Here is a 144,179-nt window from a genome sequence, read left to right as displayed (position 1 = left end):
TTGTCATAGCATCCAAAAAAGTGAGAGAGTCCTCCTGTTAGAGATTTAAATGAGAGAGTTCATATTGCATTTGGTCTCTCCTTAAAAAGACAGCTATTATAGTTCACTGTCCATCAGAGTATCCATTAATTTTAAAGGGTGACAAGTTCGGTATTAGTCATCATCTTAATTTCAAGTGTTGAGTGCTTGCCACCCTGTAATAGTAAAGATACGTAGAACAGTAAGTTTGTTAATGTTCAGTTTTTAAATACACTTTAAATTAAGGAACATAAAAAGCATAAGAAACTCGAATCCTCAGTTTTTTTATGGACAAAAGAAGTGTATACACTAAGTAGAATATTTATTGTTCAAGACTTTTGGTTTAGAGCAAGTAGCAAAACAGAGCCACAAATATTTAAATCCATAACCTCTATTTTCGATTTCTGTTTTCTTGCTCTCAACCACTTCTACTTTTAACGTTTATATGTGAATGAGATGTTGAATATGTTATGTTTTACTGCTCTTTTATTTCCTTATATTATCTTATTTTAATTTTTTGAACCCCATGGCATGCCCGCTGAATTCCTTTTTTTCATCGTATGCTAGATTCAGTATGTCAAATTACTGTAAACTTCATTTAATATAATTTATGTAACCGTAATATATCTTGTTCTTCAGATTGAATAAGCAAATAATGTATATATTATACCCACATAGTTTTATGTTCTAACCCTTCTGTTCAAGCTTTGCGTAGGAGCCTATTCTTCCTGCAACCTTCCTCCGAGCCCGCATAATTTTGATGCTTGGAAATATGCGTGTCATCAAATTTCAAGGATGGAGGAGCATTTTAAGAAAAGAATTTAGAATTTCCGAGATCTGGAGGATGATTGGCTCAGGAAATTCATGTATAAAATTTTTACTAACATGGTTGTGCTCTAGAACATTCCTATGATCATAGCAGTGCTTACATTTGGACTTGCACTTTGGTTGAATGTCGTTCTCCTTGATGTAGGAAAAGTGTTTACTATCATATATCTTTCACTATCGAGTATTTTGATATTTTTGCCCTTTTGAAGTTAGAAATTATGTACTTTGATAGTTAGAACCAAAGTATGTATCCGATTTCATCTATGCTTGTTGATAAGACTTAGAACCGGTTTAATAAGTTTTAAGTTTCATTAGATGCTTGTTGTATTGAATGTTGGATGCCTTGTTTGGCAGGAATAATGTAAAAGAAGAACAATTATTTCAAAAATTTTATTTTTGTAGTGTTGCATTTGACTCTATACGGTGTTGCGTAATACTAAACATGATGTTGCATATTAATAACAATGGTGTTGCAGATGACTAAAATCAGTGTTGCACTACACATTGTGGGACCCACTGCTGACATGGCAAAAGTGGCTCCCAAAGTAGGGGCCACTACTGACGGGAAATATGACGTGTCACTTGCCACGTAGGACACAGTGGTGATGTGACTTCATTTTATGAAACACTAACTGTTGTTGTCATTGTACGCTTTTACTGTTACAAAAGACCATAATGCAACGCTTTCTAGTGTTGCATAATTCGTTGCCTTAAGGCTCTACAACCACATCCACATTAGCAACCCCACCCTGGTGTTGCCTATAACCTTATGCAACACCATTTAGGCCTTATGCAACTGTATAGTAAGGGTTACCTATGTACACTTGTGGCGTATTATATGGCCATTCTTTTTAATATTCATGATCTTATTCACAGAAGGCATGTTAATAACGTAATTGTATACTAGATGATAATTTCTGCTCCAAACTTTATGTCTTTGTTACCTTTTCGATTTCATTTAGGAAATGGGAAGAGTTTGCAGTTTGTAAAGGTGAGAATTGAGGTACTTTCTGATTTTATATGTTTTCTTTTGGCTTATTAACTTAAGGCTCTTGTGAAATATAATTATCTTGGTTGTACAACACTGGGCTCATCCTTTCACTATTACAAATTATAACATTCTTTACTAGTATATTTTGCTGGATTCTTAAATTTAATTTTAAGACAAGGGTACGAGCACCGCTTTACATTAGTGTGTGCACACTACAAATATTTAAGTAATTAATGATCATCATTACTACAATCCTATCAATTTTAGTTGAAATTTTTTTATTATTTCTTTATATTTCACGGAACTCTGGTAGTTGTAGGAAGGATGGAGCAAGACCTCTGTCTTCTTCAAGAGATTTCTCAAGGCCACTACTATTAAAGCTTGTGATCTTGATCAACTAAGTAGTGTTTATTCATGTCAATAAGTATCGTGTACTGGTTAAGTTAGTACTCTGGTTGATGTTTACAATTTGATGAGATAAGTTGTACTTATCATGGGAATAGTATGTCTAGGATGATATACATATTTTGGTTAAATATTTTCGGGTTGATTGTACAAATTAAGCTATCTTATTTATTTATATTGAATTCAACTAGCTAATATATATATATATATATATATTGGTTGAGTTTTAGGACTTAATTTTTTCAGTATTATGGTTAAATACATTCTCCAATAGCACCAAAGATTAGTAAAAATTCAAATATTTATTGTTAAAACGTGTTTGATACATTAATTATAAAACAATAAATGATGTGAATAAGGCGATTTAACAACATAAATTTAAACAAAACCTATATTATATAACACCTATAAACGGTTACCTACAGGAATTGATGTTAAACTGTATTTTTCATACAAGTTACATATAAATAAACGATGTCTGAAATTTATAAAAATATTCTAAGACATTAGAAATCTTCCCAAAGTGTTGTATACGACTACTTTAGACATCAGGTAAAAACCGATGTCTATGTAAAATTAACTTTAACATCAGTCACAAATACATCTGTCCTTTTTTACATACACATCGTTGTTTACCCGATATAAAAGCTCTTTCTAGTAGTGGCTTGAAAATCTTCAAAGCTAATAGCTTCAACCATATATGAATTGCTACATAATTTGTTGTTTTAGCCCTTAAAGTATTAAGATTTGTACCCATAGATCCCAAACTTACCATATATGAATTGCTACATAATTTGTTATTTTGGCTCTTAAAGTATTAACATTTGTACCCATAAATCTCAAACTTAAGTGGACGTACTTTTAAACTCTAAGTTATGTGATTAATATACTTTATTTTTGTTATCTTCAAATAAGGGTGAGTGTTCTCCAATGGTGTGGACTAGCCCAGACTCTAAGAATTTTTTTGAAAGGAGGGTCGGGGTTCAGGGGCAAGAGGGTGTTTGCGAGCATTGTGGACTAATAGAAAATAGAGTGTTATGTAACCCGCACCCGCTAACCTTCGGGTGTGCACTAGGTAAACCTTATAGGGTCACACAATAGCTTTCAAACCACATGAACCAAGGTAAACCGCATTTAATAGAATGTGTTTCAAGGCCACAAATACGGGTGTTGTTGATGGTTATTGGCTAGTTTAAGGTTATAGCAATAGCCTTGTTTCTCATTTTTACTCATTCAAATATTAATTTTATAATTTAATATCTCAATGCACATTACCCGACTCCTGATTATTTTAAGTTACTTTATTACATAGATAACTTACTTAGAAAATATAGTTTATTATAATTTAATACATTACATATGTTATGTAGTTAATTAGTTATTTAATCAAACTTACATATTTTAATGTAAATATATTTTGTTTTCAAATAATTCTTTCTTTAATTTAAACATAATTTGAAAATTTATGATTTAATACATGAACAATTATAATAACAATAATTTTTTTTAAAAAAAATTCAAATTTAAGTTACCAAACCTTCACAGTAACTCTTCATCGAGAATAGAAAAGGATGAACCCTTCCCTTTTAACCCAGCATCCAAGAGAGAGGTTGAACCCACCAAGCCCAACTCAACCCAACCGCCCAAGCCTAACCCAAACCTACCCGTAACTCCTCAACCTTTAATATAAATTAATTCATGATATAAGTCTTTTTAACATGTACATGCTTAGTAAAAATAATTAATAATTTTTTTAAGTTATAATATTTAGAAAGTGTTAAATTTTGTTGGAAGGTCTTAACTAAACAATCAAACAAACCCATTATTCTTATATTAATATTGTAATAAAACACATATGAAAGGTTACCAAGAAAGATTTGGACAAAGTTAAAAAAATATATATGAGTGTTATTAAAATGGGTAGTAATGATTTTAGAATTTAAAATAAATACCAAGAATTACTTGCAATTACAAATTAACAAAATGTGAACATAAACCTAAATTTGGTAAATGGTGTGCTATTTTGTTAGCATTTTAACTATTAACAAAATGTTGATATAACATATATAATATAATAAGGTAATTAAATTATATGGAAAAAATACATGGTTTTAAAGGGTTTGACCTATAACGAGAGTTGAAAACCTAGTTCCAAATGCTAGAGTTATTGGACTAAGAAATGATTCCAAATTCAAGTTTTTGATAGACAATATAGGAATATAGGTGGTGTTTAATCATTTTCTCCATTATTTTTACAAAATCCTTCATAGATATGTAATAAAAGAAATAATTTTAAGAATTAATAGTTAGCTACTAATGATGTGCATATATCTTAGCCTCCTCAAACAGCCTTTAGTATATATTTATATATAGTTTTAAGATTGGTGGTTAGTAAAAACTTAGATATTCAAATCTATGGAAAATAACATTTTTTTAAAATTACTATCCTAAATGAATGACTCATTCCCTTAAACCAACCATTCTAATTAATCATTTTGACTGTGATATTATTGAATGTATTGGTTTACAAGTAGACAATATGGTATTCAATGATTCTCCTTCAATCTAATCCCATTCCCAACTAGTGGCACAAATTAGAGTTTTTACCAACATAAATTATTATACCAATTTTATTTTGAAAGCTTATTAACATAAGTTAAAATATATTAATTAAAAATAAAAAACTATTAAAAAATTAAATTAGTTAGATTAAAAAACATAATGCATTAAATGAACATGCTGTGATTTTCCGTATTAACATGTATAGCTTTTAAGCTAGTGTAGTTAAGGTTAAGAAAATAATCTTGTAGGTAAAATCACAATAATAACGAGCCAAAGAAATATACTCTTTAAAGGAAGGCCCAACCCCAAGACAAACAAGGGTCCAAAAAAAAGGTATTTTGGATAGCAACCCATCAAGATAATAAGATGATTTACTATTTCTAGTCCATTCTAGAAACTTGTATATAAAATTTTAAAAACAAAACCTCCCCTACTAGTATATTCTAGAATCTTCATTATTTAGTTCATAACCATACACCACTAGTCATATGTTTACAACATCTCCCTTATCTTGTCTTATAGTTTTATGATATCTAAAATAAATGTTATTTGAGTATTGAACATAGGGAAAACCATAAAGTCACCCCTTTTGTCTTTTAAAATTAGAGGTTTATTTTACTATATTGAAGGAGACAAATGTGTAAGTGACCTGAAGTTCCTAATTGAGAAGCCATCAAAAGCCATCATATTTTTGTGACTGAGTATCCCATATTTCCATATTTTGTTTTTTATTGCTTATTTCCATTTTCTTTGTTTTTCAACCTACCTTTAAGATTTGATATGTTGTATTTTGGGTCTGGTTATCTTTTTTAACCCATACAAGTATTGTATGTTGATATTTTTTAAATTTCTATACAACATTTAAAAGAGATTTTTGTGTCTTCGTAGGTAGTGGCCATATTTGTCAAAAAAAGAGATCGGACAATTTGGATAGAATTATTTGATAGTTGTTGTTTATAATGGATAATGGACATAGAGAAAGTGAATATGATTGTTCTTATAAAAAAATGTTATTCTTGATTTTTTCTTTCATTCTGCCACATTTTTACAAATTAACTAAAGTCAAAAGATAGAAAAAATCAATATAAGTATTAGAGAATTATTATTTATATTAAAGTTTGTTGTTTGAGCCCAATTACATTATTGGTGTATTAATTTTGATTGGCTTTTTGGTAGGTGGATGAAAAACTAGTTGATAACCTTCTTATTCAATATTAAGCTCTATTTATTATCTTTTTAATATAATGGTGAATATTTCCTTCCAAAATCTTTACATAATATGCTTGTGTTCCTATTTGCAGTGAAACAATGAAGAAATGCTCCACAATACTAAGGATTACTTGTATATGATAGGTATCGTATACAATTTAATAAATTGATGCAAAATATTAAATATTTTTTTATGTGGTAAGGGTTACACCCCAAATTGAATTGGGCAAGTGTTTTCCACCTTTGTTACAACCAACCAAACACATGCTCTGAAATTGGATCCTACTAACGTTTTAAAGATCATGACACATGAGACTGGAAGGACTGTGCCTATACATCCAACCTGCTATTGCACGTGCAAAAGGGCAATTGATTAGCCCCAATGGTTGCAAGCCAGTTTTTACAGAGTTGATGCTGCCAAATTACCCAAATCCCAAATCACTATTAGACAAATGAATGTGAAGAAAGAAAACAATATTAAATTCAAGTAAACCATGTTCATATATACATAGTGTTTTAATAAATTATTTTAGTTATTACCAAGAATTGTAACTCTTGAAGTTTTTGTTAAAAGTGTTAAAAAATTGTTTATAGTTGATTTCTCCTTAATACTTTGTTAGATAAGGCCATTTTTATTTTATACATAAATACTATGTACTGCAATGCTATGGGGTCATCTTATACATTTGAAATACTTAATTGTACATTTGGGATGAAAAGCTCATACCATATCAAGTTTATATCTTTTTCCACCCATATCTTTTCTATATTGTTGTAGATAAAAAAATATCTAAAACTAAACCAATTCAAAAGCGTACAAAAATATCAAAATACAAGAAATATAGACGGAACCTTTTTAGAAGATAAAAATGACTAACTTTTATACATAATGAACTTATCAAGTGCTTCATCCCTATATCTAAGCAAATAAAAATAATAGTATCTACTACAATCATCAATAAAGGTAATAAAATATCATTTATTGTCTTTATTAAACAAGTCATTAAATTCACATATGTGAGTATGAACTAAATCCAAAATTTCAGAATCTCTTACAACATTATGAAATGTTTTTCTTATTGATTTTAGAAGAGACAAATACTGGACACCTAGATTTCTTACTAATTGCATACTCTAGAATCAACTCTAAATTTATCATATTCATTAGAGAACCAAAAATTAAATGACCAAGACGAGAGTGCCAAAAATTAGACGATTCAACGTAATTAACAGAAGAAGCAACAATTTCATTAACCAAACCGTTAATAAGAGGCTCAACATTAATAAAAAATAAAACATCCGAAAAATAACCTTTGCCCATGATCACCAGTTTGAGTGATAACTACTTTATTACACTTCAAAAAAGTTCAAAATCATCCTTAACTAAATAAGATCAACTAACTATTTTTACGAATGTTAGGAATATGATGCACTCTAATCAGGGATAAAACACGCCTACAACACTACCATTCCCCATAGTCACTGTCCTTTTATGAGCCAGTTGATAAGATACAAATAGAGTTTTGTCAGCAGAAATGGGCACATTAGCTGCAGTATCAATCAACCACTCTTTAGGAAGATAAATAAATAATATTATAGGTGTATTGGTAACATACCCTTCATTGATTACAAAAGCATGTGCTTCACCAATAACCATATTAGCTATAGGCACACCAATGGTTGCAGTCCCAATCACGGTATTTGCCTGAGCCACTACATCAGATTTTTTTAGAATAATCTTTACTCCAACGACCTATCTGTCCACAAGACTAACATGGTTTATTTATCTTTGGTTTTAGCCTTGTTCTTTTCATTTTCTGAGTTACCGTTACTTTTCTTACTAGCTAGCTTTCATTTCTGATCAGTTGTCACGATGTTTATCTTCACACTCCCACTTATAACCGGCATCAAATAACCCTGTTTAGACTTGTGCTGCTCTTGCATACAAATATCAAACATCAGACTAGTCCAAGTAATCTCCCTTCTTTTTATCATGAAAAGAGAGAACTCTTCCCAAGACTTCAGAAGTTTTTTAATCATATAAATCACCTAAAACTTTATAGGAAGATCCACACCGAACTCCTTTAAAGTATGTATAATCATCTAAAATTCGTTCACCTGTTCAGTCATGGACTTAGAGTCTATAAGCTTCAAGTCAAGGAACTTAGACACGTGATACCTTTTTGACCTTGCGAGACAATATTATGTGTCCAATCAAGCATCTTTCGCAAAACCTTAGCATTATAGGCCTTTGATAAATAAACATGAAATAGAGTGTAAGCTAAGGCTGCAAGAATTGTGCCCTTGCCATTCTATCTTTCTCTCTGCACATAACATAAGCTGTTATAATCTCGGCTTTATCTTTATTAAAACATGTAGGTTATACTGCATCACCAACCCTAGACCCTTAACCATTAACAATGGTTTCATCTTTTTCTAACAACGAGAAAAACCAGAACCCCTATCGAACTTGCCAGACATACCCGAAAGATTAATAGGCCGTGAAAATCGTTAAGTGGCCCAATTAATGGTGGGTACAATACCATCAAAAGGTTAACCACGAGAAGTAAAGAAAATTTCATTCACCATCTCGAATGACGTAATTGGGCAATTATATTCAATATAAATCACAATTTAAGAATAGGTAATCAAAATCAATTAACAAAATAAATCACGAAGGTCAAACGAATTCGATATTCAGAAATTGCAATACTTAACAATAACAAGAAATAAAGTTTATCTATATTATAGGTCTAATATTAGATAAGAATATTGTATAAGACGTGACTGTTCTTGAAGATATACTCGCCTCGCCTATGATGTGCTGGGCTACCGTAAATTAACTTCTAGGTTAATGCAGCAATAGAAATATCCGTCACAGGCCGGCAAAGTTCAAAAATGAAGACACCTCAATTCATCCGAAAATCTATGTATATGTTTTATATTTTGAAGAGAGAAAAAGGGAGGCTAGCAAGGATTATTGTCCTTTCCCTTCATCCTTTTATTTTTATATCAAAGAACATATATATAGTATCATTTAAAAATAAATATTTTGAAGCCTAATTAATACTCTCTCAGTCCCTTCCAATTGTTTATTTTTGAGGAAGTGTCCGCACGCATTTTAAGGTGCATAAAAGTATAGTTCTGTAACTTATTTTTACAATTTTATTTTTCTGAATAAAAGTTGAATGTTTTAATTTTTATTCAGAAAAAAAATTATAAAAAAAATTACAGAACTATACTTTATATGCACCTTAAAATACGTGTCAGACACTCTCTAAAAAATGTAAACAATTGAAAAGGACGGAGGGAGTATTATTTACATAAGAATAATCCTTACTTTAAATAATAATATAAATATATCTATATGTCTAGTCATATCAAGGCCTTGACTCTGAACACTCAGGGCCTTCAGATCGCAACTGAATATGTCAAGGCCTTGACTCTGTCACTCAAGCCCTTTAGATCGTTCCTATCAGGGTCTTGATTTTGTCACTCAAGGCCTTTATAATGCTTCTTTTTTGTGTCAATGATTTGATGTAACATTTCAAGCCATTGATCTTGGATTAGACCATACATAACACATATACTCCACATAAAGAAACTTCATGGCACTTATTTTTCTATGAATTACACTAAGAAAATTACTTATATCCATATCCAAATTTTTTGAAAATTACATAAGGAACTTACTCCAAACTTTCAAGTTTCTAAAACATGTAAGCGAGGGTCAAACACATTTAATTAAGAACTTATTTTTGGGTGTCGAGCCGAGATAACAAATTAATGTTTTTAAAAAGATGCACGGAGGAGCTGAACAAGTAGGTTTTGATGGATAACATTTATGACATGTGGTACGTGATTTTAGGAAGAACAACTTGGGTGTTAATTATGCTCAAATGATATTGGATTTGTTGTATCCCTTAATAGAAAAAAGTGGCTGGAATTTTTCATTAGAATTCTACTTAATGAAAAACATAGATTGAAGGGTCTTATAATGGTTGATCCTCGCTCTTTGATAGCCTAAAAAAGTTTCAGGGAGTATTTGATTTTGATCCTACATATCCAACCAATAGGTATGCTATAGCGTTTGTGCAATTCACCCGCTGAACCATCACTACCAATAATTAATTTTCGAATTTGCACTCATGTGGGATCAATTGAAGATAAGTTCTGAGTGAGTTTTAGGTACTTGGCTAGAGGTCGTGGAAGGCGAAGAACCCTGGGCTACCATTTACGATAAAGAGCAAGCCATTACCGGACAATTTAATCTCAACTCCCCAATATTATATATTTGTTGTGTACTTGACACATTAGTAACAAATATCAGGGAAAACTTTTGAATGTATTATTTCAAGCATGCCAAAGGTAAATATGATTTCAAATATATACCATTCATTGACAAGAGATGTGGTTGGAGATATGTGAAAAATATTAATTTGGAAGTACAATATATATATAATGATGTCTATATATTTAATTAAATAAATTAATATATATATCCGCATTTTTATTCAAAACAAGTAAAGTATTGACTTTAAAAATTCTAAAGTATAAAAATATATACTTTATATTTAATCATAACTATCACAAATTGGAATCGTAATTTTTCGTTATTACTACATATTATGTTATATATAAAATGAAAACCATATGTAATACTTATTGGAATCATATTCTTTGTCCTTAATTATTTCCATTTCTTTGACTTGGGTTTGCTCATCACAAACTATTCAACTAATTGAATTTTTATATATATTTGATCCTATGTATTAATTAACTATCAACCACTAGCTTATGAAGTAATAATTATATTTCAAAATTAAATAATTTAATCTCACACCTATATTTTACATAAAAGTAGAATGTTGAGTTTTTTATGTAGCAAAAGAGTTTTTGAATTTTGACTACACTCATTTTGGTAATTAAAATAAAATATTAACATATGGTGAATGCGTAACTCACAAATTGTACCAAAGAATTCAAGCACTTAATAAAAGTACAAATTGCACCTAAGAATTGTAGCACGTAATAAAGTCATTTTCTTACTTCAAAAAAATGAACTCATATTCTTTGAAGTGAGTGACTATGAAAGGGATTTTTGCATACTTGTATTTAGTTTTCATCATTAAAATATATGCGTTCTTATGTGTAAAATATGCAATAAAAATGATTCAACATGAAATATGAAAATTAGAATATCGACCAAAGAATATCTTTTGAATATAGTATAAACAACCAAAAGCCAGAAAAAAGTGTTGAAATACTACCAAATTCTTAAGAAGTTGGTCAGTTAATGTCAAAAAACTAATTATTAACACACTTGTATGGTCGACATGCTAAATAGGCAAAAGTTGGGCCATCAGATGGTAACTTGTGAAATAAAAGTAGCTAAAATGTTAGTAAGTTATCTTATGTGGTTATGTGTCTTGGCGTTGCCCACACTTGCCTCAATACACTCATGCAATTTTGTAGGGCCAAAATTTAAAAAACTAAAAAAGTCATAAATGAGCGATTTTAGGTCAATTTTGACAATTATAAAAGACTAACATTATTTACCACTTGACTAATTCGAACAAAGCAAATAGGTAGGAAATGGCTTATTTTCAAGCAAAATTGGTCATAGCCCACTTACTTTGTCACTCGAAAATCAGTATTTTTCCCTTAATATATTATATCACAAGGGTTACACTACCTCCTTAAAAACTCTTTTATGTTATTTACTCTCATTTCCCACGAGCTACTGAATTTAATAAGATCAGATTGCACCCAAAGGTAAAGGGTAAAATTTATGAATTCATCAATTTGTAATATTTACTCGTGAATTCACATGAAAGGCAATTAACAAAAAATATATTAAGCAACAAAAAGGAGGGGTGGATGACAATTAGAAAAAAATATCTTAGAAAATAAAAAGGGACGATTATTTATATTTGACAAAGATGCCAAGAAATAGAATTAAAAATATGTGAACATAAATGTTTATAAAGATGAATTTCGGGAATCGTTGAGCTGCATGGGATAGTAAATGGGTGGTCCAAAAAACATGATTAACAACATTACAAGAAATTAAAAATGTCACAAAAGAAGAACACACTGCATTAGTTTTGATGACTTTCTCCAACTACTTATTTATGGGATGAGTGTTTGTTGTCTTGGAAATTTAATAACAAAGATGAAGCTCAGTTTGAAAATCTTGAGAGCAAACAGCCTCAACCTTATGGGAATTGCTATAGAATTTTTGGTTTACTAAATTGTATGTAATTTCTTCATATGTGTAGTAGGAGCCCTTAGACTTAACATAGGATGTGTTTGGAATATTAGTGGCTAGAAGACAAATTTTTTTATTAAAGAACTGAAATATTGTTAGGTGAACTTTTGTAAACTGTTTGATAAATTTTAAAAGACTTATTGACCTTTTGACACTTAAAGTATTAATTTGACCCATAAATCCTAAGGTATGTAACACCACGTGTTGGTATTAGTTGTACACGTGGCAGTAGTCTAGGTTAGTCGATGTAAAATTCAACTAAATTAGTAAATAACGAGTAGGGAATCTGACCGTCACGGTATCGAGTCGTTATTTTTTAATACCGAACAAGTTTGGCCTTATAACGATCAAAATTGCGGTCGTTAAAGGCCCTGTTTTCACAAAAATCTCATGTTCTTGTATGATGGTGAAAGATGGTATATACGAGATCAAAGGAGACAAGATGCCAAAAGTTGTTGATGTTGTACTAGTTAGATGATAACTTTCCAATGGATGATATGTTTAACCATGCTGATTCAAGAGGAAAATATTGTAGATTTTTAATAAATAATGTGTTATAACAATATCAATTTTTGATCTACAAACTTGTTGCAACTTTTGATCAAGTTTTACTTAAGTACGACCAAGTAATTGTAGAGAAATCACTTGTACAAAATCACAGGCTGACGGCTCACATTAGTTTTCTTGAGGGAATAGTTCACGAGAGTGAAGTGATCTCTGACTTGTATCGTTATATCCATAACCTCACATATGAGTCCCATCTCCGAAAGATTGAATATCTCCCTTCTCTTCCTAACAACTCTAACTCTATCTCAAGTAGAATGACTCAATATATCGTCATTTGAGTTTACAAGAACTACTATTGTTAGATTAAGAATCGTATTTAAATACTTTTATGGAATCAACTCTTATCTTCGTTAGTGGATTTAGTCTTTTACCTTCGTACTTTTGTATTTAGATCGATTTTTGGTAAGTCCCCACTCCCACAACTTGAGTTAATTTCTAATTACCATTACTTTTTAACACGACTCCCCAATTGTTTATAGACAATTTTTCTTTGCTATTGATATCATCTTAAATATTATTGCTAAAGGTGAAAGGCAACACCAAGCTCTTGTTGCCAGTACTGCCGTGGCATGTGACACATAACACACAATACCTTTTTATTACCCAAAAATTATTTTATTATACCAATATTCAAACACTACTTATTCATACATGCATCATAGGTTGGTGTTTCATAGTATTTGAAGCCAAATCAGCGCATGTTCCGACAAGGTGACTTTAGGTTAATAGACGGGCTCATTTTTTTGCCATATGAGCAGTATAACCCATATTTTGTTTACATCAACAGTGGAGGCACTTTGATGTCATACTAACAATTGTGCTCACAATGTACTATATGAGATTTTCGCCATAGATATTTATGTCAATAAATTGTTTATTATGTGGTTTTATATAATTTATGTGAATTAGTGAATAAATATTAAAATTTAATTCATTCCACTTTGACGAGTCAAATATTCTGAATTATTTAAGGAAAGAAAATCGAGAGAAAAGTATAAATGTGGTAAAACATAAAAAGAGTTCTATGTGTTTATGTGATTAGTCGAGTTAAAATTTTCAAAATTGGCCGACCATTGAATTATTTTCTGAATGTTAATTAAGAAGAATAATTATATAAATAGAGATTAAATAAAAATTTTGTGGATATGAGATTTTTCAAGCTTGAGAAGGTGAATATATGTTATCCTAATCATATGTGGTTAGCGGATTTTTTTAATATTTTTAAATGAATTATAGTTTAAAAAATAGTGTCTATTTGGTCATAAAATATTTATATAAAATCAGCAGAGTATATTCAAATCTCAAAACTTGTTTTATTATCTCTAGTATAGTTCTAAAGACTTTTGAAAAATGATTGTTAGATTTATTATAATGACCAAGTATTTTAAAATGATCTTTAAAGGATTATTTTTCTTTTGGAGGCTAACTTGCAAAATTCGTAGTAAATAAATCGCTCAAAAATTGTAAGGCCCGAGAAATTTTAAGTAAGTAACTCTCATTATCGCGATTTATGATTTAACGTAAGTGCGTGAATTAATTTAATTGTGATTAAATTTTTAGAATCGCAAGTGTGAACATCGCAAGTGTGAACATCGATTAGTTTATTAAAGTATTATTGATTAATTAATTCACAATGATATTTAATATATACTTATTGGGCGTTAGATATTTGTAGGGATTTAAATATGTATGAGATTATTAAGTTCTGGGAAACTTTTTAAATAATTATTTATTTTCTGAAAAATAAAGAATCACATTATTATTCTATAATTATAACCGAGTGTATTGAAGAATTTAAAAGTTCTTATAATCATTATTTGATTTTATAATGATTTTTTATGGGGAAAATAATTGTGAGTGTAGCTGTCTATTTAGCTAAAATAAGTGTTAGCTTTGGAATCCTAATATTGCATTAATAAATTTCTTGAATATCCTAAGATTTGTACTCTAGTAATTATTCTTTAATTAATTTTTTATTTATTTAGTAATATGATAAAAAAAACTCGAATTGCGATTATTTCGAGTACAAATTTTATTTTTTTCTATTTAAGAAATTGTATGGGTGCCAGTATTATCATTATAATAATAATAATATAATTATATTATTATTATTATTATTATTATTATTATTATATTATTATTATCATCATCATCATTAATATATTATTAAATTATATTATTATTATTATCATCATTATATATTATTTTCTTCTATCCTATTATTGTTAGTAAATTTAGAAAGAATGATAACTAAATATTAGAATATATATATATATAAATTGTACTTTCTAGACAATTCTACAAATTAGTGGATATTTATCTGGTTAGTTGTTAACCATGGTTAAATATTTATTTATAAGTAATTTTAAAGGAGTAATCTCTATATATTTACCAAAATCCCTTCCTTTTCTTCCCCAAATTCATTTACACTAACACTCACAATCCAAGAAAGTGAAAACTTTAATTTGGATAAAAGGTTTAGTAGGAGGATCAAAGAAAGTTTTGGGGTATTTGGATAAGGAATTTTTTGGTGGTTAAGAAATCTAATTAAATCAAGATCAACAACATGTGGGTTATATTATATCATCGCCCATAAACCGTTAATCTTTAACCATAATTTCATCTTTTTGTTCCACATAGACAAACCGGAACCTCCACCGAACTTTTCAAGCATACATGAAAGATTAATGGAGTATGGAAAACGATACGTGGCCCAACAGTGATGGGTACAGTACCAGTACCACTAGTAGAGGCAAAAAATTAACCACTAGAAATAAAATAGTTTTGTTCACCATCTTCAACTACACGATTAGTAGAATATAATAAAATATCTCATCTAGATTATTGGAAAATATTAACACATGCAACAATAGGGTAATTATATTTAAAATAAATTGTAGTTCAAGAATTGGCAATAAAAACCAACTAACAAAACAAGTAATAATGGTCAAACAGATTTGATAAATAAAAATAATAATATTAAACAATAACGAGAAAGAAAGCTTATTATTGTATAATAGCTGAGTCACTGAATCTTGCAAAAGACATGACTGATCTTGAAGAGATATTTCATCTATGTTGTGTTAGGATGCCACGAATTCACTTTTAGGATAAAACAATAACACATAATTTGTCACTACTAGTTGCAACAACAATCACACCTCAATTCTCCGAAAATCTAAGTATATGTATGTATATTTGGTAGAGAGAAAAAGAGATGTAGTTAAGGTTCTTCTCATTTCCCTTTATTCTTTTATTTTTCTATCAAGGAGTATATAGATCATATATAATATATATATATTATATATATATTTTAGAGCCTAATTATCATTATTTACATAACAATAATCCTTAATCTTATTTACATATTAATATATATATATATATATATGTGTGTGCCTACTAAGATCAAGACTTTCACTCTGGACACTCAATTCCTTAATATCGCAATTGAATGTGTCAAGACCTTAAGATTGTTTCTCAAGGCCTTGACTATGTTGTTGAAGGCCTTTGGAATGATTTTTTGTTTCAAGGTCTTGAGGAAGAATCTCAAGCCCTTAATCCTAACTTAGACCGTACAAAACACATATAATCCAGAAAGAAGTATCTTTTCACTTCTTTCTCAATGGATTACACTAAGAAAATTACATAGATCCATATTCAATTTTTTTTAAAATTACGTAAAGAGCCTACAAAATAAAGCTCCAAACATTCAATTTTCTAACACATGTAACGGTGGCCCAAAGGAATTTAATTAAGAACTTACATGTTCAGGTGTCCAACTGAGATAACAAATGAATATTTTTGACAAGATGCACGAATGGGGAGGAAAAGTAGGTTTTGATGGCCAACATTGAAAAAACGTGGTACATGATTTTAGGAAGGGCAACTTGGGTGTTAATGATGCTCAAGCGAGATTGCATTTGTTGTATCGCTTAAAAAAGTGATGGGAATTTTTTCATTAGAATTCTACTTGATGAAAAAAAATTGAATGGTCTTATATGGGATGATCGTTGTTCTTTGATATCTAATAAACTTTTTTGTGATGTTGTGTTTGATACTACATATCGAACCAATAGGTATGTTATGTCGTTTGTGCCATTTATTGATACTACAAGTTTTGAGCGGGTTTTGGTATTAGTCGTGGAAGGGGAAAAACCCTTGGGCTATCATTACCGATCAAGATCAACACATCCTTAAGGAAATTTAATCTTAACTGTCGAACACCACACATTTATTATGTTCTTGGAAAATTAGTAAAAACTTCTACAAAATCTTTTTAAAGTATTATTCCAAAACCTATAAGGTTTTAAAAGTGGTTTAAAAAATATACCATTCATTGACCAAATATATATATATATATTATTAATTATATACCATTCATTGACTAAATTTATATATACAAACATATATATATACACATAACTTATTTTAAAAACTTTTTTGTTGGAAAAAAATCAAATGCGTGTAATATATAAAAATCTTAAAAATGAGCTATGTAACTATAATATATAAGAGCCTCAAAATACGTGTCGAGCACTCTATTTCAAATATTAAGAATTGATTGGAACATAGGGAGTATAATATTAGAAATTTAAGACTTAAACTAACACTTATATATAATACAAATATATGTTATATATAGGGGTAAATATAAGTGATCGCGGTTTGATTTGGGTTCGCGTTACATGTTAAAACAGAACCAGACCGTATAACTGTGATTTTTAAAACATTCAAACCAACCCGAACCTCGTATCCCAGTAAAACCAAACCATTCGGTTCGGTTTAGCGGATTTTAACGGTTTATGAGCAATTTTTAGTAGTGAAACTCTGGTAAATAAATAACATCTCTTTTATTTAAAACGTTTCCACTTAAAATTACATAATTATTAGTATCATTATGAAATCTTTCATAGTAAAGTAATCATTAGTATTAATGCAAATAACTTACGTTGTAATAAACATGTTGATCAAGTTTAGTTGGCAACAACAATGTAATGCAAAAATAATATAAAATACTTTGAAACATATGATGAGTGATGATAATTGATGAGATCTAACTCAATTTAGTTTTTGATTATTGGGACATAATTATTTTAACTTGGTATAACTGACAAGTATAATAAGCGTGGTATATATGTGGTAAATTGGATGCGGTTTGGATCAATATCGTGATAGTTAAACCAAAATCAACCCATAACCTGCGAATTTCTAAGGTAGATGAACTTTATATGCGCAAACCACATTCCAATTCGGTTGTGTTGTATCCTTTAATATCGGAGATCAGGATTATTGCGCATTAACCCCGCAACCTGATCACCTACGCGTAAACCTCTGTAAAGAATTCTTTAAAATTAGAAACTAGTCACCATGCACGGTGTACTTCTAGTGCACACTATATTATCTAAACTATCGTCTCTTTTTTTCAAGAATACCACTTTTAAAATTATATTACTTTTTATTTATTTTTTAGTTACTTTTATGATCTGAAAAGATAATATAATTAAATTTTAGAGTATGTTTTATAATGTTGTGTGAGAAAAATTGTTGTGTTCACCAAATTTTAAAGGTTATTTTAAAATTTCCCATTTTTTATATAGTTTGATTTTTTTTTAAAATTTGTTTCATGTTAGTTATTTTTAGAGATAATATTATATTTTACGTAACACCTTATTGGGTTTCGTAAAAAAGGTTATATTGTTCCAAAAAAATGTTTTAATATTAACTAAAAACCATACAATCTATTATTTCAAATATAATTTTGATTAAAATTAAAAATTATTTTTTTAAAGTTAAAAAAACAAAATGTGATGAGTAAAAACATATATATCATGTTATAGGTACTTTTTGCCTTATAAAAAATTAAATTTAATATCATAATTACGGAGGTAATTAATGTGTCCTCAAAACAAAATTACAAAAAAGTTAAATAAAATATACGACTCATGCCTTAAAGTTTTAAATATTAAAAAATATTATAAAAAATATTATAATATGGTTTTAAAGTGTAATATTGTATGTAGATGTCCTCAAAGTTTGTAGTGAGGCCTATGACTTGACGCGATGATACCTCATTAATTGTACTTTAATGCCTATGTGTGGTCGACATGCTAAATATGCAAAAGTTGGACATCAGGTGGTAACTTGAGAAATAAAAGTAGCTAAAATGTTTATAAAGATGAATTTGGGGATTGGTTGAGCTCCATGGTAGAGTAAAGGGGTGGCCCATAAAACATGATTAACAATATTACATGAAATTAATAACATCACAAAAGAACAACACACTACATTAGTTTTGATGACTTTCCCCAACCACTATTTATTTATGGGATGGGTGTTTGTTGTCCTAGAAATTTTAATAATAAAGAGGAAAATCTTCGAAGCTAACAGCTTTAACCTTATGGGAATTGCTACAAAAAATTTTATTTTCTAAATTGTATGTAATTTCTTCATATGTGTAGCATCGAGCTTATATCCTTAGCTTACCATGTGTTTGGAATTGTAGTGGCAAAAAAGACAAAATATTTTTATTCAAAAACTAAATGTTGTTAGGTGAACTTTTGAAAACTTGTTTTATAAATTTTAAAAGACTTATTGACCTTTTAACGCTTAAAGTATTAACATTTTACCCGTAAATACTAAGGTATGTGATTAATATACTTATTTTTGTTATATTCAAATAAGCATGAGTGTTGTCTGTTTCCAATGGTGTGTCCAGCTCGCACTGTAAGGCTTCATTTGAATTGGGGGCTGTGGAGGGATGCGTTGGGGGTTGTGTCGTCAACATGCTAAATAGGCAAAAGTTGGACCATCACATGGTAACTTGAAAAATAAAGAAGCTAAAATGTTAGTTAGTTATCTCATGTGGTTACGTGTCTAGGTGTTGGCTCACATTTGCCTTAATACAGTCATGCCATTTTGTGGGGCCAAAATTTAAGAAACTAAAATAGTCATAAATGAGCGATTTTTATGTCAATTTTGACAATTATAAATGACTGACTCATTATTTGCCACTTGACTCGTTCGAACAAAGTAAATAGGTAGGAAATGGCTTATTTTCAACCAAAATTGGTCATAGCCCACTTATTTTGTCAGTCAAAAATCAGTATTATTCCCGTAATATGTATTACTATCACAAGGATACACTAACCTCCTTCGATACTCTTTTATGTTATTTCCTCCAATTTCCCATCGAGCTATTGAATTTAATGAGATCAGATTGATACATGCACCCAAAGATAAAGGGTAAAATTAATGAATTATTCGTCAATTTGTAATATTTACTCATGAATTCACATGGAAGACAATTAACAAAAAATATATATTATGCAACAAAAAGGGAGGGGTGAAGACAATTAGGAAAAAATATCTTAGAAAATAAAAGGGACAGATTGTTTAATATTTGACAAAGATGCAAAGAAATAGAATAAAAATAAATTTGTGAACATAAATGTTTATAAAGATGAATTGGGGAATGGTTGAGCTCCATGGGAGAGTAAAGGGGTGGCCCATAAAACATGATTAACAACATTATCAAGAAAATTAAAAATGTCACAAAAGAAGAACACACTGCATTAGTTTTGATGACTTTATTTATGGATTGAGTGTTTACTGTCCTGGGAATCTTGAGAGCTAACAACTTCAACCTTATGGAATTGCTACAAAATTTTTTGTTTGCTAATTGTATGTAATTTCTTTATGTGTGTAGCAGGAGCCCTTAGCCTTAACTTAGGATGTGTTTGGAATATCAGTGGCATAAAAAGATAAAGATTTTTATTCAAAAACTGAAATATAGGTAGGTGAACTTTTGAAAACTTGTTTGATAAATTTTAAAAGACTTTTGGACCTTTTGACGCCTTAAAGTATTAATATTTTACCCATAAATCCTAAGGTATGTAACACCAGGTATTGGTATTAGTTGCACACAATGGCAGTAGTCTGGGTTAGTTCGACATAAAATTGACTAAAATAGTAAAATAACGAGTAGGAAAATCTGACCGTCACGGTATCGAGTCATTATTTTTAAATACCGACCAAGTTAGGCCTTATAACGATCAAAATTGCGGTCGTTAAAGGCCCTATTTCACAAAAATTCATGTTCTTGTATGATGGTGAAAGATGGTATATACGAGATCATAGGAGATAAGATGTCGAAAGTTGTTGATGTTAGACGAGTTAGATGATAACTTTCCAATGGATGATATGTTCAACCACGATGATTCAAGAGGAAAATATTGTAGATTTTTAATAAATAATGTGTCATAACAATATTAATTTATGATTTACAAACTTTGTTGTAACTTTTGATCAACTTTTACTTAAGTGCGACCAAGTAATTGTACAGAAATCACTTGTACAAAATCACAGGCTGAAGGCTGGCATTAGTTTTCTTGAGGGAAGAGTTCAAAAGAGTGAAGTGATCTCTGACTTGTATCGATTATATCCATACCTCACATATGAGTCCCAGCTCCGAAAGATTGAATATCTCCCTTCTCTTCCTAAAAACTCCTAACTGTATCTCAAGTAGAATGACTCACTCTATCGTCATTCGAGTTTACGAGAACTACTATTGTTAGATTAAGAAATCGTATTTAAATACTTTTATGGAAGCAACCCTTATCTTCGTTAGTGAATTTAGTCTTTTGCCTTCATACTTTTGTATTTAGATCGACAATTTTTGGTAAGTCCCCACTCCCCACTACTTGAGTTGATTTCTAATTACCATTACTTTTTAAAACGACTCCTCAATTGTTTATAGGCAATTTTTCTTTGCTGCTAATATCATCTTAAATATTAATACTAAAGGTGAAAGTCAAAACCAAGCTCTTGTTGCCTTTGACACGTAAGTCACAATACCTTTTTAATACCCAAAAATTCTTTTATTATACCAATATTCAAACACTACTTGTTAATAAAGGCATCATAGGTTGGTGTTGCATAATATTTGAAGTCAAATCAGCACATGTTCCAGACATGGTGACTCCACATCAATAGGCGGGCCCATATTTTTGCCGTATGAGAAGTATAGCCCATATTTGTTTACATCGAAAGTGGGGGTACTTTGATTCTATACCAACAATTGTGCTCACAATGTACTATCTGAGATTTTTGCGGTTTATATTTATGTCAACAAATTCTTTATTATGTGGTTTCAAATAATTTATGTTAATCGGTAAATAAATATTAAAATTTAATTCATTCCAGTTTAACGAGTCAAATATTCCCAATTATTTAAGGCAAAGAGAATCGAGAGGAAAGTATAAATATTGGAAATCATTCCTTCTCAAACTGAGATGAAAAACAAATTCAAAAACTTTGCTGACCAGATATCAATGTATGATCTCAGTGGAATGGAAACAAGTGTTAAGAATCTCAAGACCTTATTTGTGGCCCTGAATGAACAAGTTCAAAATCATATCATTCACCTCTAATGACACAAGACTGAAGATGGATCAAATGCACTCTAGAAGATACACTCCTTCAGCCTTGCCCATGGATGAAATTAAGAAGGTTGTAGAGGACATTTTTGGGGTTTCTACTTCCTCCACACCTCAATCTTCATCCACACTACAAGTTCAAGAACTGCAATATCAAGTTTCTTCTCTCAAATCTTCCAATGACTAACTAAGTTCCCAAGTTCAAGCTCTTACATCCTTAGTGCAAAGTCAAGAGACAGATATTAAAACCCTGATGGACTCTCACAAGCATCCTTTAAATGCTAAACTCTGTTGCTTTGGGAGCCATCACGGGGAAGCTCAACATACCACTGCCTTCCCTACCGGAAGAAATAAGGCCAAAATTATGAACTCCCTACTCATGCCTGTTATCAAGACTAAAGGGAGATTAACGTTAGGATTCAACAATCCAGGGATGCTAAATCTAAATCTAAGGAGCCTATTCAGGTTGGCTAAAGTTTTTCACAAACTCAACAATTTCAAGATGTAGGAAAAGAATGACTCGTACAAGGCTGACAGAAGGACCATATCAAGATCAAGAATTCAGTGAACTTCTCGCATTCCGAGGTTGTCTCTTCAAAATAACTATATAACATACAAAAGAGCATTGGCCAAAACTATCAATTCTACCAGGCAGTGGTTGTGAATGTTGAAAATTACTTAATGAAGAGGATTATTGTCAACGTCAATGATGATGGTGTGGATAGATGCCGTCAAGTATCTATGTCAAATCTTAACATACTAAGGGCATCTGAGCTAGATGTTGTGATTGACAAAGTGCATGTAGTCATCACAGAGGACACTCAACTTCTTCATGAGCTTAAAAATGCACAGATAGCAGCTTTTCCTGAAGCCTATCTATATCCAAACAAAGGAGTGTCCTACATCTGCCCAAGAACCAAATAATTACAAACAACTTACTATTCCTAAAATTTTTGTTAGATCAAATATGAAGACAATCATGACTTATTCAATCTGATCTAAAATACAAAAGAATAAGAACGTTGAAGATTTGGAGATGATAAAGATCTTATACAGATACTTGCTGAATCTATGACACTATAGTTGCCAACTGCTCAATTTAATTTAAAAGATCACAAGGATGATGATGAGCAGAAGCATGATGAGCAGAAACCTTCTAACTCAAATCCAAGTCAATCTTCAAGAGCAACTGGCCGCAAGGATAAAAAGAAGGATGAGAAGAAGGATGATGACAAGAAGAAAGGAGATGAAAGAAGGAGGAAAAAGAAGGAAGACAATCCAGGACCACACAACAAACCCTACAAATACAAATGATAAAATCTCAACCTACCAAATCTCTTAGCTCAAACACTCAACCATCTCTCACCTCAAAGCCAAAATTTCTATACAAGCCAACTGCAAACTCACTTCTTCAAAATTCCAATCACTTCCACTCAAACAAGCTTGAAGAAAAATCACAACCCTACCTTCATATAAACCTTCAATGAAGACACACTTTAAATTTGTTGGAAGAAACTGCTAGTTACTGAGTGATCATTATGGAATTGCTATGATTAAACTTACTTTCTTCCACTAAATTGGTACCTCATAGATGAAGAATATTTTCAGCAGCTAGCTAAAGAAATAATCAGAGTCTGGGTTGTATCATATACAAAAGTCAGAATTTATTATGATAATGGTTTTTTCACTCTACTTGGAAGCAATATAATCGACACACTTTCAACCACAGAGTTTAAAAGAGTGATCAGTCTAATGAAGGATAAGGATACTATTACAAGGTTCTAGAAAAATTGTATCATTTTTTTGTCATAGCATCCAAAAAAGTGAGAGAGTCCTCCTGTTAGAGATTTAAATGAGAGAGTTCATATTGCATTTGGTCTCTTCTTAAAAAGACAGCTCTTATAGTTCACTGTCCATCGGAGTATCCATTAATTTTAAAGGGTGACAAGTTCAGGTATTAGTCATCATCTTAATTTCAAGTGTTGAGTGCTTACCACCCTGTAATAGTAAAGATACGTAGAACAATAAGTTTGTCCTTAATGTTAAGTTTTTAAATACACTTTAAATTAAGGAACATAAAAAGCATAAGAAACTCGAATCCTCAGTTTTTTTATGGACAAAAGAAGTGTATACACTAAGTAGAATATGTCATTCAAGAACTTTTTGGTTTAGAGCAAGTAGCAAAACAGAGCCACAAATATTTAAATCCATAACCTCTATTTTCGATTTCTATTTTTTCTTGCTCTCAACCACTTCTACTTTTAACGTTTATATGTGAATGAGATGTTGTTAATTTGTTATGTTTTACTGCTCTTTTATTTCCTTATATTATCTAATTCTTTTTAATTTTTTGAACCCCATGGCATGCCCGCTGAATTCCTTTTTTCATCGTATGCTAGATTCAGTATGTCAAATTACTGTAAACTTCATTTATTATAATTTATGTAACCATAATATATCTTGTTCTTCAGACTGAATAAGCAAATAATGTATATATTATACCCACATAGTTTTATGTTCTAACCCTTCTGTTCAAGCTTTGCGTAGGAGCCTGTTCTTCCTGCAACCTTCCTCCGAGCTTGCATAATTTTGATGCTTGGAAATATGCGTGTCATCAAATTTCAAGCATGGAGGAGCATTTTAAGAAAAGAATTTAGAATTTCCGAGATCTCGAGGATGATTGGCTCAGGAAATTCATGTATAAAATTTTTACTAACATGGTGTGCTCTAGAACATTCCTATGATCATAGCAGTGCTTACATTTGGACTTGCACTTTGGTTGAATGTCGTTCTCCTTGCTGTAGGAAAAGTGTTTACTATCATATATCTTTCACTATCGTGTATTTTGATATTTTTCCCTTTTAAAGTTAGAAATTATGTACTTTGATAGTTAGAACCAAAGTATGTATCTGATTTCATCTATGCTTGTTGATAAGACTTTAGAACCGGTTTAATAAGTTTTAAATTTCATTAGATGCTTGTTGTACTGAATGTTGGATGCCTTGTTTGGCAGGAATAATGTAAAAGAAGAACAATTATTTCAAAAATTTTATTTTTGTAATGTTGCATTTGACTCTATACGGTGTTGCGTAATACTAAACATGATGTTGCATGTTAATAACAATGGTGTTGCAGTTGACTAAAATCAGTGTTGCACTACACATTGTGGGACCCACTGCTGACGTGGAAAAAGTGGCTCCCACTGCTAATGTGGAAAATGTGGGACCCCTTGCTGACGTGTCAAAGTAGGGGCCACTACTGACGTGGAAATATGACTTGTCACTTGCCACGTAGGACACAGTGGTGATGTGACTTCATTTTATGAAACACTAACTGTTGTTATCATTGTACGCTTTTACTGTTGCGAAAGATGCATAATGCAACGCTTTCTAGTGTTGCATAATTCGTTGCCTTAAGGCTCTACGACCACATCCACATTAGCAACCCCACCCTGGTGTTGCCTATTACCTTATGCAACACCATTTAGGCCTTATGCAACTGTATAGTAGGGGTTACCTATGTGCACTTGTGGCGTATTATATGGCCATTCGTTATTTATATATTCATGATCTTATTACAGAAGGCATTTTAATAACCTAATTGTATACTAGATGATGATTTCTGCTTCCAAACTTTATGTCTTTGTTACCTTTCGATTTCATTTAGGAAATGGGTAGAGTTTGCAGTTTGTAAAGGTGAGAATTGAGGTACTTTCTAATTTTATATGTTTTCTCTTGGCTTATTAACTTAAGGCTCTTGTGAAATATAATTATCTTGGTTGTACAACACTGGGCTCATCCTTTCAACTATATACAAATTATAACATTCTTTACTAGTATATTTTTCTGGATTCTTAAATTTAATTTTAAGACAAGGGTACGAGCACCGCTTTACATTAGTGTGTGCACACTACAAATATTTAAGTAATTAATGATCATCATTACTACAATCCTATCAATTATAGTTGAAATTTTATTTTATTATTTCTTTATATTTAACGGAACTCTGGTAGTTGTAGGAAGGATGGAGCACAGACCTCTGTCTTCTTCAAGAGATTCCTCAATGCCACTACTATTAAAGCTTGTGATCTTGATCAACTAAGTAGTGTTTATTCATGTCAATAAGTATCATGTACGGGTTAAGTTAGTACTCTCGTTGATGTTTACAATTTGATGAGATAAGTTGTACTTATCATGGGAATAGTATGTCTAGGATGATATATGTATTTTGGTTAGAATATTTTTCGGGTTGATTGTACAAACTAAGCTATCTTATTTATTTATATTGAATTCAACTAGCTAATTTATATATATTGGTTGAGTTTCGGGACTTAAGTTTTTTCAGTATTATGGTTAAATACATTCTCCAATAGCACCAAAGATTAGTAAAAATTCAAATATTTATTATTAAAATGTGTTTGATACATTAATTATAAAACAATAAATGATGTGAACAAGGCGATTTAAGAACATAAATTTAAACAAAACCTATATTATATAACACCTATAACAACGGTTACCTACAGGAATTGATGTTAAACTTAATTTTTCATAAGAGTTACATATAAATAAACGATGTCTGAAATTTATAAAAATATTCTAAGACATTAGAAATCTTCCCAAAGTATTGTATACGACTACTTTAGACATCAGGTAAAAACCGATGTCTATGTAAAATTAACTTTAACATCAGTCACGAATACATCGGTCCTTTTTTACATACACATCGTTGTTTACCCGATATATAAAATCTCTTTCTAGTAGTGGCTTGAAAATCTGCAAAGCTAATAGCTTCAACCATATATGAATTGCTACATAATTTGTTGTTTTGGCCCTTAAAGTATTAATATTTGTACCCATAGATCCCAAAATTACCATATAGGAATTGCTACATAATTTGTTGTTTTGCCTCTTAAAGTATTAACATTTGTACCCATAAATCCCAAACTTAAGTGGACGTACATTTTAAACTCTAAGGTATGTGATTAATATACTTTATTTTTGTTATCTTCAAATAAGGGTGAGTGTTGTTTGTCTTCAATGGTGTGATCTAGCTCGGACTGTAAGAAATTTTTTGAAAGGGAGGGTCGGGATTCAGGGGGCAAGAGGGTGTTTGCGAGCGTTATGGACTAATAGAAAATAGAGTGTTATGTAACCCGCAGCCGCTAACCTTCGGGTGTGCACTAGGTAAACCCTATAGGGTCAAACAATAGCTTGCAAACCACATGAACCAAGGTAAACCGCATTTAAGCGACATGCTCTGACCAGGAGGCATAATCATAAATTCTCCTCCTATGAGATTCGAACTTGTGACCAAGAGGATAGTTATCCCCTCTTTAACCAACTCAGCCAACCCTCGCTTGCGAAAATAGAATGTGTTTCAAGGCCACAAATACTGGTGTTGTTGATGGTTATTGGCTAGTTTAGGGTTATAACAATAGCCTTGTTTCTCATTTTTACTCATTCAAATATATAATTTTATAATTTAATATCTCAATGCACATTACCCGACTCCTGATTATTTTAAGTTACTTTATTACATAGATAACTTACTTAGAAAATATAGTTTATTATAATTTAATACATTACATATGTTTTGTAGTTAATTAGTTATTTAATCAAACTTACATATTTTAATGTAAAATATTTTGTTTTCAAATAATTCTTTCTTTAATTTAAACATAATCTTGAAAATTTTATGATTTAATACATGAACAATTATAATAACAATAATTTTTTTTAAAAAAAATTCAAATTTAAGTTACCAAACCTTCACTAGTAACTCTTCATCGAGAATAGAAAAGGATGAACCCTTCCCTTTTAAACCGAGCATCCAAGAGAGAGGTTGAACCCACCAAGCCCAACTCAACCCAACCCTCCCAAGCCTAACCCAAACCTACCCGTAACTCCTCAACCTTTAATATAAATTAATTCATGATATAAGTCTTTTTAACATGTACATGCTTAGTAAAAATAATTAATAATTTTTTAAGTTATAATATTTAGAAAGTGTTAAATTTTGTTGGAAGGTCTTAAGTAAACAATCAAACAAACCCATTATTATTATATTAATATTGTTATATGAAACATATATGAAAGGTTACCAAGAAAGATTTGGACAAAGTTAAAAAATATATATATGTGAGTGGTATTAAAATGGGTAGTAATGATTTTAGAATTTAAAAATAAATACCAAGAATTACTTGCAATTACAAATTAACAAATTGTGAACATAAACCTAAATTTGGTAAATTGTGTGCTATTTTGTTAGCGTTTTAACTATTAACAAAATGTTAAATATAACGTATATAATATAATAAGGTAATTAAATTATATGGAAAAAAACATGGTTTTAAAGGGTTTGACCTATAAGGAGAGTTGAAAACCTAGTTCCAAATGCTAGAGTTATTGGACTAAGAAATGATTCCAAATTCAAGTTTTCGATAGACAATATAGGAATATAGGTGGTGTGTTGAATCATTTTCTCCATTATTTTTACAAAATCCTTCATAGATATGTAACAAAAGAAATAATTTTAAGAATTAATAGTTAGCTACTAATGATGTGCATATATCTTAGCCTCCTCAAACAGCCTTTACGTATATGTTTATATATAGTTTGGAAGGTTGGTGGTTAGTAAAAACTTAGATATTCAAATCTATGGAAAATAACATTTTTTTAAAATTACTATCCTAAATGAATGACTCATTCCCTTAAACCAACCATTCTAATTAATCATTTTGATTGTGATATTATTGAATGTATTGGTTTACAAGTAGACAATATGGTATTCAATGATTCTCCTTCAATCTAATCCCATTCCCAACTAGTGGCACAAATTAGAGTTTTTACCAACATAAATTATTATACCAATTTTATTTTGAAAGCTTATTAACATAAGTTAAAATATATTAATTAAAAATAAAAAATTATTAAAAAATTAAATTAGTTAGATTAAAAAACATAATGCATTAAATGAATATGCTGTGATTTTCCGTATTAACATGTATAGCTTTTAAGCTAGTGTAGTTAAGGTTAAGAAAATAATCTTGTAGGTAAAATCACAATAATAACGAGCCAAAGAAATATACTCTTTAAAGGAAGGCCCAGCCCCAAGACAAACAAGGGTCCAAGAAAAAAGGTATTTTGGATAGCAACCCATCAAGATAATAAGATGATTTACTATTTCTAGTCCATTCTAGAAACTTGTATATAAAATTTTAAAAACAAAACCTCCCCTACTAGTACATTCTAGAATCTTCATTATTTAGTTCATAACCATACACCACTAGTCATATGTTTACAACATCTCCCTTATCTTCTCTTATAGTTTTATGATATCTAAAATAAGTGACCCCTTTTGTCTTTTAAAATTAGAGGTTTATTTTACTATATTGAAGGAGACAAATGTGTAAGTGACATGAAGTTCCTAATTGAGAAGCCGTCATACATATACACACGGGTGCCCATGTATATTTTTGTGACTGAGTATCCGATATTTCCATATATTTTGTTTTTTAATGCTTATTTCCATTTTCTTTGTTTTTCAACCTACCTTTAAGATTTGATATGTTGTATTTTGGGTCTCGTTATCTTTTTTAACCCATACAAGTATTGTGTGTTGATATTTTTTAAATTTCTATATAACAGTTGATTTAAAAGAGATTTTTTGTGTCCTCGTAGGTAGTGGCCATATTTGTGAAAAAAAGAGATGGCACAATTTGGATAGAATTATTTGATAGTTGTTGTTTATAATGGATAATGGACATAGAGAAAGTGAATATGATTGTTCTCATAAAAAAATGTTATTCTTGATTTTTTCTTTCATTCTGCCACATTTTTACAAATTAACTAAAGTCAAAAGATAGATAAAATCAAATATAAGTATTAGAGAAATTATTAATTATATTAAAGTTTGTTGTTTGAGCCCAATTACATTATTGGTGTATTAATTTTGGATTGGCTTTTTGGTAGGTGGATGAAAAACTAGTTGATAACCTTCTTACTCAATATTAAGCTCTATTTATTATCTTTTTAATATAATGGTGAATATTTCCTTCCAAAATATTTACATAATATGCTTGTGTTCCTATTTGCAGTGAAACAATGAAGAAAATGCTCCACAATACTAAGAATTACTTGTATATGATAGGTATTGTATACAATTTAATAAATTGATGCAAAATATTAAATATTTTTTTTATCTGGTAAGGGTTACACCCCAAATTGAATTGGGCAAGTGTTTTCCACCTTTGTTACAACCAACCAAACACATGCTCATGAAATTGGATCCTACTAACAGGTTTTGAAGATCATGACACATGAGACTGGAAGGACTGTGCCTATACATCCAACCTGCTATTGCATGTGCAAAAGGGCAATTGATTAGCCCCAATGGTTGCAAGCCACTTTTTACAGAGTTGATGCTGCCAAATTAATACCCAAATCCCAAATCACTATTAGACAAATGAATGTGAAGAAAGAAAACAATAATAAATTTAAGTAAACCATGTTCATATATACATAGTGTTTTAATAAATTATTTTAGTTATTACCAAGAATTGTAACTCTTGAAGTTTTTGTTAAAAGTGTTAAAAAATTGTTTATAGTTGATTTCTCCTTAATACTTTGTTAGATAAGGCCATATTATACATTTCAAATACTTAATTATACATTTGGGATGAAAAGCTCACACCATATCAAGTTTATATCTTTTTCCACCCATATCTTTTCTATATTGTTGTAGATAAAAAAATATCTAAAACTAAACCAATTCAAAAGCGTACAAAAATATCAAAAATACAAGAAATATAGACGTAACCTTTTTCGAAGATAAAAACCACTAACTTTTATACATAATGAACTTATCAAATGCTTCATCCTTATATCTAAGCAAATAAAAATAATAGTATCTACTACAATCATCAATAAACGTAATAAAATATCATTTATTGTCTTTATTAAACAAGTCATTAAATTCACATATGTCAGTATGAACTAAATCCAAAATTTCACAATCTCTTACAACATTATGAAATGGTTTTCTTATTGATTTTAGAAGAGACAAATACTGGACACCTAGATTTGTTACTAATTGCATGCTCTAGAATCAACTCTAAATTTATCATATTCATTAGAGAACCAAAGATTAAATGACCAAGACGAGAGTGCCAAAAATTAGATGATTCAACGTAATTAACAGAAGAAGCAACATTTTCATTAACCAAACCGTTAATCATAGGCTCAACATTAATAAAAAATTAAACATCCGAAAAATAACCTTTGCCCATGATTACACCAGTTTGAGTGATAACTACTTTATTACACTTCAAAAAAGTTCAAAATCATCCTTAACTTAATAAGATCAACTAACAATATTTTTATGAATGTTACGAATATGATGCACTCTAATCAGGGATAGAACACGCCTACAACACTAGCATTCCCCATAGTCACTGTCCTATTATGAGCCAGTTGATAAGATACAAATAGAGTTTTATCAGCAGAAATGGGCACATTAGCTCCAGTATCAATCAACCACTCTTTAGGAAGATAAATAAATAATATTATAGGTGTATTGGTAACATACCCTTCATTGATTACAAAAGCATGTGCTTCACCAATAACCATATTAGCTATAGGCACACCAATGGTTGCAGTCCCAATCACAGTATTTGCCTGAGCCACTACATCAGATTTTTTTAGAATAATCTTTACTTCAAAGACCTATCTGTCCACAAGACTAACATGGTTTATTTATCTTTGGTTTTAGCCTTGTTCTTTTTATTGTCTGAGTTACTGTTACTTTTCTTACTAGCTAGCTTTCATTTCTGATCAGTTGTCACGATGTTTATCTTCACACTCCCACTTATAACCGGCATCAAATAACCCTGTTTAGACTTGTGCTGCTCCTGCATACAAATATGAAACATCAGACTAGTCCAAGTAATCTCTCCCTTCTATTTTATCATGAAAAGAGAGAACTCTTCCCAAGACTTCAGAAGTTTTTTAATCATATAAATCACCTAAAACTTTATAGGAAGATCCACACCGAACTCCTTTAAAGTATGTATAATCATCTAAAATTCGTTCACCTGTTCAGTCATGGACTTAGAGTCTATAAGCTTCAAGTCAAGGAACTTAGACACTGTGATACCTTTTTTGACCTTGCGAGACAATATTATATGTCCAATCAAGCATCTTTCGCAAAATCTTAGCATTATAGGCCTTTGATAAATAAACATGAAATAGAGTGTAAGCTAAGGCTGCAAGAATTGTGCCCTTGCCATTCTATCTTTCTCTGTGCACATAACATAAGCTGTTATAGTCTCGGCTTTATCTTTATTAACAACATGTAGGTTATACTACATCACCAACCCGAGACCCTTAACCATTAACAATGGTTTCATCTTTTTCTAACAACGAGAAAAACCAGAACCCCTATCGAACTTGCCAGACATACCCGAAAGATTAATAGGCCGTGAAAATCGTTAAGTGGCCCAATTAATGGTGGGTACAATACCATCAAAAGGTTAACCACGAGAAGTAAAGACAATTTCATTCACCATCTTGAATGACGCAATTGGGCAATTATATTCAATATAAATCACAATTTAAGAATAGGTAATCAAAATCAATTAACAAAATAAATCATGAAGGTCAAACGAATTCGATATTCAGAAATTGCAATACTTAACAATAACAAGAAATAAAGTTTATCTATATTATAGGTCTAATATTAGATAAGAATATTGTAAAAGACGTGACTGTTCTTGAAGATATGCTGGCCTCGCCTATGATGTGCTCGGCTACCGTAAATTAAGTTCTAGGTAAATGCAGCAATAGAAAAATCCTTCACAGGCCGGCAAAGTTCAAAAATGATGACACCTCAATTCATCCGAAAATCTATGTATATGTTTTATATTTGGAAGAGAGAAAAAGGGAGGCTAGCAAGGATTCTTGTCCTTTCCCTTCATCCTTTTATTTTTATATCAAAGAACATATATATAGTATCATTTAAAAATAAATATTTTGAAGCCTAATTAATACTCCCTCAGTCCCTTCCAATTGTTTACATTTTTGAGAAAGTTTCCGGCACGCATTTTAAGGTGCATAAAAAGTATAGTTCTGTAACTTATTTTTATAATTTTCTTTTTCTGAATAAAAGTTGAATGTTTTAATTTTTATTCAGAAAAACAAAATTATAAAAAAAAATTACAGAACTATACTTTATATGCACCTTAAAATACGTGTCGGACACTCTCTAAAAAATGTAAACAATTGAAAAGGACGGAGGGAGTATTATTTACATAAGAATAATCCTTACTCTTATTTAGATAATAATATAAATATATCTATATGTCTACTCATATCAAGGCCTTGACTCTGAACACTCAGGGCCTTCAGATCGCAACTGAATATGTCAAGGCCTTGACTCTGTCACTCAAGCCCTTTAGATCGTTCCTATCAGGGTCTTGATTTTGTCACTCAAGGCCTTTATAATGCTTCTTTTTTGTGTCAATGATTTGATGTAACATTTCAAGCCATTGATCTTGGATTAGACCATACATAACACATATACTCCACATAAAGAAACTTCATGGCACTTATTTTTCTATGAATTACACTAAGAAAATTACTTATATCCATATCCAAATTTTTTGAAAATTACATAAGGAACTTACGATATTAAAACTCCAAACTTTCAAGTTTCTAACACATGTAAGCGAGGGTCAAACACATTTAATTAAGAACTTATATTTTTGGGTGTTGAGCCGAGATAACAAATTAATGTTTTTAAAAAGATGCACGGAGGAGCTGAACAAGTAGGTTTTGATGGATAACATTTATGACATGTGGTACGTGATTTTAGGAAGAACAACTTGGGTGTTAATTATGCTCAAATGATATTGGATTTGTTGTATCCCTTAATAGAAAAAAGTGGCTGTAATTTTTCATTAGAATTCTACTTAATGAAAAACATAGATTGAAGGGTCTTATAATGGTTGATCCTCGCTCTTTGATAGCCTAAAAAAGTTTCAGGGACATATTTGATTTTGATCCTACATATCCAACCAATAGGTATGCTATAGCGTTTGTGCAATTCACCCCGCTCAACCATCACTACCAATAATTAATTTTCGAATTTGCACTCATGTGGGATCAATTGAAGATAAGTTCTGAGTGAGTTTTAGGTACTTGGCTAGAGGTCGTGGAAGGCGAAGAACCCGCCATTTACGATAAAGAGCAAGCCATTACCGGGACAATTTAATCTCAACTCCCCAATATTATATATTTGTTGTGTACTTGACACATTAGTAACAAATATCAGGGAAAACTTTTGAATGTATTATTTCAAGCATGCCAAAGGTAAATGTGATTTCAAAAATATACCATTCATTGACAAGAGATGTGGTTGGATATATGTGAAAAATATTAATTTGGAAGTACAATATATATATATAATATGATGTATATATATTTAATTAAATAAATTAATATATATATCCGCATTTTTATTCAAAACTAGTAAAGTATTGACTTTAAAAATTCTAAAGTATAAAAATATATACTTTATATTTAATCATAACTATCACAAATTGGAATCGTAATTTTTCGTTATTACTACATATTATGTTATATATATAAAATGAAAACCATATGTAATACTTATTGGAATCATATTCTTTGTCCTTAATTATTTCCATTTCTTTGACTTGGGTTTGCTCATCACAAACTATTCAACTAATTGAATTTTTATATATATTTGATCCTATGTATTAATTAACTATCAACCACTAGCTTATGAAGTAATAATTATATTTCAAAATTAAATAATTTAATCTCACACCTATATTTTACATAAAAGTAGAATGTTGAGTTTTTTATGTAGCAAAAGAGTTTTTGAATTTTGACTACACTCATTTTGGTAATTAAAATAAAACATTAACATATGGTGAATGCGTAACTCACAAATTGTACCAAAGAATTCAAGCACTTAATAAAAGTACAAATTGCACCTAAGAATTGTAGCACGTAATAAAGTCATTTTCTTACTTCAAAAAAAATGAACTCTTATTCTTTGAAGTGAGTGACTATGAAAGGGATTTTTGCATACTTGTATTTAGTTTTCATCATTAAAACATATGCGTTCTTATGTTTCCATGTGATGTCTGTGTAAAATATGCAATAAAAATGATCCGACATGAAATATGAAAATTAGAATATCGACCAAAGAATATCTTTTGAATATAGTATAAACAACCAAAAGCCAGAAAAAAGTGTTGAAATACTATCAACAATATACTATTTACAACCATCTTCAACAATAAAAGCTACTAAATTCTTAAGAAGTTGGTCAGTTAATGTGAAAAAACTAATTATTAACACACTTGTGTGGTCGACATGCTAAATAGGCAAAAGTTGGGCCATCAGATGGTAACTTGTGAAATAAAAGTAGCTAAAATGTTAGTAAGTTATCTTATGTGGTTATGTGTCTTGGCGTTGCTCACACTTGCCTCAATACACTCATGCAATTTTGTGGGGCCAAAATTTAAAAAACTAAAAAAGTCATAAATGAGCGATTTTAGGTCAATTTTGACAATTATAAAAGACTAACATTATTTACCACTTGAATAGTTCGAACAAAGCAAATAGGTAGGAAATGGCTTATTTTCAAGCAAAATTGGTCATTGCCCACTTATTTTGTCACTCGAAAATCAGTATTTTTCCCTTAATATATTATATCACAAGGGTTACAATACCTCCTTAAAAACTCTTTTATGTTATTTACTCTCATTTCCCCACGAGCTATTGAATTTAATAAGGTCAGATTGCACCCAAAGGTAAAGGGTAAAATTTATGAATTATTCATCAATTTGTAATATTTACTCGTGAATTCACATGAAAGACAATTAACAAAAAATATATTAAGCAACAAAAAAGGAGGGGTGGAAGACAATTAGGAAAAAATATCTTAGAAAATAAAAAGGGACGATTATTTAATATTTGACAAAGATGCCAAGAAATAAAATTAAAAAATATGTGAACATAAATGTTTATAAAGATGAATTTTGGGAATGGTTGAGCTCCATGGGAGAGTAAATGGGTGGTCCATGAAACATGATTAACAACATTACAAGAAATTAAAAATGTCACAAAAGAAGAACACACTGCATTAGTTTTGATGACTTTCTCCAACTACTCTTTATTTATGGGATGAGTGTTTGTTGTCTTGGAAATTTTAATAACAAAGATGAAGCTCAGTTTGAAAATCTTGAGAGCAAACAGCCTCAACCTTATGGGAATTGCTATAGAATTTTTGGTTTGCTAAATTGTATGTAATTTCTTCATATGTGTAGTAGGAGCCCTTAGACTTAACATAGGATGTGTTTGGAATATTAGTGGCTAGAAGACAAATTTTTTTTATTAAAGAACTGAAATATTATTAGGTGAACTTTTGTAAACTTGTTTGATAAATTTTAAAAGACTTATTGACCTTTTGACACTTAAAATATTAATATTTTACCCATAAATCCTAAGGTATGTAACACCACGTGTTGGTATTAGTTGTACACGTGGCAGTAGTCTGGGTTAGTCGACGTAAAATTTGACTAAAATTAGTAAATAACGAGTAGGGAATCTGACCGTCACGGTATCGAGTCGTTATTTTTTAATACCGAACAAGTTGGGCCTTATAACGATCAAAATTGCGGTCGTTAAAGGCCCTGTTTTCACAAAAATCTCATGTTCTTGTATGATGGTGAAAGATGGTATATACGAGATCAAAGGAGACAAGATGCCAAAAGTTGTTGATGTTGTACTAGTTAGATGATAACTTTCCAATGGATGATATGTTTAACCATGCTGATTCAAGAGGAAAATATTGTAGATTTTTAATAAATAATGTGTTATAACAATATCAATTTTTGATCTACAAACTTTGTTGCAACTTTTGATCAAGTTTTACTTAAGTGCGACCAAGTAATTGTAGAGAAATCACTTGTACAAAATCACAGGCTGACGGCTCATATTAGTTTTCTTGAGGGAATAGTTCACGAGAGTGAAGTGATCTCTGACTTGTATCGTTATATCCATAACCTCACATATGAGTCCCATCTCCGAAAGATTGAATATCTCCCTTCTCTTCCTAACAACTCTAACTCTATCTCAAGTAGAATGACTCAATATATCGTTATTTGAGTTTACAAGAACTACTATTGTTAGATTAAGAATCGTATTTAAATACTTTTATGGAATCAACTCTTATCTTCGTTAGTGGATTTAGTCTTTTACCTTCGTACTTTTGTATTTAGATCGATAATTTTTGGTAAGTCCCCACTCCCCACAACTTGAGTTAATTTCTAATTACCATTACTTTTTAACATGACTCCCCAATTGTTTATAGACAATTCTTCTTTGCTATTGATATCATCTTAAATATTATTGCTAAAGGTGAAACGCAACACCAAGCTCTTGTTGCCAGTACGACCGTGGCATGTGACACATAACACACAATACCTTTTTATTACCCAAAAATTATTTTATTATATCAATATTCAAAAACTACTTATTCATACATGCATCATAGGTTGTTGTTTCATAGTATTTGAAGCCAAATCAGCGCATGTTCCGACAAGGTGACTACAGGTTAATAGGCGGGCTCATTTTTTGCCATATGAGCAGTATAACCCATATTTTATTTACATCAACAGTGGGGGCACTTTGATGTCATACTAACAATTGTGCTCATAATGTACTATATGAGATTTTCGCCATAGATATTTATGTCAATAAATTGTTTATTATGTGGTTTTATATAATTTATGTGAATTAGTGAATAAATATTAAAATTTAATTCATTCCACTTTGACGAGTCAAATATTCTGAATTATTTAAGGAAAGAAAATCGAGAGAAAAGTATAAATGTGGTAAAACATAAAAAGAGTTCTATGTGTTTATGTGATTAGTCTAGTTAAAATTTTCAAAATTGGCCGACCATTGAATTATTTTCTGATTGTTAATTAAGAAGAATAATTATATAAATAGAGATTAAATAAAAATTTTGTGGATATGAGATTTTCGAAGCTTGAGAAGGTGAATATATGTTATCCTAATCATATGTGGTTAGCGGATTTTTTTTAATATTTTTAAATGAATTATAGTTTAAAAAATAGCGTCTATTTGGTCATAAAATATTTATATAAAATCAGCAGAGTATATTCAAATCTCAAAACTTGTTTTATTATCTCTAGTATAGTTCTAGAGACTTTGGAAAAATGATTATTAGATTTATTATAATGACCAAGTATTTTAAAATGATCTTTAAAGGATTATTTTTCTTTTGGAGGCTAACTTGCAAAATTCGTAGTAAATAAATCGCTCAAAAATTGTAAGGCCCGAGAAATTTTAAGTAAATAACTCTCGTTATCGCGATTTATGATTTAACGTAAGTGCGTGAATTAATTTAAATGTGATTAAATTTTTAGAATCGCAAGTGTGAACATCGCAAGTGTGAACATCGATTAGTTTATTAAAGTATTATTGATTAATTAATTCACAATGATATTTAAATATATACTTATTGGGTCGTTAGATATTTTGTAGGGATTTAAATAGGTATGAGATTATTAAGTTCTGGGAAACTATTTAAATAATTATTTATTTTCTGAAAAATAAAGAATCGCATTATTATTCTATAATTATAACCGAGTGTATTGAAGAATTTAAAAGTTCTTATAATCATATTATTTGATTATTTTATAATGATATTTTTTATGGGGAAAATAATTGTGAGTGTAGTTGTCTATTTAGCTAAAATAAGTGTTAGCTTTGGAATCCTAATATTGCATTAATAAATTTCTTGAATATCCTAAGATTTGTGCTCTAGTAATTATTCTTTAATTAATTTTTTATTTATTTAGTAATATGATAAAAAAAACTTGAATTGCGATTATTTCGAGTACAAATTTTAGATTATTGGAAAATATTAACACATGCAACAATAGGGTAATTATATTTAAAATAAATTGTAGTTCAAGAATTGGTAATAAAAACCAACTAACAAAACAAGTAATAATGGTCAAACAGATTTGATAAATAAAAATAATAATATTAAACAATAACGAGAAAGAAAGCTTATTTATATTGTATTTAATATTGTATAATAGCTGAGTCACTGAATCTTGCAAAAGACATGACTGATCTTGAAGAGATATTTGCCCCATCTATGTTGTGTTAGGATGCCACGAATTCACTTTTAGGATAAAACAATAACACATAAATTTGTCACATACCGTCAAAGTTGAATAACAATCACACCTCAATTCTCCGAAAATCTAAGTATATGTATGTATATTTGGTAGAGAGAAAAAGAGATGTAGTTAAGGTTCTTCTCATTTCCCTTTATTCTTTTATTTTTCTGTGAAGGAGTATATATAGCATCATATATATATATATATATATATATATTTTAGAGCCTAATTATCATTATTTACATAACAATAATCCTTAATCTTATTTACATATTAATATATATATATATATATATATATGTGCCTACTAAGATCAAGACTTTCACTCTGGACACTCAATACCTTAATATCGCAATTGAATGTGTCAAGACCTTAAGATTGTTTCTGTCAAGGCCTTGATTATGTTGTTGAAGGCCTTTGGAATGATTCTTTTTGTTTCAAGGTCTTGAGGAAGAATCTCAAGCCCTTAATCCTAACTTAGACCGTACAAAACACATATAATCCATAGAATGAAGTATCTTTTCACTTCTTTCTCAATGGATTACACTAAGAAAATTACATAGATCCATATTCAATTTTTTTTAAAATTACGTAAAGAGCCTACAATAATAAAGCTCCAAACATTCAATTTTCTAACACATGTAACGGTGGCCCAAAGGAATTTAATTAAGAACTTACATGTTCAGGTGTCCAACTGAGATAACAAATGAATATTTTTGACAAGATGCACGAATGGGGACGAAAAGTAGGTTTTGATGGCCAACATTGAAAAAACGTGGTACATGATTTTAGGAAGGGCAACTTGGGTGTTAATGATGCTCAAGCGAGATTGCATTTGTTGTATCGCTTAAAAAAAGTGATGGGAATTTTTTCATTAGAATTCTACTTGATGAAAAAAAAATTGAATGGTCTTATATGGGATGATCGTTGTTCTTTGATATCTAATAAACTTTTTTGTGATGTTGTGTTTGATACTACATATCGAACCAATAGGTATGTTATGTCGTTTGTGCCATTTAATTGATACTACAAGTTTTGAGCGGGTTTTGGTATTAGTCGTGGAAGGGGAAAAACCCTTGGGCTATCATTACCGATCAAGATCAACACATCCTTAAGGAAATTTAATCTTAACTGTCGAACACCACACATTTATTCTGTTCTTGGAAAATTAGTAACAAACTTCTACAAAATCTTTTTAAAGTATTATTCCAAACACCTATAAGGTTTTAAAAGTGGTTTAAAAAATATACCATTCATTGACCAAATATATATATATATATATATTAATTATATACCATTCATTGACTAAATTTATATATATACAAACATATATATATATACACATACCTTATTTTAAAAACTTTTTTGTTGGAAAAAAATCAAATGCGTGTAATATATAAAAATCTTAAAAATGAGCTATATAACTATAATATATAAGAGCCTCAAAATGCGTGTCGAGCACTCTATTTCAAATATTAAGAATTGATTGGAACATAGGGAATATAATATTAGAAATTTAAGACTTAAAACTTAACACATTATATATAATACAAATATATAGTTATATATACGGGTAAATATAAGTGATCGCGGTTTGATTTGGTTCGGGTTACATGTTAAAAGAGAACCAGACCGTATAACTGTGGTTTTTGAAAACATTCAAACCAACCCGAACCTCGTATCCCAGTAAAACCAAACCATTCGGTTCGGTTTAGCGGATTTTGACGGTTTATGACATTTTTTAGTAGTGAACTCGGTAAATAAAATAACATCTCTTTTATTTAAACGTTTCCACTTAAAATTTACATAATTATTAGTATAATTATGAAATCTTTCATAGTAAAGTAAATCACTAGTATTAATTGCAAATAACTTATGTTTAATAAACATGTTCATCAATTTAGTTGCAACAACAAATGTAATGCAAAAGCAATATAAAATACTTTGAAACATATGATGAGTTGATGATAATTTGATGAGATCTAACTTGAATTTAGTTTTTGATTATTGGACATAATTATTTTACTTTGTATAATCACAAGTATAAAATCGTGTGTATATATGTTGGTAAATTGATGCGGTTTGGATCAAATCGTGATAAAGTTAAACCAAAATCAACCCATAACCTGCGAATTTCTAAGGTAGATGAACTTTAATCGCAAACCACATTCCAATTTCGGTTGTGTCTATTTAATATCGGATCAGATTATGCGCATAAACCCCGCAACTTGATCACCTACGCGTAAACCTCTGTAAAGAATTCTTTAAAATTAGAAAATAGTCACATTCACGTGTTACTTTGTGTATATATTATCTAACTATCGTCTCTCTTTTTTCAAGAATACACTTTTAAAATTATATTAATTTTTATTTATGTTTTAGTTACTTTTATGATCGAAAAGATAATATAATTAAATTTTAGAGTATGTTTATAATGTTGTGTAGAAAAATTGTTGTGTTCACCAAATTTTAAATGTTATTTTAAAATTTTCCCATTTTTTTATATAGTTTGATTTTTTTTTAAAATTTGTTCATGTTAGTTATTTTTAGAGATAATATTATATTTTACGTAACACCTTATTGGGTTTCGTAAAAAAGGTTATATTGTTCCAAAAAAATGTTTTAATATTAACTAAAAACCATACAATCTATTATTTCAAATATAATTTTGATTAAAATTAAAAATTACTTTTTTATAAAGTTAAACAAAATGTGATGAGTAAAAACATATATATCATGTTATAGGTACTTTTTGCCTTATAAAAAATTAAATTTAATATCATAATTACGGAGGTAATTAATGTGTCCTCAAAACAAAATTACAAAAAAGTTAAATAAAATATACGACTCATGCCTTAAAGTTTTAAATATTAAAAAATATTATAAAAAATATTATAATATGGTTTTAAAGTGTAATTATATTGTATGTAGATGTCCTCAAAGTTTGTAGTGAGGCCTATGACTTGACGCGATGATACCTCATTAATTGTACTTTAATGCCTATGTGTGGTCGACATGCTAAATATGCAAAAGTTGGACGATCAGGTGGTAACTTGAGAAATAAAAGTAGCTAAAATGTTTATAAAGATGAATTTGGGGATTGGTTGAGCTCCATGGTAGAGTAAAGGGGTGGCCCATAAAACATGATTAACAATATTACATGAAATTAATAACATCACAAAAGAACAATACACTACATTAGTTTTGATGACTTTCCCCAACCACTATTTATTTATGGGATGGGTGTTTGTTGTCCTAGAAATTTTAATAATAAAGAGGAAAATCTTCGAAGCTAACAGCTTTAACCTTATGGGAATTGCTACAAAAAATTTTATTTTCTAAATTGTATGTAATTTCTTCATATGTGTAGCATGAGCTTATATCCTTAGCTTACCATGTGTTTGGAATTGTAGTGGCAAAAAAGACAAAATATTTTTTATTCAAAAACTAAATGTTGTTAGGTGAACTTTTGAAAACTTGTTTTATAAATTTTAAAAGACTTATTGACCTTTTAACGCTTAAAGTATTAACATTTTACCCGTAAATACTAAGGTATGTGATTAATATACTTATTTTTGTTATATTCAAATAAGCATGAGTGTTGTCTGTTTCCAATGGTGTGTCCAAGCTCGCACTGTAAGGCTTCATTTGAATTGGGGGCTGTGGAGGGATGCGTTGGGGGTTGTGTCGTCAACATGCTAAATAGGCAAAAGTTGGACCATCACATGGTAACTTGAAAAATAAAAGAAGCTAAAATGTTAGTTAGTTATCTCATGTGGTTACGTGTCTAGGTGTTGGCTCACATTTGCCTTAATACAGTCATGCCATTTTGTGGGGCCAAAATTTAAGAAACTAAAATAGTCATAAATGAGCGATTTTTATGTCAATTTTGACAATTATAAATGACTGACTCATTATTTGCCACTTGACTCGTTCGAACAAAGTAAATAGGTAGGAAATGGCTTATTTTCAACCAAAATTGGTCATAGCCCACTTATTTTGTCAGTCAAAAATCAGTATTATTCCCGTAATATGTATTATATCAAAAGGATTACACTAACTCCTCGGATACTCTTTTATGTTATTTCCACCAATTTCCCATCGAGCTATTGAATTTAATGAGATCAGATTGATACATGCACCCAAAGATAAAGGGTAAAATTAATGAATTATTCGTCAATTTGTAATATTTACTCATGAATTCACATGGAAGACAATTAACAAAAAATATATATTAGGGAACAAAAAAGGAGGGGTGGAAGATAATTAGGAAAAAATATCTTAGAAAATAAAAAGGGACGATTGTTTAATATTTGACAAAGATGCAAAGAAATAGAATAAAAATAAATTTGTGAACATAAATGTTTATAAAGATGAATTTGGGGAATGGTTGAGCTCCATGGGAGAGTAAAGGGGTGGCCCATAAAACATGATTAACAACATTATAAGAAATTAAAAATGTCATAAAAGAAGAACACACTGCATTAGTTTTGATGACTTTATTTATGGGATGAGTGTTTACTATCCTGGGAATCTTGAGAGCTAACAGCTTCAACCTTATGGGAATTGCTACAAAATTTTTTGTTTGCTAAATTGTATGTAATTTCTTTATGTGTGTAGCAGGAGCCCTTAGCCTTAGCTTAGGATGTGTTTGGAATACCAGTGGCATAAAAGATAAAAGATTTTTATTCAAAAACTGAAATATAGGTAGGTGAACTTTTGAAAACCTGTTTGATAAATTTTAAAAGACTTTTGGACCTTTTGACGCTTAAAGTATTAATATTTTACCCATAAATCCTAAGGTATGTAACACCAGGTATTGGTATTAGTTGCACACATGGCAGTAGTCTAGGTTAGTCGACATAAAATTTGACTAAAAATAGTAAATAACGAGTAGGAAATCTGACCGTCACGGTATCGAGTCATTATTTTTAAATACCGACCAAGTTAGGCCTTATAATGATCAAAATTGCGGTCGTTAAAGGCCCTATTTTCACAAAAATTTTATGTTCTTGTATGATGGTGAAAGATGGTATATACGAGATCATAGGAGATAAGATGTCGAAAGTTGTTGATGTTAGACGAGTTAGATGATAACTTTCCAATGGATGATATGTTCAACCACGATGATTCAAGAGGAAAATATTGTAGATTTTTAATAAATAATGTGTCATAACAATATCAATTTCTGATTTACAAACTTTGTTGTAACTTTTGATCAACTTTTACTTAAGTGCGACCAAGTAATTGTACAGAAATCACTTGTACAAAATCACAGGCTGAAGGCTGGCATTAGTTTTCTTGAGGGAAGAGTTCACAAGAGTGAAGTGATCTCTGACTTGTATCATTATATCCATAACCTCACATATGAGTCCCAGCTCCGAAAGATTGAATATCTCCCTTCTCTTCCTAAAAACTCTAACTGTATCTCAAGTAGAATGACTCACTCTATCGTCATTTGAGTTTACGAGAACTACTATTGTTAGATTAAGAAACGTATTTAAATACTTTTATGGAAGCAACCCTTATCTTCGTTAGTGAATTTAGTCTTTTGCCTTCATACTTTTGTATTTAGATCGACAATTTTTGGTAAGTCCCCACTCCCCACTACTTGAGTTGATTTCTAATTACCATTACTTTTTAAAACGACTCCTCAATTGTTTATAGGCAATTTTTCTTTGCTGCTAATATCATCTTAAATATTAATACTAAAGGTGAAAGTCAAAACCAAGCTCTTGTTGCCAGTTGGGCAGGGGCCTTTGACACGTAAGTCACAATACCTTTTTAATACCCAAAAATTCTTTTATTATACCAATATTCAAACACTACTTGTTAATAAAGGCATCATAGGTTGGTGTTGCATAATATTTGAAGTCAAATCAGCACATGTTCGGACATGGTGACTCCACATCAATAGGCGGGCCCATATTTTTGCCGTATGAGAAGTATAGCCCATATTTTGTTTACATCGAAAGTGGGGGTACTTTGATTCTATACCAACAATTGTGCTCACAATGTACTATCTGAGATTTTTGCGGTTTATATTTATGTCAACAAATTCTTTATTATGTGGTTTCAAATAATTTATGTTAATCGGTAAATAAATATTAAAATTTAATTCATTCCAGTTTAACGAGTCAAATATTCCCAATTATTTAAGGAAAGAGAATCGAGAGGAAAGTATAAATATTGGAAATCATTCCTTCTCAAACTGAGATGAAAAACAAATTCAAAAACTTTGCTGACCAGATATCAATGTTTGATCTCAGTGGAATGGAAACAAGTGTTAAGAATCTCAAGACCTTATTTGTGGCCCTGAATGAACAAGTTCAAAATCATATCATTCACTCTAATGACACAAGACTGAAGATGGATCAAATGCACTCTAGAAGATACACTCCTTCAGCCTTGCCCATGGATGAAATTAAGAAGGTTGTAGAGGACATTTTTGGGGTTTCTACTTCCTCCACACCTCAATCTTCATCCACACTACAAGTTCAAGAACTGCAATATCAAGTTTCTTCTCTCAAATCTTCCAATGACTAACTAAGTTCCCAAGTTCAAGCTCTTACATCCTTAGTGCAAAGTCAAGAGACAGATATTAAAACCCTGATGGACTCTCACAAGCATCTTTAAATGCAAAACTCTGTTGCTTTGGGAGCCATCACGGGGAAGCTCAACATACCACTGCCTTCCCTACCGGAAGAAATAAGGCCAAAATTATGAACTCCCCTACTCATGCCTGTTATCAAGACTAAAGGGAGATTAACGTTAGGATTCAACAATCCAGGGATGCTAAATCTAAATCTAAGGAGCCTATTCAGGTTGGCTAAAGTTTTTCACAAACTCAACAATTTCAAGATGTAGGAAAAGAATGACTCGACAAGGCTGCAGAAGGACCATATCAAGATCAAGAATTCAGTGAACTTCTCGCATTCCCGAGGTTGTCTCTTCAAAATAACTATATAACATACAAAAGAGCATTGGCCAAAACTATCAATTCTACCAGGGCAGTGGTTGTGAATGTTGAAAATTACTTAATGAAGAGGATTATTGTCAATGTCAATGATGATGGTGTGGATAGATGCCGTCAAGTATCTATGTCAAATCTTAACATACTAAGGGCATCTGAGCTAGATGTTGTGATTGACAAAGTGCATGTAGTCATCACAGAGGACACTCAACTTCTTCATGAGCTTAAAAATGCACAGATAGCAGCTTTTCCTGAAGCCTATCTATATCCAAACAAAGGAGTGTCCTACATCTGCCCAAGAACCAAATAATACAAACAACTTACTATTCCTAAAATTTTTGTTAGATCAAATATGAAGACAATCATGACTATTCAATCTGATCTAAAATACAAAAAGAATAAGAACGTTGAAGATTTGGAGATGATAAAGATCTTATACAGATACTTGCTGAATCATGACACTATGTTGCCAACTGCTCAATTTAATTTAAAAGATCACAAGGATGATGATGAGCAGAAGCATGATGAGCAGAAACCTTCTAACTCAAATCCAAGTCAATCTTCAAGAGCAACTGGCCGCAAGGATAAAAAGAAGGATGAGAAGAAGGATGATGACAAGAAGAAAGGAGATGAAAGAAGGAGGAAAAAGAAGGAAGACAATCCAGGACCACACAAACAAACCCTACAAATAAAAATGATAAAATCTCAACCTACCAAATCTCTTAGCTCAAACACTCAACCATCTCTCACCTCAAAGCCAAAATTTCTATACAAGCCAACTGCAAACTCACTTCTCAAAATTCCAATCACTTCCACTCAAACAAGCTTGAAGAAAAATCACAACCCTACCTTCATATAAACCTTCAATGAAGACACACTTTAAATTTGTTGGAAGAAACTGCTAGTTACTGAGTGATCATTATGGAATTGCTATGATTAAACTTACTTTCTTCCACTAAATTGGTACCTCATAGATGAAGAATATTTTCAGCAGCTAGCTAAAGAAATAATCAGAGTCTGGGTTGTATCATATACAAAAGTCAGAATTTATTATGATAATGGTTTTTTCACTCTACTTGGAAGCAATATAATCGACACACTTTCAACCACAGAGTTTAAAAGAGTGATCAGTCTAATGAAGGATAAGGATACTATTACAAGGTTCTAGAAAAATTGTATCATTTTTTTGTCATAGCATCCAAAAAAGTGAGAGAGTCCTCCTGTTAGAGATTTAAATGAGAGAGTTCATATTGCATTTGGTCTCTTCTTAAAAAGACAGCTATTATAGTTCACTGTCCATCGGAGTATCCATTAATTTTAAAGGGTGACAAGTTCAGGTATTAGTCATCATCTTAATTTCAAGTGTTGAGTGCTTACCACCCTGTAATAGTAAAGATACGTAGAACAGTAAGTTTGTCCTTAATGTTAAGTTTTTAAATACACTTTAAATTAAGGAACATAAAAAGCATAAGAAACTCGAATCCTCAGTTTTTTTATGGACAAAAGAAGTGTATACACTAAGTAGAATATGTCATTCAAGAACTTTTTGGTTTAGAGCAAGTAGCAAAACAGAGCCACAAATATTTAAATCCATAACCTCTATTTTCGATTTCTATTTTTTCTTGCTCTCAACCACTTCTACTTTTAACGTTTATATGTGAATGAGATGTTGTTAATTTGTTATGTTTTACTGCTCTTTTATTTCCTTATATTATCTTATTCTTTTTAATTTTTTGAACCCCATGGCATGCCCGCTGAATTCCTTTTTTTCATCGTATGCTAGATTCAGTATGTCAAATTACTGTAAACTTCATTTATTATAATTTATGTAACCATAATATATCTTGTTCTTCAGACTGAATAAGCAAATAATGTATATATTATACCCACATAGTTTTATGTTCTAACCCTTCTGTTCAAGCTTTGCGTAGGAGCCTGTTCTTCCTGCAACCTTCCTCCGAGCCTGCATAATTTTGATGCTTGGAAATATGCGTGTCATCAAATTTCAAGCATGGAGGAGCATTTTAAGAAAAGAATTTAGAATTTCCGAGATCTGGAGGATGATTGGCTCAGGAAATTCATGTATAAAATTTTTACTAACATGGTTGTGCTCTAGAACATTCCTATGATCATAGCAGTGCTTACATTTGGACTTGCACTTTGGTTGAATGTCGTTCTCCTTGCTGTAGGAAAAGTGTTTACTATCATATATCTTTCACTATCGTGTATTTTGATATTTTTGCCCTTTTAAAGTTAGAAATTATGTACTTTGATAGTTAGAACCAAAGTATGTATCTGATTTCATCTATGCTTGTTGATAAGACTTTAGAACCGGTTTAATAAGTTTTAAATTTCATTAGATGCTTGTTGTACTGAATGTTGGATGCCTTGTTTGGCAGGAATAATGTAAAAGAAGAACAATTATTTCAAAAATTTTATTTTTGTAATGTTGCATTTGACTCTATACGGTGTTGCGTAATACTAAACATGATGTTGCATGTTAATAACAATGGTGTTGCAGTTGACTAAAATCAGTGTTGCACTACACATTGTGGGACCCACTGCTGACGTGGAAAAAGTGGCTCCCACTGCTAATGTGGAAAATGTGGGACCCCTTGCTGACGTGTCAAAGTAGGGGCCACTACTGACGTGGAAATATGACGTGTCACTTGCCACGTAGGACACAGTGGTGATGTGACTTCATTTTATGAAACACTAACTGTTGTTATCATTGTACGCTTTTACTGTTGCGAAAGATGCATAATGCAACGCTTTCTAGTGTTGCATAATTCGTTGCCTTAAGGCTCTACGACCACATCCACATTAGCAACCCCACCCTGGTGTTGCCTATTACCTTATGCAACACCATTTAGGCCTTATGCAACTGTATAGTAGGGGTTACCTATGTGCACTTGTGGCGTATTATATGGCCATTCGTTATTTATATATTCATGATCTTATTTACAGAAGGCATTTTAATAACCTAATTGTATACTAGATGATGATTTCTGCTTCCAAACTTTATGTCTTTGTTACCTTTTCGATTTCATTTAGGAAATGGGTAGAGTTTGCAGTTTGTAAAGGTGAGAATTGAGGTACTTTCTAATTTTATATGTTTTCTCTTGGCTTATTAACTTAAGGCTCTTGTGAAATATAATTATCTTGGTTGTACAACACTGGGCTCATCCTTTCAACTATATACAAATTATAACATTCTTTACTAGTATATTTTTCTGGATTCTTAAATTTAATTTTAAGACAAGGGTACGAGCACCGCTTTACATTAGTGTGTGCACACTACAAATATTTAAGTAATTAATGATCATCATTACTACAATCCTATCAATTATAGTTGAAATTTTATTTTATTATTTCTTTATATTTAACGGAACTCTGGTAGTTGTAGGAAGGATGGAGCACAGACCTCTGTCTTCTTCAAGAGATTCCTCAATGCCACTACTATTAAAGCTTGTGATCTTGATCAACTAAGTAGTGTTTATTCATGTCAATAAGTATCATGTACTGGTTAAGTTAGTACTCTCGTTGATGTTTACAATTTGATGAGATAAGTTGTACTTATCATGGGAATAGTATGTCTAGGATGATATATGTATTTTGGTTAGAATATTTTTCGGGTTGATTGTACAAACTAAGCTATCTTATTTATTTATATTGAATTCAACTAGCTAATATATATATATATATTGGTTGAGTTTCGGGACTTAAGTTTTTTCAGTATTATGGTTAAATACATTCTCCAATAGCACCAAAGATTAGTAAAAATTCAAATATTTATTATTAAAATGTGTTTGATACATTAATTATAAAACAATAAATGATGTGAACAAGGCGATTTAAGAACATAAATTTAAACAAAACCTATATTATATAACACCTATAACAACGGTTACCTACAGGAATTGATGTTAAACTGTATTTTTCATAAGAGTTACATATAAATAAACGATGTCTGAAATTTATAAAAATATTCTAAGACATTAGAAATCTTCCCAAAGTATTGTATACGACTACTTTAGACATCAGGTAAAAACCGATGTCTATGTAAAATTAACTTTAACATCAGTCACGAATACATCGGTCCTTTTTTACATACACATCGTTGTTTACCCGATATATAAAATCTCTTTCTAGTAGTGGCTTGAAAATCTGCAAAGCTAATAGCTTCAACCATATATGAATTGCTACATAATTTGTTGTTTTGGCCCTTAAAGTATTAATATTTGTACCCATAGATCCCAAAATTACCATATAGGAATTGCTACATAATTTGTTGTTTTGCCTCTTAAAGTATTAACATTTGTACCCATAAATCCCAAACTTAAGTGGACGTACATTTTAAACTCTAAGGTATGTGATTAATATACTTTATTTTTGTTATCTTCAAATAAGGGTGAGTGTTGTTTGTCTTCAATGGTGTGATCTAGCTCGGACTGTAAGAAATTTTTTGAAAGGGAGGGTCGGGATTCAGGGGGCAAGAGGGTGTTTGCGAGCGTTATGGACTAATAGAAAATAGAGTGTTATGTAACCCGCAGCCGCTAACCTTCGGGTGTGCACTAGGTAAACCCAACAATAGCTTGCAAACCACATGAACCAAGGTAAACCGCATTTAAGCGACATGCTCTGACCAGGAGGCATAATCATAAATTCTCCTCCTATGAGATTCGAACTTGTGACCAAGAGGATAGTTATCCCCTCTTTAACCAACTCAGCCAACCCTCGCTTGCGAAAATAGAATGTGTTTCAAGGCCACAAATACGGGTGTTGTTGATGGTTATTGGCTAGTTTAGGGTTATAACAATAGCCTTGTTTCTCATTTTTTACTCATTCAAATATATAATTTTATAATTTAATATCTCAATGCACATTACCCGACTCCTGATTATTTTAAGTTACTTTATTACATAGATAACTTACTTAGAAAATATAGTTTATTATAATTTAATACATTACATATGTTTTGTAGTTAATTAGTTATTTAATCAAACTTACATATTTTAATGTAAATATATTTTGTTTTCAAATAATTCTTTCTTTAATTTAAACATAATCTTGAAAATTTTATGATTTAATACATGAACAATTATAATAACAATAATTTTTTTTAAAAAAAATTCAAATTTAAGTTACCAAACCTTCACTAGTAACTCTTCATCGAGAATAGAAAAGGATGAACCCTTCCCTTTTAAGCCAGCATCCAAGAGAGAGGTTGAACCCACCAAGCCCAACTCAACCCAACCCTCCCAAGCCTAACCCAAACCTACCCGTAACTCCTCAACCTTTAATATAAATTAATTCATGATATAAGTCTTTTTAACATGTACATGCTTAGTAAAAATAATTAATAATTTTTTTAAGTTATAATATTTAGAAAGTGTTAAATTTTGTTGGAAGGTCTTAAGTAAACAATCAAACAAACCCATTATTATTATATTAATATTGTTATATGAAACATATATGAAAGGTTACCAAGAAAGATTTGGACAAAGTTAAAAAATATATATATGTGAGTGGTATTAAAATGGGTAGTAATGATTTTAGAATTTAAAAATAAATACCAAGAATTACTTGCAATTACAAATTAACAAATTGTGAACATAAACCTAAATTTGGTAAATTGTGTGCTATTTTGTTAGCGTTTTAACTATTAACAAAATGTTAAATATAACGTATATAATATAATAAGGTAATTAAATTATATGGAAAAAACATGGTTTTAAAGGGTTTGACCTATAAGGAGAGTTGAAAACCTAGTTCCAAATGCTAGAGTTATTGGACTAAGAAATGATTCCAAATTCAAGTTTTCGATAGACAATATAGGAATATAGGTGGTGTGTTGAATCATTTTCTCCATTATTTTTTACAAAATCCTTCATAGATATGTAACAAAAGAAATAATTTTAAGAATTAATAGTTAGCTACTAATGATGTGCATATATCTTAGCCTCCTCAAACAGCCTTTACGTATATGTTTATATATAGTTTGGAAGGTTGGTGGTTAGTAAAAACTTAGATATTCAAATCTATGGAAAATAACATTTTTTTTAAAATTACTATCCTAAATGAATGACTCATTCCCTTAAACCAACCATTCTAATTAATCATTTTGATTGTGATATTATTGAATGTATTGGTTTACAAGTAGACAATATGGTATTCAATGATTCTCCTTCAATCTAATCCCATTCCCAACTAGTGGCACAAATTAGAGTTTTTACCAACATAAATTATTATACCAATTTTATTTTGAAAGCTTATTAACATAAGTTAAAATATATTAATTAAAAATAAAAAATTATTAAAAAATTAAATTAGTTAGATTAAAAACATAATGCATTAAATGAATATGCTGTGATTTTCCATATTAACATGTATAGCTTTTAAGCTAGTGTAGTTAAGGTTAAGAAAATAATCTTGTAGGTAAAATCACAATAATAACGAGCCAAAGAAATATACTCTTTAAAGGAAGGCCCAGCCCCAAGACAAACAAGGGTCCAAGAAAAAAGGTATTTTGGATAGCAACCCATCAAGATAATAAGATGATTTACTATTTCTAGTCCATTCTAGAAACTTGTATATAAAATTTTTAAAAACAAAACCTCCCCTACTAGTACATTCTAGAATCTTCATTATTTAGTTCATAACCATACACCACTAGTCATATGTTTACAACATCTCCCTTATCTTCTCTTATTGTTTTATGATATCTAAAATAAGTGACCCCTTTTGTCTTTTAAAATTAGAGGTTTATTTTACTATATTGAAGGAGACAAATGTGTAAGTGACATGAAGTTCCTAATTGAGAAGCCGTCATACATATACACACGGGTGCCCATGTATATTTTTGTGACTGAGTATCCCATATTTCCATATATTTTGTTTTTTAATGCTTATTTCCATTTTCTTTGTTTTTCAACCTACCTTTAAGATTTGATATGTTGTATTTTGGGTCTCGTTATCTTTTTTAACCCATACAAGTATTGTGTGTTGATATTTTTTAAATTTCTATATAACAGTTGATTTAAAAGAGATTTTTTGTGTCCTCGTAGGTAGTGGCCATATTTGTGAAAAAAAGAGATGGCACAATTTGGATAGAATTATTTGATAGTTGTTGTTTATAATGGATAATGGACATAGAGAAAGTGAATATGATTGTTCTCATAAAAAAATGTTATTCTTGATTTTTTCTTTCATTCTGCCACATTTTTACAAATTAACTAAAGTCAAAAGATAGAAAAAATCAAATATAAGTATTAGAGAAATTATTAATTATATTAAAGTTTGTTGTTTGAGCCCAATTACATTATTGGTGTATTAATTTTGGATTGGCTTTTTGGTAGGTGGATGAAAAACTAGTTGATAACCTTCTTACTCAATATTAAGCTCTATTTATTATCTTTTTAATATAATGGTGAATATTTCCTTCCAAAATCTTTACATAATATGCTTGTGTTCCTATTTGCAGTGAAACAATGAAGAAAATGCTCCACAATACTAAGGATTACTTGTATATGATAGGTATTGTATACAATTTAATAAATTGATGAAAAATATTAAATATTTTTTTTATCTGGTAAGGGTTACACCCCAAATTGAATTGGGCAAGTGTTTTCCACCTTTGTTACAACCAACCAAACACATGCTCATGAAATTGGATCCTACTAACAGGTTTTGAAGATCATGACACATGAGACTGGAAGGAGTGTGCCTATACATCCAACCTGCTATTGCATGTGCAAAAGGGCAATTGATTAGCCCCAATGGTTGCAAGCCACTTTTTACAGAGTTGATGCTGCCAAATTAATACCCAAATCCCAAATCACTATTAGACAAATGAATGTGAAGAAAGAAAACAATAATAAATTTAAGTAAACCATGTTCATATATACATAGTGTTTTAATAAATTATTTTAGTTATTACCAAGAATTGTAACTCTTGAAGTTTTTGTTAAAAGTGTTAAAAAATTGTTTATAGTTGATTTCTCCTTAATACTTTGTTAGATAAGGCCATATTATACATTTCAAATACTTAATTATACATTTGGGATGAAAAGCTCATACCATATCAAGTTTATATCTTTTTCCACCCATATCTTTTCTATATTGTTGTAGATAAAAAAATATCTAAAACTAAACCAATTCAAAAGCGTACAAAAATATCAAAAATACAAGAAATATAGACGTAACCTTTTTCGAAGATAAAAACCACTAACTTTTATACATAATGAACTTATCAAATGCTTCATCCTTATATCTAAGCAAATAAAAATAATAGTATCTACTACAATCATCAATAAACGTAATAAAATATCATTTATTGTCTTTATTAAACAAGTCATTAAATTCACATATGTCAGTATGAACTAAATCCAAAATTTCACAATCTCTTACAACATTATGAAATGGTTTTCTTATTGATTTTAGAAGAGACAAATACTGGACACCTAGATTTGTTACTAATTGCATGCTCTAGAATCAACTCTAAATTTATCATATTCATTAGAGAACCAAAGATTAAATGACCAAGACGAGAGTGCCAAAAATTAGATGATTCAACGTAATTAACAGAAGAAGCAACAATTTCATTAACCAAACCGTTAATCATAGGCTCAACATTAATAAAAAATTAAACATCCGAAAAATAACCTTTGCCCATGATTACACCAGTTTGAGTGATAACTACTTTATTACACTTCAAAAAAGTTCAAAATCATCCTTAACTTAATAAGATCAACTAACAATATTTTTATGAATGTTAGGAATATGATGCACTCTAATCAGGGATAGAACACGCCTACAACACTAGCATTCCCCATAGTCACTGTCCTATTATGAGCCAGTTGATAAGATACAAATAGAGTTTTGTCAGCAGAAATGGGCACATTAGCTCCAGTATCAATCAACCACTCTTTAGGAAGATAAATAAATAATATTATAGGTGTATTGGTAACATACCCTTCATTGATTACAAAAGCATGTGCTTCACCAATAACCATATTAGCTATAGGCACACCAATGGTTGCAGTCCCAATCACGGTATTTGCCTGAGCCACTACATCAGATTTTTTTAGAATAATCTTTACTTCAATGACCTATCTGTCCACAAGACTAACATGGTTTATTTATCTTTGGTTTTAGCCTTGTTCTTTTTATTGTCTGAGTTACTGTTACTTTTCTTACTAGCTAGCTTTCATTTCTGATCAGTTGTCACGATGTTTATCTTCACACTCCCACTTATAACCGGCATCAAATAACCCTGTTTAGACTTGTGCTGCTCCTGCATACAAATATGAAACATCAGACTAGTCCAAGTAATCTCTCCCTTCTATTTTATCATGAAAAGAGAGAACTCTTCCCAAGACTTCAGAAGTTTTTTAATCATATAAATCACCTAAAACTTTATAGGAAGATCCACACCGAACTCCTTTAAAGTATGTATAATCATCTAAAATTCGTTCACCTGTTCAGTCATGGACTTAGAGTCTATAAGCTTCAAGTCAAGGAACTTAGACACGTGATACCTTTTTTGACCTTGCGAGACAATATTATATGTCCAATCAAGCATCTTTCGCAAAATCTTAGCATTATAGGCCTTTGATAAATAAACATGAAATAGAGTGTAAGCTAAGGCTGCAAGAATTGTGCCCTTGCCATTCTATCTTTCTCTGTGCACATAACATAAGCTGTTATAGTCTCGGCTTTATCTTTATTAACAACATGTAGGTTATACTACATCACCAACCCGAGACCCTTAACCATTAACAATGGTTTCATCTTTTTCTAACAACGAGAAAAACCAGAACCCCTATCAAACTTGCCAGACATACCCGAAAGATTAATAGGCCGTGAAAATCGTTAAGTGGCCCAATTAATGGTGGGTACAATACCATCAAAAGGTTAACCACGAGAAGTAAAGACAATTTCATTCACCATCTTGAATGACGCAATTGGGCAATTATATTCAATATAAATCACAATTTAAGAATAGGTAATCAAAATCAATTAACAAAATAAATCACGAAGGTCAAACGAATTCGATATTCAGAAATTGCAATACTTAACAATAACAAGAAATAAAGTTTATCTATATTATAGGTCTAATATTAGATAAGAATATTGTAAAAGACGTGACTGTTCTTGAAGATATGCTGACCTCGCCTATGATGTGCTGGGCTACCGTAAATTAAGTTCTAGGTAATGCAGCAATAGAAAAATCCTTCACAGGCCGGCAAAGTTCAAAAATGATGACACCTCAATTCATCCGAAAATCTATGTATATGTTTTATATTTGGAAGAGAGAAAAAGGGAGGCTAGCAAGGATTCTTGTCCTTTCCCTTCATCCTTTTATTTTTATATCAAAGAACATATATATAGTATCATTTAAAAATAAATATTTTTAAGCCTAATTAATACTCCCTCAGTCCCTTCCAATTGTTTACATTTTTGAGAAAGTTTCCGGCACGCATTTTAAGGTGCATAAAAAGTATAGTTCTGTAACTTATTTTTATAATTTTCTTTTTCTGAATAAAAGTTGAATGTTTTAATTTTTATTCAGAAAAACAAAATTTTAAAAAAAAATTACAGAACTATACTTTATATGCACCTTAAAATACGTGTCGGACACTCTCTAAAAAATGTAAACAATTGAAAAGGACGGAGGGAGTATTATTTACATAAGAATAATCCTTACTCTTATTTAGATAATAATATAAATATATCTATATGTCTACTCATATCAAGGCCTTGACTCTGGACACTCAGGGCCTTTAGATCGCAACTGAATATGTCAAGGCCTTGACTCCGTCACTCAAACCCTTTAGATCGTTCCTATCAGGGTCTTGATTTTGTCACTCAAGGCCTTTATAATGCTTCTTTTTTGTGTTAATGATTTGATGTAACATTTCAAGCCATTGATCTTGGATTAGACCATACATAACACATATACTCCACATAAAGAAACTTCATGGCACTTATTTTTCTATGAATTACACTAAGAAAATTACTTATATCCATATCCAAATTTTTTGAAAATTACATAAGGAACTTACGATATTAAAACTCCAAACTTTCAAGTTTCTAACACATGTAAGCGAAGGTCAAACACATTTAATTAAGAACTTACATTTTTGGTTGTCGAGCCGAGACAACAAATTAATGTTTTTATAAAGATGCAGGGAGGAGATCAACAAGTAGGTTTTGATGGATAACATTTATGATATGTGGTAAGTGATTTTAGGAAGAACAACTTGGGTGTTAATTATGCTCAAATGATATTGGATTTGTTGTATCCCTTAATAGAAGAAAGTGGCGGTTTCATTAGAATTCTACTTAATGAAAAACATAGATTGAAGGGTCTTATAATGGTTGATCCTCGCTCTTTGATAGCCTAAAAAAGTTTCAGGGACGTATTTGATTTTGATCCTACATATCCAACCAATAGGTATGCTATAGCGTTTGTGCAATTCACCCCGCTGAACCATCACTATGAATAATTAATTTTCGAATTTGCACTCATGTGGGATCAATTGAAGATAAGTTCTGAGTGAGTTTTAGGTACTTGGCCAGACGTCGTGGAAGGCGAAGAACCTTGGGCTACCATTTACAATAAAGAGCAAGCCATTAGGCGGACAATTTAATCTCAACTCCCTAATATTATATATTTGTTGTGTACTTGACACATTAGTAACAAATATCAGGGAAAGCTTTTGAATGTATTATTTCAAGCATGCAAAAGGTAAATGTAATTTCAAAAATATACCAATCATTGACAAGAGATGTGGTTGGAGATATGTGAAAAATATTAATTTGGAAGTACAATATATATATATAATATGATGTATATATATTTAATTAAATAAATTAATATATATATATATATCCACATTTTTATTCAAAACTAGTAAAGTATTGACTTGAAAAATTCTAAAGTATAAAAATATATACTTAATATTTAATCATAACTATCACCAATTGGAATCGTAATTTTTCGTTATTACACATATTATGTTATATATATAAAATGCAAACCATATATAATACTTATTGGAATCATATTCTTTGTCCTAAATTATTTCCATTTCTTTGACTTGGGTTTGCTCATCACAAACTATTCAACTAATTGAATTTTTATATATATTTGATCCTATGTATTAATTAATTATCAACCACTAGCTTCTGAAGTAATAATTATATTTCAAAATTAAATAATTTAATCTCACACCTATATTTTACATTAAAGTAGAATGTTGAGTTTTTTATGTAGCAAAAGAGTTTTTGAATTTTGACTACACTCATTTTGGTAATTAAAATAAAACATTAACATATGGTGAATGCGTAACTCACAAATTGTACCAAAGAATTCAAGCACTTAATAAAAGTACAAATTGCACCAAAGAATTGTAGCACGTAATAAAGTCATTTTCTTACTTCAAAAAAAATGAACTCATATTCTTTGAAGTGAGTGACTATGAAAGGGATTTTTGCATACTTGTATTTAGTTTTTATCATTAAAACATATGCGTTGTTATGTTTCCATGTGATGTCTGTGTAAAATATGCAATAAAAATGATTCAACATAAAATATGAAAATTAGAATATCGACCAAAGAATATCTTTTGAATATAGTATAAACAACCAAAAGCTAGAAAAAAGTGTTGAAATACTACCAACAATATACTATTTACAACCATCTTCAACAATAAAAGCTATTAAATTCTTAAGAAGTTGGTCAGTTAATGTCAAAAAAATAATTATTAACACACTTGTGTGGTCGACATGCTAAATAGGAAAAAGTTGGGCCATCAGATGGTAACTTGTGAAATAAAAGTAGCTAAAATGTTAGTAAGTTATCTTATGTGGTTATGTGTCTTGGCGTTGCTCACACTTGCCTCAATACAGTCATGCAATTTTGTGGGGCCAAAATTTAAAAAACTAAAAAAGTGATAAATGAGCGATTTTAGGTCAATTTTGACAATTATAAAAGACTAACTCATTATTTACCACTTGACTAGTTCGAACAAAGCAAATAGGTAGGAAATGGCTTATTTTCAACCAAAATTGGTCATAGCCCACTTATTTTGTCACTCGAAAATCAGTAATTTTCCCTTAATATATTATATCACAAGGGTTACACTACCTCCTTAAAAACTCTTTTATGTTATTTACTATCATTTCCCCACGAGCTATTGAATTTAATAAGATCAGATTGCACCCAAAGGTAAAGGGTAAAATTTATGAATTATTCATCAATTTGTAATATTTACTCGTGAATTCACATGAAAGACAATTAACAAAAAATATATTAAGCAACAAAAATGGAGAGGTGCAAGATAATTAGGAAAAAATATCTAAGAAAATAAAAAGGGACGATTATTTAATATTTGACAAAGATGCCAAGAAATAGAATTAAAAAATATGTGAACATAAATGTTTATAAAGATGAATTTGGGGAATGGTTGAGCTCCATGGGAGAGTAAAGGGGTGGCCCATAAAACATGATTAACAACATTACAAGAAATTAAAAATGTCACAAAAGAAGAACACACTGCATTAGTTTTGATGACTTTCTCCAACTACTCTTTATTTATGGGATGAGTGTTTGTTATCTTGGAAATTTTAATAACAAAGATGAAGCTCAGTTTGAAAATCTTGAGAGCAAACAGCCTCAACCTTATGGGAATTGCTATAGAATTTTTGGTTTGCTTAATTGTATGTAATTTCTTCATATGTGTAGTAGGAACCCTTAGACTTAACTTAGGATGTGTTTGGAATATTAGTGGCTAGAAGACAAAATTCTTTTATTAAAGAACTAAAATATTGTTAGGTGAACTTTTGTAAACTTGTTTGATAAATTTTAAAAGACTTATTGACCTTTTGACACTTAAAGTATTAATATTTTACCCATAAATCCTAAGATATGTGACACCACGTGTTGGTATTAGTTGCACACGTGGCAGTAGTCTGGGTTAGTCGACGTAAAATTCGACTAAAATTAGTAAATAACGAGTAGGGAATCTGACCGTCACGGTATCTAGTCGTTATTTTTTAATACCGAACAAGTTGGGCCTTATAACGATCAAAATTGAGGTCATTAAAGGCCCTGTTTTCACAAAAATCTCATGTTCTTGTATGATGGTCAAAGATGGTATATACGAGAACATAGGAGACAAGATGCCAAAAGTTGTTGATGTTGTACTAGTTAGATGATAACTTTCCAATGGATGATATGTTTAACCACGCTGATTCAAGAGGAAAATATTGTAGATTTTTAATAAATAATGTGTTATAACAATATCAATTTTTGATCTACAAACTTTGTTGCAACTTATGATCAAGTTTTACTTAAGTGCGACCATGTAATTGTAGAGAAATCACTTGTACAAAATCACAGGCTGACGGCTCACATTAGTTTTCTTGAGGGAAGAGTTCACGAGAGTGAAGTGATCTCTGACTTGTATCGTTATATCCATAACCTCACATATGAGTCCCATCTCCGAAAGATTGAATATCTCCCTTCTCTTTATAACAACTCTAACTCTATCTCAAGTAGAATGACTCAATATATCATTATTTGAGTTTACGAGAACTACTATTGTTAGATTAAGAATGGTATTTAAATACTTTTATGGAATCAACTCTTATCTTCGTTAGTGGATTTAGTCTTTTACCTTTGTACTTTTGTATTTAGATCGATAATTTTTGGTAAGTCCCCACTCCCCACTACTTGAGTTAATTTCTAATTACCATTACTTTTTAACACGACTCTCCAATTGTTTATAGGCAATTCTTCTTTGCTATTGATATCATCTTAAATATTATTGCTAAAGGTGAAAGGCAACACCAAGCTCTTGTTGCCAGGTGGGCCGTGGCATGTGACACATAACACACAATACCTTTTTAATACCCAAAAATTATTTTATTATACCAATATTCAAACACTACTTGTTCATACATGCATCATAGGTTGGTGTTTCATAGTATTTGAAGCCAAATCGGCACATGTTCCGACAAGGTGACTCTAGGTTAATAAGCGGGCTCATTTTTTTTGCCATATGAGCAGTATAACCCATATTTTGTTTACATCAACAGTGGGGGCACTTTGATGTCGTACTAACAATTGTGCTCACAATGTACTATATGAGATTTTCGCGATAGATATTTATGTCAATAAATTGTTTATTATGTGGTTTTATATAATTTATGTGAATTAGTGAATAAATATTAAAATTTAATTCATTCCACTTTGACGAGTCAAATATTCTGAATTATTTAAGGAAAGAAAATCGAGAGGAAAGTATAAATGTAGTAAAACATAAAAAGAGTTCTATGTGTTTATGTGATTAGTCGAGTTAAAATATTCAAATTTGGCTGACCATTGAATTATTTTCTGATTGTTAATTAAGAAGAATAATTATATAAATAGAGATTAAATAAAAATTTTGTGGATATGAGATTTTCCAAGCTTGAGAAGGTGAATATATGTTATCCTAATCATATGTGGTTAGCGGATTTTTTTTAATATTTTTAAATGAATTATAGTTTAAAAAATAGCGTCTATTTGGTCATAAAATATTTATATAAAATCAGCAGAGTATATTCAAATCTCAAAACTTGTTTTATTATCTCTAGTATAGTTCTAGAGACTTTTGAAAAATGATTGTTAGATTTATTATAATGACCAAGTATTTTAAAATGATCTTTAATTAATTTTTTATTTATTTAGTAATATGATAAAAAAAACTTGAATTGCGATTATTTCGAGTACAAATTTTAGATTATTGGAAAATATTAACACATGCAACAATAGGGTAATTATATTTAAAATAAATTGTAGTTCAAGAATTGGTAATAAAAACCAACTAAAAAAAATAAGTAATAATGGTCAAACAGATTTGATAAATAAAAATAATAATATTAAACAATAACGAGAAAGAAAGCTTATTTATATTGTATTTAATATTGTATAATAGCTGAGTCACTGAATCTTGCAAAAGACATGACTGATCTTGAAGAGATATTTGCCCCATCTATGTTGTGTTAGGATGCCACGAATTCACTTTTAGGATAAAACAATAACACATAAATTTGTCACATACCGTCAAAGTTGAATAACAATCACACCTCAATTCTCCGAAAATCTAAGTATATGTATGTATATTTGGTAGAGAGAAAAAGAGATGTAGTTAAGGTTCTTCTCATTTCCCTTTATTCTTTTATTTTTCTGTCAAGGAGTATATATAGCATCATATATATATATATATTTTAGAGCCTAATTATCATTATTTACATAACAATAATCCTTAATCTTATTTACATATTAATATATATATATATATATGTGTGTGCCTACTAAGATCAAGACTTTCACTCTGGACACTCAATACCTTAATATCGCAATTGAATGTGTCAAGACCTTAAGATTGTTTCTGTCAAGGCCTTGATTATGTTGTTGAAGGCCTTTGGAATGATTCTTTTTGTTTCAAGGTCTTGAGGAAGAATCTCAAGCCCTTAATCCTAACTTAGACCGTACAAAACACATATAATCCATAGAATGAAGTATCTTTTCACTTCTTTCTCAATGGATTACACTAAGAAAATTACATAGATCCATATTCAATTTTTTTTAAAATTACATAAAGAGCCTACAATAATAGAGCTCCAAACATTCAATTTTCTAACACATGTAACGGTGGCCCAAAGGAATTTAATTAAGAACTTACATGTTCAGGTGTCCAACTGAGATAACAAATGAATATTTTTGACAAGATGCACGAATGGGGACGAAAAGTAGGTTTTGATGGCCAACATTGAAAAAACGTGGTACATGATTTTAGGAAGGGCAACTTGGGTGTTAATGATGCTCAAGCGAGATTGCATTTGTTGTATCGCTTAAAAAAAGTGATGGGAATTTTTTCATTAGAATTCTACTTGATGAAAAAAAATTGAATGGTCTTATATGGGATGATCGTTGTTCTTTGATATCTAATAAACTTTTTTGTGATGTTGTGTTTGATACTACATATCGAACCAATAGGTATGTTATGTCGTTTGTGCCATTTTATTGATACTACAAGTTTTGAGCGGGTTTTGGTATTAGTCGTGGAAGGGGAAAAACCCTTGGGCTATCATTACCGATCAAGATCAACACATCCTTAAGGAAATTTAATCTTAACTGTCGAACACCACACATTTATTCTGTTCTTGGAAAATTAGTAACAAACTTCTACAAAATCTTTTTAAAGTATTATTCCAAACACCTATAAGGTTTTAAAAGTGGTTTAAAAAATATACCATTCATTGACCAAATATATATATATATATTAATTATATACCATTCATTGACTAAATTTATATATATACAAACATATATATATATACACATAACTTATTTTAAAAACTTTTTTGTTGGAAAAAAATCAAATGCGTGTAATATATAAAAATCTTAAAAATGAGCTATATAACTATAATATATAAGAGCCTCAAAATGCGTGTCGAGCACTCTATTTCAAATATTAAGAATTGATTGGAACATAGGAAATATAATATTAGAAATTTAAGACTTAAAACTTAACACATTATATATAATACAAATATATAGTTATATATACGGGTAAATATAAGTGATCGCGGTTTGATTTGGTTCGGGTTACATGTTAAAAGAGAACCAGACCGTATAACTGTGGTTTTTGAAAACATTCAAACCAACCCGAACCTCGTATCCCAGTAAAACCAAACCATTCGGTTCGGTTTAGCGGATTTTGACGGTTTATGACATTTTTTAGTAGTGAACTCGGTAAATAAAATAACATCTCTTTTATTTAAACGTTTCCACTTAAAATTTACATAATTATTAGTATAATTATGAAATCTTTCATAGTAAAGTAAATCACTAGTATTAATTGCAAATAACTTATGTTTAATAAACATGTTCATCAATTTAGTTGCAACAACAAATGTAATGCAAAAGCAATATAAAATACTTTGAAACATATGATGAGTTGATGATAATTTGATGAGATCTAACTTGAATTTAGTTTTTGATTATTGGACATAATTATTTTACTTTGTATAATCACAAGTATAAAATCGTGTGTATATATGTTGGTAAATTGATGCGGTTTGGATCAAATCGTGATAAAGTTAAACCAAAATCAACCCATAACCTGCGAATTTCTAAGGTAGATGAACTTTAATCGCAAACCACATTCCAATTTCGGTTGTGTCTATTTAATATCGGATCAGATTATGCGCATAAACCCCGCAACTTGATCACCTACGCGTAAACCTCTGTAAAGAATTCTTTAAAATTAGAAAATAGTCACATTCACGTGTTACTTTGTGTATATATTATCTAACTATCGTCTCTCTTTTTTCAAGAATACACTTTTAAAATTATATTAATTTTTATTTATGTTTTAGTTACTTTTATGATCGAAAAGATAATATAATTAAATTTTAGAGTATGTTTATAATGTTGTGTAGAAAAATTGTTGTGTTCACCAAATTTTAAATGTTATTTTAAAATTTTCCCATTTTTTTATATAGTTTGATTTTTTTTTAAAATTTGTTCATGTTAGTTATTTTTAGAGATAATATTATATTTTACGTAACACCTTATTGGGTTTCGTAAAAAAGGTTATATTGTTCCAAAAAAATGTTTTAATATTAACTAAAAACCATACAATCTATTATTTCAAATATAATTTTGATTAAAATTAAAAATTATTTTTTTATAAAGTTAAACAAAATGTGATGAGTAAAAACATATATATCATGTTATAGGTACTTTTTGCCTTATAAAAAATTAAATTTAATATCATAATTACGGAGGTAATTAATGTGTCCTCAAAACAAAATTACAAAAAAGTTAAATAAAATATACGACTCATGCCTTAAAGTTTTAAATATTAAAAAATATTATAAAAAATATTATAATATGGTTTTAAAGTGTAATTATATTGTATGTAGATGTCCTCAAAGTTTGTAGTGAGGCCTATGACTTGACGCGATGATACCTCATTAATTGTACTTTAATGCCTATGTGTGGTCGACATGCTAAATATGCAAAAGTTGGACGATCAGGTGGTAACTTGAGAAATAAAAGTAGCTAAAATGTTTATAAAGATGAATTTGGGGATTGGTTGAGCTCCATGGTAGAGTAAAGGGGTGGCCCATAAAACATGATTAACAATATTACATGAAATTAATAACATCACAAAAGAACAACACACTACATTAGTTTTGATGACTTTCCCCAACCACTATTTATTTATGGGATGGGTGTTTGTTGTCCTAGAAATTTTAATAATAAAGAGGAAAATCTTCGAAGCTAACAGCTTTAACCTTATAGGAATTGCTACAAAAAATTTTATTTTCTAAATTGTATGTAATTTCTTCATATGTGTAGCATGAGCTTATATCCTTAGCTTACCATGTGTTTGGAATTGTAGTGGCAAAAAAGACAAAATATTTTTTATTCAAAAACTAAATGTTGTTAGGTGAACTTTTGAAAACTTGTTTTATAAATTTTAAAAGACTTATTGACCTTTTAACGCTTAAAGTATTAACATTTTACCCGTAAATACTAAGGTATGTGATTAATATACTTATTTTTGTTATATTCAAATAAGCATGAGTGTTGTCTGTTTCCAATGGTGTGTCCAAGCTCGCACTGTAAGGCTTCATTTGAATTGGGGGCTGTGGAGGGATGCGTTGGGGGTTGTGTCGTCAACATGCTAAATAGGCAAAAGTTGGACCATCACATGGTAACTTGAAAAATAAAAGAAGCTAAAATGTTAGTTAGTTATCTCATGTGGTTACGTGTCTAGGTGTTGGCTCACATTTGCCTTAATACAGTCATGCCATTTTGTGGGGCCAAAATTTAAGAAACTAAAATAGTCATAAATGAGCGATTTTTATGTCAATTTTGACAATTATAAATGACTGACTCATTATTTGCCACTTGACTCGTTCGAACAAAGTAAATAGGTAGGAAATGGCTTATTTTCAACCAAAATTGGTCATAGCCCACTTATTTTGTCAGTCAAAAATCAGTTTTATTCCCGTAATATGTATTATATCAAAAGGATTACACTAACTCCTCGGATACTCTTTTATGTTATTTCCTCCAATTTCCCATCGAGCTATTGAATTTAATGAGATCAGATTGATACATGCACCCAAAGATAAAGGGTAAAATTAATGAATTATTCGTCAATTTGTAATATTTACTCATGAATTCACATGGAAGACAATTAACAAAAAATATATATTAGGGAACAAAAAAGGAGGGGTGGAAGATAATTAGGAAAAAATATCTTAGAAAATAAAAAGGGACGATTGTTTAATATTTAACAAAGATGCAAAGAAATAGAATAAAAATAAATTTGTGAACATAAATGTTTATAAAGATGAATTTGGGGAATGGTTGAGCTCCATGGGAGAGTAAAGGGGTGGCCCATAAAACATGATTAACAACATTATAAGAAATTAAAAATGTCACAAAAGAAGAACACACTGCATTAGTTTTGATGACTTTATTTATGGGATGAGTGTTTACTATCCTGGGAATCTTGAGAGCTAACAGCTTCAACCTTATGGGAATTGCTACAAAATTTTTTGTTTGCTAAATTGTATGTAATTTCTTTATGTGTGTAGCAGGAGCCCTTAGCCTTAGCTTAGGATGTGTTTGGAATACCAGTGGCATAAAAGATAAAAGATTTTTATTCAAAAACTGAAATATAGGTAGGTGAACTTTTGAAAACCTGTTTGATAAATTTTAAAAGACTTTTGGACCTTTTGACGCTTAAAGTATTAATATTTTACCCATAAATCCTAAGGTATGTAACACCAGGTATTGGTATTAGTTGCACACATGGCAGTAATCTAGGTTAGTCGACATAAAATTTGACTAAAAATAGTAAATAACGAGTAGGAAATCTGACCGTCACGGTATCGAGTCATTATTTTTAAATACCGACCAAGTTAGGCCTTATAATGATCAAAATTGCGGTCGTTAAAGGCCCTATTTTCACAAAAATTTTATGTTCTTGTATGATGGTGAAAGATGGTATATACGAGATCATAGGAGATAAGATGTCGAAAGTTGTTGATGTTAGACGAGTTAGATGATAACTTTCCAATGGATGATATGTTCAACCACGATGATTCAAGAGGAAAATATTGTAGATTTTTAATAAATAATGTGTCATAACAATATCAATTTCTGATTTACAAACTTTGTTGTAACTTTTGATCAACTTTTACTTAAGTGCGACCAAGTAATTGTACAGAAATCACTTGTACAAAATCACAGGCTGAAGGCTGGCATTAGTTTTCTTGAGGGAAGAGTTCACAAGAGTGAAGTGATCTCTGACTTGTATCATTATATCCATAACCTCACATATGAGTCCCAGCTCCGAAAGATTGAATATCTCCCTTCTCTTCCTAAAAACTCTAACTGTATCTCAAGTAGAATGACTCACTCTATCGTCATTCGAGTTTACGAGAACTACTATTGTTAGATTAAGAAACGTATTTAAATACTTTTATGGAAGCAACCCTTATCTTCGTTAGTGAATTTAGTCTTTTGCCTTCATACTTTTGTATTTAGATCGACAATTTTTGGTAAGTCCCCACTCCCCACTACTTGAGTTGATTTCTAATTACCATTACTTTTTAAAACGACTCCTCAATTGTTTATAGGCAATTTTTCTTTGCTGCTAATATCATCTTAAATATTAATACTAAAGGTGAAAGTCAAAACCAAGCTCTTGTTGCCAGTTGGGCAGGGGCCTTTGACACGTAAGTCACAATACCTTTTTAATACCCAAAAATTCTTTTATTATACCAATATTCAAACACTACTTGTTAATAAAGGCATCATAGGTTGGTGTTGCATAATATTTGAAGTCAAATCAGCACATGTTCGGACATGGTGACTCCACATCAATAGGCGGGCCCATATTTTTGCCGTATGAGAAGTATAGCCCATATTTTGTTTACATCGAAAGTGGGGGTACTTTGATTCTATACCAACAATTGTGCTCACAATGTACTATCTGAGATTTTTGCGGTTTATATTTATGTCAACAAATTCTTTATTATGTGGTTTCAAATAATTTATGTTAATCGGTAAATAAATATTAAAATTTAATTCATTCCAGTTTAACGAGTCAAATATTCCCAATTATTTAAGGAAAGAGAATCGAGAGGAAAGTATAAATATTGGAAATCATTCCTTCTCAAACTGAGTTGAAAAACAAATTCAAAAACTTTGCTGACCAGATATCAATGTATGATCTCAGTGGAATGGAAACAAGTGTTAAGAATCTCAAGACCTTATTTGTGGCCCTGAATGAACAAGTTCAAAATCATATCATTCACTCTAATGACACAAGACTGAAGATGGATCAAATGCACTCTAGAAGATACACTCCTTCAGCCTTGCCCATGGATGAAATTAAGAAGGTTGTAGAGGACATTTTTGGGGTTTCTACTTCCTCCACACCTCAATCTTCATCCACACTACAAGTTCAAGAACTGCAATATCAAGTTTCTTCTCTCAAATCTTCCAATGACTAACTAAGTTCCCAAGTTCAAGCTCTTACATCCTTAGTGCAAAGTCAAGAGACAGATATTAAAACCCTGATGGACTCTCACAAGCATCTTTAAATGCAAAACTCTGTTGCTTTGGGAGCCATCACGGGGAAGCTCAACATACCACTGCCTTCCCTACCGGAAGAAATAAGGCCAAAATTATGAACTCCCCTACTCATGCCTGTTATCAAGACTAAAGGGAGATTAACGTTAGGATTCAACAATCCAGGGATGCTAAATCTAAATCTAAGGAGCCTATTCAGGTTGGCTAAAGTTTTTCACAAACTCAACAATTTCAAGATGTAGGAAAAGAATGACTCGACAAGGCTGCAGAAGGACCATATCAAGATCAAGAATTCAGTGAACTTCTCGCATTCCCGAGGTTGTCTCTTCAAAATAACTATATAACATACAAAAGAGCATTGGCCAAAACTATCAATTCTACCAGGGCAGTGGTTGTGAATGTTGAAAATTACTTAATGAAGAGGATTATTGTCAACGTCAATGATGATGGTGTGGATAGATGCCGTCAAGTATCTATGTCAAATCTTAACATACTAAGGGCATCTGAGCTAGATGTTGTGATTGACAAAGTGCATGTAGTCATCACAGAGGACACTCAACTTCTTCATGAGCTTAAAAATTCACAGATAGCAGCTTTTCCTGAAGCCTATCTATATCCAAACAAAGGAGTGTCCTACATCTGCCCAAGAACCAAATAATTCAAACAACTTACTATTCCTAAAATTTTTGTTAGATCAAATATGAAGACAATCATGATTATTCAATCTGATCTAAAATACAAAAAGAATAAGAACGTTGAAGATTTGGAGATGATAAAGATCTTATACAGATACTTGCTGAATCATGACACTATGTTGCCAACTGCTCAATTTAATTTAAAAGATCACAAGGATGATGATGAGCAGAAGCATGATGAGCAGAAACCTTCTAACTCAAATCCAAGTCAATCTTCAAGAGCAACTGGCCGCAAGGATAAAAAGAAGGATGAGAAGAAGGATGATGACAAGAAGAAAGGAGATGAAAGAAGGAGGAAAAAGAAGGAAGACAATCCAGGACCACACAAACAAACCCTACAAATAAAAATGATAAAATCTCAACCTACCAAATCTCTTAGCTCAAACACTCAACCATCTCTCACCTCAAAGCCAAAATTTCTATACAAGCCAACTGCAAACTCACTTCTTAAAATTCCAATCACTTCCACTCAAACAAGCTTGAAGAAAAATCACAACCCTACCTTAATATAAACCTTCAATGAAGACACACTTTAAATTTGTTGGAAGAAACTGCTAGTTACTGAGTGATCATTATGGAATTGCTATGATTAAACTTACTTTCTTCCACTAAATTGGTACCTCATAGATGAAGAATATTTTCAGCAGCTAGCTAAAGAAATAATCAGAGTCTGGGTTGTATCATATACAAAAGTCAGAATTTATTATGATAATGGTTTTTTCACTCTACTTGGAAGCAATATAATCGACACACTTTCAACCACAGAGTTTAAAAGAGTGATCAGTCTAATGAAGGATAAGGATACTATTACAAGGTTCTAGAAAAATTGTATCATTTTTTTGTCATAGCATCCAAAAAAGTGAGAGAGTCCTCCTGTTAGAGATTTAAATGAGAGAGTTCATATTGCATTTGGTCTCTTCTTAAAAAGACAGCTATTATAGTTCACTGTCCATCGGAGTATCCATTAATTTTAAAGGGTGACAAGTTCAGGTATTAGTCATCATCTTAATTTCAAGTGTTGAGTGCTTACCACCCTGTAATAGTAAAGATACGTAGAACAGTAAGTTTGTCCTTAATGTTAAGTTTTTAAATACACTTTAAATTAAGGAACATAAAAAGCATAAGAAACTCGAATCCTCAGTTTTTTTATGGACAAAAGAAGTGTATACACTAAGTAGAATATGTCATTCAAGAACTTTTTGGTTTAGAGCAAGTAGCAAAACAGAGCCACAAATATTTAAATCCATAACCTCTATTTTCGATTTCTATTTTTTCTTGCTCTCAACCACTTCTACTTTTAACGTTTATATGTGAATGAGATGTTGTTAATTTGTTATGTTTTACTGCTCTTTTATTTCCTTATATTATCTTATTCTTTTTAATTTTTTGAACCCCATGGCATGCCCGCTGAATTCCTTTTTTTCATCGTATGCTAGATTCAGTATGTCAAATTACTGTAAACTTCATTTATTATAATTTATGTAACCATAATATATCTTGTTCTTCAGACTGAATAAGCAAATAATGTATATATTATACCCACATAGTTTTATGCTCTAACCCTTCTGTTCAAGCTTTGCGTAGGAGCCTGTTCTTCCTGCAACCTTCCTCCGAGCCTGCATAATTTTGATGCTTGGAAATATGCGTGTCATCAAATTTCAAGCATGGAGGAGCATTTTAAGAAAAGAATTTAGAATTTCCGAGATCTCGAGGATGATTGGCTCAGGAAATTCATGTATAAAATTTTTACTAACATGGTTGTGCTCTAGAACATTCCTATGATCATAGCAGTGCTTACATTTGGACTTGCACTTTGGTTGAATGTCGTTCTCCTTGCTGTAGGAAAAGTGTTTACTATCATATATCTTTCACTATCGTGTATTTTGATATTTTTTCCCTTTTAAAGTTAGAAATTATGTACTTTGATAGTTAGAACCAAAGTATGTATCTGATTTCATCTATGCTTGTTGATAAGACTTTAGAACCGGTTTAATAAGTTTTAAATTTCATTAGATGCTTGTTGTACTGAATGTTGGATGCCTTGTTTGGCAGGAATAATGTAAAAGAAGAACAATTATTTCAAAAATTTTATTTTTGTAATGTTGCATTTGACTCTATACGGTGTTGCGTAATACTAAACATGATGTTGCATGTTAATAACAATGGTGTTGCAGTTGACTAAAATCAGTGTTGCACTACACATTGTGGGACCCACTGCTGACGTGGAAAAAGTGGCTCCCACTGCTAATGTGGAAAATGTGGGACCCCTTGCTGACGTGTCAAAGTAGGGGCCACTACTGACGTGGAAATATGACGTGTCACTTGCCACGTAGGACACAGTGGTGATATGACTTCATTTTATGAAACACTAACTGTTGTTATCATTGTACGCTTTTACTCTTGCGAAAGATGCATAATGCAACGCTTTCTAGTGTTGCATAATTCGTTGCCTTAAGGCTCTACGACCACATCCACATTAGCAACCCCACCCTGGTGTTGCCTATTACCTTATGCAACACCATTTAGGCCTTATGCAACTGTATAGTAGGGGTTACCTATGTGCACTTGTGGCGTATTATATGGCCATTCGTTATTTATATATTCATGATCTTATTTACAGAAGGCATTTTAATAACCTAATTGTATACTAGATGATGATTTCTGCTTCCAAACTTTATGTCTTTGTTACCTTTTCGATTTCATTTAGGAAATGGGTAGAGTTTGCAGTTTGTAAAGGTGAGAATTGAGGTACTTTCTAATTTTATATGTTTTCTCTTGGCTTATTAACTTAAGGCTCTTGTGAAATATAATTATCTTGGTTGTACAACACTGGGCTCATCCTTTCAACTATATACAAATTATAACATTCTTTACTAGTATATTTTTCTGGATTCTTAAATTTAATTTTAAGACAAGGGTACGAGCACCGCTTTACATTAGTGTGTGCACACTACAAATATTTAAGTAATTAATGATCATCATTACTACAATCCTATCAATTATAGTTGAAATTTTATTTTATTATTTCTTTATATTTAACGGAACTCTGGTAGTTGTAGGAAGGATGGAGCACAGACCTCTGTCTTCTTCAAGAGATTCCTCAATGCCACTACTATTAAAGCTTGTGATCTTGATCAACTAAGTAGTGTTTATTCATGTCAATAAGTATCATGTACGGGTTAAGTTAGTACTCTCGTTGATGTTTACAATTTGATGAGATAAGTTGTACTTATCATGGGAATAGTATGTCTAGGATGATATATGTATTTTGGTTAGAATATTTTTCGGGTTGATTGTACAAACTAAGCTATCTTATTTATTTATATTGAATTCAACTAGCTAATATATATATATTGGTTGAGTTTCGGGACTTAAGTTTTTTCAGTATTATGGTTAAATACATTCTCCAATAGCACCAAAGATTAGTAAAAATTCAAATATTTATTATTAAAATGTGTTTGATACATTAATTATAAAACAATAAATGATGTGAACAAGGCGATTTAAGAACATAAATTTAAACAAAACCTATATTATATAACACCTATAACAACGGTTACCTACAGGAATTGATGTTAAACTTAATTTTTCATAAGAGTTACATATAAATAAACGATGTCTGAAATTTATAAAAATATTCTAAGACATTAGAAATCTTCCCAAAGTATTGTATACGACTACTTTAGACATCAGATAAAAACCGATGTCTATGTAAAATTAACTTTAACATCAGTCACGAATACATCGGTCCTTTTTTACATACACATCGTTGTTTACCCGATATATAAAATCTCTTTCTAGTAGTGGCTTGAAAATCTGCAAAGCTAATAGCTTCAACCATATATGAATTGCTACATAATTTGTTGTTTTGGCCCTTAAAGTATTAATATTTGTACCCATAGATCCCAAAATTACCATATAGGAATTGCTACATAATTTGTTGTTTTGCCTCTTAAAGTATTAACATTTGTACCCATAAATCCCAAACTTAAGTGGACGTACATTTTAAACTCTAAGGTATGTGATTAATATACTTTATTTTTGTTATCTTCAAATAAGGGTGAGTGTTGTTTGTCTTCAATGGTGTGATCTAGCTCGGACTGTAAGAAATTTTTTGAAAGGGAGGGTCGGGATTCAGGGGGCAAGAGGGTGTTTGCGAGCGTTATGGACTAATAGAAAATAGAGTGTTATGTAACCCGCAGCCGCTAACCTTCGGGTGTGCACTAGGTAAACCCTATAGGGTCAAACAATAGCTTGCAAACCACATGAACCAAGGTAAACCGCATTTAAGCGACATGCTCTGACCAGGAGGCATAATCATAAATTCTCCTCCTATGAGATTCGAACTTGTGACCAAGAGGATAGTTATCCCCTCTTTAACCAACTCAGCCAACCCTCGCTTGCGAAAATAGAATGTGTTTCAAGGCCACAAATACTGGTATTGTTGATGGTTATTGGCTAGTTTAGGGTTATAACAATAGCCTTGTTTCTCATTTTTTACTCATTCAAATATATAATTTTATAATTTAATATCTCAATGCACATTACCCGACTCCTGATTATTTTAAGTTACTTTATTACATAGATAACTTAGAAAATATAGTTTATTATAATTTAATACATTACATATGTTTTGTAGTTAATTAGTTATTTAATCAAACTTACATATTTTAATGTAAAAATATTTTGTTTTCAAATAATTCTTTCTTTAATTTAAACATAATCTTGAAAATTTTATGATTTAATACATGAACAATTATAATAACAATAATTTTTTTTTAAAAAAATTCAAATTTAAGTTACCAAACCTTCACTAGTAACTCTTCATCGAGAATAGAAAAGGATGAACCCTTCCCTTTTAACTGAGCATCCAAGAGAGAGGTTGAACCCACCAAGCCCAACTCAACCCAACCCTCCCAAGCCTAACCCAAACCTACCCGTAACTCCTCAACCTTTAATATAAATTAATTCATGATATAAGTCTTTTTAACATGTACATGCTTAGTAAAAATAATTAATAATTTTTTTAAGTTATAATATTTAGAAAGTGTTAAATTTTGTTGAAAGGTCTTAAGTAAACAATCAAACAAAGCCATTATTATTATATTAATATTGTTATATGAAACATATATGAAAGGTTACCAAGAAAGATTTGGACAAAGTTAAAAAATATATATATGTGAGTGGTATTAAAATGGGTAGTAATGATTTTAGAATTTAAAAATAAATACCAAGAATTACTTGCAATTACAAATTAACAAATTGTGAACATAAACCTAAATTTGGTAAATTGTGTGCTATTTTGTTAGCGTTTTAACTATTAACAAAATGTTAAATATAACGTATATAATATAATAAGGTAATTAAATTATATGGAAAAAACATGGTTTTAAAGGGTTTGACCTATAAGGAGAGTTGAAAACCTAGTTCCAAATGCTAGAGTTATTGGACTAAGAAATGATTCCAAATTCAAGTTTTCGATAGACAATATAGGAATATAGGTGGTGTGTTGAATCATTTTACCATTATTTTTTACAAAATCCTTCATAGATATGTAACAAAAGAAATAATTTTAAGAATTAATAGTTAGCTACTAATGATGTGCATATATCTTAGCCTCCTCAAACAGCCTTTACGTATATGTTTATATATAGTTTGGAAGGTTGGTGGTTAGTAAAAACTTAGATATTCAAATCTATGGAAAATAACATTTTTTTTAAAATTACTATCCTAAATGAATGACTCATTCCCTTAAACCAACCATTCTAATTAATCATTTTGATTGTGATATTATTGAATGTATTGGTTTACAAGTAGACAATATGGTATTCAATGATTCTCCTTCAATCTAATCCCATTCCCAACTAGTGGCACAAATTAGAGTTTTTACCAACATAAATTATTATACCAATTTTATTTTGAAAGCTTATTAACATAAGTTAAAATATATTAATTAAAAATAAAAAATTATTAAAAAATTAAATTAGTTAGATTAAAAAACATAATGCATTAAATGAATATGCTGTGATTTTCCGTATTAACATGTATAGCTTTTAAGCTAGTGTAGTTAAGGTTAAGAAAATAATCTTGTAGGTAAAATCACAATAATAACGAGCCAAAGAAATATACTCTTTAAAGGAAGGCCCAGCCCCAAGACAAACAAGGGTCCAAGAAAAAAGGTATTTTGGATAGCAACCCATCAAGATAATAAGATGATTTACTATTTCTAGTCCATTCTAGAAACTTGTATATAAAATTTTTAAAAACAAAACCTCCCCTACTAGTACATTCTAGAATCTTCATTATTTAGTTCATAACCATACACCACTAGTCATATGTTTACAACATCTCCCTTATCTTCTCTTATAGTTTTATGATATCTAAAATAAGTGACCCCTTTTGTCTTTTAAAATTAGAGGTTTATTTTACTATATTGAAGGAGACAAATGTGTAAGTAACATGAAGTTCCTAATTGAGAAGCCGTCATACATATACACACGGGTGCCCATGTATATTTTTGTGACTGAGTATCCGATATTTCCATATATTTTGTTTTTTAATGCTTATTTCCATTTTCTTTGTTTTTCAACCTACCTTTAAGATTTGATATGTTGTATTTTGGGTCTCGTTATCTTTTTTAACCCATACAAGTATTGTGTGTTGATATTTTTTAAATTTCTATATAACAGTTGATTTAAAAGAGATTTTTTGTGTCCTCGTAGGTAGTGGCCATATTTGTGAACATAGGAGACAAGATGCCAAAAGTTGTTGATGTTGTACTAGTTAGATGATAACTTTCCAATGGATGATATGTTTAACCACGCTGATTCAAGAGGAAAATATTGTAGATTTTTAATAAATAATGTGTTATAACAATATCAATTTTTGATCTACAAACTTTGTTGCAACTTATGATCAAGTTTTACTTAAGTGCGACCATGTAATTGTAGAGAAATCACTTGTACAAAATCACAGGCTGACGGCTCACATTAGTTTTCTTGAGGGAAGAGTTCACGAGAGTGAAGTGATCTCTGACTTGTATCGTTATATCCATAACCTCACATATGAGTCCCATCTCCGAAAGATTGAATATCTCCCTTCTCTTTATAACAACTCTAACTCTATCTCAAGTAGAATGACTCAATATATCATTATTTGAGTTTACGAGAACTACTATTGTTAGATTAAGAATGGTATTTAAATACTTTTATGGAATCAACTCTTATCTTCGTTAGTGGATTTAGTCTTTTACCTTTGTACTTTTGTATTTAGATGGATAATTTTTGGTAAGTCCCCACTCCCCACTACTTGAGTTAATTTCTAATTACCATTACTTTTTAACACGACTCTCCAATTGTTTATAGGCAATTCTTCTTTGCTATTGATATCATCTTAAATATTATTGCTAAAGGTGAAAGGCAACACCAAGCTCTTGTTGCCAGGTGGGCCGTGGCATGTGACACATAACACACAATACCTTTTTAATACCCAAAAATTATTTTATTATACCAATATTCAAACACTACTTGTTCATACATGCATCATAGGTTGGTGTTTCATAGTATTTGAAGCCAAATCGGCACATGTTCCGACAAGGTGACTCTAGGTTAATAAGCGGGCTCATTTTTTTTGCCATATGAGCAGTATAACCCATATTTTGTTTACATCAACAGTGGGGGCACTTTGATGTCGTACTAACAATTGTGCTCACAATGTACTATATGAGATATATGAGATTTTCGCGATAGATATTTATGTCAATAAATTGTTTATTATGTGGTTTTATATAATTTATGTGAATTAGTGAATAAATATTAAAATTTAATTCATTCCACTTTGACGAGTCAAATATTCTGAATTATTTAAGGAAAGAAAATCGAGAGGAAAGTATAAATGTAGTAAAACATAAAAAGAGTTCTATGTGTTTATGTGATTAGTCGAGTTAAAATATTCAAATTTGGCTGACCATTGAATTATTTTCTGATTGTTAATTAAGAAGAATAATTATATAAATAGAGATTAAATAAAAATTTTGTGGATATGAGATTTTCCAAGCTTGAGAAGGTGAATATATGTTATCCTAATCATATGTGGTTAGCGGATTTTTTTTAATATTTTTAAATGAATTATAGTTTAAAAAATAGCGTCTATTTGGTCATAAAATATTTATATAAAATCAGCAGAGTATATTCAAATCTCAAAACTTGTTTTATTATCTCTAGTATAGTTCTAGAGACTTTTGAAAAATGATTGTTAGATTTATTATAATGACCAAGTATTTTAAAATGATCTTTAATTAATTTTTTATTTATTTAGTAATATGATAAAAAAAACTTGAATTGCGATTATTTCGAGTACAAATTTTAGATTATTGGAAAATATTAACACATGCAACAATAGGGTAATTATATTTAAAATAAATTGTAGTTCAAGAATTGGTAATAAAAACCAACTAAAAAAAATAAGTAATAATGGTCAAACAGATTTGATAAATAAAAATAATAATATTAAACAATAACGAGAAAGAAAGCTTATTTATATTGTATTTAATATTGTATAATAGCTGAGTCACTGAATCTTGCAAAAGACATGACTGATCTTGAAGAGATATTTGCCCCATCTATGTTGTGTTAGGATGCCACGAATTCACTTTTAGGATAAAACAATAACACATAAATTTGTCACATACCGTCAAAGTTGAATAACAATCACACCTCAATTCTCCGAAAATCTAAGTATATGTATGTATATTTGGTAGAGAGAAAAAGAGATGTAGTTAAGGTTCTTCTCATTTCCCTTTATTCTTTTATTTTTCTGTCAAGGAGTATATATAGCATCATATATATATATATATTTTAGAGCCTAATTATCATTATTTACATAACAATAATCCTTAATCTTATTTACATATTAATATATATATATATATATGTGTGCCTACTAAGATCAAGACTTTCACTCTGGACACTCAATACCTTAATATCGCAATTGAATGTGTCAAGACCTTAAGATTGTTTCTGTCAAGGCCTTGATTATGTTGTTGAAGGCCTTTGGAATGATTCTTTTTGTTTCAAGGTCTTGAGGAAGAATCTCAAGCCCTTAATCCTAACTTAGACCGTACAAAACACATATAATCCATAGAATGAAGTATCTTTTCACTTCTTTCTCAATGGATTACACTAAGAAAATTACATAGATCCATATTCAATTTTTTTTAAAATTACGTAAAGAGCCTACAATAATAAAGCTCCAAACATTCAATTTTCTAACACATGTAACGGTGGCCCAAAGGAATTTAATTAAGAACTTACATGTTCAGGTGTCCAACTGAGATAACAAATGAATATTTTTGACAAGATGCACGAATGGGGACGAAAAGTAGGTTTTGATGGCCAACATTGAAAAAACGTGGTACATGATTTTAGGAAGGGCAACTTGGGTGTTAATGATGCTCAAGCGAGATTGCATTTGTTGTATCGCTTAAAAAAAGTGATGGGAATTTTTTCATTAGAATTCTACTTGATGAAAAAAAATTGAATGGTCTTATATGGGATGATCGTTGTTCTTTGATATCTAATAAACTTTTTTGTGATGTTGTGTTTGATACTACATATCGAACCAATAGGTATGTTATGTCGTTTGTGCCATTTTATTGATACTACAAGTTTTGAGCGGGTTTTGGTATTAGTCGTGGAAGGGGAAAAACCCTTGGGCTATCATTACCGATTAAGATCAACACATCCTTAAGGAAATTTAATCTTAACTGTCGAACACCACACATTTATTCTGTTCTTGGAAAATTAGTAACAAACTTCTACAAAATCTTTTTAAAGTATTATTCCAAACACCTATAAGGTTTTAAAAGTGGTTTAAAAAATATACCATTCATTGACTAAATATATATATATATTAATTATATACCATTCATTGACTAAATTTATATATATACAAACATATATATATATACACATAACTTATTTTAAAAACTTTTTTGTTGGAAAAAAATCAAATGCGTGTAATATATAAAAATCTTAAAAATGAGCTATATAACTATAATATATAAGAGCCTCAAAATGCGTGTCGAGCACTCTATTTCAAATATTAAGAATTGATTGGAACATAGGGAATATAATATTAGAAATTTAAGACTTAAAACTTAACACATTATATATAATACAAATATATAGTTATATATACGGGTAAATATAAGTGATCGCGGTTTGATTTGGTTCGGGTTACATGTTAAAAGAGAACCAGACCGTATAACTGTGGTTTTTGAAAACATTCAAACCAACCCGAACCTCGTATCCCAGTAAAACCAAACCATTCGGTTCGGTTTAGCGGATTTTGACGGTTTATGACATTTTTTAGTAGTGAACTCGGTAAATAAAATAACATCTCTTTTATTTAAACGTTTCCACTTAAAATTTACATAATTATTAGTATAATTATGAAATCTTTCATAGTAAAGTAAATCACTAGTATTAATTGCAAATAACTTATGTTTAATAAACATGTTCATCAATTTAGTTGCAACAACAAATGTAATGCAAAAGCAATATAAAATACTTTGAAACATATGATGAGTTGATGATAATTTGATGAGATCTAACTTGAATTTAGTTTTTGATTATTGGACATAATTATTTTACTTTGTATAATCACAAGTATAAAATCGTGTGTATATATGTTGGTAAATTGATGCGGTTTGGATCAAATCGTGATAAAGTTAAACCAAAATCAACCCATAACCTGCGAATTTCTAAGGTAGATGAACTTTAATCGCAAACCACATTCCAATTTCGGTTGTGTCTATTTAATATCGGATCAGATTATGCGCATAAACCCCGCAACTTGATCACCTACGCGTAAACCTCTGTAAAGAATTCTTTAAAATTAGAAAATAGTCACATTCACGTGTTACTTTGTGTATATATTATCTAACTATCGTCTCTCTTTTTTCAAGAATACACTTTTAAAATTATATTAATTTTTATTTATGTTTTAGTTACTTTTATGATCGAAAAGATAATATAATTAAATTTTAGAGTATGTTTATAATGTTGTGTAGAAAAATTGTTGTGTTCACCAAATTTTAAATGTTATTTTAAAATTTTCCCATTTTTTTATATAGTTTGATTTTTTTTTAAAATTTGTTCATGTTAGTTATTTTTAGAGATAATATTATATTTTACGTAACACCTTATTGGGTTTCGTAAAAAAGGTTATATTGTTCCAAAAAAATGTTTTAATATTAACTAAAAACCATACAATCTATTATTTCAAATATAATTTTGATTAAAATTAAAAATTATTTTTTTATAAAGTTAAACAAAATGTGATGAGTAAAAACATATATATCATGTTATAGGTACTTTTTGCCTTATAAAAAATTAAATTTAATATCATAATTACGGAGGTAATTAATGTGTCCTCAAAACAAAATTACAAAAAAGTTAAATAAAATATACGACTCATGCCTTAAAGTTTTAAATATTAAAAAATATTATAAAAAATATTATAATATGGTTTTAAAGTGTAATTATATTGTATGTAGATGTCCTCAAAGTTTGTAGTGAGGCCTATGACTTGACGCGATGATACCTCATTAATTGTACTTTAATGCCTATGTGTGGTCGACATGCTAAATATGCAAAAGTTGGACGATCAGGTGGTAACTTGAGAAATAAAAGTAGCTAAAATGTTTATAAAGATGAATTTGGGGATTGGTTGAGCTCCATGGTAGAGTAAAGGGGTGGCCCATAAAACATGATTAACAATATTACATGAAATTAATAACATCACAAAAGAACAACACACTACATTAGTTTTGATGACTTTCCCCAACCACTATTTATTTATGGGATGGGTGTTTGTTGTCCTAGAAATTTTAATAATAAAGAGGAAAATCTTCGAAGCTAACAGCTTTAACCTTATGGGAATTGCTACAAAAAATTTTATTTTCTAAATTGTATGTAATTTCTTCATATGTGTAGCATGAGCTTATATCCTTAGCTTACCATGTGTTTGGAATTGTAGTGGCAAAAAAGACAAAATATTTTTTATTCAAAAACTAAATGTTGTTAGGTGAACTTTTGAAAACTTGTTTTATAAATTTTAAAAGACTTATTGACCTTTTAACGCTTAAAGTATTAACATTTTACCCGTAAATACTAAGGTATGTGATTAATATACTTATTTTTGTTATATTCAAATAAGCATGAGTGTTGTCTGTTTCCAATGGTGTGTCCAAGCTCGCACTGTAAGGCTTCATTTGAATTGGGGGCTGTGGAGGGATGCGTTGGGGGTTGTGTCGTCAACATGCTAAATAGGCAAAAGTTGGACCATCACATGGTAACTTGAAAAATAAAAGAAGCTAAAATGTTAGTTAGTTATCTCATGTGGTTACGTGTCTAGGTGTTGGCTCACATTTGCCTTAATACAGTCATGCCATTTTGTGGGGCCAAAATTTAAGAAACTAAAATAGTCATAATGAGCGATTTTTATGTCAATTTTGACAATTATAAATGACTGACTCATTATTTGCCACTTGACTCGTTCGAACAAAGTAAATAGGTAGGAAATGGCTTATTTTCAACCAAAATTGGTCATAGCCCACTTATTTTGTCAGTCAAAAATCAGTTTTATTCCCGTAATATGTATTATATCAAAAGGATTACACTAACTCCTCGGATACTCTTTTATGTTATTTCCTCCAATTTCCCATCGAGCTATTGAATTTAATGAGATCAGATTGATACATGCACCCAAAGATAAAGGGTAAAATTAATGAATTATTCGTCAATTTGTAATATTTACTCATGAATTCACATGGAAGACAATTAACAAAAAATATATATTAGGGAACAAAAAAGGAGGGGTGGAAGATAATTAGGAAAAAATATCTTAGAAAATAAAAAGGGACGATTGTTTAATATTTAACAAAGATGCAAAGAAATAGAATAAAAATAAATTTGTGAACATAAATATTTATAAAGATGAATTTGGGGAATGGTTGAGCTCCATGGGAGAGTAAAGGGGTGGCCCATAAAACATGATTAACAACATTATAAGAAATTAAAAATGTCACAAAAGAAGAACACACTGCATTAGTTTTGATGACTTTATTTATGGGATGAGTGTTTACTATCCTGGGAATCTTGAGAGCTAACAGCTTCAACCTTATGGGAATTGCTACAAAATTTTTTGTTTGCTAAATTGTATGTAATTTCTTTATGTGTGTAGCAGGAGCCCTTAGCCTTAGCTTAGGATGTGTTTGGAATACCAGTGGCATAAAAGATAAAAGATTTTTATTCAAAAACTGAAATATAGGTAGGTGAACTTTTGAAAACCTGTTTGATAAATTTTAAAAGACTTTTGGACCTTTTGACGCTTAAAGTATTAATATTTTACCCATAAATCCTAAGGTATGTAACACCAGGTATTGGTATTAGTTGCACACATGGCAGTAATCTAGGTTAGTCGACATAAAATTTGACTAAAAATAGTAAATAACGAGTAGGAAATCTGACCGTCACGGTATCGAGTCATTATTTTTAAATACCGACCAAGTTAGGCCTTATAATGATCAAAATTGCGGTCGTTAAAGGCCCTATTTTCACAAAAATTTTATGTTCTTGTATGATGGTGAAAGATGGTATATACGAGATCATAGGAGATAAGATGTCGAAAGTTGTTGATGTTAGACGAGTTAGATGATAACTTTCCAATGGATGATATGTTCAACCACGATGATTCAAGAGGAAAATATTGTAGATTTTTAATAAATAATGTGTCATAACAATATCAATTTCTGATTTACAAACTTTGTTGTAACTTTTGATCAACTTTTACTTAAGTGCGACCAAGTAATTGTACAGAAATCACTTGTACAAAATCACAGGCTGAAGGCTGGCATTAGTTTTCTTGAGGGAAGAGTTCACAAGAGTGAAGTGATCTCTGACTTGTATCATTATATCCATAACCTCACATATGAGTCCCAGCTCCGAAAGATTGAATATCTCCCTTCTCTTCCTAAAAACTCTAACTGTATCTCAAGTAGAATGACTCACTCTATCGTCATTCGAGTTTACGAGAACTACTATTGTTAGATTAAGAAACGTATTTAAATACTTTTATGGAAGCAACCCTTATCTTCGTTAGTGAATTTAGTCTTTTGCCTTCATACTTTTGTATTTAGATCGACAATTTTTGGTAAGTCCCCACTCCCCACTACTTGAGTTGATTTCTAATTACCATTACTTTTTAAAACGACTCCTCAATTGTTTATAGGCAATTTTTCTTTGCTGCTAATATCATCTTAAATATTAATACTAAAGGTGAAAGTCAAAACCAAGCTCTTGTTGCCAGTTGGGCAGGGGCCTTTGACACGTAAGTCACAATACCTTTTTAATACCCAAAAATTCTTTTATTATACCAATATTCAAACACTACTTGTTAATAAAGGCATCATAGGTTGGTGTTGCATAATATTTGAAGTCAAATCAGCACATGTTCGGACATGGTGACTCCACATCAATAGGCGGGCCCATATTTTTGCCGTATGAGAAGTATAGCCCATATTTTGTTTACATCGAAAGTGGGGGTACTTTGATTCTATACCAACAATTGTGCTCACAATGTACTATCTGAGATTTTTGCGGTTTATATTTATGTCAACAAATTCTTTATTATGTGGTTTCAAATAATTTATGTTAATCGGTAAATAAATATTAAAATTTAATTCATTCCAGTTTAACGAGTCAAATATTCCCAATTATTTAAGGAAAGAGAATCGAGAGGAAAGTATAAATATTGGAAATCATTCCTTCTCAAACTGAGATGAAAAACAAATTCAAAAACTTTGCTGACCAGATATCAATGTATGATCTCAGTGGAATGGAAACAAGTGTTAAGAATCTCAAGACCTTATTTGTGGCCCTGAATGAACAAGTTCAAAATCATATCATTCACTCTAATGACACAAGACTGAAGATGGATCAAATGCACTCTAGAAGATACACTCCTTCAGCCTTGCCCATGGATGAAATTAAGAAGGTTGTAGAGGACATTTTTGGGGTTTCTACTTCCTCCACACCTCAATCTTCATCCACACTACAAGTTCAAGAACTGCAATATCAAGTTTCTTCTCTCAAATCTTCCAATGACTAACTAAGTTCCCAAGTTCAAGCTCTTACATCCTTAGTGCAAAGTCAAGAGACAGATATTAAAACCCTGATGGACTCTCACAAGCATCTTTAAATGCAAAACTCTGTTGCTTTGGGAGCCATCACGGGGAAGCTCAACATACCACTGCCTTCCCTACCGGAAGAAATAAGGCCAAAATTATGAACTCCCCTACTCATGCCTGTTATCAAGACTAAAGGGAGATTAACGTTAGGATTCAACAATCCAGGGATGCTAAATCTAAATCTAAGGAGCCTATTCAGGTTGGCTAAAGTTTTTCACAAACTCAACAATTTCAAGATGTAGGAAAAGAATGACTCGACAAGGCTGCAGAAGGACCATATCAAGATCAAGAATTCAGTGAACTTCTCGCATTCCCGAGGTTGTCTCTTCAAAATAACTATATAACATACAAAAGAGCATTGGCCAAAACTATCAATTCTACCAGGGCAGTGGTTGTGAATGTTGAAAATTACTTAATGAAGAGGATTATTGTCAACGTCAATGATGATGGTGTGGATAGATGCCGTCAAGTATCTATGTCAAATCTTAACATACTAAGGGCATCTGAGCTAGATGTTGTGATTGACAAAGTGCATGTAGTCATCACAGAGGACACTCAACTTCTTCATGAGCTTAAAAATGCACAGATAGCAGCTTTTCCTGAAGCCTATCTATATCCAAACAAAGGAGTGTCCTACATCTGCCCAAGAACCAAATAATTACAAACAACTTACTATTCCTAAAATTTTTGTTAGATCAAATATGAAGACAATCATGACTTATTCAATCTGATCTAAAATACAAAAAGAATAAGAACGTTGAAGATTTGGAGATGATAAAGATCTTATACAGATACTTGCTGAATCATGACACTATGTTGCCAACTGCTCAATTTAATTTAAAAGATCACAAGGATGATGATGAGCAGAAGCATGATGAGCAGAAACCTTCTAACTCAAATCCAAGTCAATCTTCAAGAGCAACTGGCCGCAAGGATAAAAAGAAGGATGAGAAGAAGGATGATGACAAGAAGAAAGGAGATGAAAGAAGGAGGAAAAAGAAGGAAGACAATCCAGGACCACACAAACAAACCCTACAAATAAAAATGATAAAATCTCAACCTACCAAATCTCTTAGCTCAAACACTCAACCATCTCTCACCTCAAAGCCAAAATTTCTATACAAGCCAACTGCAAACTCACTTCTTAAAATTCCAATCACTTCCACTCAAACAAGCTTGAAGAAAAATCACAACCCTACCTTCATATAAACCTTCAATGAAGACACACTTTAAATTTGTTGGAAGAAACTGCTAGTTACTGAGTGATCATTATGGAATTGCTATGATTAAACTTACTTTCTTCCACTAAATTGGTACCTCATAGATGAAGAATATTTTCAGCAGCTAGCTAAAGAAATAATCAGAGTCTGGGTTGTATCATATACAAAAGTCAGAATTTATTATGATAATGGTTTTTTCACTCTACTTGGAAGCAATATAATCGACACACTTTCAACCACAGAGTTTAAAAGAGTGATCAGTCTAATGAAGGATAAGGATACTATTACAAGGTTCTAGAAAAATTGTATCATTTTTTTGTCATAGCATCCAAAAAAGTGAGAGAGTCCTCCTGTTAGAGATTTAAATGAGAGAGTTCATATTGCATTTGGTCTCTTCTTAAAAAGACAGCTATTATAGTTCACTGTCCATCGGAGTATCCATTAATTTTAAAGGGTGACAAGTTCAGGTATTAGTCATCATCTTAATTTCAAGTGTTGAGTGCTTACCACCCTGTAATAGTAAAGATACGTAGAACAGTAAGTTTGTCCTTAATGTTAAGTTTTTAAATACACTTTAAATTAAGGAACATAAAAAGCATAAGAAACTCGAATCCTCAGTTTTTTTATGGACAAAAGAAGTGTATACACTAAGTAGAATATGTCATTCAAGAACTTTTTGGTTTAGAGCAAGTAGCAAAACAGAGCCACAAATATTTAAATCCATAACCTCTATTTTCGATTTCTATTTTTTCTTGCTCTCAACCACTTCTACTTTTAACGTTTATATGTGAATGAGATGTTGTTAATTTGTTATGTTTTACTGCTCTTTTATTTCCTTATATTATCTTATTCTTTTTAATTTTTTGAACCCCATGGCATGCCCGCTGAATTCCTTTTTTTCATCGTATGCTAGATTCAGTATGTCAAATTACTGTAAACTTCATTTATTATAATTTATGTAACCATAATATATCTTGTTCTTCAGACTGAATAAGCAAATAATGTATATATTATACCCACATAGTTTTATGTTCTAACCCTTCTGTTCAAGCTTTGCGTAGGAGCCTGTTCTTCCTGCAACCTTCCTCCGAGCCTGCATAATTTTGATGCTTGGAAATATGCGTGTCATCAAATTTCAAGCATGGAGGAGCATTTTAAGAAAAGAATTTAGAATTTCCGAGATCTCGAGGATGATTGGCTCAGGAAATTCATGTATAAAATTTTTACTAACATGGTTGTGCTCTAGAACATTCCTATGATCATAGCAGTGCTTACATTTGGACTTGCACTTTGGTTGAATGTCGTTCTCCTTGCTGTAGGAAAAGTGTTTACTATCATATATCTTTCACTATCGTGTATTTTGATATTTTTGCCCTTTTAAAGTTAGAAATTATGTACTTTGATAGTTAGAACCAAAGTATGTATCTGATTTCATCTATGCTTGTTGATAAGACTTTAGAACCGGTTTAATAAGTTTTAAATTTCATTAGATGCTTGTTGTACTGAATGTTGGATGCCTTGTTTGGCAGGAATAATGTAAAAGAAGAACAATTATTTCAAAAATTTTATTTTTGTAATGTTGCATTTGACTCTATACGGTGTTGCGTAATACTAAACATGATGTTGCATGTTAATAACAATGGTGTTGCAGTTGACTAAAATCAGTGTTGCACTACACATTGTGGGACCCACTGCTGACGTGGAAAAAGTGGCTCCCACTGCTAATGTGGAAAATGTGGGACCCCTTGCTGACGTGTCAAAGTAGGGGCCACTACTGACGTGGAAATATGACGTGTCACTTGCCACGTAGGACACAGTGGTGATGTGACTTCATTTTATGAAACACTAACTGTTGTTATCATTGTACGCTTTTACTGTTGCGAAAGATGCATAATGCAACGCTTTCTAGTGTTGCATAATTCGTTGCCTTAAGGCTCTACGACCACATCCACATTAGCAACCCCACCCTGGTGTTGCCTATTACCTTATGCAACACCATTTAGGCCTTATGCAACTGTATAGTAGGGGTTACCTATGTGCACTTGTGGCGTATTATATGGCCATTCGTTATTTATATATTCATGATCTTATTTACAGAAGGCATTTTAATAACCTAATTGTATACTAGATGATGATTTCTGCTTCCAAACTTTATGTCTTTGTTACCTTTTCGATTTCATTTAGGAAATGGGTAGAGTTTGCAGTTTGTAAAGGTGAGAATTGAGGTACTTTCTAATTTTATATGTTTTCTCTTGGCTTATTAACTTAAGGCTCTTGTGAAATATAATTATCTTGGTTGTACAACACTGGGCTCATCCTTTCAACTATATACAAATTATAACATTCTTTACTAGTATATTTTTCTGGATTCTTAAATTTAATTTTAAGACAAGGGTACGAGCACCGCTTTACATTAGTGTGTGCACACTACAAATATTTAAGTAATTAATGATCATCATTACTACAATCCTATCAATTATAGTTGAAATTTTATTTTATTATTTCTTTATATTTAACGGAACTCTGGTAGTTGTAGGAAGGATGGAGCACAGACCTCTGTCTTCTTCAAGAGATTCCTCAATGCCACTACTATTAAAGCTTGTGATCTTGATCAACTAAGTAGTGTTTATTCATGTCAATAAGTATCATGTACTGGTTAAGTTAGTACTCTCGTTGATGTTTACAATTTGATGAGATAAGTTGTACTTATCATGGGAATAGTATGTCTAGGATGATATATGTATTTTGGTTAGAATATTTTTCGGGTTGATTGTACAAACTAAGCTATCTTATTTATTTATATTGAATTCAACTAGCTAATATATATATATTGGTTGAGTTTCGGGACTTAAGTTTTTTCAGTATTATGGTTAAATACATTCTCCAATAGCACCAAAGATTAGTAAAAATTCAAATATTTATTATTAAAATGTGTTTGATACATTAATTATAAAACAATAAATGATGTGAACAAGGCGATTTAAGAACATAAATTTAAACAAAACCTATATTATATAACACCTATAACAACGGTTACCTACAGGAATTGATGTTAAACTGTATTTTTCATAAGAGTTACATATAAATAAACGATGTCTGAAATTTATAAAAATATTCTAAGACATTAGAAATCTTCCCAAAGTATTGTATACGACTACTTTAGACATCAGGTAAAAACCGATGTCTATGTAAAATTAACTTTAACATCAGTCACGAATACATCGGTCCTTTTTTACATACACATCGTTGTTTACCCGATATATAAAATCTCTTTCTAGTAGTGGCTTGAAAATCTGCAAAGCTAATAGCTTCAACCATATATGAATTGCTACATAATTTGTTGTTTTGGCCCTTAAAGTATTAATATTTGTACCCATAGATCCCAAAATTACCATATAGGAATTGCTACATAATTTGTTGTTTTGCCTCTTAAAGTATTAACATTTGTACCCATAAATCCCAAACTTAAGTGGACGTACATTTTAAACTCTAAGGTATGTGATTAATATACTTTATTTTTGTTATCTTCAAATAAGGGTGAGTGTTGTTTGTCTTCAATGGTGTGATCTAGCTCGGACTGTAAGAAATTTTTTGAAAGGGAGGGTCGGGATTCAGGGGGCAAGAGGGTGTTTGCGAGCGTTATGGACTAATAGAAAATAGAGTGTTATGTAACCCGCAGCCGCTAACCTTCGGGTGTGCACTAGGTAAACCCTATAGGGTCAAACAATAGCTTGCAAACCACATGAACCAAGGTAAACCGCATTTAAGCGACATGCTCTGACCAGGAGGCATAATCATAAATTCTCCTCCTATGAGATTCGAACTTGTGACCAAGAGGATAGTTATCCCCTCTTTAACCAACTCAGCCAACCCTCGCTTGCGAAAATAGAATGTGTTTCAAGGCCACAAATACTGGTGTTGTTGATGGTTATTGGCTAGTTTAGGGTTATAACAATAGCCTTGTTTCTCATTTTTTACTCATTCAAATATATAATTTTATAATTTAATATCTCAATGCACATTACCCGACTCCTGATTATTTTAAGTTACTTTATTACATAGATAACTTACTTAGAAAATATAGTTTATTATAATTTAATACATTACATATGTTTTGTAGTTAATTAGTTATTTAATCAAACTTACATATTTTAATGTAAATATATTTTGTTTTCAAATAATTCTTTCTTTAATTTAAACATAATCTTGAAAATTTTATGATTTAATACATGAACAATTATAATAACAATAATTTTTTTAAAAAAAATTCAAATTTAAGTTACCAAACCTTCACTAGTAACTCTTCATCGAGAATAGAAAAGGATGAACCCTTCCCTTTTAACCGAGCATCCAAGAGAGAGGTTGAACCCACCAAGCCCAACTCAACCCAACCCTCCCAAGCCTAACCCAAACCTACCCGTAACTCCTCAACCTTTAATATAAATTAATTCATGATATAAGTCTTTTTAACATGTACATGCTTAGTAAAAATAATTAATAATTTTTTTAAGTTATAATATTTAGAAAGTGTTAAATTTTGTTGGAAGGTCTTAAGTAAACAATCAAACAAACCCATTATTATTATATTAATATTGTTATATGAAACATATATGAAAGGTTACCAAGAAAGATTTGGACAAAGTTAAAAAATATATATATGTGAGTGGTATTAAAATGGGTAGTAATGATTTTAGAATTTAAAAATAAATACCAAGAATTACTTGCAATTACAAATTAACAAATTGTGAACATAAACCTAAATTTGGTAAATTGTGTGCTATTTTGTTAGCGTTTTAACTATTAACAAAATGTTAAATATAACGTATATAATATAATAAGGTAATTAAATTATATGGAAAAAACATGGTTTTAAAGGGTTTGACCTATAAGGAGAGTTGAAAACCTAGTTCCAAATGCTAGAGTTATTGGACTAAGAAATGATTCCAAATTCAAGTTTTCGATAGACAATATAGGAATATAGGTGGTGTGTTGAATCATTTTCTCCATTATTTTTTACAAAATCCTTCATAGATATGTAACAAAAGAAATAATTTTAAGAATTAATAGTTAGCTACTAATGATGTGCATATATCTTAGCCTCCTCAAACAGCCTTTACGTATATGTTTATATATAGTTTGGAAGGTTGGTGGTTAGTAAAAACTTAGATATTCAAATCTATGGAAAATAACATTTTTTTTAAAATTACTATCCTAAATGAATGACTCATTCCCTTAAACCAACCATTCTAATTAATCATTTTGATTGTGATATTATTGAATGTATTGGTTTACAAGTAGACAATATGGTATTCAATGATTCTCCTTCAATCTAATCCCATTCCCAACTAGTGGCACAAATTAGAGTTTTTACCAACATAAATTATTATACCAATTTTATTTTGAAAGCTTATTAACATAAGTTAAAATATATTAATTAAAAATAAAAAATTATTAAAAAATTAAATTAGTTAGATTAAAAAACATAATGCATTAAATGAATATGCTGTGATTTTCCGTATTAACATGTATAGCTTTTAAGCTAGTGTAGTTAAGGTTAAGAAAATAATCTTGTAGGTAAAATCACAATAATAACGAGCCAAAGAAATATACTCTTTAAAGGAAGGCCCAGCCCCAAGACAAACAAGGGTCCAAGAAAAAAGGTATTTTGGATAGCAACCCATCAAGATAATAAGATGATTTACTATTTCTAGTCCATTCTAGAAACTTGTATATAAAATTTTTAAAAACAAAACCTCCCCTACTAGTACATTCTAGAATCTTCATTATTTAGTTCATAACCATACACCACTAGTCATATGTTTACAACATCTCCCTTATCTTCTCTTATAGTTTTATGATATCTAAAATAAGTGACCCCTTTTGTCTTTTAAAATTAGAGGTTTATTTTACTATATTGAAGGAGACAAATGTGTAAGTGACATGAAGTTCCTAATTGAGAAGCCGTCATACATATACACACGGGTGCCCATGTATATTTTTGTGACTGAGTATCCGATATTTCCATATATTTTGTTTTTTAATGCTTATTTCCATTTTCTTTGTTTTTCAACCTACCTTTAAGATTTGATATGTTGTATTTTGGGTCTCGTTATCTTTTTTAACCCATACAAGTATTGTGTGTTGATATTTTTTAAATTTCTATATAACAGTTGATTTAAAAGAGATTTTTTGTGTCCTCGTAGGTAGTGGCCATATTTGTGAAAAAAAGAGATGGCACAATTTGGATAGAATTATTTGATAGTTGTTGTTTATAATGGATAATGGACATAGAGAAAGTGAATATGATTGTTCTCATAAAAAAATGTTATTCTTGATTTTTTCTTTCATTCTGCCACATTTTTACAAATTAACTAAAGTCAAAAGATAGATAAAATCAAATATAAGTATTAGAGAAATTATTAATTATATTAAAGTTTGTTGTTTGAGCCCAATTACATTATTGGTGTATTAATTTTGGATTGGCTTTTTGGTAGGTGGATGAAAAACTAGTTGATAACCTTCTTACTCAATATTAAGCTCTATTTATTATCTTTTTAATATAATGGTGAATATTTCCTTCCAAAATCTTTACATAATATGCTTGTGTTCCTATTTGCAGTGAAACAATGAAGAAAATGCTCCACAATACTAAGGATTACTTGTATATGATAGGTATTGTATACAATTTAATAAATTGATGCAAAATATTAAATATTTTTTTTATCTGGTAAGGGTTACACCCCAAATTGAATTGGGCAAGTGTTTTCCACCTTTGTTACAACCAACCAAACACATGCTCATGAAATTGGATCCTACTAACAGGTTTTGAAGATCATGACACATGAGACTGGAAGGACTGTGCCTATACATCCAACCTGCTATTGCATGTGCAAAAGGGCAATTGATTAGCCCCAATGGTTGCAAGCCACTTTTTACAGAGTTGATGCTGCCAAATTAATACCCAAATCCCAAATCACTATTAGACAAATGAATGTGAAGAAAGAAAACAATAATAAATTTAAGTAAACCATGTTCATATATACATAGTGTTTTAATAAATTATTTTAGTTATTACCAAGAATTGTAACTCTTGAAGTTTTTGTTAAAAGTGTTAAAAAATTGTTTATAGTTGATTTCTCCTTAATACTTTGTTAGATAAGGCCATATTATACATTTCAAATACTTAATTATACATTTGGGATGAAAAGCTCATACCATATCAAGTTTATATCTTTTTCCACCCATATCTTTTCTATATTGTTGTAGATAAAAAAATATCTAAAACTAAACCAATTCAAAAGCGTACAAAAATATCAAAAATACAAGAAATATAGACGTAACCTTTTTCGAAGATAAAAACCACTAACTTTTATACATAATGAACTTATCAAATGCTTCATCCTTATATCTAAGCAAATAAAAATAATAGTATCTACTACAATCATCAATAAACGTAATAAAATATCATTTATTGTCTTTATTAAACAAGTCATTAAATTCACATATGTCAGTATGAACTAAATCCAAAATTTCACAATCTCTTACAACATTATGAAATGGTTTTCTTATTGATTTTAGAAGAGACAAATACTGGACACCTAGATTTGTTACTAATTGCATGCTCTAGAATCAACTCTAAATTTATGATATTCATTAGAGAACCAAAGATTAAATGACCAAGACGAGAGTGCCAAAAATTAGATGATTCAACGTAATTAACAGAAGAAGCAACAATTTCATTAACCAAACCGTTAATCATAGGCTCAACATTAATAAAAAATTAAACATCCGAAAAATAACCTTTGCCCATGATTACACCAGTTTGAGTGATAACTACTTTATTACACTTCAAAAAAGTTCAAAATCATCCTTAACTTAATAAGATCAACTAACAATATTTTTATGAATGTTAGGAATATGATGCACTCTAATCAGGGATAGAACACGCCTACAACACTAGCATTCCCCATAGTCACTGTCCTATTATGAGCCAGTTGATAAGATACAAATAGAGTTTTGTCAGCAGAAATGGGCACATTAGCTCCAGTATCAATCAACCACTCTTTAGGAAGATAAATAAATAATATTATAGGTGTATTGGTAACATACCCTTCATTGATTACAAAAGCATGTGCTTCACCAATAACCATATTAGCTATAGGCACACCAATGGTTGCAGTCCCAATCACGGTATTTGCCTGAGCCACTACATCAGATTTTTTTAGAATAATCTTTACTTCAATGACCTATCTGTCCACAAGACTAACATGGTTTATTTATCTTTGGTTTTAGCCTTGTTCTTTTTATTGTCTGAGTTACTGTTACTTTTCTTACTAGCTAGCTTTCATTTCTGATCAGTTGTCACGATGTTTATCTTCACACTCCCACTTATAACCGGCATCAAATAACCCTGTTTAGACTTGTGCTGCTCCTGCATACAAATATGAAACATCAGACTAGTCCAAGTAATCTCTCCCTTCTATTTTATCATGAAAAGAGAGAACTCTTCCCAAGACTTCAGAAGTTTTTTAATCATATAAATCACCTAAAACTTTATAGGAAGATCCACACCGAACTCCTTTAAAGTATGTATAATCATCTAAAATTCGTTCACCTGTTCAGTCATGGACTTAGAGTCTATAAGCTTCAAGTCAAGGAACTTAGACACGTGATACCTTTTTTGACCTTGCGAGACAATATTATATGTCCAATCAAGCATCTTTCGCAAAATCTTAGCATTATAGGCCTTTGATAAATAAACATGAAATAGAGTGTAAGCTAAGGCTGCAAGAATTGTGCCCTTGCCATTCTATCTTTCTCTGTGCACATAACATAAGCTGTTATAGTCTCGGCTTTATCTTTATTAACAACATGTAGGTTATACTACATCACCAACCCGAGACCCTTAACCATTAACAATGGTTTCATCTTTTTCTAACAACGAGAAAAACCAGAACCCCTATCAAACTTGCCAGACATACCCGAAAGATTAATAGGCCGTGAAAATCGTTAAGTGGCCCAATTAATGGTGGGTACAATACCATCAAAAGGTTAACCACGAGAAGTAAAGACAATTTCATTCACCATCTTGAATGACGCAATTGGGCAATTATATTCAATATAAATCACAATTTAAGAATAGGTAATCAAAATCAATTAACAAAATAAATCACGAAGGTCAAACGAATTCGATATTCAGAAATTGCAATACTTAACAATAACAAGAAATAAAGTTTATCTATATTATAGGTCTAATATTAGATAAGAATATTGTAAAAGACGTGACTGTTCTTGAAGATATGCTGGCCTCGCCTATGATGTGCTGGGCTACCGTAAATTAAGTTCTAGGTAAATGCAGCAATAGAAAAATCCTTCACAGGCCGGCAAAGTTCAAAAATGATGACACCTCAATTCATCCGAAAATCTATGTATATGTTTTATATTTGGAAGAGAGAAAAAGGGAGGCTAGCAAGGATTCTTGTCCTTTCCCTTCATCCTTTTATTTTTATATCAAAGAACATATATATAGTATCATTTAAAAATAAATATTTTGAAGCCTAATTAATACTCCCTCAGTCCCTTCCAATTGTTTACATTTTTGAGAAAGTTTCCGGCACGCATTTTAAGGTGCATAAAAAGTATAGTTCTGTAACTTATTTTTATAATTTTCTTTTTCTGAATAAAAGTTGAATGTTTTAATTTTTATTCAGAAAAACAAAATTTTAAAAAAAAATTACAGAACTATACTTTATATGCACCTTAAAATACGTGTCGGACACTCTCTAAAAAATGTAAACAATTGAAAAGGACGGAGGGAGTATTATTTACATAAGAATAATCCTTACTCTTATTTAGATAATAATATAAATATATCTATATGTCTACTCATATCAAGGCCTTGACTCTGGACACTCAGGGCCTTTAGATCGCAACTGAATATGTCAAGGCCTTGACTCCGTCACTCAAACCCTTTAGATCGTTCCTATCAGGGTCTTGATTTTGTCACTCAAGGCCTTTATAATGCTTCTTTTTTGTGTTAATGATTTGATGTAACATTTCAAGCCATTGATCTTGGATTAGACCATACATAACACATATACTCCACATAAAGAAACTTCATGGCACTTATTTTTCTATGAATTACACTAAGAAAATTACTTATATCCATATCCAAATTTTTTGAAAATTACATAAGGAACTTACGATATTAAAACTCCAAACTTTCAAGTTTCTAACACATGTAAGCGAAGGTCAAACACATTTAATTAAGAACTTACATTTTTGGTTGTCGAGCCGAGACAACAAATTAATGTTTTTATAAAGATGCAGGGAGGAGATCAACAAGTAGGTTTTGATGGATAACATTTATGATATGTGGTAAGTGATTTTAGGAAGAACAACTTGGGTGTTAATTATGCTCAAATGATATTGGATTTGTTGTATCCCTTAATAGAAGAAAGTGGCGGTTTCATTAGAATTCTACTTAATGAAAAACATAGATTGAAGGGTCTTATAATGGTTGATCCTCGCTCTTTGATAGCCTAAAAAAGTTTCAGGGACGTATTTGATTTTGATCCTACATATCCAACCAATAGGTATGCTATAGCGTTTGTGCAATTCACCCCGCTGAACCATCACTACGAATAATTAATTTTCGAATTTGCACTCATGTGGGATCAATTGAAGATAAGTTCTGAGTGAGTTTTAGGTACTTGGCCAGACGTCGTGGAAGGCGAAGAACCTTGGGCTACCATTTACAATAAAGAGCAAGCCATTAGGCGGACAATTTAATCTCAACTCCCTAATATTATATATTTGTTGTGTACTTGACACATTAGTAACAAATATCAGGGAAAGCTTTTGAATGTATTATTTCAAGCATGCAAAAGGTAAATGTAATTTCAAAAATATACCAATCATTGACAAGAGATGTGGTTGGAGATATGTGAAAAATATTAATTTGGAAGTACAATATATATATATAATATGATGTATATATATTTAATTAAATAAATTAATATATATATATATCCACATTTTTATTCAAAACTAGTAAAGTATTGACTTGAAAAATTCTAAAGTATAAAAATATATACTTAATATTTAATCATAACTATCACCAATTGGAATCGTAATTTTTCGTAATATTACACATATTATGTTATATATATAAAATGCAAACCATATATAATACTTATTGGAATCATATTCTTTGTCCTAAATTATTTCCATTTCTTTGACTTGGGTTTGCTCATCACAAACTATTCAACTAATTGAATTTTTATATATATTTGATCCTATGTATTAATTAATTATCAACCACTAGCTTCTGAAGTAATAATTATATTTCAAAATTAAATAATTTAATCTCACACCTATATTTTACATTAAAGTAGAATGTTGAGTTTTTTATGTAGCAAAAGAGTTTTTGAATTTTGACTACACTCATTTTGGTAATTAAAATAAAACATTAACATATGGTGAATGCGTAACTCACAAATTGTACCAAAGAATTCAAGCACTTAATAAAAGTACAAATTGCACCAAAGAATTGTAGCACGTAATAAAGTCATTTTCTTACTTCAAAAAAAATGAACTCATATTCTTTGAAGTGAGTGACTATGAAAGGGATTTTTGCATACTTGTATTTAGTTTTTATCATTAAAACATATGCGTTGTTATGTTTCCATGTGATGTCTGTGTAAAATATGCAATAAAAATGATTCAACATAAAATATGAAAATTAGAATATCGACCAAAGAATATCTTTTGAATATAGTATAAACAACCAAAAGCTAGAAAAAAGTGTTGAAATACTACCAACAATATACTATTTACAACCATCTTCAACAATAAAAGCTATTAAATTCTTAAGAAGTTGGTCAGTTAATGTCAAAAAAATAATTATTAACACACTTGTGTGGTCGACATGCTAAATAGGAAAAAGTTGGGCCATCAGATGGTAACTTGTGAAATAAAAGTAGCTAAAATGTTAGTAAGTTATCTTATGTGGTTATGTGTCTTGGCGTTGCTCACACTTGCCTCAATACAGTCATGCAATTTTGTGGGGCCAAAATTTAAAAAACTAAAAAAGTGATAAATGAGCGATTTTAGGTCAATTTTGACAATTATAAAAGACTAACTCATTATTTACCACTTGACTAGTTCGAACAAAGCAAATAGGTAGGAAATGGCTTATTTTCAACCAAAATTGGTCATAGCCCACTTATTTTGTCACTCGAAAATCAGTAATTTTCCCTTAATATATTATATCACAAGGGTTACACTACCTCCTTAAAAACTCTTTTATGTTATTTACTATCATTTCCCCACGAGCTATTGAATTTAATAAGATCAGATTGCACCCAAAGGTAAAGGGTAAAATTTATGAATTATTCATCAATTTGTAATATTTACTCGTGAATTCACATGAAAGACAATTAACAAAAAATATATTAAGCAACAAAAATGGAGAGGTGCAAGATAATTAGGAAAAAATATCTAAGAAAATAAAAAGGGACGATTATTTAATATTTGACAAAGATGCCAAGAAATAGAATTAAAAAATATGTGAACATAAATGTTTATAAAGATGAATTTGGGGAATGGTTGAGCTCCATGGGAGAGTAAAGGGGTGGCCCATAAAACATGATTAACAACATTACAAGAAATTAAAAATGTCACAAAAGAAGAACACACTGCATTAGTTTTGATGACTTTCTCCAACTACTCTTTATTTATGGGATGAGTGTTTGTTATCTTGGAAATTTTAATAACAAAGATGAAGCTCAGTTTGAAAATCTTGAGAGCAAACAGCCTCAACCTTATGGGAATTGCTATAGAATTTTTGGTTTGCTTAATTGTATGTAATTTCTTCATATGTGTAGTAGGAACCCTTAGACTTAACTTAGGATGTGTTTGGAATATTAGTGGCTAGAAGACAAAATTCTTTTATTAAAGAACTAAAATATTGTTAGGTGAACTTTTGTAAACTTGTTTGATAAATTTTAAAAGACTTATTGACCTTTTGACACTTAAAGTATTAATATTTTACCCATAAATCCTAAGATATGTGACACCACGTGTTGGTATTAGTTGCACACGTGGCAGTAGTCTGGGTTAGTCGACGTAAAATTCGACTAAAATTAGTAAATAACGAGTAGGGAATCTGACCGTCACGGTATCTAGTCGTTATTTTTTAATACCGAACAAGTTGGGCCTTATAACGATCAAAATTGAGGTCATTAAAGGCCCTGTTTTCACAAAAATCTCATGTTCTTGTATGATGGTCAAAGATGGTATATACGAGAACATAGGAGACAAGATGCCAAAAGTTGTTGATATTGTACTAGTTAGATGATAACTTTCCAATGGATGATATGTTTAACCACGCTGATTCAAGAGGAAAATATTGTAGATTTTTAATAAATAATGTGTTATAACAATATCAATTTTTGATCTACAAACTTTGTTGCAACTTTTGATCAAGTTTTACTTAAGTGCGACCATGTAATTGTAGAGAAATCACTTGTACAAAATCACAGGCTGACGGCTCACATTAGTTTTCTTGAGGGAAGAGTTCACGAGAGTGAAGTGATCTCTGACTTGTATCGTTATATCCATAACCTCACATATGAGTCCCATCTCCGAAAGATTGAATATCTCCCTTCTCTTTATAACAACTCTAACTCTATCTCAAGTAGAATGACTCAATATATCATTATTTGAGTTTACGAGAACTACTATTGTTAGATTAAGAATGGTATTTAAATACTTTTATGGAATCAACTCTTATCTTCGTTAGTGGATTTAGTCTTTTACCTTTGTACTTTTGTATTTAGATCGATAATTTTTGGTAAGTCCCCACTCCCCACTACTTGAGTTAATTTCTAATTACCATTACTTTTTAACACGACTCTCCAATTGTTTATAGGCAATTCTTCTTTGCTATTGATATCATCTTAAATATTATTGCTAAAGGTGAAAGGCAACACCAAGCTCTTGTTGCCAGGTGGGCCGTGGCATGTGACACATAACACACAATACCTTTTTAATACCCAAAAATTATTTTATTATACCAATATTCAAACACTACTTGTTCATACATGCATCATAGGTTGGTGTTTCATAGTATTTGAAGCCAAATCGGCACATGTTCCGACAAGGTGACTCTAGGTTAATAAGCGGGCTCATTTTTTTTGCCATATGAGCAGTATAACCCATATTTTGTTTACATCAACAGTGGGGGCACTTTGATGTCGTACTAACAATTGTGCTCACAATGTACTATATGAGATTTTCGTGATAGATATTTATGTCAATAAATTGTTTATTATGTGGTTTTATATAATTTATGTGAATTAGTGAATAAATATTAAAATTTAATTCATTCCACTTTGACGAGTCAAATATTCTGAATTATTTAAGGAAAGAAAATCGAGAGGAAAGTATAAATGTAGTAAAACATAAAAAGAGTTCTATGTGTTTATGTGATTAGTCGAGTTAAAATATTCAAATTTGGCTGACCATTGAATTATTTTCTGATTGTTAATTAAGAAGAATAATTATATAAATAGAGATTAAATAAAAATTTTGTGGATATGAGATTTTCCAAGCTTGAGAAGGTGAATATATGTTATCCTAATCATATGTGGTTAGCGGATTTTTTTTAATATTTTTAAATGAATTATAGTTTAAAAAATAGCGTCTATTTGGTCATAAAATATTTATATAAAATCAGCAGAGTATATTCAAATCTCAAAACTTGTTTTATTATCTCTAGTATAGTTCTAGAGACTTTTAAAAAATGATTGTTAGATTTATTATAATGACCAAGTATTTTAAAATGATCTTTAAAGGATTATTTTTCTTTTGCGAGCTAACTTGCAAAATTCGTAGTAAATAAACCCCTCAAAAATTGTAAGGCCCGAGAAATTTTAAGTAAGTAACTCTCGTTATCGCGATTTATGATTTAATGTAAGTGCGTGAATTAATTTAATTGTGATTAAATTTTTAAAATCGCAAGTGTGAACATCGCAAGTGTGAACATCGATTAGTTTATTAGAGTATTATTGATTAATTAATTCCCAATGATATTTAAATATATACTTATTGGGTCGTTAAATATTTTGTAGGGATTTAAATAGGTATGAGATTATTAAGTTCTGGGAAACTATTTAAATAATTATTTATTTTCTGAAAAATAAAGAATCGCATTATTATTCTATAATTATAACCGAGTGTATTGAAGAATTTAAAAGTTCTTATAATCATATTATTTGATTATTTTATAATGATATTTTTTATGGGGAAAATAATTGTGAGTGTAGCTGTCTATTTAGCTAAAATAAGTGTTAGCTTTGGAATCCTAATATTGCATTAATAAATTTCTTGAATATCCTAAGATTTGTGCTCTAGTAATTATTCTTTAATTAATTTTTTATTTATTTAGTAATATGATAAAAAAAACTTGAATTGCGATTATTTCGAGTACAAATTTTATTTAATTTTTTTTTCTATTTAAGAAATTGTATGGGTGCCAATATTATCAGTATTATTATTATTATTATTATTATTATTATTATTATTATTATTATTATTATTATTATTATTATTATTATTATTATTATTATTGTTATTATTATCATCATCATTAATATTATTATTAATATTATTATTATTATCATCATTATATATTATTTTCTTCTATCCTATTATTGTTAGTAAATTTAGAAAGAATGATAACTAAATATTAGAATATATATATAAATTGTACTTCCTAGACAATTCTAGAAATTAGTGGATATTTATCTCGTTAGTTGTTAACCATGGTTAAATATTTATTTATAAGTAATTTTAAAGGAGTAATCTCTATATATTTACCAAAATCCCTTCTTTTTCTTCCCAAAATTCATTTACACTAACACTCACAATCCAAGAAAGTGAAAACTTTAATTTGGATAAAAGGTTTAGTAGGAGGATCAAAGAAAGTTTTGGGGTATTTGGATAAGGAATTTTTTGGTGGTTAAGAAATCTAATTAAATCAAGATCAACAACATGTGGGTTATATTATATCATCCCCCATAAATCGTTAATTGTTAACCATAATTTCATCTTTTTCTACCACATAGACAAACCGGAACCTCCACCGAACTTTTCAAGCATACCTGAAAGATTAATGGAGTATGGAAAACGATACGTGGCCCAAGAGTGATGGGTACAGTACCACTAGTACCGGCAAAAAATTAACCACTAGAAATAAAATAGTTTCGTTCACCATCTTGAACTACACGATTAGTAGAATATAATAAAAATATCTATTCTAGATTATTGGAAAATATTAACACATGCAACAATAGGATAATTATATTCAAAATAAATTGTAGTTCAAGAATTGTCAATAAAAACCAACTAACAAAACAAGTCATAATGGTCAAACATATTTGATAAATAAAAATAATAATTTTAAACAATAACGAGAAAGAAAGCTTATTTATATTGTATTTAATATTGTATAATAGCCGAGTCACTGAATCTTGCAAAAGACATGACTGGTCTTGAAGAGATATTTGCCCCATCTATGTTGTGTTAGGATGCCACAAATTTACTTTTAGGATAAAACAATAACACAAAAATTTGTCACATACCGACAAAGTTGAACAACAATCACACCTCAATTCTCCGAAAATCTAAGTATATGTATGTATATTTGGTAGAGAGAAAAAGAGATGTAGCTAAGGTTCTTCTCATTTCCCTTTATTCTTTTATTTTTCTGTCAAGGAGTATATATAGCATCATATATATATATATTAGAGGGCTAATTATCATTATTTACATAACAATAATCCTTAATCTTATTTACATATTAATATATATATATATATATATGCCTACTAAGATCAAGACTTTCACTCTGGACACTCAATACCTTAATATCGCAATTGAATGTGTCAAGACCTTAAGATTGTTTCTGTCAAGGCCTTGACTATGTTGGTGAAGGCCTTTGGAATGATTCTTTTTGTTTCAAGGTCTTGAGGAAGAATCTAATGCCCTTAATCCTTAGACGGTATAAAACACATATAATCCACAGAAAGAAGTATCTTTTCACTTCTTTCTCAATGGATTACACTAAGAAAATTACATAGATCCATATTCATTTTTTTTAAAATTACGTAAAGAGCCTACAATAATAAAGCTCCAAACATTCAATTTTCTTACACATGTAACGGTGGCCCAAAGGAATTTAATTAAGAACTTACATGTTCAGGTGTCCAACTGAGATAACAAATGAATATTTTTGACAAGATGCACGAATGAGCAGGAAAAGTAGGTTTTGATGGCCAACATTGAAAAAACGTGGTACATGATTTTAGGAAGGGCAACTTGGATGTTAATGATGCTCAAGCGAGATTGCATTTGTTGTATCGCTTAAAAAAAGTGATGGGAATTTTTTCATTAGAATTCTAATTGATGAAAAAAAATTGAATGGTCTTATATGGGTTGATCCTTGTTCTTTGATATCTAATAAAAAAATTTGTGATGTTGTGTTTGATACTACATATCGAACCAATAGGTATGTTATGTCGTTTGTGCCATTTTATTAATACTACAAGTTTTGAGCGGGTTTTGGTATTAGTCGTGGGAGGAGAAAAACCCTTGGGCTATCATTACCGAGCAAGATCAACACATTCTTAAGGAAATTTAATCTTAACTGTGGAACACCACACATTTATTATGTTCTTGGAAAATTAGTAACAAACTTCTACAAAATCTTTTTAAAGTATTATTCCAAACACCTATAAGGTTTTAAAAGTGGTTTAAAAAATATACCATTCATTGACCAAATATATATATATATATACATTAATTATATACCATTCATTGACTAAATTTATATATATACATACATATATATATACACATAAATTATTTTAAAAACTTTTTTTGTTGGAAAAAAATCAAATGTTCAAATTTTTATTAAAAAAAATCTTAAAAAAAAGCTATGTAACTATAATATATAAGAGCCTCAAAATGCATGTCGAGCACTCTATTTCAAATATTAAGAATTGATTGGAACATAGGGAGTATAATATTAGAAATTCAAGACTTAAAACTTAACACATTATATATAATACAAATATATAGTTATATATAGGGGTAAATATAAGTGATCGCGGTTTGATTTGGTTCGGGTTACATGTTAAAACAGAACAGACCGTATAACTGTGGTTTTTAAAAACATTCAAACCAACCCGAACCTCGTATCCCAGTAAAACCAAACCATTCGGTTCGGTTTAGCGGATTTTGACGGTTTATGACATTTTTTAGTAGTGAACTTGGTAAATAAAATAACATCTCTTTTATTTAAACGTTTCCACTTAAAATTTACATAATTATTAGTAAAATTATGAAATCTTTCATAGTAAAGTAAATCACTAGTATTAATTGCAAATAACTTACGTTTAATAAACATGTTGATCAATTTAGTTGCAACAACAAATGTAATGCAAAAACAATATAAAATACTTTGAAACATATGATGAGTTGATGATAATTTGATGAGATCTAACTCGAATTTAGTTTTAGATTATTGGACATAATTATTTTACTTTGTATAATCACAAGTATAAAATCGTGTGTATATATGTTGGTAAATTGATGCGGTTTGGATCAGATCGTGTTAAAGTTAAACCAAAATCAACCCATAATCTGCGAATTTCTAAGGTAGATGAACTTTAATTGCAAACCACATTCCAATTTCGGTTGTGTCGGTTTAATATCAGATCGGATTATGCGCATAAACCCCGCAACTTGATCACCTATGCGTAAACCTCTGTGAAGAATTCTTTAAAATTAGAAACTAGTCACATGCACCGGTTACTTTGTGTATATATTATCTAACTATCATCTCTTTTTTTTTCAAGAAGACACTTTTAAAATTATATTAATTTTTATTTATGTTTTAGTTACTTTTATGATCGAAAAGATAATATAATTAAATTTTAGAGTATGTTTATAATGTTGTGTAGAAAAATTGTTGTGTTCACCAAATTTTAAATGTTATTTAAAAATTTTCCCATTTTTTTATATAGTTTGATTTTTTTTTAAAATTTGTTCATGTTAGTTATTTTTTGAGATAATATTATATTTTACGTAACACCTTATTGGGTTTCGTAAAAAAGGTTGTATTGTTCCAAAAAAATGTTATAATATTCACTAAAAACCATACAATGTATTATTTCAAATATAATTTTGATTAAAATTAAAAATTATTTTTTATAAAGTTAAACAAAATGTGATGAGTAAAAACATATATATCATGTTATAGGTACTTTTTGCCTTATAAAAAAATAAATTTAATATCATAATTACGTAGGTAATTAATGTGTCCTCAAAACAAAATTACAAAAAAGTTAAATAAAATATACGATTCATACCTTAAAGTTTTAAATATTAAAAAATATTATAAAAAATATTATAATATGGTTTTAAAGTGTAATTATATTGTATGTAGATGTCCTCAAAGTTTGTAGTGAGGCCTGTGACTTGACCCCATGATACCTCATTAATTGTACTTTAAAGCCTATGCGTGGTCGACATGCTAAATATGCAAAAGTTGGACGATCAGGTGGTAACTTGAGAAATAAAAGTAGCTAAAATGTTTATGAGTTATCCTATGTGGTTATGTGTCTAGGCCTTGGCTCACACTTGCCTTTATACAGCCACCCCTTTGTGCGGCCAAAATTTAAGAAACTAAAAAAGTCATAAATGAGCAATTTTTAGGTCAGTTTTGACGATTATAAATGAGTGACTCATTATTTTCCAAATAGGTAAAAAATGGCTTATTTTCAACCAAAATTAGTCATAGCTCACTTATTTTGTAAGTCGAAAATCAGTATTTTTCCCATACTATATTTTATCACAAGGGTTACACAACCTCCTCAGATACTATATTTTAGACAATTAACAAAAAATATATTAAGCAACAAAAAAGAAGGGGTGGAAGATAATAAGGAAAAAATATCTTAGAAAATAAAAAGGGACAATTGTTTAATATTCGACAAAGATGCCAAGAAATAGAATAAAAAATTATGTGAACATAAATGTTTATAAAGATGAATTTGGGGATTGGTTGAGCTCCATGGTAGAGTAAAGGGGTGGCCGATAAAATATGATTAACAACATTACATGAAATTAATAACATCACAAAAGAACAACACACTACATTAGTTTTGATGACTTTCCCCAACCACTCTTTATTTATGGGATGGGTGTTTGTTGTCCTAGAAATTTTAATAATAAAGAGGAAAATCTTCGGAGCTAACAGCTTCAACCTTATGGGAATTCCTACAAAAAAATTTATTTGCTAAATTGTATGTAATTTCTTCATATGTGTAGCACGAGCTTATATCCTTAGCTTACCATGTGTTTGGAATTGTAGTGGCAAAAAAGACAAAATATTTTTTATTCAAAAACTAAATGTTGTTAGGTGAACTTTTGAAAACTTGTTTTATAAATTTTAAAAGATTTATTGACCTTTTAACGCTTAAAGTATTAACATTTTACCCATAAATACTAAGGTATGTGATTAATATACTTATTTTTGTTATATTCAAATAAGCATGAGTGTTGTTTGTTTCCAATGGTGTGTCCTAGCTCGCACTGTAAGGCTTCATTTGAATTGGGGGCTGTGGAGGGATGCGTTGGGGGTTGTGTCGTCAACATGCTAAATAGGCAAAAGTTGGACCATCACATGGTAACTTGAAAAATAAAAGAAGCTAAAATGTTAGTTAGTTATCTCATGTGGTTACGTGTCTAGGTGTTGGCTCACATTTGCCTTAATACAGTCATGCCATTTTGTGGGGCCAAAATTTAAGAAACTAAAATAGTCATAAATGAGCGAGTTTTATGTCAATTTTGACAATTATAAATGACTGACTCATTATTTGCCACTTGACTCGTTCGAACAAAGCAAATAGGTAGGAAATGGCTTATTTCAACCAAAATTGGTCATAGCCCACTTATTTTGTCAGTCAAAAATTAGTATTATTCCCGTAATATGTATTATATCACAAGGATTACACTACCTCCTCCGATACTCTTTTATGTTATTTCCTCCAATTTCCCATCGAGCTATTGAATTTAATGAGACCAGATTGATACATGCACCCAAAGATAAAGGGTAAAATTAATGAATTATTCGTCAATTTGTAATATTTACTCATTAATTCACATGGAAGACAAATAACAAAAAATATATATTAGGCAACAAAAAAGGAGGGGTGGAAGACAATTAGGAAAAAATATCTTAGAGAATAAAAAGGGACGATTGTTTAATATTTGACAAAGTTGCAAAGAAATAGAATAAAAACAAATTTGTGAACATAAATGTTTATAAAGATGAATTTGGGGAATGGTTGAGCTCCATGGGAGAGTAAATGGGTGGCCCATAAAACATGATTAACAACATTATAAGAAATTAAAAATGTCACAAAAGAAGAACACACTGCATTAGTTTTGATGACTTTATTTATGGGATGAGTGTTTACTGTCCTGGGAATCTTGAGAGCTAACAGCTTCAACCTTTAGGGAATTGCTACAAAATTTTTTGTTTGCTAAATTGTATGTAATTTCTTTATGTGTGTAGCAGGAGCCCTTAGCCTTAGCTTAGGATGTGTTTGGAATATCAGTGGCATAAAAGATAAAAGATTTTTATTCAAAAACTGAAATATAGATAGGTGAACTTTTGAAAACTTGTTTGATAAATTTTAAAAGACTTTTGGACCTTTTGATGCTTAAAGTATTAATATTTTACCCATTAATCCTAAGGTATGTAACACCAGGTGTTGGTATTAGTTGCACACATGGCAGTAGTCATGGTTAGTCGACATAAAATTCGACTAAAAATAGTAAATAACGAGTAGGAAATCTGACCGTCACGGTATCGAGTCATTATTTTTAAATACCGACCAAGTTAGGCCTTATAACGATCAAAATTGCGGTCGTTAAAGGCCTTATTTTCACAAAAATCTCATGTTCTTGTATGATGGTGAAAGATGGTATATACGAGATCATAGGAGATAAGATGTCGAAAGTTGTTGATGTTAGACGAGTTAGATGATAACTTTCCAATGGATGATATGTTCAACCACGATGATTCAAGAGGAAAATATTGTAGATTTTTAATAAATAATGTGTCATAACAATATCAATTTCTGATTTACAAACTTTGTTGTAACTTTTGATCAACTTTTACTTAAGTGCAACCAAGTAATTATACAGAAATCACTTGTACAAAATCACAGGCTGAAGCCTGGCATTAGTTTTCTTGAGGGAAGAGTTCACAAGAGTGAAGTGATCTCTGACTTGTATCGTTATATCCATAACCTCACATATGAGTCCCAGCTCTGAAAGATTGAATATCTCCCTTCTCTTACTAAAAACTCTAACTGTATCTCAAGTAGAATGACTCACTCTATCGTCATTCGAGTTTCCGAGAACTACTATTGTTAGATTAAGAATGGTATTTAAATACTTTTATGGAATCAAGCCTTATCTTCGTTAGTGAATTTAGTCTTTTGCCTTCATACTTTTGTATTTAGATCGATAATTTTTGGTAAGTCCCCACTCCCCACTACTTGAGTTGATTTCTAATTACCATTACTTTTTAAAACGACTCCCCAATTGTTTATAGGCAATTTTTCTTTGTTACTGATATCATCTTAAATATTAATACTAAAGGTGAATGTCAAAACCAAGCTCTTGTTGCCAGTTGGGCAGGGGCATTTGACACGTAACTCACAATACCTTTTTAATACCCAAAAATTATTTTATTATACCAATATTCAAACACTACTTGTTAATAAAGGCATCATAGGTTGGTGTTGCATAATATTTGAAGTCAAATCAGCACATGTTCCGACATGGTGACTCTACATCAATAGGCGGGCCCATATTTTTGCCATATGAGCAGTATAGCCAATATTTTGTTTACATCGAAAGTGGGGGTACTTTGATTCTATACCAACAATTGTGCTCACAATGTACTATCTAAGATTTTCGTGGTAGATATTTATGTCAACAAATTCTTTATTATGTGGTTTTAAATAATTTATGTTAATCGGTAAATAAATATTAAAATTTAATTCATTCCAGTTTAACGAGTCAAATATTCCCAATTATTTAAGGAAAGAGAATCGAGAGGAAAGTACAAATATTGGAAATCATTCCTTCTCAAACTGAGATGAAAAACAAATTCAAAAACTTTGCTGACCAGATATCAATGTATGATCTCAGTGGAATGGAAACAAGTGTTAAGAATCTCAAGACCTTATTTGTGGCCCTGAATGAACAAGTTCAAAATCATATCATTCACTCTAATGACACAAGACTGAAGATGGATCAAATGCACTCTAGAAGATACACTTCTTCAGCCTTGCCCATGGATGAAATTAAGAAGGTTGTAGAGGACACTTTTGGGGTTTCTACTTCCTCCACATCTCAATCATCATCCACACTACAAGTTCAAGAACTGCAATATCAAGTTTCTTCTCTCAAATCTTCCAATGACTAACTAAGTTCCTAAGTTCAAGCTCTTACATCCTTGGTGCAAAGTCAAGAGACAGATATTAAAACCCTGATGGACTCTCACAAGGATCTTTAAATGCAAAACTCTGTTGTTTTGGGAGCCATCACGGGAAAGTTCAACATACCACTGCCTTCCCTACCGGAAGAAATAAGGCCAAAATTATGAACTCCCCTACTCATGCCTGTTATCAAGACTAAAGGGAGATTAAGGTTAGGATTCAACAATCCAGGGATGCTAAATCTAAATCTAAGGAGCCTATTCAGGTTGGCCAAAGTTTTTCACAAACTCAACAATTTCAAGATGTAGGAAAAGAATGACTCGTCAAGGCTGCAGAAGGACCATATCAAGATCAAGAATTCAGTGAACTTCTTGCAGTCCCGAGGTTGTCTCTTGAAAATAACTATATAACATACAAAAGAGCATTGGCCAAAACTATCAATTCTACCAGGGTAGTGGTTGTGAATGTTGAAAATTACTTAAAGAAGAGGATTATTGTCAACGTCAATGATAATGGTGTGGATAGATGCCTTCAAGTATCTATGTCAAATCTTAACATACTAAGGGCATCTGAGTTAGATGTTGCGATTGACAAAGTGCATGTAGTCATCACAGAGGACACTCAACTTCGTCATGAGCTTAAAAATGCACAGATAGCAGCTTTTCCTGAACCTATCTATATCCAAACAAAGGAGTGTCCTACATCTGCCCAAGAACCAAATAATACAAACAACTTACTATTCCTAAAATTTTTGTTAGATCAAATATGAAGACAATCATGACTATTCAATCTGATCTAAAATACAAAAAGAACAAGAACGCTGAAGATTTGGAGATGATAAAGATCTTATACAGATACTTGCTGAATCGTGACACTATGTTGCCAACTGCTCAATTTAATTTAAAAGATCACAAGGATGATGATGAGCAGAAGCATGATGAGCAGAAACCTTCTAACTCAAATCCAAGTCAATCTTCAAGAGCAACTGGCTGCAAGGATAAGAAGAAGGATGAGAAGAAGGATGATGACAAGAAGAAAGGAGATGAAAGAAGGAGGAAAAAGAAGGATGACAATCCAGGACCACACCAACAAACCCTACAAATACAAATGATAAAATCTCAACCTACCAAATCTCTTAGCTCAAACACTCAACCATCTCTCACCTCAAAGCCAAAATTTCTATACAAGCCAACTGCAAACTCACTTCTCAAAATTCCAATCACTTCCACTCAAACAAGCTTGAAGAAAAATCACAACCCTACCTTCATATAAACCTTCAATGAAGATACACTTTAAATTTGTTGGAAGAAACTGCTAGTTACTGAGTGATCATTATGGAATTGCTATGATTAAACTTACTTTCTTCCACTAAATAGGTACCTCACAGATGAAGAATATTTTCAGCAGCTAGCTAAAGAAATAATCAGAATCTGGGTTGTATCATATACAAAAGTCAGAATTTATTATGATAATGGTTCTTTCACTCTACTTGGAAGCAATATAATCGACACACTTTGAACCACAGAGTTTAAAAGAGTGATCAGTCTAATGAAGGATAAGGATACTATTACAAGGTTCTGGAATAATTGTATCATTTTTTTGTCATAGCATCCAAAAAAGTGAGAGAGTCCTCATGTTAGAGATTTAAATGAGAGAGTTCATATTGCATTTGGTCTCTCCTTAAAAAGACAGCTATTATAGTTCACTGTCCATCAAAGTATCCATTAATTTTAAAGGGTGACAAGTTCGGGTATTAGTCATCATCTTAATTTCAAGTGTTGAGTGCTTGCCACCCTGTAATAGTAAAGATATGTAGAACAGTAAGTTTGTCCTTAATGTTAAGTTTTTAAATACACTTTAAATTAAGGAACATAAAAAGCATAAGAAACTCGAATCCTCATTTTTTTTATGGACAAAAGAAGTGTATACACTAAGTAGAATATTTGCTGTTCAAGAACTTTTTGGTTTAGAGCAAGTAGCAAAACAGAGCCACAAATATTTAAATCCATAACCTCTATTTTCAATTTCTATTTTTTCTTGCTCTCAACCACTTCTACTTTTAACATTTATATGTGAATGAAATGTTGTTAATATATTATGTTTTACTGCTCTTTTATTTCCTTATATTATCTTATTCTTTTTAATTTTTTGAACCCCATGGCATGCCCGCTGAATTCCTTTTTTTCATCGTATGCTAGATTCAGTATGTCAAATTACTGTAAACTTCATTTAATATAATTTATGTAACTGTAATATATCTTGTTCTTCAGATTGAATAAGCAAATAATGTATATATTATACCCACATAGTTTTATGTTCTAGCCCTTCTGTTCAAGCTTTGCGTAGGAGCCTGTTCTTCCTGCAACCTTCCTCCGAGCCCGCATAATTTTGATTCTTGGAAATATGCGTGTCATCAAATTTCAAGCATCGAGGAGCATTTTAAGAAAAGAATTTAGAATTTCCGAGATCTGGAGGATGATTGGCTCAGGAAATTTATGTATAAAATTTTTACTAACATGGTTGTGCTCTAGAACATTCCTATGATATAGCAGTGCTTACATTTGGACTTGCACTTTGGTTGAATGTTGTTCTCCTTGATGTAGGAAAAGTGTTTACTATCATATATCTTTCACTATCGAGTATTTTGATATTTTTGCCCTTTTGAAGTTAGAAATTATGTACTTTGATAGGTAGAACCAAAGTATGTATCCGATTTCATCTATGCTTGTTGATAAGACCTTAGAACCGGTTTAATAAGTTTTAAGTTTCATTATATGCTTGTTGTATTGAATGTTGGATGCCTTATTTGGCAGGAATAATGTAAAAGAAGAATAATTATTTCAAAAAATTTATTTTTGTAGTGTTGCATTTGACTCTATATGGTGTTGCATAATACTAAACATGATGTTAAATATTAATAACAATGGTGTTGCAGATGACTAAAATCAGCGTTGCACTACACATTGTGGGACCCACTGCTGACGTGGCAAAAGTGGCTCCCACTGCTAATATGGAAAATTTGGGACCCCTTGCTGACGTGTCAAAGTAGGGGCCACTACTGACGTGGAAATATGACGTGTCACTTGCCACGTAGGACACAGTGGTGATGTGACTTCATTTTATGAAACACTAACTATTGTTGTCATTGTACATTTTTACTGTTGCAAAAGACGCATAATGCAACGCTTTCTAGTGTTGCATAATTCGTTGCCTTAAGGCTCTACGGCCACATCCACATTAGCAACCCCACCCTGGTGTTGCCTATTACCTTATGCAACACCATTTAGGCCTTATGCAACTGTATAGTAGGGGTTACCTATGTGCACTTGTGACGTATTATATGGCCATTCTTTATTTATATATTCATGATCTTATTCACAGAAGGCATGTTAATAACCTAATTGTATACTAGATGATAATTTCTGCTTCCAAACTTTATGTCTTTGTTACCTTTTCAATTTCATTTAGGAAATGGGAAGAGTTTGCAGTTTGTAAAGGTGAGAATTGAGGTACTTTCTAATTTTATATGTTTTCTTTTGGCTTATTAACTTAAGGCTCTTGTGAAATATAATTATCTTGGTTGTACAACACTGGGCTCATCCTTTCAACTATTACAAATTATTACATTCTTTACAAGTATATTTTGCTGGATTCTTAAATTTAATTTTAAGACAAGTTACATTAGTGTGTGCACACTACAAATATTTAAGTAATTAATGATCATCATTACTACAATCCTATCAATTTTAGTTGAAATTTTATTTTATTATTTCTTTATATTTCACGGAACTCTGGTAGTTGTAGGAAGGATGGAGCACAGACCTCTGTCTTCTTCAAGAGATTCCTCAAGGCCACTACTATTGAAGCTTGTGATCTTGATCAACTAAGTAGTGTTTATTCATGTCAATAAGTATCGTGTACTGGTTAAGTTAGTACTCTGGTTGATGTTTACAATTTGATGAGATAAGTTGTACTTATCATGGGAATAGTATGTCTATGATGATATACGTATTTTGGTTATAATATTTTTTGGGTTGATTGTACAAACTAAGCTATCTTATTTATTTATATTGAATTCAACTAGCTAATATATATATATATATATTGGTTGAGTTTTGGGACTTAAGTTTTTTCAGTATTATGGTTAAATACATTCTCCAATAGAACCAAAGATTAGTAAAAATTCAAATATTTATTGTTAAAACGTGTTTGATACATTAATTATAAAACAATAAATGATGTGAATAAGGCGATTTAATAACATAAATTTAAACAAAACCTATATTATATAACACCTATAACAACGGTTACCTACAGGAATTGATGTTAAACTGTATTTTTCATACGAGTTACATATAAATAAACGATGTCTGAAATTTATAAAAATATTCTAAGACATTAGAAATCTTCCCAAAGTGTTGTATATGACTACTTTAGACATCGTGTAAAAACCGATGTCTATGTAAAATTAACTTTAACATCAGTCACGAATACATCGGTCCTTTTTTACATACACATCGTTGTTTACCCGATATATAAAATCTCTTTCTAGTAGTGGCTTGAAAATCTTCAAAGCTAATAGCTTCAACCATATATGAATTGCTACATAATTTGTTGTTTTGGCCCTTAAAGTATTAATATTTGTACCCATAGATCCCAAACTTACCATATAGGAATTGCTACATAATTTGTTGTTTTGGCTCTTAAAGTATTAACATTTGTACCCATAAATCCCAAACTTAAGTGGACGTACATTTTAAACTCTAAGGTATGTGATTAATATACTTTATTTTTGTTATCTTCAAATAAGGGTGAGTGTTGTTTGTCTCCAATGGTGTGATCTAGCTCACACTGTAAGAAATTTTTTGAAATGGAGGGTCGGGATTCAGGGGGCAAGAGGGTGTTTGCGAGCGTTGTTGACTAATAGAAAATAGAGTGTTTCCGCAGCCGGTAACCTTCGGGTGTGCACTAGGTAAACCCTATAGGGTCACACAATAGCTTACAAACCACATGAATAAGGTAAACCGCATTTAAGCGACATGCTCTGGCCAGGAGGCATACTCATAAATTCTCCTCCTATGAGATTCGACCTTGTGACCAAGAGGATAGTTATCCCCTCTTTAACCAATTGAGCCAACCCTCGCTTGCGAAAATAGAATGTGTTTCAAGGCCACAAATACGGGTGTTGTTGATGGTTATTGGCTAGTTTAGGGTTATAGCAATAGCCTTGTTTCTCATTTTTTACTCATTCAAATATATAATTTTATAATTTAATATCTCAATGCACATTACCCGACTCGTGATTATTTTAAGTTACTTTATTACATAGATAACTTACTTAGAAAATATAGTTTATTATAATTTAATACATTACATATGTTATGTAGTTAATTAGTTATTTAATCAAACTTACATATTTTAATGTAAATATATTTTGTTTTCAAATAATTCTTTCTTTAATTTAAACATAATCTTGAAAATTTTATGATTTAATACATGAACAATTATAATAACAATAATTTTTTTTAAAAAAAATTCAAATTTAAGTTACCAAACCTTCACTGGTAACTCTTCATGGAGAATAGAAAAGGATGAACCCTTCCCTTTTAACCCAGCATCCAAGAGAGAGGTTGAACCCACCAAGCCCAACTCAACCCAACCAGCCCAAGCCTAACCCAAACCTACCCGTAACTCCTCAACCTTTAATATAAATTAATTCATGATATAAGTCTTTTTAACATGTACATGCTTAGTAAAAATAATTAATAATTTTTTTAAGCTATAATATTTAGAAAGTGTTAAATTTTGTTGGAAGGTCTTAAGTAAACAATCAAACAAACCCATTATTCTTATATTAATATTGTAATATAAAACACATATGAAAGGTTACCAAGAAAGATTTGGACAAAGTTAAAAAAATATATATGTGAGTTTTATTAAAATGGGTAGTAAAGATTTTAGAATTTAAAAATAAATACCAAGAATTACTTGCAATTACAAATTAACAAAATGTGAACATAAACCTAAATTTGGTAAATGGTGTGCTATTTTGTTCGCGTTTTAACTATTAACAAAATGTTAAATATAACATATATAATATAATAAGGTAATTAAATTATATGGAAAAAAACATGGTTTTAAAGGGTTTGACCTATAACGAGAGTTGAAAACCTAGTTCCAAATGCTAGAGTTATTGTACTAAGAAATGATTCCAAATTCAAGTTTTTGATAGACAATATAGGAATATAGGTGGTGTGTTGAATCATTTTCTCCATTATTTTTTACAAAATCCTTCATAGATATGTAACAAAAGAAATAATTTTAAGAATTAATAGTTAACTACTAATGATGTGCATATATCTTAGCCTCCTCAAACAACCTTTAGGTATATGTTTATATATAGTTTGGAAGGTTGGTGGTTAGTAAAAACTTAGATATTCAAATCTATGGAAAATAACATTTTTTTTTAAATTACTATCCTAAATGAATGACTCATTCCCTTAAACCAACCATTCTAATTAATCATTTTGACTGTGATATTATTGAATGTATAGGTTTACAAGTAGACAATATGGTATTCAATGATTCTCCTTCAATCTAATCCCATTCCCAACTAGTGGCACAAATTAGAGTTTTTACCAACATAAATTATTATACCAATTTTATTTTGAAATCTTATTAACATAAGTTAAAATATATTAATTAAAAATAAAAAACTATTAAAAAATTAAATTAGTTAAATTAAAAAACATAATGCATTAAATGAACATGCTGTGATTTTCCGTAGTAACATGTATAGCTTTTAAGCTAGTGTAGTTAAGGTTAAGAAAATAATCTTGTAGGTAAAATCACAATAATAACGAGCCAAAGAAATATACTCTTTAAAGGAAGGCCCAGCCCCAAGACAAACAAGGGTCCAAGAAAAAAGGTATTTTGGGTAGCAACCCATCAAGATAATAAGATGATTTACTATTTCTAGTCCATTCTAGAAACTTGTATATAAAATTTTTAAAAACAAAACCTCCCGTACTGGTACATTCTAGAATCTTCATTATTTAGTTCATAACCATACACCACTAGTCATATGTTTACAACATCTCCCTTATCTTCTCTTATAGTTTTATGATATCTAAAATAAATGTTATTTGAGTATTGAATATAGGGAAAACCATAAAGCCACCCCTTTTGTCTTTTAAAATTAGAGGTTTATTTTACTATATTGAAGGAGACAAATGTGTAAGTGACATGAAGTTCCTAATTGAGAAGCCATCATACATATACACACGGGTGCCCATGTATATTTTTGTGACTGAGTATCCCATATTTCCATATATTTTGTTTTTTATTGCTTATTTCCATTTTCTTTGTTTTTCAACCTACCTTTAAGATTTGATATGTTGTATTTTGGGTCTGGTTATCTTTTTTAACCCATACCAGTATTGTGTGATAATATTTTTTAAATTTCTATACAACACTTGATTTAAAAGAGATTTTTTGTGTCCTCGTAGGTAGTGGCCATATTTGTGAAAAAAAGAGATCACACAATTTGGATAGAATTATTTGATAGTTGTTGTTTATAATGGATAATGGACATAGAGAAAGTGAATATGATTGTTCTCATAAAAAAATGTTATTCTTGATTTTTTCTTTCATTCTGCCACATTTTTACAAATTAACTAAAGTCAAAAGATAGAAAAAATCAAATATAAGTATTAGAGAAATTATTAATTGTATTAAAGTTTGTTGTTTGAGCCCAATTACATTATTGGTGTATTAATTTTGGATTGGCTTTTTGGTAGGTGGATGAAAAACTAGTTGATAACCTTCTTACTCAATATTAAGCTCTATTTATTATCTTTTTAATATAATGGTGAATATTTCCTTCCAAAATCTTTACATAATATGCTTGTATTCCTATTTGCAGTGAAACAATGAAGAAAATACTCCACAATACTAAGGATTTCTTGTATATGATAGGTATCGTATACAATTTAATAAATTGATGCAAAATATTAAATATTTTTTTATCTGGTAAGGGTTACACCCCAAATTGAATTGGGCAAGTGTTTTTCACCTTTGTTACAACCAACCAAACACATGCTCATGAAATTGGATCCTACTAACAGGTTTTGAAGATCATGACACATGAGAATGGAAGGACTGTGCCTACACATCCAACCTGCTATTGCATGTGCAAAAGGGCAATACATCTCAGCAAACAATTATACAAATAATCCTCGTAAACCACAAACCACGCATAACCAATAATAAAATAATACACGACTGACAGAACCCATACACATATTTTATTTATCTAATTATTCAATAATTACACATTTAAATAAGGCAAAAAAAATATACGAGTCATTATATCCTTCCCCCTTAAAAAGATTATGTCCTCAGAATCTGATCTAACTAAGCAAGTGAGGATATTTGTCAATCATATCTGACTTTAACTCCTAAGTGGACTCTTCCACTCGGGGATTTCTCCAAAGCATATTTACTATAAGAATAGACTTATTCCTAAGGTCTCGCTTTCTATGATCTAGGATCTAAATTAGGTCATACACTCTATTTTAATTAAATAAACAATATATTACTTTGATACAAAGATGCAAAACACACTAGGAGTATGCTACCGCTATGGCAACAACTGCTAGCTTATAGACAACTTTACTTACTTCCCTCAATACCTCACACGATCCGAAATTCCTAGGGCTTAGCTTACTTTTATGCTCAAATCTTACTATTTCTTTTCCAAGGCGAAACTTCCAGCGATATTAATGTTCCAACTTTTATCTCTATATCCTTCCGACACGAATCCTCATTCGCCCTTTGTATATCATGAGTTAGTTTTAACCTTTCTCAAATTAATATTCCGTATTTACGATCTAGTAAACTAGTCCAGGACCTGACAATTTCTTTATCTTTTCAATCAATTTAGACTGAGATAAACTTCATACAGAAGCTTATTTTCACCTTCAATTGTTCAAATTTCAATCCTTACTCTTTCCGATTCTTTTGTTAGTTCTTCAGGGATCTTAATTACATATCTTTTACTACACTGGTCTTGCTTGAGTAGTCGTTAATAGGTACCATAATCTTTTGGTAATCTCAACGAAAATTCATACCTTGAAATCTTAACATACAGCTGCTCCCTATTCAACCTTCGTAGGGAAATCCTTGGGCGTTCTTTATGGATTTTCTAAATCCTAAATAGCTGAGGATGTTATCAATAAATACAATTACACTTATGCAAGTGCTTCTCATACACTATGTTCAATAAACCTTTAAACGTGACTATTGCATTTGTTAATCCAAATAAAATCACCCAAAACTCGCAATGTCCCCCTCTCATTCCAAACAGGGTCTTTAGTATGACCTCAGCCTTAACCTTCCACTGACGGTAGCCTGGCCTTAGGTCTTCCTTCAAGAACCAACACGTTCTTTTAATTGAATCATATAGAAATCAGTTCTATACAGGGATTACTTATTTCTTTTCGTCAACTTTTCAAACTTCTAATAATCAGCACGTAACGTCATACATCCATTCTTCTTTTCTATAGCCCATATTAGTGCAAAATATGGAATATACCTTGGATACTCATCCTATTGTTAGCTTCCGTAGATATTACTATTCGCTTCTTCTGGTAATCAATCAGTGCCCTGGTTCCTTGTTAGGGTCTTGAGCAGCTGATCTTTTACTCATATTATAAGTCTTAGCCTTGGATGCACTGGACGTCAAACCTTTTGATGCACTACCTCCCATGCTATCTCAGGAAATACTTCTATAGTTCTTGGCAACATGCCCCACCTTGCCACAGTTGTAACAGGTGACTCCTGGGGTTTCCACCTTACATTCTGATGTGTAGTGTCCTTTCTGTCCACACCTGAAACATTCACTATTTTCCTTACACCTTCCACCATGCCTTTTACCATATTTCTTACACTCCGTTATAGGTGACTTGACCGATTTGGCTTGGTTAGAGCTGACTGTAGAGCTGACTGAGGTGTTACCAATCATGTTTAAAGAAAAACTATTCCCTTTATATTCTTTATTCTTATTTTTTCCAATTTTTTTCTGAGACTTCTGGCTAGATCCTTCTTGACCTGATGCTCCTTCCACATCATCTATCTTCCGCTTCTTATCTTCTTTTTCTTTAGCAGCTAACTTCAGATTAATTTCAATTACTAAGGCGGCCTGAACTACAGAAGGATCCGTCTTGAGTTGCAACGCCACAACTCCGCTGTGAATCTCTTACTTCAATCCTTGTTGAAACCTTCTTGCCTTCTGAGCTTCAGAGCGTACATAATTTGGTACAAACCTAGCCAACTGTGTGAACTTAGCCTCATATTGAGCTACACTTCTATCGCCTTGCTTCAACTCTAGAAACTCAATCTCCATTTGACTCCGCACACAATCTGGGAAATACTTTTCCAAAAACAATTCAGTAAATCTAGCCCATGGAACAGGGCCTTCTCCTTCTAACGCTCTGGTTGACTCCCGCCAGTAATTCGCTTTATCCTTTAAGAAGTAACTGGCATAATCAGTCTTACGATTCTCACCTACTTGGACAAGATTGAAAACTTTCTCCATCTCTTTTAACCATGCTCCAGCAACTATTGGATTATGTTCACCTTTAAACTCATGAGGTTTAACACTCTGGAAAGATTTGAAATTAGTACTTTGGTTTACTCCTCGCTGTGGCGGCTGCAATAGTAGTTGCTGCTGCTGAACCTGTTGGATTAGCTATAAATGTTGTTGCTGCTGCTGGCACAACAAGTCTAGAATTTCATTTATAGTTGGGCCCTCCGCAAAACTACTACTATTTTCTTTAGACTGGGTAGCTTTCCTGGGTGGCATCTTCCTGAAATATATAAATGAGTTTATTCAAAACATAACAAAAATATTTTACAAAAGATATCACTATTTAAATGGTGCATCTGTATCAGGAAAATGCTGCCAAATCACAATACCAATGTCTTTAATATCGGGGTCCATTTACAAAAGAAATCTAGATTAACAGTACTAGCAATCACAACAACAATGACAGTAGCGGAATCAACAACAGTTCAGGAAAACTAAAACACAAAGAAACTAAACACCGTCGCACGACTCCTTAATATAACAACAACTGACTAACTTCCTTTCACTACTCAATTACCACATCAACTTTAATATACTACAAGACTTGGCTGGCTATATCAACCACCAATTACATTGAACAAACTGATAAATCAGGTCAATTTAAGGAACGCTGGGCTATTCTAGGCACCAAAGTCCAAATTTCAACCAACCATTTCTCTATAGATGATTTCTTTTAACCCACAAGCGATTCATCAATCACTGATTTACTTTTCCCCAAGCTATAACTCCATCATTAGATCCTGAACTCTCACGGTTACAATTATTCTTAAATAATATCCTGATATAGGACTCTCGTTCCTCCCGACAGTCACTCTTATTTGCTCTCAATAACGAGGACCATCTAATCGCATAAATTCATTAACACAGAATATCAAATGAAATTTCCAAATCAAGTGAATCGAATAAGAAGATACAGTGAAGAAGATGTAGGTATGACTGAGAGCAACCATACGAGTACATAAGATGGCCAGTCTTAGTACTGCACAGTTCACAATACAAAATCGGTGGCGTCACAACAGACCCTTTGTCATACAAACAAATAGTCAAATCATATGCATTGTTTTCCCCAATCAACCGAAATAATCACTGAGGAAAGAAACGATGTTTAGATAGAAAATTCATAAATAGGAAGGGAAAATCTGATTTATGATAAATCAACAGAACCTTAAGTCACTTGCTTCAAGTTTGACTTTCTTAGGGATAAACAAGCATCTTATTAGATGGTAAATAATTATTCTGGAAGCAAAAGGTGTCTCAAGAAATGCGTATATGATTTAAAATATAACAACAGTACTGATCCCCGTACTTTACGGAACTTGGCTGTCATAGCAGCCATCGACTATTATCATATTGTCCGAACTCACCGAGGTCACACACTTGGTCCATCAACATCCCTCGATGTCGAAAATGCTATTTTTAGGGATAATATGGGTGTCTCTGTAACTGACACACCAAGGATCCGCGCAAAAGCTGAATTCTCGTGATCAGACTCATTTTTTCTCGAGAGGAAAACTAAAAATATCTATCGAAGCTTACCAATAATACATATACGAAGGAGATGTATTTTAGGCTAAGGCAGATCCAACCAATCCTCAATAAACGTCAGGATTACGTTTTCGAAACCCTTGACTGAACTCATAGACTCGCTCCTCTGATTGAGTTGGTGACTCACATCTATATATAAACCTTCCTAAACTCTTCTGACTCTACTCCTATCCTAAATCAGAAACTCAAACCTGTAGCTTTGATACCAACTGTGACGGCCTTAACCCCGGGGTCAGAAGTTGACGTCACTAACAACAATAATAAAAATAATATAACTCAAATCACTAGCTATACATAACCACGACCCCTTTACCAAGACCATTTCAAGGTTTAAGTATGAATTAGGTTATATCTGCTATAAAAACAACCTGCTACAAACAATCTAAACGATATTATCTTAATACAACAACTCAACAGACCATCCTTGGTCTAACACAACTACCTCAGAGGAGCCTAACATGGAAGGCACTGGAACTCTGCCATGACTATCACGGAAGAATCTCCTAGGCATCTGGAATACATATATAAAACATTCTGCAAGGGTGAATAATCAATTGATCAGCAGTACCACTATACGAATAACAAGTAAAACAGTATACGATAAAACAGTGACATGAATAGAGATTATAGCTCATTTGCAAAACCTTGTAAACATTCATAAACTAGATATTCAAAACTAGCATGCTCTAAAAATAACAATATCAATCGTGTGATGTGTATAAATACCAGAGTTAAATCTTAGAATGCTATTTCATTCTGAAATCATTTTTCTCAACAAGTTAATTTGTTAAACAATTTTGAAAACCGAATCAATCAAATGTATTGGACATTCAATGGGTGAAGATAGCTGATCAGTCTACCCTCACCGGACAGCGATTAACGGCCATCCAGAATAAAGAAAGTGTTTCAGAACTTGGGAAAAGACTAGCTAGGTCTTTTCCCCAACGCTGGACTAATCGGTTAAACAGAGCGCCCAACCGAATTAGCCACATACGCCTACTCAATTCTAATAGATCAATTGAATTCCCTTTTTGCCTCTTTCCAAAGTTCCACGACAGAGGTGGATCAAAACATTCCACGATATAGGTGGATCAAAACTTTTCACGACATAGGTGAATCAAAACATTCTCTTTATCCAGTTTCCAAAATCACTAACACCTATCTCTTTTTAAAACCATTCTGTCACAACACACTATATAAAACTTCTTTTCATTTTAATCACGTTTATAGGTCCTTTTACAAGTTACTTTTCCCCAAAACATATTTTAAACAACATTTCTAGATACAGGGGATACATAACTAAAAACATTTCTGTACCATTACGAGATTAAAACATTAGTTATTCATATATACTGAACCATAAAAGAATGGTCAGGGGTACTTGCCTTGCAGAGCTTTACAACTAACACCGATTGACCTTGGACTGACTTGGACGCTCAACTTTATCGCCTTACTAGTTCACTATCCTGGATCCGACTTTAACACTCGGGTCCTTTGCTTGGGAACCTTACTACTTTATTACACTTCAAAAAAGTTCAAAATCATCCTTAACTAAATAAGATCAACTAACAATATTTTTACGAATGTTAGGAATATGATGCACTCTAATTAGGGATAGAACACGCCTACAACACTACCATTCCCCATAGTCACTGTCCTTTTATGAGCCAGTTGATAAGATACAAATAGAGTTTTGTCAGCAGAAATGGGCACATTAGCTGCAGTATCAATCAACCACTCTCTAGGAAGATAAATAAATAATATTATAGGTGTATTGGTAACATACCCTTCATTGATTACAAAAGCATGTGCTTCACCAATAACCATATTAGCTATAGGCACACCAATGGTTGCAGTCCCAATCACGGTATTTGCCTGAGCCACTACATCAGATTTTTTTAGAATAATCTTTACTCCAACGACCTATCTGTCCACAAGACTAACATGGTTTATTTATCTTTGGTTTTAGCCTTGTTCTTTTTATTTTCTGAGTTACCGTTACTTTTCTTACTAGCTAGCTTTCATTTCTGATCAGTTGTCACGATGTTTATCTTCACACTCCCACTTATAACCGGCATCAAATAACCCTGTTTAGACTTGTGCTGCTCTTGCATACAAATATCAAACATCAGACTAGTCCAAGTAATCTTTCCCTTCTGTTTTATCATGAAAAGAGAGAACTCTTCCCAAGACTTCAGAAGTTTTTTAATCATATAAATCACCTAAAACTTTATAGGAAGATCCACACCGAACTCCTTTAAAGTATGTATAATCATCTAAAATTCGTTCACCTGTTCAGTCATGGACTTAGAGTCTATAAGCTTCAAGTCAAGGAACTTAGACACGTGATACCTTTTTTGACCTTGCGAGACAATATTATGTGTCCAATCAAGCATCTTTCGCAAAACCTTAGCATTATAGGCCTTTGATAAATAAACATGAAATAGAGTGTAAGCTAAGGCTGCAAGAATTGTGCCCTTGCCATTCTATCTTTCTCTCTGCACATAACATAAGCTGTTATAATCTCGGCTTTATCTTTATTAAAAACATGTAGGTTATACTGCATCACCAACCCTAGACCCTTAACCATTAACAATGGTTTCATCTTTTTCTAACAACGAGAAAAACCAGAACCCCTATCGAACTTGCCAGACATACCCGAAAGATTAATAGGCCGTGAAAATCGTTAAGTGGCCCAATTAATGGTGGGTACAATACCATCAAAAGGTTAACCACGAGAAGTAAAGACAATTTCATTCACCATCTTGAATGACGTAATTGGGTAATTATATTCAATATAAATCATAATTTAAGAATAGGTAATCAAAATCAATTAACAAAATAAATCACGAAGGTCAAACGAATTCGATATTCAGAAATTGCAATACTTAACAATAACAAGAAATAAAGTTTAACTATATTATAGGTCTAATATTAGATAAGAATATTGTATAAGACGTGACTGTTGTTGAAGATATACTCGCCTCGCCTATGATGTGCTGGGCTACCGTAAATTAACTTCTAGGTTAATGCAGCAATAGAAATATCCGTCACAGGCCGACAAAGTTCAAAAATGATGACACCTCAATTCATCCGAAAATCTATGTATATGTTTTATATTTTGAAGAGAGAAAAAGGGAGGCTAGCAAGGATTCTTGTCCTTTCCCTTCATCCTTTTATTTTTATATCAAAGAACATATATATAGTATCATTTAAAAATAAATATTTTGAAGCCTAATTAATACTCCCTCAGTCCCTTCCAATTGTTTACATTTTTGAGGAAGTGTCCGACACACATTTTAAGGTGCATAAAAAGTATAGTTCTGTAACTCATTTTTACAATTTTATTTTTCTGAATAAAAGTTGAATGTTTTAATTTTTATTCAGAAAAACAAAATTATAAAAAAAAATTACAGAACTATACTTTATATGCACCTTAAAATACGTGTCAGACACTCTCTAAAAAATGTAAATAATTGAAAAGGACGGAGGGAGTATTATTTACATAAGAATAATCCTTACTCTTATTTAAATAATAATATAAATATATCTATATGTCTAGTCATATCAAGGCCTTGACTCTGAACATTCAGGGCCTTCAGATCGCAACTGAATATGTCAAGGCCTTGACTCTGTCACTCAAGCCCTTTAGATCGTTCCTATCAGGGTCTTGATTTTGTCACTCAAGGCCTTTATAATGCTTCTTTTTTGTGTCAATGATTTGATGTAACATTTCAAGCCATTGATCTTGGATTAGACCATACATAACACATATACTCCATATAAAGAAACTTCATGGCACTTATTTTTCTATGAATTACACTAAGAAAATTACTTATATCCATATCCAAATTTTTTGAAAATTACATAAGGAACTTACGATATTAAAACTCCAAATTTCAAGTTTCTAACACATGTAAGCGAGGGTCAAACACATTTAATTAAGAACTTATATTTTTGGGTGTCGAGCCGAGATAACAAATTAATGTTTTTAAAAAGATGCACGGAGGAGCTGAACAAGTAGGTTTTGATGGATAACATTTATGACATGTGGTACGTGATTTTAGGAAGAACAACTTGGGTGTTAATTATGCTCACATGATATTGGATTTGTTGTATCCCTTAATAGAAAAAAGTGGCTGGAATTTTTCATTAGAATTCTACTTATTGAAAAACATAGATTGAAGGGTCTTATAATGGTTGATCCTCGCTCTTTGATAGCCTAAAAAAGTTTCAGGGACATATTTGATTTTGATCCTACATATCCAACCAATAGGTATGCTATAGCGTTTGTGCAATTCACCCCGCTGAACCATCACTACCAATAATTAATTTTCGAATTTGCACTCATGTGGGATCAATTGAAGATAAGTTCTGAGTGAGTTTTAGGTACTTGGCTAGAGGTCGTGGAAGGCGAAGAACCCTGGGCTACCATTTACGATAAAGAGCAAGCCATTACCGGGACAATTTAATCTCAACTCCCCAATATTATATATTTGTTGTGTACTTGACACATTAGTAACAAATATCAGGGAAAACTTTTGAATGTATTATTTCAAGCATGCCAAAGGTAAATGTGATTTCAAAAATATACCATTCATTGACAAGAGATGTGGTTGGAGATATGTGAAAAATATTAATTTGGAAGTACAATATATATATAATATGATGTATATATATTTAATTAAATAAATTAATATATATATCCGCATTTTTATTCAAAACTAGTAAAGTATTGACTTGAAAAATTCTAAAGTATAAAAATATATACTTTATATTTAATCATAACTATCACAAATTGGAATCGTAATTTTTCGTTATTACTACATATTATGTTATATATATTGGAATCATATTCTTTGTCCTTAATTATTTCCATTTCTTTGACTTGGGTTTGCTCATCACAAACTATTCAACTAATTGAATTTTTATATATATTTGATCCTATGTATTAATTAACTATCAACCACTAGCTTATGAAGTAATAATTATATTTCAAAATTAAATAATTTAATCTCACACCTATATTTTACATAAAAGTAGAATGTTGAGTTTTTTATGTAGCAAAAGAGTTTTTGAATTTTGACTACACTCATTTTGGTAATTAAAATAAAACATTAACATATGGTGAATGCGTAACTCACAAATTGTACCAAAGAATTCAAGCACTTAATAAAAGTACAAATTGCACCTAAGAATTGTAGCACGTAATAAAGTCATTTTCTTACTTCAAAAAAAATGAACTCTTATTCTTTGAAGTGAGTGACTATGAAAGGGATTTTTGCATACTTGTATTTAGTTTTCATCATTAAAACATATGCGTTCTTATGTTTCCATGTGATGTCTGTGTAAAATATGCAATAAAAATGATCCAACATGAAATATGAAAATTAGAATATCGACCAAAGAATATCTTTTGAATATAGTATAAACAACCAAAAGCCAGAAAAAAGTGTTGAAATACTATCAACAATATACTATTTACAACCATCTTCAACAATAAAAGCTACTAAATTCTTAAGAAGTTGGTCAGTTAATGTGAAAAAACTAATTATTAACACACTTGTGTGGTCGACATGCTAAATAGGCAAAAGTTGGGCCATCAGATGGTAACTTGTGAAATAAAAGTAGCTAAAATGTTAGTAAGTTATCTTATGTGGTTATGTGTCTTGGCGTTGCTCACACTTGCCTCAATACACTCATGCAATTTTGTGGGGCCAAAATTTAAAAAACTAAAAAAGTCATAAATGAGCGATTTTAGGTCAATTTTGACAATTATAAAAGACTAACATTATTTACCACTTGACTAGTTCGAACAAAGCAAATAGGTAGGAAATGGCTTATTTTCAAGCAAAATTGGTCATTGCCCACTTATTTTGTCACTCGAAAATCAGTATTTTTCCCTTAATATATTATATCACAAGGGTTACACTACCTCCTTAAAAACTCTTTTATGTTATTTACTCTCATTTCCCCACGAGCTATTGAATTTAATAAGGTCAGATTGCACCCAAAGGTAAAGGGTAAAATTTATGAATTATTCATCAATTTGTAATATTTACTCGTGAATTCACATGAAAGACAATTAACAAAAAATATATTAAGCAACAAAAAAGGAGGGGTGGAAGACAATTAGGAAAAAATATCTTAGAAAATAAAAAGGGACGATTATTTAATATTTGACAAAGATGCCAAGAAATAGAATTAAAAAATATGTGAACATAAATGTTTATAAAGATGAATTTTGGGAATGGTTGAGCTCCATGGGAGAGTAAATGGGTGGTCCATAAAACATGATTAACAACATTACAAGAAATTAAAAATGTCACAAAAGAAGAACACACTGCATTAGTTTTGATGACTTTCTCCAACTACTCTTTATTTATGGGATGAGTGTTTGTTGTCTTGGAAATTTTAATAACAAATATGAAGCTCAGTTTGAAAATCTTGAGAGCAAACAGCCTCAACCTTATGGGAATTGCTATAGAATTTTTGGTTTGCTAAATTGTATGTAATTTCTTCATATGTGTAGTAGGAGCCCTTAGACTTAACATAGGATGTGTTTGGAATATTAGTGGCTAGAAGACAAATTTTTTTTATTAAAGAACTGAAATATTGTTAGGTGAACTTTTGTAAACTTGTTTGATAAATTTTAAAAGACTTATTGACCTTTTGACACTTAAAATATTAATATTTTACCCATAAATCCTAAGGTATGTAACACCACGTGTTGGTATTAGTTGTACACGTGGCAGTAGTCTGGGTTAGTCGACATAAAATTCGACTAAAATTAGTAAATAACGAGTAGGGAATCTGACCGTCACGGTATCGAGTCGTTATTTTTTAATACCGAACAAGTTGGGCCTTATAACGATCAAAATTGCGGTCGTTAAAGGCCCTGTTTTCACAAAAATCTCATGTTCTTGTATGATGGTGAAAGATGGTATATACGTGATCAAAGGAGACAAGATGCCAAAGTTGTTGATGTTGTACTAGTTAGATGATAACTTTCCAATGGATGATATGTTTAACCATGCTGATTCAAGAGGAAAATATTGTAGATTTTTAATAAATAATGTGTTATAACAATATCAATTTTTGATCTACAAACTTTGTTGCAACTTTTGATCAAGTTTTACTTAAGTGCGACCAAGTAATTGTAGAGAAATCACTTGTACAAAATCACAGGCTGACGGCTCATATTAGTTTTCTTGAGGGAATAGTTCACGAGAGTGAAGTGATCTCTGACTTGTATCGTTATATCCATAACCTCACATATGAGTCCCATCTCCGAAAGATTGAATATCTCCCTTCTCTTCCTAACAACTCTAACTCTATCTCAAGTAGAATGACTCAATATATCGTTATTTGAGTTTACAAGAACTACTATTGTTAGATTAAGAATCGTATTTAAATACTTTTATGGAATCAACTCTTATCTTCGTTAGTGGATTTAGTCTTTTACCTTCGTACTTTTGTATTTAGATCGATAATTTTTGGTAAGTCCCCACTCCCCACAACTTGAGTTAATTTCTAATTACCATTACTTTTTAACACGACTCCCCAATTGTTTATAGACAATTCTTCTTTGCTATTGATATCATCTTAAATATTATTGCTAAAGGTGAAAGGCAACACCAAGCTCTTGTTGCCAGTACGACCGTGGCATGTGACACATAACACACAATACCTTTTTATTACCCAAAAATTATTTTATTATACCAATATTCAAAAACTACTTATTCATACATGCATCATAGGTTGTTGTTTCATAGTATTTGAAGCCAAATTCAGCGCATGTTCCGACAAGGTGACTCTAGGTTAATAGGCGGGCTCATTTTTTGCCATATGAGCAGTATAACCCATATTTTATTTACATCAACAGTGGGGGCACTTTGATGTCATACTAACAATTGTGCTCATAATGTACTATATGAGATTTTCGCCATAGATATTTATGTCAATAAATTGTTTATTATGTGGTTTTATATAATTTATGTGAATTAGTGAATAAATATTAAAATTTAATTCATTCCACTTTGACGAGTCAAATATTCTGAATTATTTAAGGAAAGAAAATCGAGAGAAAAGTATAAATGTGGTAAAACATAAAAAGAGTTCTATGTGTTTATGTGATTAGTCGAGTTAAAATTTTCAAAATTGGCCGACCATTGAATTATTTTCTGATTGTTAATTAAGAAGAATAATTATATAAATAGAGATTAAATAAAAATTTTGTGGATATGAGATTTTCCAAGCTTGAGAAGGTGAATATATGTTATCCTAATCATATGTGGTTAGCGGATTTTTTTTAATATTTTTAAATGAATTATAGTTTAAAAAATAGCGTCTATTTGGTCATAAAATATTTATATAAAATCAGCAGAGTATATTCAAATCTCAAAACTTGTTTTATTATCTCTAGTATAGTTTTAGAGACTTTGGAAAAATGATTATTAGATTTATTATAATGACCAAGTATTTTAAAATGATCTTTAAAGGATTATTTTTCTTTTGGAGGCTAACTTGCAAAATTCGTAGTAAATAAATCGCTCAAAAATTGTAAGGCCCGAGAAATTTTAAGTAAATAACTCTCGTTATCGCGATTTATGATTTAACGTAAGTGCGTGAATTAATTTAATTGTGATTAAATTTTTAGAATCGCAAGTGTGAACATCGCAAGTGTGAACATCGATTAGTTTATTAAAGTATTATTGATTAATTAATTCACAATGATATTTAAATATATACTTATTGGGTCGTTAGATATTTTGTAGGGATTTAAATAGGTATGAGATTATTAAGTTCTGGGAAACTATTTAAATAATTATTTATTTTCTGAAAAATAAAGAATCGCATTATTATTCTATAATTATAACCGAGTGTATTGAAGAATTTAAAAGTTCTTATAATCATATTATTTGATTATTTTATAATGATATTTTTTATGGGGAAAATAATTGTGAGTGTAGTTGTCTATTTAGCTAAAATAAGTGTTAGCTTTGGAATCCTAATATTGCATTAATAAATTTCTTGAATATCCTAAGATTTGTGCTCTAGTAATTATTCTTTAATTAATTTTTATTTATTTAGTAATATGATAAAAAAAACTTGAATTGCGATTATTTTCGAGTACAAATTTTAGATTATTGGAAAATATTAACACATGCAACAATAGGGTAATTATATTTAAAATAAATTGTAGTTCAAGAATTGGTAATAAAAACCAACTAATAAAACAAGTAATAATGGTCAAACAGATTTGATAAATAAAAATAATAATATTAAACAATAACGAGAAAGAAAGCTTATTTATATTGTATTTAATATTGTATAATAGCTGAGTCACTGAATCTTGCAAAAGACATGACTGATCTTGAAGAGATATTTGCCCCATCTATGTTGTGTTAGGATGCCACGAATTCACTTTTAGGATAAAACAATAACACATAAATTTGTCACATACCATCAAAGTTGAATAACAATCACACCTCAATTCTCCGAAAATCTAAGTATATGTATGTATATTTGGTAGAGAGAAAAAGAGATGTAGTTAAGGTTCTTCTCATTTCCCTTTATTCTTTTATTTTTCTGTCAAGGAGTATATATAGCATCATATATATATATATATTTTAGAGCCTAATTATCATTATTTACATAACAATAATCCTTAATCTTATTTACATATTAATATATATTTATATGTGTGCCTACTAAGATCAAGACTTTCACTCTGGACACTCAATACCTTAATATCGCAATTGAATGTGTCAAGACCTTAAGATTGTTTCTGTCAACGCCTTGATTATGTTGTTGAAGGCCTTTGGAATGATTCTTTTTGTTTCAAGGTCTTGAGGAAGAATCTCAAGCCCTTAATCCTAACTTAGACCATACAAAACACATATAATCCATAGAATGAAGTATCTTTTCACTTCTTTCTCAATGGATTACACTAAGAAAATTACATAGATCCATATTCAATTTTTTTTAAAATTACGTAAAGAGCCTACAATAATAAAGCTCCAAACATTCAATTTTCTAACACATGTAACGGTGGCCCAAAGGAATTTAATTAAGAACTTACATGTTCAGGTGTCCAACTGAGATAACAAATGAATATTTTTGACAAGATGCACGAATGGGGACGAAAAGTAGGTTTTGATGGCCAACATTGAAAAAATGTGGTACATGATTTTAGGAAGGGCAACTTGGGTGTTAATGATGCTCAAGCGAGATTGCATTTGTTGTATCGCTTAAAAAAGTGATGGGAATTTTTTCATTAGAATTCTACTTGATGAAAAAAAAATTGAATGGTCTTATATGGGATGATCGTTGTTCTTTGATATCTAATAAACTTTTTTGTGATGTTGTGTTTGATACTACATATCGAACCAATAGGTATGTTATGTCGTTTGTGCCATTTTATTGATACTACAAGTTTTGAGCGGGTTTTGGTATTAGTCGTGGAAGGGGAAAAACCCTTGGGCTATCATTACCGATCAAGATCAACACATCCTTAAGGAAATTTAATCTTAACTGTCGAACACCACACATTTATTCTGTTCTTGGAAAATTAGTAACAAACTTCTACAAAATCTTTTTAAAGTTTTATTCCAAACACCTATAAGGTTTTAAAAGTGGTTTAAAAAATATACCATTCATTGACCAAATATATATATATATATATATTAATTATATACCATTCATTGACTAAATTTATATATATACAAACATATATATATATACACATAACTTATTTTAAAAACTTTTTTGTTGGAAAAAAATCAAATGCGTGTAATATATAAAAATCTTAAAAATGAGCTATATAACTATAATATATAAGAGCCTCAAAATGCGTGTCGAGCACTCTATTTCAAATATTAAGAATTGATTGGAACATAGGGAGTATAATATTAGAAATTTAAGACTTAAAACTTAACACATTATATATAATACAAATATATAGTTATATATACGGGTAAATATAAGTGATCGCGGTTTGATTTGGTTCGGGTTACATGTTAAAAGAGAACCAAACCGTATAATTGTGGTTTTTGAAAACATTCAAACCAACCCGAACCTCGTATCCCAGTAAAACCAAACCATTCGGTTCGGTTTAGCGGATTTTGACGGTTTATGACATTTTTTAGTAGTGAACTCGGTAAATAAAATAACATCTCTTTTATTTAAACGTTTCCACTTAAAATTTACATAATTATTAGTATAATTATGAAATCTTTCATAGTAAAGTAAATCACTAGTATTAATTGCAAATAACTTATGTTTAATAAACATGTTCATCAATTTAGTTGCAACAACAAATGTAATGCAAAAGCAATATAAAGTACTTTGAAACATATGATGAATTGATGATAATTTGATGAGATCTAACTTGAATTTAGTTTTTGATTATTGGACATAATTATTTTACTTTGTATAATCACAAGTATAAAATCGTGTGTATATATGTTGGTAAATTGATGCGGTTTGGATCAAATCGTGATAAAGTTAAACCAAAATCAACCCATAACCTGCGAATTTCTAAGGTAGATGAACTTTAATCGCAAACCACATTCCAATTTCGGTTGTGTCTGTTTAATATCGGATCAGATTATGCGCATAAACCCCGCAACTTGATCACCTACGCGTAAACCTCTGTAAAGAATTCTTTAAAATTAGAAAATAGTCACATTCACGTGTTACTTTGTGTATATATTATCTAACTATCGTCTCTCTTTTTTCAAGAATACACTTTTAAAATTATATTAATTTTTATTTATGTTTTAGTTACTTTTATGATCGAAAAGATAATATAATTAAATTTTAGAGTATCTTTATAATGTTGTGTAGAAAAATTGTTGTGTTCACCAAATTTTAAATGTTATTTTAAAATTTTCCCATTTTTTAATATAGTTTGATTTTTTTTAAAATTTGTTCTTGTTAGTTATTTTTAGAGATAATATTATATTTTACGTAACACCTTATTGGGTTTCGTAAAAAAGGTTATATTGTTCCAAAAAAATGTTTTAATATTAACTAAAAACCATACAATGTATTATTTCAAATATAATTTTGATTAAAATTAAAAATTATTTTTTTATAAAGTTAAACAAAATGTGATGAGTAAAAACATATATATCATGTTATAGGTACTTTTTGCCTTATAAAAAAATAAATTTAATATCATAATTACGGAGGTAATTAATGTGTCCTCAAAACAAAATTACAAAAAAGTTAAATAAAATATACGACTCATGCCTTAAAGTTTTAAATATTAAAAAATATTATAAAAATATTATAATATGGTTTTAAAGTGTAATTATATTGTATGTAGATGTCCTCAAAGTTTGTAGTGAGGCCTATGACTTGACGCGATGATACCTCATTAATTGTACTTTATGCCTATGTGTGGTCGACATGCTAAATATGCAAAAGTTGGACCGATCAGGTGGTAACTTGAGAAATAAAAGTAGCTAAAATGTTTATAAAGATGAATTTGGGGATTGGTTGAGCTCCATGGTAGAGTAAAGGGGTGGCCCATAAAACATGATTAACAATATTACATGAAATTAATAACATCACAAAAGAACAACACACTACATTAGTTTTGATGACTTTCCCCAACCACTATTTATTTATGGGATGGGTGTTTGTTGTCCTAGAAATTTTAATAATAAAGAGGAAAATCTTCGAAGCTAACAGCTTTAACCTTATGGGAATTGCTACAAAAAATTTTATTTTCTAAATTGTATGTAATTTCTTCATATGTGTAGCATGAGCTTATATCCTTAGCTTACCATGTGTTTGGAATTGTAGTGGCAAAAAAGACAAAATATTTTTTATTCAAAAACTAAATGTTGTTAGGTGAACTTTTGAAAACTTGTTTTATAAATTTTAAAAGACTTATTGACCTTTTAACGCTTAAAGTATTAACATTTTACCCGTAAATACTAAGGTATGTGATTAATATACTTATTTTTGTTATATTCAAATAAGCATGAGTGTTGTCTGTTTCCAATGGTGTGTCCAAGCTCGCACTGTAAGGCTTCATTTGAATTGGGGGCTGTGGAGGGATGCGTTGGGGGTTGTGTCGTCAACATGCTAAATAGGCAAAAGTTGGACCATCACATGGTAACTTGAAAAATAAAAGAAGCTAAAATGTTAGTTAGTTATCTCATGCGGTTACGTGTCTAGGTGTTGGCTCACATTTGCCTTAATACAGTCATGCCATTTTGTGGGGCCAAAATTTAAGAAACTAAAATAGTCATAAATGAGCGATTTTTATGTCAATTTTGACAATTATAAATGACTTGCTCATTATTTGCCACTTGACTCGTTCGAACAAAGTAAATAGGTAGGAAATGGCTTATTTTCAACCAAAATTGGTCATAGCCCACTTATTTTGTCAGTCAAAAATCAGTATTATTCCCGTAATATGTATTATATCAAAAGGATTACACTAACTCCTCAGATACTCTTTTATGTTATTTCCTCCAATTTCCCATCGAGCTATTGAATTTAATGAGATCAGATTGATACATGCACCCAAAGATAAAAGGTAAAATTAATGAATTATTCGTCAATTTGTAATATTTACTCATGAATTCACATGGAAGACAATTAACAAAAAATATATATTAGGGAACAAAAAAGGAGGGGTGGAAGATAATTAGGAAAAAATATCTTAGAAAATAAAAAGGGACGATTGTTTAATATTTGACAAAGATGCAAAGAAATAGAATAAAAACAAATTTGTGAACATAAATGTTTATAAAGATGAATTTGGGGAATGGTTGAGCTCCATGGGAGAGTAAAGGGGTGGCCCATAAAACATGATTAACAACATTATAAGAAATTAAAAATGTCACAAAAGAAGAACACACTGCATTAGTTTTGATGACTTTATTTATGGGATGAGTGTTTACTATCCTGGAAATCTTGAGAGCTAACAGCTTCAACCTTATGGGAATTGCTACAAAATTTTTTGTTTGCTAAATTGTATGTAATTTCTTTATGTGTGTAGCAGGAGCCCTTAGCCTTAGCTTAGGATGTGTTTGGAATACCAGTGGCATAAAAGATAAAAGATTTTTATTCAAAAACTGAAATATAGGTAGGTGAACTTTTGAAAACCTGTTTGATAAATTTTAAAAGACTTTTGGACCTTTTGACGCTTAAAGTATTAATATTTTACCCATAAATCCTAAGGTATGTAACACCAGGTATTGGTATTAGTTGCACACATGGCAGTAGTCTAGGTTAGTCGACATAAAATTTGACTAAAAATAGTAAATAACGAGTAGGAAATCTGACCGTCACGGTATCGAGTCATTATTTTTAAATACCGACCAAGTTAGGCCTTATAATGATCAAAATTGCGGTCGTTAAAGGCCCTATTTTCATAAAAATTTTATGTTCTTGTATGATGGTGAAAGATGGTATATACGAGATCATAGGAGATAAGATGTCGAAAGTTGTTGATGTTAGACGAGTTAGATGATAACTTTCCAATGGATGATATGTTCAACCACGATGATTCAAGAGGAAAATATTGTAGATTTTTAATAAATAATGTGTCATAACAATATCAATTTCTGATTTACAAACTTTGTTGTAACTTTTGATCAACTTTTACTTAAGTGCGACCAAGTAATTGTACAGAAATCACTTGTACAAAATCACAGGCTGAAGGCTGGCATTAGTTTTCTTGAGGGAAGAGTTCACAAGAGTGAAGTGATCTCTGACTTGTATCGTTATATCCATAACCTCACATATGAGTCCCAGCTCCGAAAGATTGAATATCTCCCTTCTCTTCCTAAAAACTCTAACTGTATCTCAAGTAGAATGACTCACTCTATCGTCATTCGAGTTTACGAGAACTACTATTGTTAGATTAAGAAACGTATTTAAATACTTTTATGGAAGCAACCCTTATCTTCGTTAGTGAATTTAGTCTTTTGCCTTCATACTTTTGTATTTAGATCGACAATTTTTGGTAAGTCCCCACTCCCCACTACTTGAGTTGATTTCTAATTACCATTACTTTTTAAAACGACTCCTCAATTGTTTATAGGCAATTTTTCTTTGCTGCTAATATCATCTTAAATATTAATACTAAAGGTGAAAGTCAAAACCAAGCTCTTGTTGCCAGTTGGGCAGGGGCCTTTGACACGTAAGTCACAATACCTTTTTAATACCCAAAAATTCTTTTATTATACCAATATTCAAACACTACTTGTTAATAAAGGCATCATAGGTTGGTGTTGCATAATATTTGAAGTCAAATCAGCACATGTTCGGACATGGTGACTCCACATCAATAGGCGGGCCCATATTTTTGCCGTATGAGAAGTATAGCCCATATTTTGTTTACATCGAAAGTGGGGGTACTTTGATTCTATACCAACAATTGTGCTCACAATGTACTATCTGAGATTTTCGCGGTTTATATTTATGTCAACAAATTCTTTATTATGTGGTTTCAAATAATTTATGTTAATCGGTAAATAAATATTAAAATTTAATTCATTCCAGTTTAACGAGTCAAATATTCCCAATTATTTAAGGAAAGAGAATCGAGAGGAAAGTATAAATATTGGAAATCATTCCTTCTCAAACTGAGATGAAAAACAAATTCAAAAACTTTGCTGACCAGATATCAATGTATGATCTCAGTGGAATGGAAACAAGTGTTAAGAATCTCAAGACCTTATTTGTGGCCCTGAATGAACAAGTTCAAAATCATATCATTCACTCTAATGACACAAGACTGAAGATGGATCAAATGCACTCTAGAAGATACACTCCTTCAGCCTTGCCCATGGATGAAATTAAGAAGGTTGTAGAGGACATTTTTGGGGTTTCTACTTCCTCCACACCTCAATCTTCATCCACACTACAAGTTCAAGAACTGCAATATCAAGTTTCTTCTCTCAAATCTTCCAATGACTAACTAAGTTCCCAAGTTCAAGCTCTTACATCCTTAGTGCAAAGTCAAGAGACAGATATTAAAACTCTGATGGACTCTCACAAGCATCTTTAAATGCAAAACTCTGTTGCTTTGGGAGCCATCACGGGGAAGTCAACATACCACTGCCTTCCCTACCGGAAGAAATAAGGCCAAAATTATGAACTCCCCTACTCATGCCTGTTATCAAGACTAAAGGGAGATTAACGTTAGGATTCAACAATCCAGGGATGCTAAATCTAAATCTAAGGAGCCTATTCAGGTTGGCTAAAGTTTTTCACAAACTCAACAATTTCAAGATGTAGGAAAAGAATGACTCGTCAAGGCTGCAGAAGGACCATATCAAGATCAAGAATTCAGTGCACTTCTCGCATTCCCGAGGTTGTCTCTTCAAAATAACTATATAACATACAAAAGAGCATTGGCCAAAACTATCAATTCTACCAGGGCAGTGGTTGTGAATGTTGAAAATTACTTAATGAAGAGGATTATTGTCAATGTCAATGATGATGGTGTGGATAGATGCCGTCAAGTATCTATGTCAAATCTTAACATACTAAGGGCATCTGAGCTAGATGTTGTGATTGACAAAGTGCATGTAGTCATCACAGAGGACACTCAACTTCTTCATGAGCTTAAAAATGCACAGATAGCAGCTTTTCCTGAAGCCTATCTATATCCAAACAAAGGAGTGTCCTACATCTGCCCAAGAACCAAATAATACAAACAACTTACTATTCCTAAAATTTTTGTTAGATCAAATATGAAGACAATCATGACTATTCAATCTGATCTAAAATACAAAAAGAATAAGAACGTTGAAGATTTGGAGATGATAAAGATCTTATACAGATACTTGCTGAATCATGACACTATGTTGCCAACTGCTCAATTTAATTTAAAAGATCACAAGGATGATGATGAGCAGAAGCATGATGAGCAGAAACCTTCTAACTCAAATCCAAGTCAATCTTCAAGAGCAACTGGCCGCAAGGATAAAAAGAAGGATGAGAAGAAGGATGATGACAAGAAGAAAGGAGATGAAAGAAGGAGGAAAAAGAAGGAAGACAATCCAGGACCACACAAACAAACCCTACAAATACAAATGATAAAATCTCAACCTACCAAATCTCTTAGCTCAAACACTCAACCATCTCTCACCTCAAAGCCAAAATTTCTATACAAGCCAACTGCAAACTCACTTCTCAAAATTCCAATCACTTCCACTCAAACAAGCTTGAAGAAAAATCACAACCCTACCTTCATATAAACCTTCAATGAAGACACACTTTAAATTTATTGGAAGAAACTGCTAGTTACTGAGTGATCATTATGGAATTGCTATGATTAAACTTACTTTCTTCCACTAAATTGGTACCTCATAGATGAAGAATATTTTCAGCAGCTAGCTAAAGAAATAATCAGAGTCTGGGTTGTATCATAACAAAAGTCAGAATTTATTATGATAATGGTTTTTTCACTCTACTTGGAAGCAATATAATCGACACACTTTCAACCACAGAGTTTAAAAGAGTGATCAGTCTAATGAAGGATAAGGATACTATTACAAGGTTCTAGAAAAATTGTATCATTTTTTTGTCATAGCATCCAAAAAAGTGAGAGAGTCCTCCTGTTAGAGATTTAAATGAGAGAGTTCATATTGCATTTGGTCTCTTCTTAAAAAGACAGCTATTATAGTTCACTGTCCATCGGAGTATCCATTAATTTTAAAGGGTGACAAGTTCAGGTATTAGTCATCATCTTAATTTCAAGTGTTGAGTGCTTACCACCCTGTAATAGTAAAGATACGTAGAACAGTAAGTTTGTCCTTAATGTTAAGTTTTTAAATACACTTTAAATTAAGGAACATAAAAAGCATAAGAAACTCGAATCCTCAGTTTTTTTATGGACAAAAGAAATGTATACACTAAGTAGAATATGTCATTCAAGAACTTTTTGGTTTAGAGCAAGTAGCAAAACAGAGCCACAAATATTTAAATCCATAACCTCTATTTTCGATTTCTGTTTTTTCTTGCTCTCAACCACTTCTAATTTGTTATGTTTTACTGCTCTTTTATTTCCTTATATTATCTTATTCTTTTTAATTTTTTGAACCCCATGGCATGCCCGCTGAATTCCTTTTTTTCATCGTATGCTAGATTCAGTATGTCAAATTACTGTAAACTTCATTTATTATAATTTATGTAACCATAATATATCTTGTTCTTCAGACTGAATAAGCAAATAATGTATATATTATACCCACATAGTTTTATGTTCTAACCCTTCTGTTCAAGCTTTGCGTAGGAGCCTGTTCTTCCTGCAACCTTCCTCCGAGCCTGCATAATTTTGATGCTTGGAAATATGCGTGTCATCAAATTTCAAGCATGGAGGAGCATTTTAAGAAAAGAATTTAGAATTTCCGAGATCTGGAGGATGATTGGCTCAGGAAATTCATGTATAAATTTTTTACTAACATGGTTGTGCTCTAGAACATTCCTATGATCATAGCAGTGCTTAAATTTGGACTTGCACTTTGGTTGAATGTCGTTCTCCTTGCTGTAGGAAAAGTGTTTACTATCATATATCTTTCACTATCGTGTATTTTGATATTTTTGCCCTTTTAAAGTTAGAAATTATGTACTTTGATAGTTAGAACCAAAGTATGTATCTGATTTCATCTATGCTTGTTGATAAGACTTTAGAACCGGTTTAATAAGTTTTAAATTTCATTAGATGCTTGTTGTACTGAATGTTGGATGCCTTGTTTGGCAGGAATAATGTAAAAGAAGAACAATTATTTCAAAAAATTTATTTTTGTAATGTTGCATTTGACTCTATACGGTGTTGCATAATACTAAACATGATGTTGCATGGTAATAACAATGGTGTTGCAGTTGACTAAAATCAGTGTTGCACTACACATTGTGGGACCCACTGCTGACGTGGCAAAAGTGGCTCCCACTGCTAATGTGGAAAATGTGGGACCCCTTGCTGACGTGTCAAAGTAGGGGCCACTACTGACGTGGAAATATGACGTGTCACTTGCCACGTAGGACACAGTGGTGATGTGACTTCATTTTATGAAACACTAACTGTTGTTATCATTGTACGCTTTTACTGTTGCGAAAGATGCATAATGCAACGCTTTCTAGTGTTGCATAATTCGTTGCCTTAAGGCTCTACGACCACATCCACATTAGCAACCCCACCCTGGTATTGCCTATTACCTTATGCAACACCATTTAGGCCTTATGCAACTGTATAGTAGGGGTTACCTATGTGCACTTGTGGCGTATTATATGGCCATTCGTTATTTATATATTCATGATCTTATTTACAGAAGGCATTTTAATAACCTAATTGTATACTAGATGATGATTTCTGCTTCCAAACTTTATGTCTTTGTTACCTTTTCGATTTCATTTAGGAAATGGGTAGAGTTTGCAGTTTGTAAAGGTGAGAATTGAGGTACTTTCTAATTTTATATGTTTTCTCTTGGCTTATTAACTTAAGGCTCTTGTGAAATATAATTATCTTGGTTGTACAACACTGGGCTCATCCTTTCAACTATATACAAATTATAACATTCTTTACTAGTATATTTTTCTGGATTCTTAAATTTAATTTTAAGACAAGGGTACGAGCACCGCTTTACATTAGTGTGTGCACACTACAAATATTTAAGTAATTAATGATCATCATTACTACAATCCTATCAATTATAGTTGAAATTTTATTTTATTATTTCTTTATATTTCACGGAACTCTGGTAGTTGTAGGAAGGATGGAGCACAGACCTCTGTCTTCTTCAAGAGATTCCTCAATGCCACTACTATTAAAGCTTGTGATCTTGATCAACTAAGTAGTGTTTATTCATGTCAATAAGTATCATGTACTAGTTAAGTTAGTACTCTCGTTGATGTTTACAATTTGATGAGATAAGTTGTACTTATCATGGGAATAATATGTCTAGGATGATATACGTATTTTGGTTAGAATATTTTTCGGGTTGATTGTACAAACTAAGCTATCTTATTTATTTATATTGAATTCAACTAGCTAATATATATATATATTGGTTGAGTTTCGGGACTTAAGTTTTTTCAGTATTATGGTTAAATACATTCTCCAATAGCACCAAAGATTAGTAAAAATTCAAATATTTATTATTAAAATGTGTTTGATACATTAATTATAAAACAATAAATGATGTGAACAAGGCGATTTAAGAACATAAATTTAAACAAAACCTATATTATATAACACCTATAACAACGGTTACCTACAGGAATTGATGTTAAACTGTATTTTTCATAAGAGTTACATATAAATAAACGATGTCTGAAATTTATAAAAATATTCTAAGACATTAGAAATCTTCCCAAAGTATTGTATACGACTACTTTAGACATCAGGTAAAAACCGATGTCTATGTAAAATTAACTTTAACATCAGTCACGAATACATCGGTCCTTTTTTACATACACATCGTTATTTACCCGATATATAAAATCTCTTTCTAGTAGTGGCTTGAAAATCTGCAAAGCTAATAGCTTCAACCATATATGAATTACTACATAATTTGTTGTTTTGGCCCTTAAAGTATTAATATTTGTACCCATAGATCCCAAAATTACCATATAGGAATTGCTACATAATTAGTTGTTTTGCCTCTTAAAGTATTAACATTTGTACCCATAAATCCCAAACTTAAGTGGACGTACATTTTAAACTCTAAGGTATGTGATTAATATACTTTATTTTTGTTATCTTCAAATAAGGGTGAGTGTTGTTTGTCTTCAATGGTGTGATCTAGCTCGGACTATAAGAATTTTTTTGAAAGGGAGGGTCGGGATTCAGGGGGCAAGAGGGTGTTTGCGAGCCTTATGGACTAATAGAAAATAGAGTGTTATGTAACCCGCAGCCGCTAACCTTCGGGTGTGCACTAGGTAAACCCTATAGGGTCAAACAATAGCTTGCAAACCACATGAACCAAGGTAAACCGCATTTAAGCGACATGCTCTGACCAGGAGGCATAATCATAAATTCTCCTCCTATGAGATTCGAACTTGTGACCAAGAGGATAGTTATCCCCTCTTTAACCAACTCAGCCAACCCTCGCTTGCGAAAATAGAATGTGTTTCAAGGCCACAAATACGGGTGTTGTTGATGGTTATTGGCTAGTTTAGGGTTATAACAATAGCCTTGTTTCTCATTTTTTACTCATTCAAATATATAATTTTATAATTTAATATCTCAATGCACATTACCCGACTCCTGATTATTTTAAGTTACTTTATTACATAGATAACTTACTTAGAAAATATAGTTTATTATAATTTAATACATTACATATGTTTTGTAGTTAATTAGTTATTTAATCAAACTTACATATTTTAATGTAAATATATTTTGTTTTCAAATAATTCTTTCTTTAATTTAAACATAATCTTGAAAATTTTATGATTTAATACATGAACAATTATAATAACAATAATTTTTTTTAAAAAAAATTCAAATTTAAGTTACCAAACCTTCACTATTAACTCTTCATCGAGAATAGAAAAGGATGAACCCTTCCCTTTTAACCGAGCATCCAAGAGAGAGGTTGAACCCACCAAGCCCAACTCAACCCAACCCTCCCAAGCCTAACCCAAACCTACCCGTAACTCCTTAATTCATGATATAAGTCTTTTTAACATGTACATGCTTAGTAAAAATAATTAATAATTTTTTTAAGTTATAATATTTAGAAAGTGTTAAATTTTGTTGGAAGGTCTTAAGTAAACAATCAAACAAACCCATTATTATTATATTAATATTGTTATATGAAACACATATGAAAGGTTACCAAGAAAGATTTGGACAAAGTTAAAAAATATATATATATGAGTGGTATTAAAATGGTTAGTAATGATTTTAGAATTTAAAAATAAATACCAAGAATTACTTGCAATTACAAATTAACAAAATGTGAACATAAACCTAAATTTGGTAAATTGTGTGCTATTTTGTTAGCGTTTTAACTATTAACAAAATATTAAATATAACGTATATAATATAATAAGGTAATTAAATT

Source organism: Apium graveolens, chromosome 6 (assembly GCF_009905375.1).
Source record: "Apium graveolens cultivar Ventura chromosome 6, ASM990537v1, whole genome shotgun sequence".
NCBI classification, from domain to species: domain Eukaryota; kingdom Viridiplantae; phylum Streptophyta; class Magnoliopsida; order Apiales; family Apiaceae; genus Apium; species Apium graveolens.
The sequence above is the reverse complement of the archived record's forward strand: the minus strand, read 5'-3'. Positions refer to the sequence as shown.